The sequence below is a fragment of the Corapipo altera genome, unplaced genomic scaffold (assembly GCF_003945725.1).
Source record: "Corapipo altera isolate COAL_440 unplaced genomic scaffold, ASM394572v1 61305, whole genome shotgun sequence".
In the NCBI taxonomy this organism is placed as follows: domain Eukaryota; kingdom Metazoa; phylum Chordata; class Aves; order Passeriformes; family Pipridae; genus Corapipo; species Corapipo altera.
Genome location: NW_020884909.1, coordinates 1,519,226 through 1,655,040, shown reverse-complemented (window position 1 = coordinate 1,655,040; position 135,815 = coordinate 1,519,226). Strand labels below are relative to the sequence as shown.

The 135,815-nt window shown below is 40.7% G+C and overlaps 4 protein-coding genes across 14 annotated transcripts in view; 3 read left to right on the top strand and 1 right to left on the bottom strand.

Moving 5' to 3' along the window:
* The window catches only part of TMEM175 (transmembrane protein 175), a 13,414-nt gene extending 3,415 nt beyond the window's left edge, over positions 1-9,999 (bottom strand). The window contains exons 1-8 of the mRNA XM_027653049.1: positions 9,830-9,999; positions 9,444-9,482; positions 7,425-7,522; positions 6,291-6,342; positions 5,375-5,410; positions 3,365-3,448; positions 2,561-2,725; positions 1,278-1,356 (exon numbers count right to left, since the gene is read on the bottom strand). Of these exons, the coding sequence (XP_027508850.1) occupies positions 1,278-1,356; positions 2,561-2,725; positions 3,365-3,448; positions 5,375-5,410; positions 6,291-6,342; positions 7,425-7,522; positions 9,444-9,482; positions 9,830-9,958 (682 nt within the window). The 5' untranslated portion in view covers positions 9,959-9,999. The remainder of the gene's footprint in view (positions 1-1,277; positions 1,357-2,560; positions 2,726-3,364; positions 3,449-5,374; positions 5,411-6,290; positions 6,343-7,424; positions 7,523-9,443; positions 9,483-9,829) is intronic.
* Positions 10,000-15,372: 5,373 nt separating this feature from the next.
* LOC113951719 (S-adenosylmethionine synthase-like) lies at positions 15,373-33,601 on the top strand. Of its 4 annotated transcripts, XM_027653051.1 has the most exons (10): positions 15,375-15,600; positions 18,627-18,704; positions 20,295-20,417; positions 21,309-21,421; positions 22,050-22,193; positions 24,648-24,866; positions 26,269-26,451; positions 27,990-28,123; positions 31,190-31,338; positions 32,628-33,601. In XM_027653051.1, exons 1-9 carry the CDS (start codon positions 15,528-15,530, stop codon positions 31,290-31,292), a joined length of 1,170 nt encoding a protein of 389 aa, XP_027508852.1. In that variant the 5' UTR covers positions 15,375-15,527; the 3' UTR covers positions 31,293-31,338; positions 32,628-33,601. The 4 variants fall into 4 exon arrangements, with proteins under 4 accessions (XP_027508855.1, XP_027508852.1, XP_027508851.1 ...); XM_027653050.1 differs by lacking the exon at positions 32,628-33,601 and having other exon boundaries at positions 31,190-32,314; XM_027653052.1 differs by lacking the exons at positions 15,375-15,600; positions 32,628-33,601 and adding an exon at positions 17,792-17,909 and having other exon boundaries at positions 31,190-32,314.
* Positions 33,602-35,333: 1,732 nt separating this feature from the next.
* Positions 35,334-110,472, top strand: GAK (cyclin G associated kinase). Of its 3 annotated transcripts, none has more exons than XM_027652993.1 (28): positions 35,334-35,570; positions 47,068-47,129; positions 48,522-48,581; positions 50,380-50,494; positions 50,933-51,075; positions 54,167-54,292; positions 56,716-56,805; positions 60,869-61,004; positions 61,616-61,728; positions 62,335-62,446; positions 64,627-64,750; positions 73,744-73,793; positions 73,880-74,028; positions 77,818-77,940; positions 79,689-79,822; positions 81,029-81,223; positions 81,784-81,901; positions 83,947-84,026; positions 84,380-84,573; positions 85,678-85,836; positions 87,235-87,705; positions 89,696-89,860; positions 96,322-96,456; positions 96,793-96,912; positions 99,443-99,655; positions 101,054-101,202; positions 103,118-103,294; positions 104,941-110,472. In XM_027652993.1, exons 1-28 carry the CDS (start codon positions 35,429-35,431, stop codon positions 105,040-105,042), a joined length of 3,957 nt encoding a protein of 1,318 aa, XP_027508794.1. In that variant the 5' UTR covers positions 35,334-35,428; the 3' UTR covers positions 105,043-110,472. The 3 variants fall into 3 exon arrangements, with proteins under 3 accessions (XP_027508794.1, XP_027508795.1, XP_027508796.1); XM_027652994.1 differs by having other exon boundaries at positions 35,365-35,570; positions 87,238-87,705; XM_027652995.1 differs by lacking the exon at positions 35,334-35,570 and adding an exon at positions 35,895-35,914.
* Positions 110,473-135,756: 25,284 nt separating this feature from the next.
* Positions 135,757-135,815, top strand: part of PIGG (phosphatidylinositol glycan anchor biosynthesis class G) — an 86,385-nt gene continuing 86,326 nt past the window's right edge. For all 6 annotated transcript variants that reach the window (XR_003529253.1, XM_027653032.1, XM_027653031.1 and 3 more), the window contains exon 1: positions 135,757-135,815. This exon is cut by the window's right edge and continues 191 nt beyond it. The gene's annotated coding sequence lies outside the window, so the exon portion shown is untranslated.

Below are 135,815 nucleotides of genomic sequence, written 5' to 3'. Positions count from 1 at the left end.
CTGTGGTCAAAAGGTGGAGCTTTTATAGGAAAAGTCAAACCCATCTAAAGACTGGATGGGTCTTTAGACCCATCTCTAAAGACTGGACTCTGAACTGCCTAGCTAGCCAAAATGCACTGCTGCAGGACTATAGGTTGGACAAAGAAAAAGCTTAAGCTTCCAGAGGAAGCAGGAAGAGGAACTGAATACAAAGCAAGTGTAATCACAAGAAATTCAGTAAAGCAGTAATTTATGTCAGCGATCTGACAGGGTGAGACATACACAGACATTACCTGACTGCAAACTAGTGTCCCCATTGCAGCAAGCACAGACAATATTTGTATGTGTTTATTCTGGGCTCTGACAGTCTGGCTTCATCCTTTCACAGCATTTCTGCCTCCCTATTATTGGTGCCACATGGGGGAGTCAGAAGTATGCTCCCATTTGCACTGTAAACAGATGGACTTGTACTAGGCTGAAGAACAGCAGTAGAAGCACAAAGGTGTTACTGTTCTGCCCTACCATGTGAGTGTCAATTCCAAAGACATGATCTGCTCAGTGTTTCTGTGGTCAGTTTATACTGCTCTCTCACTGCACCTCTCAGCTGAGAGGCTGCATGACACCACATTCTCCTTAATGTTGGCACTGGCAACCTCCTTCTCAGCAGGGTTTAAGAGTAGCTCAGGCTATTGGCATGGCTGTGCAATTGTTAGTCCTGACACAAAGAGGGCAGAAAGAACATAAGCAAGGAGCATGAGGGAAGGAAGCATGGATTTAGGCTGACTCAAGCCATGTGGGAAGGCACCCCTCTAGACCATAGCACTTAATGAGATCTAACACCCTGAACAGTTAATTACCCTGAAAAAGTTTGATTTATAAGTGCAGCTCTTGCCAGTTTGAATATGTGTGATTATTCAGCATTGCAGGGAAGAAAGTGATAACAGCATATTCTTCCCTCTCCATGCTCCTTTTTTAGGAGGAAAAAGGGATAGATGGCCTGCAGCCATCATTCATGTACTTGTCTCTGCATGCCTGTGCATACTCAGGACAAAGCAGAGAGGTTTTTCACTAAGAGAGGATCTTTATATGTGTTGTGCCTTACACAAATCTCATCACAAATATGGAAAACCAGGGAGCAGCGGAGAAACTCTTTGGAAGCACATCAATAGGCCCCAAAATGACTACATTCTAAGACTGAAAATGGAAGCAGAACTAAAATAACTTCATTACAGGCTGTTTGGATAACATGTTGACAACCTAATCTGAACATACTCCTTTGAATTTTGTTAATTACTCACCAACAATTTTGGTTTTACACCATTTAATGAATCGAGTGAGATGTGGAAAAACGATTACGAGTCCAAGAAGCACATAAGACTATGGAAAAGAAAATGAACAGTTTAAATATAGTTACAAAAATATAAATTACCTTCCAAGTTTAATATGAAACTATTACTCTCAATCTTATATATAATCACATTGAGAAAAACAAATACTGACTTTACAACCTGAAAAAAGCTCAGCTGAAATGAATGTGCACATCCTGAATATTGCACGTAGAACCAAATACTGCTTTTTGATAGCTAATTTAGTACCAGCAATGAAGCAAACTAAAAGAAGGGAAATAATTCTGTTGACAAAAAAGGTAGGAATGATTGCTTTGGAAGCTGAAGAACTATCCCACATGATTCTTATGGGTCCCTTCTAATTTGAGATATTCTATGACTCTACGATTTATGTCACTAAAACCCATTGGTGGGTCCTACGTGGTTCAAAGGCTTTGCACAGGTCTAAGCAACTAAGCAACTTGGAGACTAATTTCACTGTTGCAAATATTAAAAAAGCCAAACGACCCATTAGTGAACAGGGTGAGGGAGAAGAGGAAAACATTTTCAGATAAAATTATGCCTTTTCACCTTTGGACTCATAACTGCCCCTTTCATCAGCTGCAACCTGATTCCTCCCAAATGTGAGTGTTATTTAAACACTGCCAATTCTGTGGAATCTTTCTCAAAATTCTGTTAAATCCATCTTTTCCTAAAGAACAAGAGGAACAGAAGCTCAGGATACATTTAAAAACTAGATTTCAGTTCCAAGTAGGGGTTCTGAAAAAATAATAACAGCTATTACTAAGTAGGAGCAATTCACTGCCATTAAATAAAGATGGAGGTGAAAAAAGGCTGTGAAAAAGCAGGCCTTAGCCAAAATTATTTGGTCTTCAGTTTGTGCAATGTGGTGTTTATATCATGTAACCTTCCACATTGTCTCACCTACTTCTGATGAGTAAGATACTAAGCTAAAGTTTAGGAGAACTGCTTAAAAGAAAAAATCAGGTGTAGCAAGTAAGGTTACTTTTGTAGCAGAATAATCTATTTAAACTATACGAACTCATGGATCAAGTTACAGATTGATAGGTCTGAATTGAACATATTCAGTGCAAAATAGCAGCCACAATACCACAGAACAGGCAACTGAGAAAGTCTGCATATTTAACATGGACATCATTATTTTCATACACAGTCCTAAAGACAACTAATATAAACTGCTGCATAAAGGTTTTTGGCTAACTAGGAGAACTTACCAAAGGAATAAAGAAAAAAGAAAAGATGGCTGCTAAAAAGCATAAAACTGGTCCTCTTAGGATAATCTTTAAGATATGACGTTTATAGAAATTCTGATTTTCAGACTCCTGTATCTGTTGATTCAGTAAGTGTGGGTGATAGAATCCATATGCTACTATCACAGCCTGCAAGGAGAAGAGAAGTGCTGAACTTATGCAGCATTTCAAATATAAAACATAAAGTTATAAATCAACAAATTCCAAAACACCATCAGACTTATTTTTCACTCCCATACGGAAGGTTGGTCTTAGAAACTCTGAGATTCAGAGTGCATACAGTGCACTGTATGTCAAGATTTTAGTCTCCTCTGCAGAGCCTGTCACAACCATGGGTCTTACACGAAGATGAATGAAGACCTCCACAATAAGGAACAGAAGTGACAAAGCAGTGCACCAGGAGAAAAACAGCGCCACAGGACTGAGGCTGAAAGCCTGTGTTCCCTCATCCACCACTGCACGGCTCAGAAAGAACCTCAGCAGGAAAAGTGAATTGCAATTTCCCCCAGACATTTTTAGAAAGAGTAGGAAAGGAACTCTGTGGAGATCAGCTGATTTAGTTGGATAGAACAGCTTCACAAGACAGTGGAAATGCAAAATTTCATCTTACATACAGATACTGTGTTATCACAACAGGCACAACTTTGAAGAAGAATGCTATACAACCAACACATTTAGCAAGTTATACTCCTAGGTAAGAAACTTCATTTTAGTTCTACCCAAGAAAGTCTATTTAAAAGCAAAAATATAAATGGATAGATCCAATACCTGTATAAGGCCAATGACAACAGCACAGACACTGAACAGGAAGATGCCAAAAGGTACCTCTGGAAAGGAGGCCATTAAGGAAAACTGGAAAAAAACCACAACTGGATCAAATATGTAATTAAGAAACAATGTAAGAATAACAGTAGAGAAATGGAAGCACTCTTCATTCAATACTGAAACTCGGAAACCTAAACAACAATTTGCATTTCACTATAATTCCACTAAATGCAATTTCTAGCCACAAATACATGCAGGCATCCCAACCAAAGGCATCTGGAGAGATGGCTTTGCTCTGACGTTGATACTGCTCAGCCTTAACCACTCTGACACTATGTGTCCACATCCTAGTTAGAACAGCTGGGACCGATTCATCACTGGATGGGTGTAGCCCAAAACTGTGTATTCTATAGCCTTCCATGCCATTTCCCAGAAACTGCTGTCAGTAGAGGCCTGCGAAATAGGAAGATGTTCCTGTCCTCATACCCTTTTATGGAATTCCCTGCTCTGAGGGAAGGACTGAGCATCCTCATACCCTTTTATGGAATTCCCTGCTCTGAGGGAAAGACTGAGCATTCCTGCCCGGACTGGAGAATATATAAACTTGGGAGTTTCGGAACGTTTTCTCCACTTGTGGGATCCAGAGGAGGACTGCAGGCCACCGCTCTTGGCCAGACTGCAACCACCACACTGGACCAGACTGTGACAGCACTCTCACCAACAGGTTTTTCCCTTTCCTTTTACTTTGGACTCACGGGGCCCCAAAGAACACCACTCTGTTCGTGCCCCAGGGTGCTGGGTTATATATTTGGGTTTTGTGGGTTAAAACCAATTGTTTGTCTGTATGATTGTACTTATTGTGTTATTTTATTTAATTGTTATTCTGACTTATAATCTCTCTTTTGAGTTGAGTTCATTTCCCCTGCTGGTTTACCTTTAAACCAGCACACTCCATAATAACCACAGACTGGCCTGGAGCTGAGCATAAAGTTTAACTGGTTTTGGTGGACATGACGTTCGTAGCTGTGAAACTTTTTGATATTAGACAAATTAAAAGATTCAAAAAAGTACTCTCTCTCTGGGGCTCTCTGTTGTATCAATTTCTGCAGTTTCATTGGTGGGGAAGGGAAAGCTTCAAGGCAAAGTAAAAATTATGTGCTCTTGCAGATAAAGATTGCTTTATTGACCACAGCCTTATTTTTCGCAGACTAATATTTAACACAGATATGTCCACAGAGAAACAGGGGCCTGCCTTACACGTATAACAGTCAAGATGCATTTTAAGCAACTATTTTATTCTGTTATATAGTGTTCAGTTGCAAATATTCTTTTTAGGTCATCTGACCAAAAATTCTGCAGATTTGAAAAATGAACATCAGCTGCCAGAATCAACCTTGCTGAGTAAGTCAAAAGCCATACCACAAACTCTGTCTAGATTACAAAAGGAAAACGTTCTATCATCTAAAGAGCAGTCTGAAATACAGTTTTATTTATCTTAACAAAGGCAAAATTCTCATCAGACAACTTTGACCTTTTTCAATACAGTTGCTCTTTTAAAAGAAATCATGGGAAATTTTTGACCATGAGGGTGGTGAAACACTGGCACAGGCTGCCCAGTCCCTGGAAATGCACAAGGTCAGGTTGGAAGGGGCTTTGAGCAACCTTATTTAGTTGAAGATGCCCTCAATCATAGCAGGGGCTTGGATTAAGTGACCTTTAATGGTCCTTTCCAACCCACACTATTCTATGATTCTGTGATACTATGGGTTTCTATGTCTATCATTTTTCTTCTAGAATACCCATTTTCTGCCAAGTCTAAAACATGCAATAATTGAAGGTTATAACTCACCCTCGAGTTTTAAAGAAGCAAGTCTTACTATTATAATGGATTCAGGGTTAATATTATAGTAACACTTTCCTGGGTTTCTGAATACTTTGGTAAAGTTTTTCCAAACTAATAAAGAAAAAACCACTGTAATTTAAACATATATCACATTTTAGAAAAGTACTTACTGTATATGGCAAGAAGGTTATGATCATCATACAGGCCTAAAACAGAAAAATGCATAGTGAAACACTAGGTAAAAATACAAAGCAAGCAATGCCCTCATTGAAGATGTGTCCAGAAAATACAAACAGATCAAATGCTTGTGCTGCATCATGAAAAACAGCCCCGTTTCTGAAGTTGCTGAGCTTTGACTACAACAAATGGATAGTTTTGTACACACCTTTCATGTTTGCTATCCCAACTGTACAGGTAGATTTTAGAAAACACTACAGTTTTGTTACCTATACCACAGGTAAAAGTTTTGCTACGGTTTTTAACAGACTTCTTTCTAAAGTAGCAATGGTAAATGTACCATACGTTCTAAATAGGTGTTTCTGATTTGTCAAGAACATTAATCTCTCATATAAATATTTCATATAAATATTTCATATATATAAAAAAAAAACCTAAAAAAACCCACCCCAAACTAAAAACAACACCTCAGGCACAAAGAAATGCTCTGCTTTGAAAGCTACATTAGGTAAGACTTACAGGCCTTAAGCTAGTCCTCTAAAAGAATTTCCTGTAGTATTATCTCATGGAGCTTAACCAGTGCTTTTATTAACAAAATTAAATTAACTGTGTGTCAGAGAACAGAGTTTTAAAAACAGAAAAATACTCAGTTCCTCGGATGAACTTCAGACCAACGTGGTGCAGAGCTTCTTTTGGCTTATACTGAAACATCTGGAACTTAAAAGCAAGTTACTTATCAATCAGTCACCTTGGCAAGGAGGAGTAAGAGACCTTTGTATCTTCCTGACTTGGAAATTTGGCAGAATGATGCTACTTAAATTAAAAGCTTTCGGATATTCACAGACACGCTTAAGAAAAAGTGATCCAGTGCTTGCCAGTTAAGCATCCAGCGTGTCTGACAAGACTTACCAGATTCAGAAGAGCCAGGACATCATCTATAAGCTCTATGACCTGAAACAATCTGTCAAGGCAAGGCAAGGTATCATGAACAAGCCAACTCCCAAAATATATTTTACAACACTATACATAAACTGTGCATTTATAGTATAGGAGAACCTGACTTTCTTTGCTCCAGAAATAATACAAGTATTTCAGGTGTGACCAAAACTCATTTACCTCAAACATGGAAGTAATTTGTTAGAAAACTCTGAAGAGTGAGATACAGTCAAGGTCAGTCATGGAGCAGTTATTAAGAACCCAGTTTCCATTTGAATGACAGAGTATTATCTTGAGATACAGCACAGTTATTACCACACAAAGTAAAACTTTGCTTGCAAACTTCCCCACACCTTGTTAAAGAAATGAACTCATCCATGAAACTGTCACTTAGAAGCAACAGAATCCATCACCTTCCACAAAACCCTAAACTATTCAAAGACTATGCCTCAGCATTTACTTATGTAAGCAAAGAAAAGCAATGTGATAACAGCACCGATGTGAGGTATCAGCTTCAAATATTGAATCACAGGTGGCACACCTTGACTGCAAAGCAGTCAATCCACTTGCACAGTAACATTTGAACATTTAAAAATTCCAACAAAAACTGCCATGGTTCCAGTATGATGCCTGCATGTCAATTCCTTTTTAACTACCAAGACAGGGCAGGTAAGGGTGCCCACAGCAGAACATTACAACAGATAAAATGAAACATTACAATTGATTTTTGTGAGAAGCACTGCTGAGGAGAGGGAGACAAGTTTTTGGGCAGCTGTACTGTATCAGCTCCTCTCTTGTGGAATATGCAAGTTAAAAAGTAACGCTTTTTCAGCATAATTAGAAGTTTAATTGCATCTAAAATATGAAGTAAAATGAAAAGTAAAAAGATACATGCTTGTTCTTCTCTGTCTCACTATGTCAGTGGTGTAGGAGTAGTTATTCAATGCTAAGGGTAGCATTTCTTTACAATGATTTATCAATATTATTTAACAACAGACAATTCAGAAGTATGTCAGCAAGACAGAAATGTATCAGACACCTGGTTATCTCCTGTACTTTTAAAAATTAGTTTTTCTTCAACTTTGGAGTTAGACATATTCTTCCTACCTGACATGAGCTGCCCATGCCACTGTGACTATTAAGAAGGTCATCAAATAGACTGCAATTTTTGCTAGAAGAAGTTGCTGAACACTTTCACCTAATTTCTGCAGCAGAGAAACAAAAGTTAAATGTTACATTTTTGAATTATTACCAATATCTGCAAATGAGAAATGACATGCCTCCCAAAAATGCAGTTCTCTTCCAACACTCTTTTCAGTACCTTGCAGAGGAACTGGTTTATCAGAAACGTATTAACTAGGCTGAAACATGGCATGTGAGGTATCAACACATCTCTTCGATCTGTTAAAGGGCTTCCCAATACTCTGTTCATCTTGTGATTCACTTACGCACCCTCTCACCACTGTGATAATGCATTTCAGAGCAAGACTGGTCACAATTTCCCTCTTTTATTTTCACAACACTGACTTCTGGAGTAAAAGCAGCACAGAAGTTTTCACGTGATGGTTGTTAGCAAGGTGGAAAGAGAGGGCTTAACCTCTGCAAATTTTGCATGTGCCACTACAGTGGCTTAAACAGACCTATGCAGCATATTTGCTGTGTTACAGATCATACCTGAGCCTCCTAAACTGAGACAAAAGGTCTGTTTTTAAGAGCAAAAAAATACATTGTGATAAAAGAAAAAAACCCATAAATTTTCTCAAATTGTTTTGTTTCCTAACTTCCCTGTTTTTTTCAGAATTAATTTATTTTCTGTAATCTTCTTTTCCCACCTTTGCTTATTCAGATTATGTTTATTATTGACCTGATTTTTTAGAAGCACAGAAGATGCTGAGTTGGAAGGAACCCATTGGGGTTATCCAGTCCAACTCCTGGCCCTGCACAGGACACCCCAAGAATTCCACCATGTGCCTGAGAGGTTGTCCAAATGCTTCTTGAACTCTCTTAGGCTTGGTCCTGTGACCACTTCCACAGGGAGCCTGTTCCAGTGCTCAACCACTCTCTCGGTGAAGACCTTTTCTTGATATCTAACCTAAAACTCCCTTGACACAACTTCAGGCCATTTCCTCAAGTCCTGTCATTGGTCACGAGAGGGAAGAGATCTGTACCTGACCCTCCACTTCCCCTTGTGAGGATTCTGAAGACCCAAGGAGGTCTCCCCTCAGTCTCCTCTTCTCAAGGCTGAACAGACCAAGTGCCCTCAGCTGCTCCCCACATGGCTTCCCCTCCAGACCTTTCACCATCTTTGTTGCCCTCCTTTGGACACTTACTAACAGCTTAATATCTTTTTTATATTGCAGTGCCCCAAACTGCCACAATATTCAAGCTGAGGCTGCCCCAGGTCAAAGCAGAGCGGGACAATCCCCCCCCACCCCGGACCAGCTGGTGATGCTTTGCCTGATACCCCCAGGACAGGGTTGGCCCTCCTGGCTGCCAGGGCTCAGATTCAACTTGCCATCGACCAGGACCCCCAGGACCCTTTCTGTGGTGCTGCTTTCCAGCATCTCATTCCCCAGTCTGTACATACATCCAGAGTTGCCCCATCCCAGGTGCAGAATCCATCACTTTCCCTTGTTAATCTCCATACGGCATCCAAGTCATTGATGAAGGTGTTGAAGAGAAGTGGGCCAAGGACAGAGCCCTGCAGAACCCCACTAGTGACTGGACACCAGCCTGATGTTACCCACCAACATTCAGACTGCACTACATAAGTAGATTCTCTAAGTGATGATTTATTACCAAGAAGAGCAGATGCTTTCTGAAAGACGTTTTGGTCCGATGGGCAATTTCTAGTTCGTAGAAAAGTAACTATAAAATCTGTGGTCTACAATATACATCTTATTCAGGCATTATGTCTCAATGTATGCAGATAACATGGGTCTTCGGTATTTGATTTTTCACCCAGAGTTCACCAGGTCATCCCCTATGCAAAATTTCTACTGGGCTTAATGTTATTTAACGGTTTCAGCTCTTTAAAGCTTGGAACTCAAAATGAAGCAGGACTGCTATATGAGGATGCTACACCTACTTGTGAGATCACGAGAAACAACAAAACACACGTGATACCTGATCAGGATGTATTTTTGTGTGAGCCACCGGCAAAATCTGAAACAACAAAACGCTCATTAGTACGTGACACTCTTTTTCTTGTTGAGAGCCTCACTAAAACGCAACAAACTTCAGGCGGCCGCCAGTACTGCCGCATGGCGAGCAGCCTGGGAGTCACATCCGCTTTTGGGCCACGGCCGGCACCGCCGACACTGCGGGGCTCGGGGACCGCTGCCCAATGTCGCGACAGCGCCGCGGGAGGGGCCGGGCCCCGCGGGAGCGCCGGGTGGGCCGGACAGGCACGGGCGCGACCCGGAAACCCGGGAGCAGCCGCGGCCGCTCCAGCACTCGCCCTCCCTCCTTCCCTCCCTCCCTGCCTCCCTCTCCCGCCGCCGAGCGCTCACCATCACGGTGGCGATGATGGAGAGCAGCGCATCGCTGTAGGCCAGCAGCCGGTGCGACGTCTGGGTGCTGCAGCTGCCCGGCTCCGGCTCCAGCCCCCGGCCGCGCTCCGCGTCCCGCGGAGCCGACATGGCCCCGCTGCGCCCCGCCCGCGGCGGCGGCGGGGGCGGCGCTTCCCCTCACGGCCCCGCGGAGGGGCGGGAGCCGCCGGATCCTCCTCGGGTCCCGGGCCGGTGGCCGGGGCAGCGCTGCTCCTGGTGGTTGCCGAACTCGCGTGAGAGAACGGCGGTGATGCTGGGCGTTCGGCGGCTGAAGAAGCGATGATGGCTAGGCTTCGCGAAGGAAGATTTAGGAAGGCTCTATCCACATTTGTTACAGGCACACTGGTGGCTAATGAGGCCAATACGAGATAGACATATCCGATCGCAAAAGGCACAGCAGAAAGACTCCTTAGATGGTATATTCTGCAAAACACGGTTCTTTCTGCGTTGTCTTTTCTCCTCGAGAGTGATCCTGTGTGCGTTCTCAAAGGAAGCACCAGTGTTATAGATGTCTCCAGACCTCCCAGTTGGAGGCCAGAGTAGACCAGTTATGGTGATCAATGTGGCCGAGGCTGAGATGTTGTTTCAGGGAGTCCTTGTAACTCCTCTTTGCGGCTCCTCTCTTGCGGCAGCCGGTGGCAAGTTCACCATAAAGCAGGATCTTAAGGAGGCAGTGGTTGGTCTTTCATCCTGGAGAAATGTCCTGCCCAACACAGCTGTGTTCTCATCAACATGGCCTCAATACTTGTGACTGCTGCTTGTTCTAGAACAGGTGTATTGGTCACATAATCTGACCAGTGGATGTTTAGGATTGTTCGGAGGCAGCGTTGGTGGAAGCATTCTGGGAGACGCAGGTGGTGGTGGTAGATGACCCATGATTCAGATCCGTATTGAAGAAGCGATACCCCACCTTTAAAAGGCCTTCCAGTTGATCTCTCTGTTTTCCACTGCAGCATCCCGAGTCCAGTGACACTGATGGTGTTTTCCACGCTCGGCCAAGGAAACATCAACGGAAGAGGCAAAGGAATGCATGACTCTCGGAGAACCAATTGATATTCTTCAAACAAGTTTCATTTTTAGAAAGGGAAGAGCATTGCCAGCGGGTCGAGGGAGGTGACCCTGCAGCTCCACTCAGCCCTGGTGAGGCACATCTGGAGTGCTGTGTCCAGTTCTGGGCTGCTCAGGACAAGAGGGACGTGGAGCTCCTGGAGTGGGTCGAGTGGAGGGCTGTGAGGATGATGAGGGGACTGGAGCATCTCTCCTACGAGGAAAGGCTGAGAGAGCTGGACCTGTTCAGCCTCGAGAAGACATGACTGAAGGGGGCCTCATCAATGTATGTAAGTGTCTAAAGGGGGGGGAACATGCCAAGAGGATGGATACAGGCTCTTCTCAGTGGTGCTGAGCAATAGCACCAGAGGCAACAGTCAGAAACTGGAACACAGGAAATTTCCACACTATTTGTGCACCTGGGATCTCAGTGAACATAACCGGACTTATAGTGCCTAGTTGGTTATAATCAGAAATGAAGCCTAGTGGCACCCATGAAGCCAGACAAGGCCCAGAAAGCAGGTAGAGATTTAAAATCAGAAGTATAGGTCAGAATATAGGAATATAAGTAGAATATAGGCGGAATATAGGAATATAAGTATAAACATGAGCACAAAGAACTTTGCCAATACTTAGCTAGGATGTACTGCCAGAACCTAGAGATAGAGATTAGGTGGTACCGTACACTAAACGGAATGCATACACACCCAGTCTAAGTAAGATAAGGGGGCAAAGTGGGGTTTGAATCCAAGAATCTTGCAAAATTCACCATTAAGTCTGCCAAAATCAAGAAAGTTGAAAAGTTCAGCCGAGGAAGAGGAATAAAAATGACCCTCAGAGGATGAAGAAACAGGAACGACCCTCCTAGATTCTCCCCAAATTGAAGACCACGCCCTCGACTCCACCTAGACTCCGCCTATTATGAATATTACAACTAGATGTTGCAATTATATGAATATGTATGTGAAAATGTTGAAATCACCTGTAAAAGTGGTATATAATCATGTCTGCTTACTAAAGAGGCAGAGCAGTTTGTCCACCACGAGCTGGCTGCTCTCCAGCGTTGCTTAATAAATATACCTCACTGCTTAAAGGCTAAAACTTGTCTCTGAGCAGTTTTCTGCGCCTTCTTGGGGGCAAAATTGGCATCACCCAGCCCCTCTGATCTCCCAGGACCAGAGGGTTTATTTTCTGCCATATTTCTGTACTTTTAATGCAGGACTCAGAAAATATTGACTGTTCATTGTAATTTTTTTTTCCTTTTACTTTCGGTCTTTTGGAGTATAGGTGTACCCTATTGGGGAATATATGTTGAGTGAGAATATTGTATAAGACACAACCACAGAATAGGTAAGGTTGGAAGGGACCACCGGAGGTCATCTGGTCCAACTCTGCTCAAACAGGGTCCCTTACAGCTCGTTACTCAGGACTGTGTCCATAGGGCTTATCTCCAGAGCAGAAGACTCCATGATCTCTCTGGACAACCTGTTCCAGTGATCAGTAACCTGCACAGTAAATGAGGTCTTCCTCATATTCAGGTGGGACTTCCTGTGCATCAGTTTCTGCCCATTGCCTCTTATCCTATTGCTCAGCACCACCGAGAAGAGTCTGAATCCAACCTCTTGGCACCCACCCCCTTTAGATACTTATATACATTATATACATTATATACATTATATACATCCATTACATAAATTCTATACATTATATATGCACTTATATACCTCTTATATACTAAGAGGTTCCCTCTTAGTTGTCTCCTCTCCAGGCTGAACAGGCCTAGTTCCCCCAGCCTTTCCTCAAAAAAGAAATGCTCCAGTCCTCTCATTATCTTTCTTGCCCTCTGCTAGACCAGTTCAAGGAGCGTCCTGTCTCTTGTACTGAGGAGCCCAGATCTGGACACAGCACTCCAGAAGTGGCCTCACCAGGGCACAGTGGAGAGGGAAAATCAGCACCCTCGACCTGCTGACCATCCTCTTCCTAATGCACCCCAGGATCGCACTGGCCTTCTTGGCCACACGGACACACTGTTGGCTCATGGACAGCTTGTTGTCTGCCAGGGCCCCCAGGTCCTTCTCCACAGAGCTGCTTTCCAGCAGGTCAGCCCCCAACCTTTACTCATGCCTGGGGTGATCCCTCCCCAGGTGCAGGACCCTCGCCTTTGTTGAACTTCAGACATTTCTGCTCTGGTGATCCCTCCAGCCTGTCGAGGTCCTTTGAAAAGGCTGCATGATACCTCTGGGGTATTGGCAACTCCTCCCGTCTTTGTGCCATCACTGACCTTGCTGAGAAGGCATCTGCCCCTTTATCCAAGTCACTGATGAACAAATTAAACAGTACTGGGCCCAGTATTGAACCTTGGGGAACACCACTAGTGACAGGCCTCCAACTACACCCTGTGCCACTGATCATGGCCCTGTGGGATCTGCTGTTCATCCACTTCTCGATTCACTTCACTGTCCACTTGTCCATCTTGAAACTCCTGAGCTTACTTATCAGGATATTGTTAGAGAAATTGTTGAAAGCCTTGCTGAAGTCAAGGTAGAGAATATCCACTGCTGTCTCTTCATCCCTTCAGGTGGTTGTCCTATTGTAGAGGGCTATCAGGTTCATTAAGCATGATTTCCTTTTAGTCAATCCATGCTGACTACTTCTAGTCATCCATGTGGATAGAAATGGCCTTCAGAATGAGCTGTTCCATCACCTTTCCAGGTGTAACAGTGTTTTAGTATTTCAGAATGTAGTGTAATAAAGATCAGTGATTGGGTAGACTGAAATTATTCGTATGAATGTTTTTCACGGCTTTGTTTGAAGTGTTTTATGGAACGTGTAACTTGAGTTTGAAGTGCATTTATTACACAGAATTTAAATACTTCCAGGCACACAAATCTGTTTGACTAGTTTAGTTTTTTATTGTATTGTCATAAATTCTGATATGAAAGAAAGGGAACAAAATAGATGAGTTAATGGATTTCATAGGGCATTTCTGATAATCCTTAACTGTGGTTCAAAGTCTTCTCTTTATTGCTTTCCTCCACAAACACTTAAGCAACCATTGTCCTCTGGAGAACCAGTGGTTTTTTGCTGTTATGTACAGAAAACTTTTGTTCCTAGGATTTAAAACAAAACAAAACAAAAAAAAAGACAAAACCAAAAGCATTGCAGATGGTCTCTTTCCTTCAACTAAGTTACCTCTTCATGTATCACTTTCCAAAGGGCTGGTTTTCTCTGAGAGTGACAAACCTGTTGCAGCATACTAGCTACCACCTGAGTTACCGTAGTTAGGATGTGCCTTCTCCAGGCATTGCAGCTGAGATACAATTTTGCTTTATTTTTTTGAGGATTGGCTTTGTCTCATTTGTTTAAGTGCCTTGCCTTCATTACTGCTTTTATTACTTCATATACCTCACTACTGGGAAGAGTCTTGAAATGCAGGCATGCTACTTCCTAGCACTGAAGACTTCTTTGCAGAATGAACACACATCTCTTGCGAGATGTTTGCTAGTGGTCCAGTAAGGAATGTGGTTTGCTTGTGATGGGCAGTTGTAAAGCCTTCTGTTGTCACCAAAGTTTGACCTGCATCTCAGTATCACTCTTGCTGATGTTTAACATGCCTAGGTTATGGAGCAACATTTTCAGAAATGACATGTGATTTAGAGAAGCTGAGCTCAACAAAATGTATCTCAGCAGCGTAGAGCTGCTCAGCAGCACAAGGGTTTTTAAGACTAGACACACCTGTTGAGTCTAGGCAGCCTTTTGATACTGTGCTGCACTCGGGTGCTCAGGTGTGTTGTTGCACTATATTGCATATGTATATGTATGAAATTAGCCAAAGGGAAATAGTGCTTCCAAATGGGCAGCACTTCCTTGCTTAGTTTGGATACTTGAGTCTAGCTGTTCGCTACTAGTGTCTCTCCATCAAGGCAAATGGTAGGAGAAAAGGGGTTTGTAAAATGAATTGTGAGAGCCTGAGCACTAACAAGTTTAAGATTCATTGAGCTAGGGCATAGCTTTTAGTCTCAGAATTCAAGGTAGCTTATAATGAACCCCCTGTCTTCATCCCTGTTTCTACAGAGCATGCTGTTTTGTTGCTCTACAGCTCCTGACTTAGCCTCTGACACAAACAGTGTTGTGGAAGAAGAGCACAGTTCTTACCATCTGGAACCGTCATGAACATTTGTTCTCAGGTAAAGAGAGATACATTTCTGCACAGTTCGCTACAGATGAGTACGAACTATGGATACTGTACCTAGTTGAAAACATCATTTGTCCCTACAAATTCAGATAACATCTCAGTGCTGAGATAACATCTCATCTTGAAGCGCTTTTTAGTTGGCAATTAAGAATGGAGGCTTGAGGAAGTGTGCAAAAGTAGGAGGTTAACCACACATGAGAGTCTTATGAAAGAAGTTTCTGTGGCAGTGCACAAAAAGCAGTAAAAGCCACACAGATCAGTCTTAACCTGTTGAACTTCCAAGGAGCAAACAGGCAGGAGCACTTACGTCAGCTGTTTGCGCAGGCACATTAACCTTTCCACTTCACCTTCTACTTGTTCTGTCGTCCAGTTGCTTCGGGTCTTTCTCATTTGCAAGCTTGTGAAAGATACGAAGACATGTCAATTCACACTGCAAAAAAAGAAAAACGGTTTCTTTTTACCTCAGAATCTGTTGCTGAAGGACATTCTGGTAAGTAAAAATTCTGATTATATCTTTGTTTTTATTAATACTTCTCAGTGAGGAATGCTATCTGATGAAAGTTCAGTCATATCTCTTGCAATGGAGAAATGAATGGAAAAACCCAATTGATTATTTTTAATAGATTTCAGATTAGTGTCTTTGTTTACTTGACTAGAATGTGTCCTATTTGTTTAGTATGCAATATAGTCTGGTATAGATAACTTAAAAAATTTGCTTTAGAAAGCATGGATTGGTCTTGTACAGGTAGACTTGTGGCTACCATGTAAACTGGAATTACAATTTTACTTTTTGTTCTGTAATGAAAAAAATAATACTTTATGCACATGTATATTATAGGTGGTCACTGAACTCCGAATCTTTGAAATGTTTGGAGTAATAAGCATTAATTTTCATCAGAGCTCTATTCCAGTGACTGCTATAATACTGCACGTGTCTATGTGTCACATTGCTCTCTCTAACACAAGTTTACATATGGTGTAGGATGTACAAAACCATTGAATTTTCCAGGTCTGGAAGTGCAGACAATGCTTCAGCTCTAATTACTGTTCACTAAAATCAGCTAATTTTCATACAGCTTTGTTTAAACCAACACCAATCTAGAAGCTATGTTAACTGAGGGACTGGAGGAAGTTTGGACCTCCAAGAGGCACAGTAGTGACTCAAATTTACAGTAAGGATAGTAACAGTTCCTTCTGTGTCAGTACCTTCATATGGAGCATTTTAATGTTTAGACTAAAAAAAGCATTACTTCTTACTTTTTCCATAGTAGAAGGAAAGACAAAAAAAAAAAAAATAGTGAGAAAAACAGTGTGGTGTCAAACATGGAACATTTGCAGACAAGTTTTTATTGTGTATCCATATTCTCAGGACTCTTACTCATTAGGTGGGAATGGTACAGCATGAAACCAGTTATACCAGCCTGTCTGCCCGACTCCTACTGAACAGTCCAACTGCAAGACCACTGCAGCATGTGGCACCTATATCTTGAACCACCATAACCACTTGTTTGCTTTAGAACAGTGCACTGGTTGTTGTAATTGTGTACGCAGCTGAAGGCAGTAAAACTTAACAGTTGTTGCAGGTTATGCCATTGCTGCTTGAGCATTGGACCCTTCGGTGTGGATCAATTTCACAGTCTTCAGAACTCAGTTTGTCTCAGGGTACCAAACTAACCAGGTGATAAACTTTGGAACCAAGATTTGTAATCTTTGAGTGAATGTGCTTGCAAGAAATTTCAGGAAGATAATGTTTAAGCTGTGAAATAATGCAGCCTTGCAGCTATCAAGTTGGTGTGGGTTTTGTTCCTTTGTTCTGTTTTGCTTTTTCTTCAAGCCTCTAAATTGTTGGACTTACTTTGCAAATAATCAAAAAGTGCACAGTGAAATGTGTACTTTCAGCTTGTTTGGGGAAATGCTAGAAAGAGAACATAAAAGATACAGAAGTTGCTCGTTCAGGTTGTGAAAATTATGCCAGTGAAGAAGCAACCTCTGCCCTTCCATAAAAAATCTCATGCTGACATTGAAGTCACTGTAGCCTGTATGAATAGAAGGGGCACATGTATTTTTAGCATTCATGCTTTGCTTTTGGGTTTAGTTTGTATTTGAGTGTGGTGATATTGATAGCACAATGGTTTATCTATTCAAAGCTACAGGCTAGCACATCTCACTTTTCCTTGCTTTTAGATTGTACTGTAAGATATTTCTCTACAGTTCACAAAAAATTCAGTTTACACTTAAACTTTACATTGAATTACAGTCCTTTTGTGATACAGAGTAACTCTAGTCTTGCCTTATAATTTCATTCTGATGTTTGTTTGCTTCCAAACTAGATTGTCTGTAAAAGTAAATAAGTACTTTAAGGTGGTGTGGACATTCAGTTATGATTCTACATTAATTTTCTCTGTGGACCCTTGAGAGAAGTTATTTTTGATTGGCAATTACATGTATAATTAGACAGACTATTACAAACTATACAGGCACCTGACTTATTGATACAGACAGTGTTGTAGATCCAGCTGTGCATCTGTGTGGCTGAACATATTTTGGATAAATTTTTTCTGTAATGGTGATGGGTGAAAATTAATTCATATTCCTCATGTTGGTTCTGCAGATATGCAACCTTTCAAATACGTACTTTGGAAGTAATAACATGGGTTGCTTTTGCCTAGTTCCATTTACATTAATGAGATATAATCAATTTGTCCACAAAATTGTTCATTAACTTTTAACAAGCCAAATGTGTTTGGCATACTGAGGTCTTATTTGGACAATGGGTCACAGGTGCTAAAGACAGAATAGGTAAAACTTTTTTCTGCAGTGCTTTTTTCCTAAGACCAGCTCTCAGAAATAACTGTGAAAATTTGTGAGGGGCCAATGTTTGTCACTGAGAGAAAATTTGCAGAAGCTTTTCTAAACTTGAATGAGCCAAATAGCAGTGCATATTTGCAGGAGTGGACTTCAGTACACTGTACCCTTTGTAGGGAGGGCAATGTCTCTTGTCATCTGAAAATGTTCACATGTGAGATTTCAGAGGTCCACACTGCAGGTACAGAAGGCACAAACAATACTGGAAATGCAAAACTCAGACAGTTATAAGATCTAGATTAAAACAAGTAATTCATACAGAAAATGCAGTACAAAGTTTAAAATAAAAGAGGAGAAGAGTGCAAAACTGCTACAGAAAGGTCTTAGCTTAAATACTTCCAAAACTATTACATCTTATATTCTCCTGGAATGATTATATCAGGATGCCTTTACAAGCCTTTTTCATTGTCCCTTCACTGGGAGGCTGCTGGCCTGTGCAGGTGACAGTAAAATGTCAGATAGAAGTGACTTGAGGAGAGAAGTGAAAACAGGGCAAGACATACATTTCAGAATATAAGTTGGTAAAATTGCTTCTTGGCAGATGCCCTGTAAACAGAAGTTTCTTGTCCACTGGGAATTAAATTTTATTAAGAAATCAATTTTTTTAATTACAAAAAGAAATGTGATGTCTCTCTTATTTTTATCTTCTAGATAAGATATGTGATCAGATAAGTGATGCTGTTGTAGATGCTCATCTCAGTATTGATCCAGATGCCAAGGTTGCCTGTGGTAAGTACAATCCAGACAGAAAAACAGATTAATGAAGTACAACAAGTAGTCAATGCTGATATAGTATCCTTTGATCCAAAATTCTTACAATATCTGGTTGTCAGTCAAGATTTCCACAGTCAGTCAAGAAGTCAGCTTTGGTTCACTTATTCAGAGGAGAAAAGAAGGCAGAAAAAAACCTGCAAAAAATAAACAGAAATACACGTAGCTCAGTGCAAATTAAAAGTGATGACATATGAGAAGTAGAGCAGGAGAAGCCATTGGTGTCAGGGAAAACTGTGGCTGTCAAAGATGATAATAAAGAGGAAACTAAGAAAATCAGGGAAAAAAAGAACTGAGGAAAGATATATGTCAAGGTGCATGTCTTTATAGAGCAAATAGGGGGGTGCCTGTTGTTCACAGAAGGATAAGTTCCTTTGGATGTGATTCTCATCAAAGTGGCTTGCTTTTTCTGTGGGACTTTCCATTAGGACTATGCTGTATTCTGCATGTATTAGCCATATCACCCACAGAGGCTATGAACATATTATCCAGTTGGAATAAGCTGAGTTGCCACAGAGGAATACGCACAGAAAGGGAACGGGTCTAAAGAGCTTTCCAAATACTGTAATTTTATTTTTAGAACGAGCCATCAAGGCCATAGTTACAGCACAGAGGACTAGCTGAATCCCATAAACACAGTGATTTAATATGACACTTCATCTGAAAAATTTAATGTGAACCTTGATGCATAGATGTGAGCAGTGAGGAGGTGTGGAGGGAGGGGTTAGCATAAGTGTTAGACTTGATGAAGGGTGTATTTCAATATTGCAGGCAGTTATGGTTCCAAAACTGCTGAAAAGTGGAAGATGGTAACATAGGAATGCTGCAAAAATAACAACAAAAAACGTGATAAGAGATGTGAGAAACAGCATCAGTTTGTCTTAGCAAGACAGAAGACTGAGATGTGACATAATTACATAGATAGTAGGTCATATTGTTGTAGTAAATTTTTTTGTGATTGTTTGCTCTGTGTTTTTACATAAAATGGAAAAGTTTGGAAACGAAGTGGACTCTTGAAAGAAACAAAGAAATAAAATATGAAGTGATTCTGCACAAAATTTGCAATGAAATTGCATTTGCTTCTTGCTGCAGGATCTTGTAGAAGCTAAAAGTTTTTGTGGTTGCCAAGGGCAACTGGAGGAATTACAGTAACAAAAATATATCAAAGACTGGTAAAACCATCTGTTAATAAATGATGTCCCTTTAGCTTCAGGAAAATTCTGACCTGAAACTGTTGAAGACCAGGCAATTACTTGGAGAAACAGCCCTATATACTTGATTTATTGTTATAAATATTTTCTGCTGGCCAGTGTGGAGATAGGATAATTGGGTACAGGGGATCCTCAATACATGCAGGCATTTAAATGTTCATATCAGATGAAGAGAAGAGTGATTGCACACAGACCTTTAGGTATAAGGTAGAAAGCTAAGGCTTTACACTGAGTTTCCCCTATGATTAGTCCTTTGCTTGTAGAACCATCTTCAAGATCACTCTGTGTAACTGTAGAATAGTAGCAGTAAAATTCTGATGTTTCGTATTTTCTCCAGAGTGTGTAGCAAAAACTGGAATGATTTTGCTCTGTGGAGAGATCACATCCCGAGCTATAGTAGATTACCAACAAATTGTGAGAGAGACCCTTAAGAAGATAGGATATGATGACTCTTCCAAAGGTGAGTGAAATCCTACATGTGTTCATTCTTAAGTCTGTTCTGCATGTGGCCAAAGTCATGTTTTTAATGGTCTTCTGGAGAAAGAAGTGAAATGTGCATCCAGGCCTAGGAGAAAATTCACAGATATTGTTGATAGGTAATTTTCAGTGTGTAGTATTGAAGGAGCTATTTTAAGGTGGCATACTTATAAAAGACTTATTCTTGAAAGAGTCAGATGTCTCCTGCTTCTCTGATGCAGAAAAGCTAGGTTTTGCACATACATCAGAAGGTGGGTGCATCTGTAGGTTTGTGCTATTAAAGCTTTAACAGTGATGTTACTTGTCCTTGGGGTGCACAAGCCTGTGACACTTGAAGTTCACACAAATGGGAATTCTTTATGTGTTCTTAACATATATTCCAAAGTAGTTTCCTTTCAGCAGTTGAAACACGTGACTATTTCCCTTCAGTCTTCCCTTTTCATGCATGATATGTACATTTTTTCTCTAATTCTATTGAACCCTAGAACATACTACAAGAAAAACAGAATATCGGTTTCTGGCAACATTTTCCACACTCCTCTCCCAGATTTAATAGCAAATGGTTTGAACCCAAATAATAACAAACAATGTAACAAGCTTTGGTGGGGCAACTTGTAGGATTACACTTATGCTGTCAATTTCAAGAATTTAAGTTTGACCTAATAGAACTAATTTTCCCATATCATGGAACTGTTATATAAATGTGCTCATTGTCTGCTTCCGTTGGCAATAAAAAAATACTGTATAGGAAGTTTATGTGCTTAGAGTTTTGAAAGTTTTAGCCAAGATAACTAGATAACCCTTAAAAACTTCTCCAGCAATTTGTGATCTCTCGGGAATATATGACCTAACTTCACAAAACTCCCTTCACTAGGACTGGACTATAAGACATGCACAGTTTTAGTGGCCTTGGAACAGCAGTGTAAAGAGATCAAGGATGCTATCTCCCATGGCAAGTGTGATGATGACATTGGAGCAGGGGATCAGGTAATTCCAGGCACTTACTCAGATCTAGTTCATGTGCAAGCAATTGCAATTACATCGGACCAGAGACTTTCCTTAAAAACTATTGTGCAAACTGTAAGAATTAGAACTCTTTTAAATCACCAGAAGTGCAAAAAAAGTATTGCAACCTTCACTAATTTCGAGGAAAGTGGCTTTCCCTGTATCCAGTGGCCTTAACGGGATAGAGCTACAATTTCATTTTGATCAGTTGGTTAGTTTCAAGGTCTTTCAAGTCCTTGGTTAGCCTAGTTTTACTTCTTAGGCAACAACTGCTGTGAGATTTCAGTTGTCATGTGTGGAGAGAAAACTAAACAGTCTTAATGAGCTTTATGTTTATGAAGGCTTTGAAGAGGGATCTTATGCATTTTTAAGGCAAAACCATTCTTGGGAACCAGCCCCTGCTGTGGCTCTGATTTTTGCACATAAATGTTATTTCGGGCTGGTTATATGTCAAAGGGTGTTAACTCTGCATGTTGCTGCTGTCTCTTGCTAAGCTTGGGTGATTTTAAAGTACTATGTGGCAAAGACAAGTGTAGAAATGGAAAGAGAACAGGGAAATGAGCAGCTTATTTTCCCATTTTTCAATGCAGTTCCGTGTTTTTCGATGTAGGGTTTGATGTTTGGCTATGCTACTGATGAAACTGAGGAATGTATGCCCTTAACAATCCTCCTAGCACACAAACTAACTGCGTCTATAAGGGCTCTGGAACGGAATGGAACGTGGCCTTGGGTTAGACCAGATGGCAAAACACAGGTTTGTAACATAGATGCATGAACTGTAAAGGTGAGAAACAATAGCAATCATTTACCCCATGTGCTACTATATCAGATTTCATGTTTGTCAAAAATAGTGCTGCTATTATTATCATCCAAGGAGGTGTGAGTTTGATAAGGTACATTTGTATGTAGCACATATGGTTTGTTTAAACTCTTCTATCAGTGTCTTAGCAGGTCTCCTCAAAACAATACTTGTATTTTCCTACTTTTCCCCCCGGAAATTAAGAATATCGGCAAATTACCAGTGATCAGCTGGATCTTTTTTTTTCCTGAGCAAATATAACCACTGACAGCTGTGTTGCAGAGCTGAGTGGATGAGTCACTGAGACTATTGTGTGATGCACTTTGGATGTCTCAAAGACAGTAAGTTCTGTCTTCTAGGCTGCAAAAACTGCAGGAAAGGAAAGGAAAGACATGCATGTGGCATTTCTAAGACAGCAAGATGTTTTAGTTTTAAGTTCTGGTATTTAGTGTGGAATTGCATTGGGTTATACTGCTGCTGTTGTTGCAGTACAACATGGATTTAATCCCTACATCTTGACAGGACTATGTGAACATGTGAATAAGCTGATTTCTCTAAGATGTTGTCATGGTTTGAGATTCTCCAAAATCCTAATTCCCTAGTCCTAGCCCCCTTCCCCATCTCAACCTAATGTGGGATGGGCTTTCCAGACAAAACATGCCAGACTCAGAATGGGGGAAAGGGAATATATTACAATGACTGTACAAATAAATATCATAATACATTATACACATGATCACAACTCTCTCTACCATGACATATAGTATTTACAATGGATCAGATCTCTTCTTCCCTCCAAATAAAAGTCCCGGAGGGAAGAAGGAAAGATCCCTTCCAGTCTCAAAGCAGGAGTCTCTTCTAAGGCAGCAGGTTTTCCTCATCTCATGCATGCAGCAGCAACTGGATTGTTGTAGCTGGATCTCTGTTCAATACACACAAGGGGGTCTCCAAGCCCCTTGGCCCGTCATCTCCAAAACGAGGGTCTTCTCTTCCGTGGACTGCGTAGCAGGGACAAGCTCGCGTCACCACGTCAAACCACGAAGTTCAGGGGTCTTCGTGGCAGTCTCTTTCCTCAGGGTATTCACCCCTGAGTCAGAACATCTTGGGCAGCATTCAGTTGCAAGCCTTTGCCTCAAGAGCTCTACCAGAGCTCCTGTACTCCGTCTCAGGCTGCCAGGCTTGCCAGCAGCAGCGGGGGGAGCAAGGTCAACTCCCCCCCACGTTCCTTCTCCGTCCCGGTCCAGCTCCGGGACGCCTTTGAGCTTCTTAGCTCCTCTCTCTCTCTGGTGCTGCATGTCCAAAACTCTTCTCCTTAATAGGAGTCCATGTCCCTCCTTTCCAAGAGGGGTCTCAACGGAGTTTAGGGGTCTGGTACAGTTCTTACCCACAAAAACTCTGTGTCTCTGCTGCCAGCTCTCTATCACGGCTCAAGCAAATCTGAGTCTTCCTTGGTTGCATGCTGCTTACTGTTCCTTCAGTTATCTCTTGGCTCTTAGCCATAACCTCTGGATGCTGCCGCCGCTTCTGCTCTGTCTCTGCTCACTCACAGTGGAAAAAACATCGCACAGCTCACAGCTACAAACACATAGTCCAGCTTAACACTGTTCTAAGTCTCTGTAGTCCCCAACTGGGGCTGGGGGTGGGGGGCAGAGGCCCCCCAGAGGGCTCCTGCCCTCTCCTCGTGGCTCCTACAACATAGCCACCACTTCTACTACTAAAACTACAGCTCTTCTCTTCCGTTTGGTTCTGATATGTTTACATTTTGCAGAAGTACTCATCGGACAAAACTTCAAAACTTCAAGAGTTACCACCCCCTGGGGGTTACCACTTTCAACTGCAGGGGGAAAACTTGGTTTAAACTGTTCAAGCATGTCTGAAGGGTGGGAAAGTAGAGAGACCACTCTAGTCTGTAAGAAAACAGATACTAAGGATGAAGCAATGCCAGTTAATATTTGCATGTACATAAAAGCCATGTACAATGGTTGGAAGCAAAGGATACAGCCTGTCATCTGATCTAGAGTTGTTCGTTTTAGCAGGGTTCTCTGAAATTTATTTAGGCTTTACTTTGGTAATCTACTATCTGAAATTAGGTTAGCATACCAAACCATGAATGATTTTAGCATCAGCTGCTAAAATCGTAGGATTTTGTAACTTCCTTGTTGTTTTGCTTTTCTGTGGTGATATGTAATGTCCTTTAGTTAGCTCTTCTGGTAGTAGTACTTCAGTATTTTTTATATTTCTTTTTCCTTACAATGACTTTAAGCATTGACAGCAATCCATCATTTTTCATCCCATTTCTCTTCATCTGTTTATTTTTGGCTGCTGAAAATAGCTGAGGTTCATTTGCAGCTTTCAGACTGGTTCTTTTGGCTCTGAGTGTTCACTGTCCTTTTTTTTTTCTCTCATCAGGTCACAATGGAATACAAGGAGTGTAATGGCACATTGGAGCCCATCCGAGTGCACACACTGGTGATTTCAGTAAATCATGACCCAGACATAACACTGCAACAAATACGGAAGGAGCTAATGGAGAAAGTTGTTAAAAAAGTAATTCCAGAGAAGTATCTTGATGAGGACACCATCTATCATCTCCTTCCAAGTGAAAAGTTTGTAGAAGGTGGTCCTAAGGTACTTTGAAAAATGATAGCCTATACAGACTTGGATTCTACTTTGCCACATGCTTGTGAATGTTCTCTTAAACAATAGTACAGTGAACTAGTATACCTTTAACCAAGAAAGTCTATACATTTTTAAGGAAGCTTCAGTCATCCCTGCTGGACTTTTCTTACTGGACAGCTGGTATCTAAACTGAAGCTCTACCTGCTTCGACAGCCAAATGTACAGATTCTTGGATCTCCATCTTGCTTCCAGAAAGTATTTTAAATGAGCAAAATCCAGTCCTTAAGTTACATGCTAAAATGTCAGGCTGGAACTATCTCTTCACTTTCACGATAAAAATCGAAACCAGAAATAACAATAGATCTAATATATACATAGAAATTATTTGTAAAGTGGAACGAATTTCAAGGGAGGCCTAATGTATTAAGTCTCAATAGTCATTGGAATTTGATGCATGTTCTGCTTACCATGTGCTGGTACTAGATAAGAAGGTCATTGCTGTGAAATTGTAAAAAAATTATGTTACAGAAAACTTTACAGTTTTGTATGAAGAGTTCATAAGAATTAAAACTACAAGGTGTGCTTATGATGGCACTGGGATGATGTAGGGATACCCCTTTCAATGAGAAAAAAAATGTCAGCTTTGCTCCCACACTACTTATTTGGAGATATAAAAATAGTGGATTAGTGCAGTTTATCTTCTTTTAGGATGGAATTTCTCGGCACTCTGGAGTTCATTTATCAGCACACCATTGCCAGCTTTGCTAATCTGGCAGAGAGGCAGGAATTCTCTGCTGGTTGAGCAAGTTGGATCAGTTCATCAAGTTGTAGGAGGCAGAAGAAAGTCTATGCAAGAGCATGGGACTCCATTATCAGGAGCACAGGAGTGAAGGAAGAAGATTAGTATCGCTTGTGTCACTACTGAACCACTAATATGAACTGAGCTAGAGTTTCTCAGTACTCATGTTCTGACAGCACTGAGCTGCAGTTACGTGAAGCCCCTGCTTCCCATTTAGTATGGGTATCTAAGTGAAGCTTGTTAACCTTTTCGGTCATATGTGATCTACTTTTGTTGCTTTAAATTCTTGGCCTTCATCAAAGTGTTGCTGAGTGAAGACTTTGTCCAGTAATCCAGAAACACTATTTCATGATTGCTGATTTGAAGTGAGCTTTCTTTTTGTTGTGTTTACAGTTGTGCCACATTCTTAAAGGTTTTCAAAAGTGACTGTAGCCCAGACAGCTTAGTACATCTCTGAAAAGTATTCCAGTCATGTAGAGAACTCTTCCATTAAACAGTTGCATGTGAATGTGAACACTGTGAACAATACCAAACAAAGCTATACCCCCTAACCTAGTATGGGATTGGATGAGCTATTGTGTCTCTGAATATACTCAGTTGTTTGTCCTTCAGACCGATGCTGGACTGACTGGTCGGAAGATCATTGTTGATACATACGGAGGCTGGGGAGCCCATGGTGGAGGTGCATTCTCTGGGAAAGATCCCTCCAAAGTTGATCGTTCTGCAGCCTATGCAGCTCGCTGGATTGCAAAATCTCTGGTGAAAGCTGGTCTCTGTAAAAGAGTACTGATCCAGGTAAGACAAACCATGAAAGTAATACAGCAGATTCTGAGACATTCTGGCCTGGGCTGCACAGCACATTGCAGTTATGGTAGCACTGTCTAGGTGTAGTTGTGCAACTTGCTGTTATTACATGATCGTATTGGTTGTAACTTAATCTGTTTTAAGCGGCATTTGAAATTACATTCACAATCCTAGTACACTGCTATGGTGTGAGATGTGATTAAGAGCAAAATTCACTTGTTTTAGAGAGTTTAAAGCAAGAACAACCTTCTTTAGTCTTGTATGCTCAGAACAAAATGCACTTCTTTCCTTGTGCAGGAATTTTTGTTATTACTATGTTCAAGAAGCAGAAGGAGGTGTTTTACTGACACCTAGACAGTTTCACCATTAAACATGAACCCAGTGTGGCTGTTACTTAAACAAGTGAAGTTTGCCTAGGCAGTTTGCAATACTAGTTTATGAACATAATCTTTCTGAGTAGCTGCTACATAATAACTCATTACACAACTCATTTACTAAATAAGTAAAATGTAGCAGCAATCTGGCTGATGTTTTGCTGCAGAGGTGTGTTTAAAACATTTTAAGTTCTTCATGGACCAAAAGAAAAGCCTACTGGATGTAGTTATGATGCATGACATAAGTATCCAGACATCCCAATTAGGAACAAGGCTCCTTGCTTTAGATGTTGTGTATGTGTTTGATACCTGATAGTTTGGAGTTAGTCAGGAAAAGATGAGACTGAGAATAAGCCAGGCACAAAGAAGTGTTGGTTAGCCAGTTGTTGATAATTTATTTTTTTTTCTGAATGGACAGAAGATAAACTTCTGATTTCTTGGTATGCACGTTTTGAATGTCATTTTTGAACACCTACATCACTATCTTTATTTTTGAGTTAGGTGGGAATGTTGTTATTCCAGTAATTTTCAGAGACCTTCTCTCAGACATGAACCTTTCTCTAGACAAGGCAAGTTTGACTTTTTTAACAGCAAATTATGGAGATCTCAGATATTAGCAAACAAGATAAGATGGAGGATGGGAGAGCAGAGAAGCCAATGTCTTGCAAAGTCATGGAGGGTTGGATTAAAGATTAACAAAAGGAAAAATGTATGAAGTGGAAACGCAAAAGTGTTTTCAGCCCATTAATAGCTGTGTGCTATGCTGAGACTTTGCCAGCCTCCACTGAGGTTGACAACTGTTTTTCCTATGGATATTGTTTACATGCTAACCAACTCTCATACTGAAAGGGCAAGACGGATAATAGAGAGAACTGCATGAAGAATGGCAGTACCTGAGAAGGACAGAAAGTACCTCTTTTGCTTTAAAGGAGTGTCACCCAGGTCTAGTATTTGACCAGGCTGAACGTTCTCTGAGGAAAACATAATTTTCCAACATAAAAGACAAATAGCAAGAGCATATCCCCTGGTTTCCTTTATGGAGACAGGATGTTCGCAAACTACCCTGACACATGTGATGAGCCTTTCCTTTCTCTTAAGCAAAAAGTAGGAAGGACTGTGCTAACAGTATTTGGGTTGTTTGCATGTGTCCTACAGCTATCATATGCCATCGGTCTGAGTTGTCCTCTTGCGATCTCAGTGTTTCATTATGGAACATCAGACAGATCTGAAGAAGAACTGCTTGAAATTGTCCAGAAAAACTTTGATCTGCGCCTTGCAGCTATCATAAGGTTTGCGTGATGTTAGTATTTACTGTATGGAATCATGTCTTTAGTGCTCTCTTTAACAGTTTAATGTTTAATTTTCTGGCTTATAACCTCAAGAAAGTCACCTTTGTCATAAGTCACTAATTGGTACAATTTCTGCTCTTCCTTCATCCGTGCTCCCAGCACAACATAAAAGGGCCAATTGATAAATCTAGCAACAAAATACACTGAATAACTAAGACCTACCTAAATTACACCATGTATGTCTACATGCAACCCTAATAGTGAATTATGTTGCAGTTCATTAGCCAGGTGGTAGTTTGCTTGGTAAAGTAGAATTAAAGTTTAACATAAGATGTAGTTAGGCTTTCCAGTTTGTTTACAGGGTGTGTAAGGCTCCAAATTGCTGCCTTATCTGAAAGGCAACAGAAATATTGGCTCTTCCTGAAAGAAATACTGAGGTAAGTATGGTTTCCGTGCCTTTGATGTTCAGGTGGCAACAACTTATGAGACAGCTGCGAGGAGATGGAAAGGCTCTGGTGCTCTCACATCACGAGCAACCCTGTTGAAATTAGTGGGACATTATGTGCAGTAATTTGCCCTGGTACACGCAGAGGGAAACTGAACACTGAGGGCCTGTCTCTGGTTGCCATGCAGTTTTGTGCAGCCTGTTTGAAGTCAACTAAAGCTAACTAAAAAGGAATCCGGGTTTCTTACATGCTCTCTAAGGATCTGGTAGCTGAACTATTGTGTGAATTTAAAACCAGAACAAGAATAGCCATGAGATGAACTGTCTTGAAGACAAAATTCAGTTGTAATCAAATGTGTCATTGAGGCTACCATGCAGCCAGAGAGGACGTGCAAAACCAAACCTAATAACTATTGCCTTTTGCAGCTCACCTTTTCTGGAATATTAATAGGCCTGAAAAAGTAGGTCTTTTAGTGTAATATAATCCTTACACATAAAGAAGCATGGGAATTACTCTTTTCTTTGAGAGAAGAAAGGGCTGAAGGAGAGAAACAGACCAGCACCTCTCCTTATCATCAGTTACCCACCTGCATTCCAGTGAGCTGTAATTTGACCCGAGCATTTTTCATTGATTTTTCTCCCGTTTATGACTAACTTATATGATTCTTTATGTGAACTTTTAAGAGGCACAGTTTTCTTGCCTATTTGTAGTACAGCTTCCTAAGACCTAATGGTACAGGTTCATCTTCTCTGTCCTGATGAATTTCCTAATCTCTTGGCTGATTTTCACCAAACCTGTCCTCTTAAAAGTTTTGTGAAATACACAGCTAGTGGAGAGAAACTAATGGAAACACTATAGCTTTTCTCTTTTAAGGGAGCATCCACGTTGTGAGTTCAACCCTTATTTTAAGTCTGTGAAATTGACGTGGGAGTTCAACTTGAGATAGACACCAGCAAGAACTTGAGTCCATGCAGACTTTGTCATTTTGAGCAATGCAGGTTTTAAAAGTTCTGTTCTAAAATGCTGAAACATGTATGTTAGCTATCTCGTTATTTGAGAAAAATGCTTTTAATGATTCACTTAAGATCATTCAAGTCTCTATATTCCAGAGCAATCTTGAGCATATTTGACTCTGAGGGAAAAAAAATATCAACATGTTAGTGAATAAGAGGTCTTTTTTTTCCCTTAAAAAGGAAAGACATTTCTGACAAGCTATATCAACTGATATGGTCAGCCTTTTGCATTCCTTTTCAGAGTATGGAATATATATGCTGAGGCATATATAATAGTCTGAGATAATGTGAGGCATTATGGCAACTTCTATTGAGAGATAATGTTTTCCAAGTGTTATCAGTTCACAAATACAATCAAAACTGTTCTTTAACTTTGTCATTATGGTAGTTGATCACTAACAATAATTTGTGTGGTTATTTCCAGATAATTACCTTGCTTTGTTGGGTTAAAATATGCTGCATTTTAAAAACACACAGCCCTGGAAGTGGTGAAGGCAGTAGAAAAGGAAGAAAGCTGGCAAAACCATGAGCATCACTGAGTGAATATTTCCTTGTTAAATATAACCTCACAATATTTAAAGTCCTGGAAGTGGTGCTGGCTGTCCATTCTAGCCAACTACTCATTGACATACTTTTCATTTAGTCAGCACTCATATTTTGACGCCTTCTGGCTCAGGGTCAAGCACAAATGACTACTACAGTAGCCATTGCAGAATGTGACCATGTTGCACAAAATACTACTTGAAGCAAGACATAGCTGCTCTATGTCATAAATGTCCACATAAGTGTGAGAACGTGTGATCTCTTCACCATCTGAAATGTATTGACTATTCTGTTGGTATTTGTACTTCTTACTTTGTCATTTCTCCACTACTTTTCTCTCCAGCAGTTTACAACGTGAATCGTCTATTCTAAATGTGCTTTCAAAGATAATTAAAGCAAGATAATACAATAGAAGAAAGCTCAAGGAGATGAAAATGTTTCAGGCCTTTCATGAAACAAAGAGAAACTTCTATGTAGATACCGGTAGCCAACCATTTAGCACAGCTGCTATCCACTATATTATGCAGGCTAAAGAGCACTTCCACCTTCGTTATTTATCAAGTTATAATTATGTCATCTTAAGCAGCCTACTCTAAATAGTGACTTAGTGTATCTACATAAGCAGTTAAACCTCCACAGTTACCTAGTCTACTAGATCATCATCTTTGGCAGCTTCTTTTGAGATCGTTTTCTTTCTGGCCCAGTAGAATTAGAAAATGTCCCATATCACACTTGAAATAACAGAAAACACATTGATGCTTGCCCAGGTATAGCTGGACTTGGTTCCAATTAAAATGCTTCTGCATTGTAATGTTTATAAAGCCTAACTGCATACTTACTGCACCTCTGAGACACCTGGCTATTTCTACTCACTTTAAAATTGAAACCATCAGCTCACTGTCTTTCTTTCTGTAAATCTGTGTGGGGAAGGAAATGACACCGAGGTTTTACTGTCGTTCTCCTGGGGATGATACTGATTATGCTTCTGATATTTCCAGATTGTAATGTACGTTGGAGTAGAGGTAAGTGTAAGAATCACTTTTGGTTTTTTTCTTTTCATTTAGGGAGCTGGATTTGAAAAGGCCAATCTATCAAAAAACAGCATGCTATGGGCACTTTGGAAGAGAAGAATTTACATGGGAAATACCCAAAAAGCTTGTGTTTTAAGCTTTTCAAAACATTTCATATTATTGACAGGGGGCTCAATAACCAGGTAACATTTTAAGCAGTTCAAGAAAAGACTGTATGTACACTTAAATGACATTCGGTAGTTCATAGACATACTAAAAATTATTTATATTTGATTTCTAACTTTCATAGTGGCCTTACACTTCAAATACATGTAGTTCTATCTAATATATTCTTCAGCTTTGTCTTTGGTAATATGTGAAAAATTTAGGCATTTGACTTTGATCAGATATAAAGTGCACAGATGGTTATGGAAGTTGATGCCATTCCTATTCTGCCAGGGCAGCCCACTATTGCTTACCCAGTTAAATTTGTACTGAAGAGGATGAAGTTGGAGAGGTAACTTCAAGAGCTCCCCACGAGAGGAAAGCAGAAATAGCACAAACTGCCATAATTGTTTGGGCCAGGTCTTCCAAGACTATAGATTTAGTTTAAGTGCTTTAGTGAATTTTAAGCAAATTAGTAAAAATACCCATTTCTTATCATTGGTCACTGTAACCCTAAAAATACATGTTATTTGTTTGCTTTTAACATTACATATCTTTCAAAACTGATGAACTCCTATGTTGTGATTCTTTTGTTCATTTATAGTTACTCCTTCTCAAACTTGAATTTTCCATGTCTGCATGAATTGGAATTGGCTGTATAAATTTTAGATTAAGTTTAATTTGGCAATTTCTGAAATGTAAAAAAAAAAATGTTGTAAAAAGCACTTAGAGGACATGACTTTCCTTTTAATTCTCTGGATGAAAACATAAATGGAGAGAGAGAATGCAAAATCATTTAGCTTTTCTTCAAGGACTAGAGAGAATGAAAAGACTTGTATATGGAAATTAGCAATTCTGACAAGCAAATTTATCATTAAATTGGTAACTAAGACAGAATGTTGGAATGATGTAGCTACTGTTAATGCCAGGGAGTTTTGATAGACAACTAAGAAATAAGGTTCCCTCACCCCTGTTAAGGGAAAAATAAAGGCTTCAATGATAAGTCTAATCAAATGCAAGTAGTTGAATATAACATTAGTCTCAAGCAAATTTTAAAAAGCTGCTTCCTTTCCTGCAAAGACTGATCAATCCATTGATCCTTGGATAGACTGGAGCTGAAGTGAGGTCACTGTACAACTGTACCTGTGTCTCACCTGGCCTGGTGCAGTTAACCCAATGTAGCACAGTAACTGCTACAGTCCTTGTGACCTACAGATGAGGCAGTTATTTTTTTCCATTAGAAAACCATATGCAATTATTTTGTGGGTATTTTTTGCATTTTTTAAAAATTTTTTTTATTTAATGACAATTTTCCTTTTTGTCACAGGACCCTGGACCTTATCTTTGCCTGAAACTAATCCCATTTAATATACATATGGCCTCATAGGCATAAAGCATAGCATTAAACTTCATTAGAATTTGCTCAAATTGGTATTTTTTAGGAAATAGTAATGCAGCTTGATAATTCTGAAATGTCAAAATAATAAAATATTAAAAAATGTTTTAATAAATGGTGGCACAAAGTTTAAATGGCAAGGGAGTGCAGAGATCACTATACATTAAACTGATAGCAATTTCAGTAAATGGGCATATAGTGTCAATTTTACAGCTGTCTCAATTTCACTGTCATAAGACTTCACCCTTCCAAAGTTAAATAGAGCTTTGTTAAGAAGCTGTGATGCTTTGCTTCTCATGGAAGAAGAGCATTTTGATGAAATGTCTTTTGTTAAACTGAATGAGGAAATTATTTATTCAATGGAGGTGTCTGTTAATCGCTGCTCACTGTCAAACAAACAAAACACAAACAAACAAGCCCCCACAAAACCCCCACGGTGTACTTCAGACAGTAAGAACACATTCCTGCAAGACTTCTTTCACCTTGGTTTCTAACTTCAGAGTTGAAGACATTTTCTTCAAGGAATTTGATAGACTACTAAGCTTTCCTTCCCCTTGTCATTGATTGGTGTTCCAAAGTAGCCAGGAGTACCACCTGCTGAAGAAATCCCTAAATAAGGATTGGAACAGGTACAGTGTACATTAAGACTCTAGAGATCCTGTCTAAAAATTTTAGTGACTTTTCTAATGACTAGTGAATTAATTTTATTTATAGAGGGTAGCTAATTTGCCCTATGTAAAAAACCTCTTAAAAAACAGAAAAAAGACGTATGCCTTGTTTGAAACCAGCAAATAGAGAAAAGATACCTCTGCTAAGTTTGTAGTGTCCAGTCCAAAGCCAGACACAAAACTATTGCTCCACAAAACCAGTGAAATAATCTTTTTTCGAATGATTGGCGCGTTCTCTCATTACCATTCTGGAAAAGAATGACTTAAACTAGGGTCTTATTTGAAATATGTGGTTACAATATATTATAAAAATCTCCCAATATATAGCAGGTCATAATCTGCATAAGAAAAAAAATTGTAAGAGCACATCAGAAGAAGAACACAACATTTTATGCATTGTGTTTTGCAACTTCATCCACAGTAGCAGGCTGTACAGATATTCAGCCCATACAAAGAGCTGCATGAATAAAAATTTGTACTGCACAATATTATTTGAGTGTAACATGTGGAGGTATTAGTGGCTGCTCTGAAAAAGAGCTTTTTCAAACAGTGAGTTTGCGTAGGCACTTCCCAAAGATGGTTATTCTTGCTGGATTGTGTGAGGCAGAATTAAGCTTGAATCTTTCAAAGGGGCATGGTTTCACTCAAACCTAGAACAGGCAATTAGGAAAGAAAATGAATGGACAGAAGTGCCAGCTTGGCTGTAAAAGTGCTTTTTGTGCAATTCCGACCTCAGAAGGAAGGGAGGGTCTCTGCATGCAAAATGAAGATGTTAAATTAAGAAAGATCAAACTTCTGTTTGCTTTGTGTGAGGATTAGTTTTATGACTCATGCTTCCAGAGTACATCACAAGAGCAGTTGCACTAAAAAATACAAACACCGAAGAAGTATTTAATCTTCTCTCTGAGATGTACTTCTAAAATAGATTTTCATCTGTGCTGAACCTAATGAACCCTATCCAGAGCTATGGAGATATTATTATATGTGCCATTTTTATAGTTATATTTTGGATAAATGCAAAATAGAATGCGAATTCAGTGCTATTTAATTAATTTAATCCCTTAGAAGCTGAAAGCAATTACTGGAATGGAAATTAAAGGGCATATCTTTACTATGTGCCAATCGACAGAAGGAACTTTTCGTTTATGGCACCCCAGTTTATGGCTCTGCCCTGTCTTGACCTTGCGAAACAAAAGGAAATTCCTTCTTTACCACCTTCCCCAGCTAAGATTTTTGGCCAGAACGACTTGTGGTTCATTCCGAGTGACGCTGTAGAAGGAAGAACGGTAGACGAGAGTTAAAATGGGAAGCCTGGAGCGCATAGAGTTAAAATGGGAAGGCTGGAGCACAGCTCTGCCATCGCGCTGCAGTCCGGTGTGGTGGTCAGAGCTGGAACTAGTAACAGTGGAACAGGAATGCAAACTAGGCACCACCTTGTTTTCCTCTGCTTTTCAACAGGAAGTATGCAGGCATGTAAAACCTTTCCGCCCTTAACAACTTTAAAAAAATGAAAAAAAAAAAAATAAAAAATCCATAGGCCTCTCCCGAGAAGCGCTCGGACAACGCTCAGGGGTGTGACTCTTGAGCAGGCTCCTGTGCAGGGCTCGATGATCGCTGTGGGTCCCTTCCAGGTCGGCATGTTCCGTGATTCCTAGGGCGAAACGCCGCGGGCAGCAGGGCGAGAGGGCGAGGTGCTCCTCCCGCGGCCACCGGGAGCGGGAACGGGGCGGGAGCGGGAACGGGAGCGGGAACGCCCTCGGGCTCGGGAGCGCGCTCGGGGCTCGGGAGCGGGCCCGGGCCCGGGCGCGCGCTCGGGCGCGTTCCCGGCGCGGGGCGGGGCCGGCGCTGGGCGGGCGGCGCCCGGAGCGCGTAAATGACGCAGCGGCCCCGGAAGCGGCCGGAGCGGAGCGAAGGGCGGCCGCGCAGACGGCCCGGCCGGCGCTGGGGTCCCGCTGCCCGTAGCTCTCGGCGGAGCCGCTCCGCCGCTCACCGCCGCCCCCACCCACCCGGTACCATCCCGCTCCTGCGCGCCCGGCCGCCGCCGGGCAGTGCCTGCCGGGGGCCATGTCGCTCCTCCAGTCCGCCCTGGACTTCCTGGCGGGCCCTGGCTCCTTGGGGGCCGCCAGCCGCGACCAGAACGATTTCGTGGGGCAGACGGTGGAGATGGGCGAGATGAAGCTGCGCATCAAGCGGGTCATCGCGGAGGGTGAGAGCGGGCGGCGGCCGCGCCGGGCCGTGCGGGGCGGACTCGGGCGCTGCGGGGCCGGGACGGGCTTCCCGGCGGGCCTCCCGCTCCCCTTTCCCCCCTCTCCCCTTCCTGGACAGGGAGGGTTCCTCCTGGGCAGGCCGCGCCCTGGTGGGGGGGGGAGGGCGGGCGGGCGGCGGCCGGGACGGAGCGTTCCGGGCCCTGGGAAGGGCCGGTTCCCTCCGGGGGTCCCGGGTGCGCCCGGCGCCTGCCACTGCCAACGGGGGTGCTTCCCGGGGCCCGGCTGTGGGAGCCGTGCTTGGTGTTATTGTCCCGCTCCAGGACACGGAAGCCACGGAGAACTGGTGTGTTGTGTGGCCTCTTCTCCGCTTGCTTTGTGGTTTTAAGTGCTTTCACCGCGTAACAGAACTCAGAGGAGTTTATAATCTACCAAGGACCTCGTGGGAATGCTGGGTTGCATGTGTTTATTTTATTTTTTTTTTATTGTTTTTTAAAATGACAACATATAAACAGTATACCAAAGGTGCAAGTTTGCCTGTGTTGCTTCGGGTTGTTCGGGAGACTGTGAAATGCAGGAAAACATGTTTGCTTTAAACACTCGTGTCAGGAGGCTGGTCGCACTGTGCACATAGACTTTGCTAGAGTAAGGGAATTGAATGCCTGGGCAGTTTTCAGTTTTGTTGAATTTTCGGGTAGGTATCCTGGCACAGCACTTGCCAGTCTGTTTTAGAATGGGTACTGTGTTTGGTGTGTGCAAATTACTTAGATGATAGCAGAAATTTGGATCTTCTTGTGCTTATGATCTGAGAAATTACTTTATTTCCTCAAGCAGAAGAACCACCAAAAGCTAGTCTCAAAAGACTAAAATGTGAACTTGTCTATCCTAATGCAGTTAAATATTTTGTTAATTTTGTACAGGTAGTTGGTGTTATTTAGGTTAAATACTGCAAAGCTCTATTCAGAGCTCCTTTTCGTTATTGGGGTTACTTTCTTTAGTTTCTTCTTGGAATTGTCTGGTATTTGAGTAGTTTTTTGTTGAGACCTTGGTGATCTGCGTGGAAGAAAAATTTGATTCTTTAAGATTAGCTACTTCAAACTACTTACAAGCTACTTACAGAAACTTAGTGGTGTAAAACAACAGGAAACTGGTCTTCACCATTGCTTTAATTTGTCATTTTAATGCTTAAGCACTTTTGGCACCTGAGCTTAGACAGAACCTGGCAATTTCTTACGCAGTAAGTTGTGTTTAGAATGGTACTAAATGCCAAGTCCTATTTGGCCATCAGCCTTTACCTACGGCTTCTTTATGGTCAGAGTTGTGAGTGAAATGCAGGCACTCGGTATGGTGTGAACGCTAAAAGAACTGTCTGTGCTGCTGATTTGTAACATTATTGCAGGCGGTGACCGCAGCAGTTTCCAAAGGACAAAGGAAAGTTAGGACAGGAAGCTACTTTTGAGGCGTATCTGCTGTTTAGTTCTTGGTTCTGAAGCAAGTATTTGAATATTTACTTTGACAGCAGCCTGCTGTTTCCCAGGATCTGGCACACAGGCATTGTAAAATGTCAGGGGAAAGATGCCAGGGTAGATGACTTAAAGCAAATGGGGACTTGCTTTAACTTTGGTGTTCTTTACAATTTGTCTGTAACCGCTGCTTCATGTTCCATGTTTGTCACAGTATTATGGTTTTATTTTTTTATTGTTTTCTTTCTGTGTTGTGCCAACTGAAGTGGGGCTTACCGCTTACTTTTGCTAGAAAGTAAGATTTGCTAGCCAACAAAGCTGGTGTAAAAGAACCCATAGGGTCTATTGAGTAATAACATAAAATAGATATAAAATATAGAAGTCCCAACCTCTCCTGCTGTCTTCAGACTTGAATTTGTCTGTAGCATATAGGTTATTTTGTTGCTGAAATTGCATTTATCTTTCAGCTCTGAACCTGTGTCTGACACTTTCTGATACCTGTGTCCATAACTGTGGCTTATAAGTATTCCCTTCCATGCTTACAAATACAGAATCTGTTTTTCTTCTAGATGAGTCCTTTCATGCCGAATTCCCTACTGAAAAGTCAAATGCTGCTTTCTGAATTTAGATTTCTCATCCACGGTGAACTGTGTGACATCTGCCAGTGCAGAGAGGCAGCCCCTTCTGTAGGATCATAGGTTCTGCTTTGTTTGTAGCTGGTGTGAGCAGGGCCTGTGGCTCAGTGTGGCACAGTATTCCATGGCAGCACAGGTTCAGTTGCTCCTGTGCCCCACAGCTCCCTCCAGCCCTGTGGTGTGCTGGCCATTGGTGTTGATGCAGGTTCATGTTTGGCTGTGCCATAAGCTGAGACTCGCTGCACAGCTCGTTTGGATGTGTTTCTTTGTTCATTTTGTAGAGGTGCCATGCTAGGAATAGGACTGGGCTAGCTGTAAACGTGATGTGCTGCTGCAGGAGGCTGAGAGCAACCCAGGGGGGCGAGCTGGTGATGATCTCTAGCCCTGATACTACCTCTGAATGCAAGGGCAGACTAAGTGTGTCACAGGCTGGACTGAGCACTCCTAAAATATGGTGTCCTGTTTTTTTTTTTCTGCTTGAGCATTTCAGTAGCTCACTGCAGGTAAGAGATTTTAGAGGAAATGGATTGAGGTCTTTATGTATAATCCATACTTGCCCTTTGTATGATGGTGGCTTCAGAGTATCGTGGCTCTTTTGGGTCCTCCAGTTAAACACACAGACCCCCCCCCCCAATTTTCCTTCAGTAAAATAGTCACAGGTTGCATATCTAATTAGTAGATATTAGTAAATGTAGCTATCTCACATTTTATGAGAGAGGGCACTCTCTTGTATGGCCATAAGTCACTGGTCAAGTCTAAGTAGTCTGTACCTGTCTCAATCCCAACACGGGTGTCTACTCTCACCAGGATGTTTGTGTACATGTAGTCCAACTACATGTGAGCTCTCCAAATGCTTACTAACATGTTTAGGTTTTTTAGAGTTAAGTGAGAGGGGCTTAAACTGTCACCTGTCAGATCCCTTACTATTCCCTTGCCATTCATGTGAACAGTGTGTGCATTTTATGCTGACTTTTTGTGTCTTCAGTGAACATTCTTGCCCTTTCGAGAATGTTGGGATTCACATGTCAATCTGTACCAAATGGCTGAAGGACTGAGGTTGTCCATACTGATTCAATGATCAATGTAGCCTGCACGTTTGGCTTTGGGGGAGAGTGGGGAAAGCAATTGACCACAGCATTCTGAAAAGTAGTTTTCAGAAATTTCCTGTTTCTTGCTCCTAAAAGCTGCTGTGTTTGCACAACCAACCTTGCAAAGTTGTTTTTTAATACTAGACAGTACAGGTGTTTTTTGTTTTGCCTATGTTGGACAAAACATCTCATCTGATAGACCATATGCCTATTTACATGCTAATGGAGGCACTAAAGATGATGGTTAACTAAATATGGGAAATTTCTTGATCTCTGCCTATACTGTAGAAGGAATAGAACTGTCATTGGGCTGTCAGAGTATTCATTGAGAGACTGCCAATGCCAAAGATGGTGGGGAAATTACAGAAACTCATTCTCTAATTCTGTCTAGTAATGATACTCCAATGAGAGTGTAAACTGATATGAGAGTGGTATGTCCTGTGATATGCACTGTCAAGTTTCAAAACTACAAGGAAAACTGAATTTTTTTGATAATTGTAAATTGCGTAGTTGTGGTAGCTTTGGTAGTTAGCTAATTGCTGTGTGCTGAACAAATGCTCAATAAAAATTTTGCTGTCTTTAGAGCACAAATGAAATGATTTGATAACTAAGATATTAGTAAAACTGTTCACATGTTTAAAAATTATGCAGACTTTGACTACAATCATATTGTTCCTTGAATGTTTCCGTTGGGCCCTTTTGTTTCTGCTACCCCAATAATACAACAGTTACTTGCTTTTACAAAACACTTATAGCGGGTCATAAATTATTTAATATCTCCTGTTGACAAAGTCTTTGATTTTATATGTGTTGGGCAGTGGTGTCTTGGTTCAACTTAAAAATAATTACATAAAACAACTTGGGTCTTGTCAGTGATGACATGGAGTGAGCAACACTGTCTTTCAGAGCTTAAAGAGAGCTGCCTGCTCTCATGTATGCTAGTTGCAACTTGTTTGAAATTTATTTGCATTACTACTTTGGCCAGGTACTCTTTGGCCTGAAAAATATGCAGCAAAAACTAAGTGGTGAAACTAGCATTTTAGTGTGTGTGAGGTTCTCCTGCAGAGGAATCGAGGAGTTAATGTCCCCAAGTGAACAGTAAAAGAAAGAGGGAGTTTTCATTGATGTTTGTGAAGTGCTTGCCAACTCTTCAAATACCAGTTTTATCTCATGAAACACATTGACCTTTTCATGCTGATGTATGTATGGGAAGGCTGGGAGAAGTTCTGGAAAATGGCTTTGCAGACAGTACAGAGGTACCAGACAAAGCAGTGGAACTTCTGTTTTGTTTCAGCATTGTCTTACTTTAGACTCTGAATAAATTACAAGTTCATAATATGCTCAGAACACATTTAGTCTCGTTTTTATTTAGACATAATGGTGTTTCCTTCTCACTACATTGTTCCTTAGTTTAGAAAAAACTTTAAGAATAGACATGTATTTTTCTTACTCCTGTCTGTTGAGCCTAGGACTGTGACCTTCAGTATGTGCACTATCAACTTGTCAAGGCTTTTTAATGTGGGTTAATAATAATACTAGTCATTTATTCTTTTTTAATAGAACATTTTCCTCTCAATACAGCAGTGTTTTGCAAATAAACCAAAGTGAATCTTCCTTGTGACGTGTCACTTTGTCCAGTTGTGCTGCCATTACAAGGAAGTTCCATATGGTTAGAGTAGATTCTCTGTATGCTGGAAAAAACCAATGAAAGTCTAGATCAAGTTACATGGAAGGAAATTGCATGAAATCTCACTTTTTCAATATTTCTAGGTTAAAATAATACTTCTGGTTCCTCCTTGTCTAACTGTCCATGTACACTTCACAACTTTCCAGTGCTTTTTGTTGCTTGTTTTGCATGTGAGGCTGAACAACTGAGAAAAAAAAAAGTTGGGTGTTTGACTGTGTGAAAAACAGGGAACAAGCAAGTTCTGTAGCACACTGTTTTTCATGTGTAATGATTTCTTGTACTTCCTTTGAGCAACAAATGTTGACAAAAGAGCACACAAGAAGAGAAACATGATGACAAAAAAATGCATTATTCAAATTCTTTGATCTGAGTCTAAAACTTTTTCATCATAGTGAATCATTCCTTGGTCAGAAAGGTAGCAATAGGCTGCAGACTTTATTTGATTTTGAAGTGTTGGTTTTTTTTTTTTTTTTTTGAGTTTAAAAAAGATGTCATGAATTGAAGCCAGGTGACTTATTATTTCACCTTTCTGAAAAGGTGAAACTTGTGTCTGTCATTAAAGTAACAACAACAACAAAAAAGCTGCTTTAGACTTCAAGGCTTCCTCAGTATTTTGAGGGTGAACAGCCAGTATTGCAGTTTACGAAGCTTATAGGAACAATTTTATGGTCTCTGCAAGTACTGGATTCCCAGGATAGTGGTAAGGTAATTAAGTACTGATTTTTGGGGGGATTTAATTTGTAAATTCTGGCAGCAGAGGCACAATGAATGCTTAATGGTCAAGTTTCTGTGAACATTGTTTTATTTGCTGACAGATGGAGAAAAAAAAGATGATGATTTCTAAAGAACAGCTAAAGAACCTGACCTAGCAGCTTTCCAGTTACTGTAGATGTAGAGGATTCCATTCCTTTTCCTGTAGATGTAGAGGATGTTTTCAACGTGAAGCAGAACAGTGGTATTTTTTAAAGCCAGTGTTTCTTGGCTACAGCACTTCCTGCCTGCAGAGGAGCTCTGAAAGTTTCAGGATATTCTTGAAACCTTTCTACCTCTCAAAGGTTGTGGGAAAATGTCCTGATTGTTAAATTAGGGCCATCCTTCATTTTTGGGGCAGTTTCATCTTGTTATTAGGACTTTGCAATTGACTCAAACGCATTACTGGACTTCAAAAAACACGCTTCCGAATCAGTGCTTTGCAACAATAGCAGAATCTTTTCTGTTTTGATTAAGGATGCTTCTTGTATTCTGATAGAAAAGCGTTCAGGTAAGATGCACTGTAACTTTATAGTCCAGGTTAGAGTTACGGTGTTTCAATCATGTTATAGTTGAAACATAAGCTACTCAAAAGTGATATGGAAACAAATTTGGTCAGTATTTGGGAGAGGCGTGGACAAGTCATATGACATCCTTACAAACAGGAAACTGTTCACACCCTCTCTTTCTCATGGCTACTTAAGTCTGTAATGAAACAGTGTATTACAGTAGCAGGCAGTTTCGTGCTGTGGTTCGTGTTCCTGTTTCGATGCTTCTCCAGCTGCCAAGTAAGAAATTGTCATTTCACTGAAATGTCTGGTCTGGAAAAAAAAATACAAGTCCGTGGTGATGTGAAAAACAGGACTGGGATAAAAGAGAACAGTTTAAGATCCAGTTGGATTAATAGTGCAGTGAAGTTATTCAGTATTATGTGATACCTGGTTTTAACTTGGGGGAGAAACCAAATCTCTTGGTTAGAACAGAAAGGATGTTCTAATCTTTGTAAGAGAATTATGAAGTACTGTCAGGAACAATGCCTGTGGGCTGTGGTGGTGTAAGGATGAGTGCAGAGTGCTCACTATGAAAGCAAATGAGGTAGAGCTGGTTCCTGGTGCAAAGGACTGTCAGTGTGGGGCAGGAAGGTTGGCCTGGTAAGTTTTATGTTCTTGTGGTACCTTGTTACTCCAGGTTTGCTGCGGGGCAAGACTGCTTCCAGGACTGACTATAGTACTCTGGCTACACTGTCTCCATGAGTTGGTGTGGTGCTCTGTAGTGAACCTTTATGTGTGAGCTTGTGTTTACAGAAAAAGAAAGAAAACCAGTTTTATTCTGACACAATTTGTGTGGCAGAAAATATTGATCGGGGACCATTTTTGAGTGCTTGGACTGTGTTCCGAGAATGGGGCTCTGAAATGCTTCAGCAGTGCAAAACCTGTCTCCCAGGGCAAGAGGTGGAATGGGTGTGTACGTATATACACACTGGCTACCTGTATGGGGAAATAATAACATGATTTTGCTGATATAGAAAGCTTCAGAAAACTGTCTTAAAACCACCTACAGATGTTTACATGAGTGAAAAAAACAAAAGGTTGAAAACACCCCAAATGTAATTACATTCCTTATAGACCCCTAGAAGTTATACTGTTAATTTTCACTTTAGCATTTGCCTCACCTGTCTACTATACAGGTGTTTGTTTGTACAGCTGTATTGAAAGTGCTTTCTCCCCCCCCCTTTTTATTTTTTTTTTCAATTTTTGCAAAATATGTTGGTCAGAAGGCCTGGAGTAAACTGTTATGGCAGAGGAGAAGTTCTGCCAGTAAACTTGTCTCTATTGAGGGTGTATTAAAACTGCTTTAAGAGAGCCGGCATCAAACCTGAAGTAAAACTGGATCTAAGAGTGAAGCAGTAGGACTAATTTTGCCTTTTGTGTAAGAATTGTTTTCACCAATAACAGATGGTTTAAAAAGCAAATCTAAATTAGAAGTACCTTTGCAACTTATTCTACCTCCCTTGGTATCCCAGAAAATCCGTGAATTTAAACTTAGTATCAACTGCAGTGCTGCAGTAGTAGTGAGCCAAACGTTACATGGAATGAGCAGTGTTGTATGGAACTGAACTGTGTTCAGGGGAAACAGTAAAATGACAGAATGGGAAACTGCCTCTCAAAACCTTACTTTCAAGTGGCATAGCTAATAAGGATGAGATTGTAGGCACTAGCAGTGGGATTCTCTGTACAACAGCCACAGTGAAGTAGCAATTAACAATGCATGATACCACTGATTTTTCTCTGGAATTCTACAAAGCTTAGCATTTCAATACTTGAATTTAAGGTATAATCAGTAAAATAAAAATGTGTCTTTTAAGCTACTTATCTACTCTCAAGCTAGTGCTATTTCAATGAAGTTTTTCCCTTCAGCTTACTGTTCTAATATGTCTGTATAAACTGTGGGATCCTACTGTGTAACTCTTGCTAGGAGCTCAAGTAGCATGTACTGCCATTGAAATGGCCTTAAAGAAGACTCTCTTCATTACTTTGCCTTTTCTTACCTATTAATTTAGTAATTGCTAAAACACAAGTTGGGTCTTGCCAGGTTTAAATTTGATCTCAGCAAAATCTTATTTTGGACATTTTGTGTGCCAGTTTCAGTCCAGGGAAAATTAGTTGTGCTTCACTGAAAGTTAATTATCTGCGCTTTAGCCTAGACAGAGCATGTATTAACTTCTGTTGATAACAAGAGTTTGTAACTTTCACAAGTTACTTGCTTCACTGCTAGCGTTGCACAAAGTGGTGCAATGTTCACTTGCAATGCTATGCCAGAATTAACATTTATGTTTTGCAGTGAGTATTGAAATTTAACTACCAGTATGTTTTGAAGTAGTCATGGAGCTGAATGTAAAATTTTAGATTCCTAGCTAGCAATGAAGAGGACTAAAATTAGGTTTTTGGCTGGAAATGAGATTAATTTAAATGCAAAAGGATAACTTAATCTTCAGAAGCCCTTCTGAGTTGGTTGTAACATGATGATTCTGTTAAAAACCCAGACTTCTCCATCAAGAAGTGAACTTAAGTTGTTTTCTTAGATGTGATTGAGTTTTAGACATGAATTTCAAGGTATTTTCTGATAGAGGGAGGAAATTTTGGGGCATCTAGGAATGTGTCCAGAGTTTTGGGAGGATTGTATGATGATCAGGACTTTTCACAAAAACTTGAAATACAACTTGTTTTGAAGACTACTGTAACATTTTTAGTCAGGTAAATGAATTCCTCCTTCTGCTCCTTCATACTTAGTGTCAACAGGATTAAACTTAGTGATATTGTGCAACTTGGTCTATACTGTAAGCATTTCTTACACTGGAGGAAGAGCTTCTAGGAAAGCTTATCACACCAGGTAAAGTAGTTGGAAAGGCAGCAATGTTTCTAGGGGTCTTCTTAAAAGTTTGGATCACTTTGGTTGTTAATTGGATATGCTTGCAAACGGTGGACTGAATTGATTGTGAGTTAATTCTGATTCATAGATGCTTTCACCTGTATTATTTCCAAGAGGACGTTTGATGCATTTGTATGGAGCATGGTTGTGTTTCAGAGTGCGTGTATGTAGGTCTGTGGATGCTTGTATTTACAGAGGTACTAGAAAAGCGTGTGTTTGAGATGCAGAGTAGACTTGCCCTGTTCCAGCCCTTGTGGAATCCTTGACAGTGTATGCAGCTGAACTGAGCTTGCAGAACAACCGTTCCGGGGTTCCTCTGTCACCGCTTTGCCCTTGAATGCCTTCCAGAAAACTAACTGTGAAGTAATTTTGTGTTAGAAATTTGTGCTGACCTGAAGGCCCTAATTTCTTCAATTGAAGCATGTATTTTCAAGATGCAGCTTGCAGGGTTATTAGAATAAAATAACTGAAATATTTATTAAGATGAATGTAAAGACTTCTGTAGGGCCAGCAGTACTTTGACTGTGTAGAAGGTCTGTGGGATCTGTGTAGGATAAAGACACAGAGACAGTAGCTCTGTGGTGCAGTGACTGGTGTACAGTGCTGTAGGGGCTTGCAACTCACTGGGGCAGCAAACTCTGAAACCTAAGGAATGCCTCTGGGTGGCTATAAGGAGCTGGTTGGGGAGACCAGTCAAAACCCAAGGTTTCCCAGCACCTACCTTCAGTGGAAGGATGACTCACAGATTCTCTTCCTTGTTTCACCAGCTCTATTAAATCTATAAAGAGTAGCCAAACTGATCAGAGCTCTCCAGAGCCATGTTTTTCTTGCATATGTTCTCATTCAGAGAGGAGCAAAGTGTCTTCAGGTAATGCTCTGAGATGCTGGTAACTGTGAACTCCATTCTGTTTCCAGCCCCTGTCCCATCCATGCCCAAAATGCTGGTTGGAATTGCTGATCAGAACATTGGGTCTAGAGGCTTTCAAAAAGTTAGGGGAAATTCCTTATGTGGGAAGTGCCAAACCTGATGCTGCAGAATGAATCATGGTAAATGGGTAAATGTGGGTAATGTATGGCACTGCTGAACTGCAGCCACAAAAGCAAAGACAGTGTCCAGGAACCTGTCATTTATTTGTTTCACGTTGTGGATGCTAGTAGCAAATTAAGAAGATATATGGGCAGAACCATTCAGGAGTCCTGGAGAACACTGTGATGCTCCATGGCCACGTAAAATTTTTGTGATTACTTCTTGAAAAGACTCGTATTTGATTAAATTGCACAAAACAAATACTGTGTTCACTTCAGCCTCGTGTTAATATTTCTCATTTACAGAGAAGGTATTGGGTACTGATGTGACTGTACTGATTTGGATTCTGCATCTTTTTGAAAAAGTACCTTGTCAGCTTATTTCTTCTCTGCGATGGTTCATTATTTAGTTGTCCTGTTCTCTCCCTTTTTGACTGGTAAAATTCTGTAGTTCTGGTATCTTCTGTGTTTATTCTCCAAATTGTTCCTAGAGAGAGAACATTGCTTTGTAGTTCAGTGAAAATAGATTTTGTACTAGAGCAGTAGGAAGGCAAATAATTGAAGTTTTTCTCTTTGGCTTTTACTCTATTAAAGATACTCTGCCATAGACAGCATACACCACACTGTTGGTGCAGCCACAAGGATGATGTTCCCAGAAGAAATGGAAATGATACAGTGGGGTCTTAAAAATAGATTAGAATGTTATAAATATGTTCTTTAGATAGTTAGATTAACATGGGTGGCCAATGAGGAAACTTAGCAGACCTGTAACTCCTTCTGAGTCTTTTACTCTGCAGAAGTTTGCACAGAGTTCTTGAGCAAAGTGGAGGCGTTTGAGAAAATAGATGCTTTGACAAAAGGAGTTGTAAGGAAAATAATGTTGTATAGAATAACAAATTGCAATTTAGTAACAATATCACCCTCACTGGAAATGTATGCTTCAGTGTTTCAAAACACTTTCTGTTTTTAACATGAAGCCTGAAGCATGGCAATTATCTTAAAAGTAGGAGTTGTATGTTTAAATTTTATCTCCCTTGATTATTGCTGTTTTTTTTTATAGGAAGCCTAACAGTATAGTACCAAGAAGTTTAATTGAAGTCATTGGGTAATACTGGCTGTACTTGGTTTTACAAGGACCTTTGAAAAAAAAAAATTCCTTCCTAGGAAATCTGCATATGCAGACTTTAAAAAATGCAGGAAGCTAGCAAAGACAGTGTGCTATTGGCATATGTAAAAGAAAGGAATGAAATATTTTGAATCTTGGATGTAGGTAACCAGCACTCCTGGCAAGCCACTGAAAATATGTGTGCTTGTTACATTTGGAAAAGTATATAAATTCATGTATTAATTCTGTTAGACTAAAAGGAATGATGTACCTGAATACTGAAATAAAACTGACTTAATGTGCCTTCTTCTTGTAGGGGGTTTTGCTTTTGTCTATGAAGCTCAAGATCTTGGAAGTGGCAAAGATTATGCTTTAAAGGTAATATTAATTTCCTTCACTGCAGATTTATAAGGTCTATGTTTCAGCTTGATGCTCTAGCATGGCAGCTATTCCTTATGTATGCCACTGAACACGTAACTTTGAAAAATCCAGAATAATTGTGACATTTGTAGCACACTGTTTAGAAGGGTCATTTCTCTTAGGAGGCTGCATTTTATACTTAGATGGCAAAACATGGGAATTCATCTGTTAGGTGCCACTTCATTTGGTCCAGAAATTCATGACCTCGTCCCAGACATTTTATTGCATGGGTAAAAAGAATATTTCCCAGTTACCTGGAGTGGAGTACAGGAATATTTTTCTCTCCTCGGAAGCAGATTTAGCCTACCTTTGTACATTCAGAGTAAGTCTTCTGAGTGTTAAAAATAGTGCTCCACACTTTGAGTCATTGATTAAACATTCAGCCTAGTACTTTTAAGAGACACTTCTCTGGATTCTTGTTTTCTAAATGCTTATAATAAACAGCTGTAAACAACTGAAATACTGAAGTATTTTGGGAAGGAGAATAAAGTGAAGTCATTTACTTAATCATGTTTTGCTGAAAAGTAAATCATGCCAGTTACGTTCACCACAAAAAAAGCTTAATTTTTGAAGAAGGGTTATTTTGTGGCTGTAGAGAGTGAGTGAAAAGGGTGGTAATATGAGGTGTTGGAGAGGTAAGATGGCATTATTCCATCAGTAATTACTTGTCTGTTTTTTTCTTTTCATACTACATCCTACAGTAGCAAAACATGCGACCAAACCCGTATATTATATGTATTCAAAATGTCTTCCAAAAGTAACCCCCTTAAAAAATAACATATAAAAGGTGAACTATTACTGTACTTCCTCTGTTCTGTGGAACTTGCACTTTTGTAGCATATGCTCAGGCTGATTATAGCCAAATGTTGACTCCAAATCCAAGTGATTTTGGTAGAAGTAATGCTTGACTCTGCTGCTGATTAGTCAAGAACCATTGAAAAAGCTGGGCCACGTAATTGGAAGGAGTTTTGTATAGAGTGGGTTGAAGGTTATTACTGAACGTTTCAGGCAGAAGATGAATCTTCCCTTGTTAGTCCACAATGCTGTAGCCAGGAGACTTTAGTGTTTTTTCACAATAGAGAACTGTCAAAGTGGTTACTTTTGAGAGTGTCAAAAGTTACAACTGCTCAATTATCACTAAACCTGAATAGTCCAGGAAAATTGAGTGTTATTTATGGCAGAATGTCAAAATGTACAATAAGCCAGCTTTGTTTACTGCCCAGTCATAGTTCCTTAGGTTTTTGATTACAGCTTATCCTTTGTACTCTGTGGAAAAAAAAGAAAATCCATGCACTGTTATTCTGTAAGTTTTAGTAACACTCTCTTCTCAATTATTCTGTTTTTTGACAGCGACTGTTGTCTAATGAAGAAGAAAAGAACAAAGCCATCATTCAGGAAGTTTGTTTTATGGTATCCTTTTCTCTAATATTGCCTGATATCAGACATTTCTGACAAAAAAAAAAAAAAGATTGTACAGATTCTGTTCTTTCCATGCCATACACTGCCCAAGTGGAGTGACATTCTGAGGGAGATTTGATTCATAGTTTGTTATGAATATGGTACCAACATCCAGCAAGGTAAGTTCTTACAAAATTGCTGCAACATAATGTGTGCAGAAAACTTTTGTAGCTATTGTAGACTTTGCACTTTTACTTCTAGCGACTGAAATTCCTACTTGGGCTTTCTTGCAGTCCTGTGAATGTGGTCAAGAGACCCTTTGACTATTCAGGTGGCACTTAAATAGAATTCCCTCTCATGCACTGGATTTATTGCTCTTTGCTTTTAGTCTAAATGTCTGTTAATTTCTGCTTTGGATGCATCTGACTTTAATGCTGAATATTAAGGAAGGAATTACAGTAGACTACATGCATCAGAAACAAGAAGCAGACAATTCTCTGTGTCGTTGCTGTCCATTTTGTGTTCGATGATGTTAGACAGTAGAGGGTATAATGTCAGAGTGTTTTCAGTCCTCAACTTTAGTAAATTCAATGTTTGCTCCCCAGCATCTCCTGTTAGACCCCTCAGTTTGTTTAGGAGTCAGTGAGTAGCTGTGGTATGCTGATGTGTTCCCCTCTGAGTATCCAGCTTCATTTTGAATTACCAGGCAAACCCACTGATCTTAATTTAAACTACTCAAACATTTCTTTTTATGATTTCTGGTATGTTTGGCAGAATCTTACCCTAAACACCATTTACTAGAAATATGCTTGCAAGAGCGGACTACCACAGCATATATTTTCTAGCTACTCCGACTTTGTCTTGCCAAGAGTAAAGAATGAAAGTTTTTTTGGATGTTTTTCATAGCTCAGAGTCATTAAACTGCATGTACAACACGAGCAGGGATTAATTGCTGCTAACTTTCTGAGATAAAACTGTGAAATGGAAATAATTCCTGCAGCTCTGAATAGAAGGTTGTGAAGAGATGCATAAGGTTGGAATTATTCTAACTTGGTGGAACCAACTTACCCCTTTTTAATAGCTTCGTTGTACTTACATCATCTTTGCTTTTTTCTCTTTGGACTTGGTGAATGCATCTTGTGTGCTTGTCTCATGGGCATGAGCCTCAGTGTATGACCAGGGTGATACACAGACAGGCATAATGTGACTTCCACTGTCAGGAACTGAGACCGCTTATATGGTACTTGCATTTACATAGTTCAAAAATGATGCCTTGAATTTTTGAACTGGAAGTGAAACATGACAACGGTTTTACCATGAAGAACTGGTACTGATGATGGGAGGATAAGTTCCTTGCTCTTTTAGACCTCTGTTTCTTTTGAACTTAAAATTGAAACACAGCATACTTAATACTTGCTTTGGATAGGTGAGGAGACAATAGCCCTTCCTTCTTGATCAGCCATCTAGAGAAGCAGCTGATAAATAGAAGGTTTCTTTGCTACTTCTGTTATGCTTTGCAGTCATCGTCAAAGTCAAAAAGAAGTAGCTAGACCTCCTATGGAGTCCAGTTTCCTCAGAGCCTTAATCACAAGGATTTTTTGATATTTTATTTTGACTTTTTGTTACATTAGCTTGGGCGACTTTCTCAGGTTTTTTTACAGCTGAGGCATGGATTTCCAATGTTTTGCTTAGTGTGTTAATTGCAGCTGTTATGCTTTCTGTGGCTTTAAGCTAGCATTTCAAGTGAACTGCTGGATGCAATGGTATCAATAAACTTGGCAGTCATCTTCCTTGAACATGCTACTTCCAGAAAAAACTTTCAGGTCATCCCAACATTGTCCAGTTCTGCTCTGCAGCATCTATAGGAAAAGAAGAATCAGACACGGGGCAGGGAGAGTTTCTTCTGCTTACAGAGCTGTGTAAAGGTAAATTTTATTTCTTTTCCCAGCAATGCACATTGCTTCTGACAGCTGTTTTGCACAGGTTGCTTCATAACTTAGAAGCTATGAAAGCCTCTTGAAGATAGCATGGTTCAGTGGAGCTAGAGTTAAACCTTATCTCTTATAGGATAAAGATCATGTTTTTTTAGACTGCAGTTCAACCTTGTCTTAAATATGAGGTAATTATTAAGTGTTTTGTGTTTGAGACTAGTCAGAGAAAGAAAGAGTAGGAGTAGTTCCTTAAAGCACTATTTCTTTTGTCCCTGCAGTCAGTGTGCATTTGCCATTTTCAGAATATCTATTTAATGCGACTCAAGACAGTAAATCTTTCTTGACAAGTGGAGCACTTGTCTATTTGAGCCAAGCTTTCAGAATTTGCAGTGTTCTCTGTGTGCTTATGTGAATTTCTCTGATCTTCTGCAGGACAGCTGGTGGAATTCCTAAAGAAAGTAGAATCCAAAGGACCTATCTCCTGTGACACAGTTTTGAAGATCTTTTACCAGACCTGCAGAGCAGTGCAGCATATGCATAAACAGAAGCCTCCTATTATCCACAGAGATTTAAAGGTGTGTTACAATGCTGAATTTTTAAACAGCAAAGAAACCTGTTGGGCTGGGTCAGTATAGAGACTCCTGACCCAATATAGTGGATGCTCTTGAACATAGTGCTTACATGTATTGCCTTCCTTCCTCTGCTGAGTGTCAGTGAAGGTCATCACTGAAATACCTGCATCTCTTTGAACACCATTTCCTGGTGCTCATGGTTAGGACTTCTCATAATCCATCTGAACAAGCTGACAGAAAAGTATTCTACCCTGGTTTGCTGATAAAATAGCTGGTTACAGCTTGTGAATTCCAGTTCTGGGATGAGCAGGTGTCTAAGTAGAAGAGGTAAAGCTTTCAAGGAGAAAAATGTTGAATTATCCTGTAAAAGACTGTGTTGCCTTTGAGAATGTGTATTAAGCTGTTTCTTTTAGAACTAATAACTTGCATTGCAATTTAGGGCTCGTTTTTAATTCAAATTTTAAAATTTGGTAAGCATAATTCATGTTAGATTTTTTTTCTTAGTATTTTTGTTCTGTTAGCCTTTTCCAAGATTCTATGGCACTATGCTCTAGAAAGTGTTGTCCCCTTAGAAACTTTGGAGATTTGAAAGGATTTCTTCTGAGTTTGAATTTTGTATTTTTGAAGATGGGGGTTCACCTTTTCGTGTTCCCTGTACCTTAGATGAAGAAGCCCTTAATAATCAGTGAGGTTCTGTTGTATTACAAATATTTTGTATCAAACTTTTGTAAAAACAAACAAAATAAGAGAAAGAAGATTCTTGCTCCTGAAGCAGTGTCTGAATTTCACACGTATGTCTGTTTCCTGCTTGATGTGATTTCAGCTAAATATTAAAAAAAAGAAAAAATTGTTCCGTCATAAGTAAGCATGTACTCAACCATTTTAGAGAAAGGAAAATGAAACCACTTTTTAGAAGGAAATGTGTGTTAAGTGCTTTTAACATTGTTGAAAGGTTTGTTAGACACTTAACACAGACACTTAAATGTTATAGCCCATTAACAGAAGCATAGGGGGTTTTTTTTATGATAGAGCATTTCTTTTTTTTTTTCTTTTTTTTTCATTGGTGCCACTGAATAGAGTTCTATGTCATGTCAAAGACATGTTAACCAAGTCTGGATTGAACTTTCGTGGTGTTACTTTCTAGAATAAAATCTTGCATTCTTCACTGAAATATCCATACACAAGCCCCTAGCTTGTAGAAAAGGTACATCTCTTTTCTGAAAAAAAAAAAAGTAAAAAAACTACTTACAAATAAATATGCAATTTCTTACATAGCCAACTCCATAGAAGTAATTGTAATTCAAGGACTTTTTTTCTTAAGCAATGTAAGATCCTGGCAGAGATAAAACATGGAAAAAGGCAGGGATTTGGAATTGTTGGTTTCATGTTTCTGGGAGCTGTAAAGCAAAGTAATACTTGTGTGGCAGTAGTAGGAGACCTTACTGCAGTCAGGAGCCAAACAGAGATCATTTAACTGTGCCACTGTTTCTAGAAGGCTGAACTAAGACCAGCAGTGTAGAAACCATAGGTCAAAGTTTTGAGCCAACCTCAAATGTGTACTTTTGGGGAGGGGTGTGGTAGGGTGGAGTTCTAACAGATTTTTCTCAATTCGTTTGACTGAAAATATGAGGTTTCATGAACTTCTATAGTGCAGCTTAAAAACAAGTTTACCTTTCTAGGGGTGACTTTTTCTGTCCTCCTGTGGTTTCCTTCTCATGCTTGTCAGTGTGGTCCATTCTTTGTTCCTGAGATCTTTGGATAAAACTTGCACTTAAAATGCATGTGTTCACCACTGAAAGAGCCTAGCCAGTTGCTGAGCTATAAAAATTCAAAGCTAGTTAGAGGGTGATTTGTAAAATATTACTGCTTTTCTGATATTTTAATTGTCTGAATTTCATCTTTTCAGGATTTGTCATGCAGTGCACAACTAGTCTGCAAAACACAGGTCATAGAGCCTGTTAAAATCTCAATCAGCTGGAATGCTTTGTATTATTAGCAACCTTTATCAAAGCACAAAATCCAGAACACACCTGCACAGGAGCTTGCTCTCTGGTCATACTGTGACCATTTTTATCGTATAAATTTAATTTGATGTTGAATGCCCACCCTTCTTATTGTACATAGAGGTAAGCAAAGGTTATCCAAGAGAGAAGGGAATTCAGATTGCTCATTGAGATTCATAGTCTAACCACATCATTAACAGTGCTTGTGTCTTCCTGCAGGGCAGTCAAAATTCATTTTATGATGGAAGAAGTTAGAAGGGGTGTGTGTTAAGAGAGCTAATAGGATGTTCTGTAAACTGAGGTTTTACAGAAGTTAGTCTGGAGATGAAGTGGCTTCAAAGGGAAAGGGAAGACAAACCTAGTTATCTGAAGTGTGGTGTTCTAATATTACAATATGCCTCTTAACTTTTACACCTTTTCCTAACTAGTTGCAGGGATACAAATTTTATTTTTCAACCCTTTTGTGATTGACTCCACAGTACTTACTTTTAACCTTTCCTTAAGTTTCTTCCGCATTTCACTTAAAAATATGAGAAGATAGGGAATTTGTGAAATAGAAGAAGGCAGGGAAGATGATGATGATTATTTAGGCAGCACGTGGTCCTCAAGTAGCTGGTTTCTGTCTCTGCACAGGGTCATGGCTGCCTCTTTCTGGGTATTTCCTAGCAGACTGCTTCTGTACTAATACCTTCCTGTTTTGTGTCTGCCGTAGTCCTAACCTCCACTCCACTGCAGTCAAGCTAACGGTGTTCAGTTTTAGGCATGAAAACATTTGGATTCCAAGACACTGCTTCTACGAGTGCTCCTCTGAGAGCTCCTTTTCTTAGGCTCTAAGGAAATTATTTTCCTTCCACTGGGGTTTATTTCTTGCTCTCTTTAGTATTTCCTGCTCATGGTATGTTTGCTTCCTTTTGAAAGTTGACTACATTGCTATAAAACTACATTACTGTCTGAAATCTCTGCTCCTGTAAACAACTTTTGATCTAAAGTGAGTAGTTTTTATTTATACAAGTAAGCTGATGTGTAAAAGCATGTGTGTCAGTGTACAGAAAGAAAACATCTTTAATCTATTATCCTATCTCTTTTTGAAGGTGGAAAACTTGCTTATTAGTAACCAAGGGACAATTAAACTTTGTGACTTTGGTAGTGCTACAACTATAGCTTACTATCCTGACTACAACTGGTCTGCACAGAAGAGATCACTGGTTGAAGAAGAGGTGAGATATTTTAATGTGATTAATCTTAATATCAGCAGTGTATTAAATGTTACTATTAATCTGATATTGCTTAATGGGAGTCCTGAAGATTGCTTCAGATACAGTATTATTTATGAAGTTTTGGTTTTGTATTTGTGTTGCTGGAGTTGAAACACTGTCTACAGTTACAATCATAGCTTGTGTTTTGTAACTACATACATAAGCACTGCTTCAGCATGGTTTGTGTTCATTCTGCAATCTGGTGTGAAGATAAGTCATTAGTAAGGATTTTTGTAATTACATTCCTGACCAGAAGTCAGAAATTGGTTATGCCAGAGTGACTCCTACCTTCCTATCTGTTTTTCCTCGGTTGAGTGATATATAAAGTGATGCCTGTGCAGCTTATGCTAAGAGAAAAACCTCAGGAGCAGTTAATTGAGGGTGAGATAAGGAAAGGGTTTAATTTGTGCCAAGGCATAGATGTTACATGACACACACCAGGTGTACCTGAGATGTTACATTTTATGATACTGCTTGACCAATCCAAGTTTTGTCCATCCCGTAGCCTTTGCCCTGGCCCACCCCCTGGGAATTGGGTCTGTGGGCTTTTGGAACCACCTCTTCATCATTCTCATCATCCTCAGAACACAAAGGGTACACGGTCACCTAGTTCTTGACTGTGTTCTGTTGTTCAGGCCAAGATATGAGCGTTCTCTAAACAGCATAGGCCTTGCCTTGACAAGAGACTAAACATTTCTACTGAATTCAGGGGTAGATTTGATATGGGGGGCATGGAATGGGGTAAGAGGGTTGAGGAATGTGTAAACTACTTGTGCTACAGGGTGAAGGAACAAGGACTGCTGCTTCTACTTCTTATAAAACTTATAAAGCTTACAAAATTAGAAAAATAAGAAACTAAAAGGGTCTTAAGGCATCAGAAGTGGCAAGTCTGCTCAGAATGATATGAATAGGGAGTATTGTGGTGCCTCAAGGGCTGCGTTTGTTTTTGGTTGAGAGTAATGCTGGTAAATCTAATTTAATACATCAACAGGAGAAATACAGTGACACTTAAAATTCATGTATGCAACTTCTGATATTGTGAGTCTCTGTAAACTCCGTTTTGGAATGTGGCATCCCTAAAGAGCAATCCACTGATTTCTGGAGAAATTATGAGGTTGTACCACTGTCTAGTATAATCAATGCAAAAAGAAGGTAGAAAAGTTCTCTTCAGGGGTCCAGAGCTTAACTCATTGGATGTGTCTGCACTGCCTGTGAGATGATACAATGAGATGTACACATAGTAGCTTGAATTCACTTCTTTGTTTAATTGTTGATTTTCGGTGTTTGCGTCATTATACCTTTGCCTCATGTAGAATAGTTGTTTTATGTGTTTTGCAGTTTGAAAGGACTCTTGTGACAATATTTGAGTACTACTGTCTTCATCTGAGCTTATATCCAAGCTGTTGTGACTGTTTCAGGATTCAGTTGATGTCTGTTGCCTTGACAAGTATTTCACAGAATATGCCAAGTTGAAAGGGATCCACAAGGGTTGAGTCCAACTCCTGGCCCTGCACAGGGCCATCCCTGAGAGTCACACCATGTGCCTGAGAGTATCATCCAAATGCTTCTTGAACTCTGTCAGGCTTGGTGCTGTGACCACTGCCCTGGGGAGCCTGTTCAGTGCCCAACCACCTTCTGGGGGAAGAACCTTTTCCTAATATCCAACCTGAATCTCCCCTGACACACTTTCTTCCCATTCTCTTGGGTCCTGTTCCTGGTCACCACAGAGAAGAGATCAGTGCCTGCCCCTCCCTCCTTTTTCTCTCACAAGGAAGTTGTAACTGCAATGAGCTCTCCCCTCAGTCTCCTCCAGCTGAACACACCAAGTGCCCTCAGCCGCTCCTCACACGGCTTCCCCTCAAGGCCCTTCACCATCTTCACTGCCCTCCTTTAGACACTCTCTAATGGCTTAATATCTTTTCTATATTGCAGTGCCCCAAACTGCCACAATATTCAAGGTGAGGCCGCCCCAGGTCAGAGCAGAGTGGAACAATTCCCTCCCTGGACCTGCTGGCGATGCCTTGCCTGATGCCCCCAGGACAGGGTTGGCCCTCCTGGCTGCCAGGGCACTGCTGACTCAAATTCAACTTACCATCGACCAGGACCCGCAGTTCCCTTTCCATGGCACTGCTTTCCAGCCTCTCATTCCCCAGTCTGTACAAACATCCAGAGTTGGTCCATCCCAGGTGCAGAATCCAGCACTTCCCCTCATTGAACTTCCTATGGTTGGTGATTACCCAGTCCTCTAATTTGCCAAGGTCTTTCTGAAATTAATTTTCCAAGTGGGAATCCAATCTGTTCTACATGGAGAGCTGTTTCCTTGCTTGAATGGTGTTGAAGCTTATTATTCAAGATTCTGTTTCAATAAATTCTGTCTTCTGCAGATCACAAGGAATACAACGCCAATGTACAGAACACCAGAGATGATAGACTTGTATTCAAATTTTCCAATTGGTGAAAAACAGGACATTTGGGTAAGAATTTTTTCTCTTGCTGTGTTGTAGCTGCTTATGTCACAGTGGAACTGATTTTGCAGACTTGCTATTAGTTTTTTGATAAACTAAATGAAAGCACCAAAATAAATGTTGAAGTAGTATGTTCTATCAAAACAAAGTTACATAGTATGAATTCTGTATCTAAATATTAAAAGAACAAGATGTAGTATTCAAGGTTTTCTCCCAGATCTAACTTGACTTCCACTGTGAGAGGCAATGCTGAACTTCTTTAGCATTTATTAGAACTGTTGCCTAATTGGAGCTTGCCACTAGAAACCCATAATAGTTAAGAGTCCTTAGGTTCAAATTCTTGCCTTTTGTGCTGTGCCATGCATGTAATCCTGGGACAGCCTATTGGCAAGTTCAGAATGGTTATGTCTAGGATGTGCATCTAGGTAAAATACTGACAGATAGCAAGGATGAGAACTATGCAGAAATCATTCATGCTTTGTACGGAAAGCGTGATAAACTGTTAACATTCACTAAAAAAATCTGTAGCAGAATTAAAGATAACTGTTAAATCCTCAGTTGTACCTTTTCCAGTTGCATAACTCTGCAGCACTAAGGTGGTCCCCAATGAGATTATGCTTAGGGATTTAGTTTATTGTATGTTTTTTATGAAGGCAGGTGTCAAGCTGTTCTTGTTACCTGTATTTGCAGTGTGTCAAAAGACAGAGTGAGAAAATGTAATACTGGTGCTTTAGAAGTTTTATTTGGGATTTCATAACTGCATTCAGTTTCTTAATTAGTTACAAGATATTGAGGAAACTCTTATTCAACTTCTACAGCTGTTGGTGATTTTCTTGTGGCATGTGAAAAAACACCAAGCAAAATACATTTTTCTGACCATTTGGTCACTTCACATGCATGAAATACTGGCAGTCTGAGCCAGGATTACATCCAGTTAAACAAAAAGCTAGAAACCTATCTAAAAAAAAGCCTCACTGAAAAGGACATTTACAGTTTGTTTTTTTGACTAGAATAATTCTGTATCTGTTACTATTAACATGGCGATTGTTTCTTTTGTTTTTTTTGGAAGATCTATTTCATTTACCATGCCTTTGTTGGAACATGTTCTGTGTTTCTTCTTTATGCTTTGGTTTCAATGAAAATATGCAAAGTATTTGGCAATAGAATATGGCCCTGCCTCAGGAAGCATAAATGATTTGTAGTTTGTGGTTAGGATAAACAAAGCAGTTTTCCAAAGAGAGCAGGTAGAGTGAGTAATACTCATGATTGCAGTCTATGTGCTTGTCACTGTGTGAGCTTAAAAACATGAAGGAAGTAACGCCTTCTTTGGAACAGCAGCACAGATGAAAGATAGTTACCAGCCACATTGACTCACAATGGGAATGTGATTAGATACTGATTATAAGACAGAGGTTCTTTAGATGTGGCCAACTGCTTTCTCTGTATTTCCTACCTAAGTTTAGAGGTCTTCAGAAAATAAACACTGAATCCAGACGTTTTCAAAACTAATGTGATTTTCTGAACTGAAATTCAACTGAAGTGACAGGTTTTACCTTATAAAGATGTTTCTCCATTGAAATTATCTTTTTGGCTTGGAAGGCCCTTCATACCCATCCACTCTTGAAGATTTCTGAAAAAGCAAAAGAGCTTAAGGAGCAAAATTTCAAAATTGGGTTCTCATTACTGATATCTAGTAAAAAAGTCTTCTAGTCAGTGTAAGATATCTTGCAGGTTTTTATTCTATATGAGCTGAACAATCCCTTTAGAATTTATGTAGATTAATTTGACTCAGAAAGTATTTTGGTGTAATACCTGTGTCATCCTGCATCTGTACTGTTGAACTCTTTGAGTGTACTGCTTGTTGCCTGAAGCTGGTCAGGGGAGAAATAACAGTATTTTTATTTGTTCCAAACAATCCCACTGCCCACTCTCATCCCCCAATCCCTGAACACTTCCTCAACCCTCCAAAAATACCACTGTTTTTAAGGACGGCTTAAATAAGCCAAAATTGGTCCTTAATAAAGGCCCAATTTCAGGTCAAAAATTATTTTTGGTCACTTTGTGGTCCTGCTTTTTTTGCCTTTTAGCATGTGAGTGCTCAGACTGACCCAGGCAACTTCTCTACAGGTACTGTGCAGCTTTGGGACAGCATCTTGGGGAAATGGGCCCTTCTGTCAAGTGCATCAGTGCTGAGGCTGTGTGAATGGTGGCTGCAACTGAAGTTGCCTTTTAGCCAAATTGAATGGCAGTTGGTGTTTAAAATATCCAAAATCTATCACAGTTACAATCCTAAGTTACAGATAACAGGGAGGAAATGAAAAACATTCTACAGCAGTTGAAGCCAAGATCCAATCTAAGTGGCCTCTACATTTCCGCTGTGTAGAGGAAATCAGCACCAGCTGATGGCCTTGGTGCTTTTCTGCCCTGCTGCCTTCTGATGTGCAGGGTGTCTTGGACTACACAGGGAGTAGTTTCATTCCTAAAGTATGATCTGCCTTCTTTGTGAACAGGTGTTTCTTTGGGATAGTAGATGGTACCTTCTCTATTCCCCTGCTGGTTTAATTAGTGTGTACTGTGTGATGCCTCAGTGTGTATATGTTAGAGAGCTTTTTTTTTTTTCAACAAACTGACAAAAATGTGCAAGAATGTATGGAATTAACATATGTACTCTATTTCTGGCCCTGGACTGAGAGACTCAGTAAGTGTGTTGGAGTAACTAAGTCTCAAACCTATGGTACTCCAATAACTTCAGATGTTTGAAGCTGTTCTTGGGATAAATTGACAGCCAAGGACAGTTGGGGATGGTGCACACAGAGGACGGGAGAGAGTGAGCAGTTTTCTTAGGTAATGTCTTCACTGGCTTGTTTTATTTGTGGGGGCTACTATAAAAGCCCATGTGCTTAAACAGCCTAACTAGGATTCAGAAGAAACTTTGAAGAGGAATTTTCCGAACTATTGTGCAAACAGTTGCTTGGAAGTGTTGGATGATTTATTATCAAACTTCTATAGGTGAGAATGGAATGTGTTTCTATTACAGTTGTGTAACTCTGCGAGTATATTTAATACCCTAACTTATTTGAAAAAAATTATATCAGCTTTCATTTACTTCAGATGCAGTTATCCCAGCTAATCCATAACACCTGTGTTACTTAGAGATGAGAATTCAAAAGTGAATTCTGCCTGTGTAGGTTGTTCCCTTTCCAGGTTGCCCAAGTCTCAATTGGATACATGGAGGAACTTCAAAGTTCCCAGAATGTGATAGTCTTGGTTTTGTGATTTTTTTTTTTTTTTTTTTTTTTTGAGGCTTGAATGAACTTGTCTGAAAATGATCTTTAAATTTTATTTGTTACAAGACTTGAATACTCATCTCACTGTAGGGAATAAAGGAACTGTCATTTTGGGCTTCTTTTTTTCAAACCTTTACCAAAAGATGCATTTTAGACACGCTGTTGTGTCCCCCTAGTGTCATTTAAACAAATTGCTTGACACTTAATTGCTCACCTAGCTATTGTATTGCATAACAGCATGTACCTGAGTTAAAAATAAAAAAGATCAAATTCTGTCCCCACAAATTAGATGTGTCTCCTTTCAGCACAGGATGAAGATATGAAATAAAACTTCCGAACCTTTTTGTAAGAACAGTCTTGTTCTTGAACATGTTCAGTGTTGCAAGACTACTTATTTTTGTATACTGTGAAATTCATAAAATGGATTTCTTGTAATGGCCGCTAACTGATTTTTTTAAAAAAAGGCAGGAATACTTTTCCCCGGTAGCAGGTGATAGGACAAGAGGAAATGGCCTCAAGTTGTGTGAGGGGACCTTTAGATTGAATATTAGCAAAAATTTCTTCACTGGAAGGGTTCTCAGGCATTGGAACAGGCTGTTCAGGGAAGTGGCTGAGTCACTATCCCTGAAGGTATTTAAAAGATGTGTGGATGTGGCACTGAGGGACATGGTTTAGTTGTGGACTGGCAGTGCTGAGTTAATGTTTGAACTCGAGGACCATAAAGGTCTTTTCCAACTTAAATGACTCCATCATTCTATGCAGTATTTCTGTGTTTATCTCGGTAGGCTCTGGGCTGTGTCCTGTACTTGCTGTGCTTTAGGCAACATCCATTCGAAGATGGAGCTAAACTTCGCATAGTCAATGGGAAATATGTCATCCCACAAAATGACACCCGCTATTCTGTGTTTCATGATCTCATTCGTAAGTTTACAATGTTATTTAATTTGGCATCTTTATGGATACATGTTACTGTTGACAGCGTTGTATTACTGATAGTTGAATGTTATTGACATGTGATGGTGAAAAAGGTGAACTGCAACAAATTCTTGTTTTCTTAATAATTTTAATCCATTATCAAAAAAATTAGGATGTGAAACTTGCTTTTTTAGTTCTGTTACCTGTCTTGCTTAGGATCTGAATTAGTGCACAGGAACAACTAGGGTTTTGATTTGGTTTCTTTGAACTTGCTTGAAAAATTCTCTTTTCTTTATATTTTAAAATAGACTACTGGAAACTTTAATTACAGTTCCAAAAAGATATCAAAATTCAACAGTATTAGACACAAAGTTACTTCTGTGGTTTTCATTAACTGATGCTGAAGTGTATTCTTTGAAATATTATTAATCCTGAGGAGTGTGTTGTGTTTTTCTCATGGATACCTGCTATGAGAATGATATTTAGATATGGATTTAGCAGTTGCTCCATTCTGTTCACTTGTTTGCTTCTTGCGCTGTTATGCACTGAAGAAATTAATATCAACTGGGAGAAAGGCCTTGAAGAATTTGTTACATTGTCTGAATCTCCTTTCGTAGGCTCCACTTTGAAGGTGAACCCAGATGAGAGACTGTCAATCACTGAACTTGTGAACCAGCTGCAGGAGATTGCAGCAGCTAGGAATGTCAATCCTAAATCCCCCATCACAGAGGTAAAGATGTCTCATAGGAGTATTATTGATTGGGTTTCCTTTCTGTCCTCTCTTCTCCAGTGAATGTGCATTTATTAACAGATTGCAGAGCAGGTCCCCTGTTCCTTAGTTTTTTGAAAATTTCACACTAATTTATTTTGAAATGCAGTTGAATTAATCTGTACCACTTGTTAGGATCCTTGAAAATGCTGCTTTCAAAGCACAGAGATGTTTAAGAAAACCAGTTGTCATTCTTATTATTAGAACAAAACAGCTTAGTGCATGGCTTGTGTAACTTACTAAGTTAAGTCAAAGAAAAACTCACTACTTTTACTCCTTGCTTTTTCTCTTGGTTTATTCTTTAGTTATGCTAGTGCTCTGTTTGACATGCTGTGTTTAATCATAAATAACTTGCACAGATAAATCTAGTATATGCAGGCTCTGCCTACACTAAGTGGATGTCTCCTGCCCAGTGTGTAATTTGCACAGCACTGCAAGTATCTTAACTTCCTGTCTTTCTCCTGGGGTTCAATTTGCTTGTTCTCACCCAGTAAAAGTAATTTGCAAAGCATAGCAAGTTGGCCAAATTAGCAGGAAAATACTCACAGCGAGCATTAATCTCCTCAGCTCCTGGAGCAAAATGGAGGCTATGGAAACAATGCTCAGCCTCGGACATCTGTGACCTCTGTTTCACAGAGCTCCAAGCCCACGGGACAGCTCAACAACATGTACAATGCAGGTATGTGCAGAGAGAGATGTCATCTTAGTGTAAAGTCAGGTGCATATCTTCCATATGGAAAAGAAGAAATCATTTGGGGGGTTGAGATATTTTGCTCTGGCACTAGCTATTCGACATTCATATAATTGCTTCTAACCTTGTTTTAGTTTTTGCGAAGTTTTGATTGTGTGTTGAAACATGCAAATGTGAATTTCTCAAGTTTGTTGCTGGGCAAGATAAAAATGAGGTTTCCTGTGGAAAATAATTTAAAATGCATAATTGACCTGTAGAGGCAGGAGTGTTGACATAAGTGAACTAAGACTTGATGAAAGTATGGATACAAGAAGCAATAATGTTCTAAAGAACAAGAGCTGTAGAGATAGCAGTCTTCAGCTTATGACAAACAAGTAAAAGTGGCTTCTTTTAAATCCCAAACTTTTGTGATTCAATGAGGCAATAATAATGGAAAGTGCATTGTGTAAAGAACAGCATATAAGAGGAGTTTGAATTTAAAGTGTTATCTTCCGAGTGCTGTATTTTAATTGAAAAGTTTTTACCTTTTGGTAAAAGTTACTGAAATCAGTACATATCCTGAGTTTGTGCACAACTTTGGATCTTTGGTTTACGAAGGCAAGAGGTGTCTTTGCTTTCCAAAAGGAACTATTTAACATCAAATAGGTTACAACTTAAAAAGACAGCAGCTGTTCTGTGGCATTTGCTATAACTGCTGAAATGGGCTTTGTGTCTAATGGCTGAGGTAGCCCAATAAATAAATGCAGAAGCAATTGCAGGGATTTTGCCTATGGACCATAGCAGTTCATTAATGCTAGGGAGTCACTGACCTCACATGTGTGTTTAGTTTAGCCTGCAGAAAGCCTGTATGAGGAAGAAATACTTCCATAAGCATCTGAGATCCATCCATCTCCTTTTCGCTCCTGCCCAAAAAGACTTTTGACCCCCTGTGATATTTTGAAGTGTATCTGGCAGTGACCGTTGTCTAAAGTTATTTGGTTTTGTCACTTCCAAAAGATTCATGTCTGACTACCTCAAAGGGAAAAAGCAGCAGCCTAAATTCAATTTATTGGCTGTCCCGTCAGTACTTTCAGAAATAGCTATAGCTGGTACTGCCATGAGCTCAGCTAGTTATGGGAGCATTGTGCAGAAAGGACTGCAGGACACCTGAAGTTGCACCATAAGACATCAGTGGTGGGGAGGAGGAGTTGTAGTTCCGACTGAGATAAAACATGGGTTGGACTAGCAGAACTAAATTAAATCAACCAAAACACATCTCCAAAATGATACAGTTAAAAGCTTACATACCCATTCTGTAAAAATGGGTATTCCAGAGCACATGCAATTGAAAATACTTAAATAGTAAAGAAACAAGCAGTTTGACAGGCTTATTTACATCTAAGTTCTTATTGTTCTTTCTGCATCCATATTAACTAACATATGTAAATATGGAACATTACAATTAATGTAGATGATATCAAGGGAATATTTCATACTGTATTCAAATTTTCTTCTACTTTGGTATATCTTGATTGATATTAATAATGCTGAACTGTCAATGAAACAAAATTTATTAATTTTACAGGGGAAATTTTAAAATTGGGTAATATTTATTGTAGTAATGTCATGTGTATGTTAATTTCTGTGGACGAATCCAGTTTCCAAATGTAATTGTAATCAAAAGTCAGTCTGGTCATCTGTTTTATGCAAGAATGGCTGCTGTTTGTTGCATACAGTCATATTAAAAGGGTTGTTGCGCTGCAGTGCTGTGCTATCTGGGATGCTGTGCTTAAAAAGTAACTTAACTATGCTAGCTGCTTTTGAAGCCCTGCATTAAAATGTGTCTTTCGGAGATGATTAAGTAGATCTGCTAATAATAAGCTGCATTTTAAGAAACTGATACTCAAAAAAGACAGTATTTTACTGCGTTGATAATATGAAACATATGCCTTACTTTCAGAAATTTTTTATCTTGTCTTCTCATAAATACAAACAGCAGATTAAACAATGTGTTATGTACTTCCTGGCTGTGTAGGTCATAGTTAAGGAGAACTTTAGAACTGTGAGCCTTACAGCAAGGTGTAGCCTACATGTGCATTCACTTCCAGCTTTGTAGGCAACGTACTTTAAGTCATATCCTGGAATGGGCCCCATAATAAAGTACAATTATTTTTATTCGACTACTCTAGGCCTGACCGTTGCGGAATGTGACCAGACTTATGGAGGGTTCTTTGATATTCTGAGGGGTGGAACAGAGCGATTTTTCACTAATATTAAGGATACATCTTCTAAAGTTATCCAGTCTGTGGCCAAGTGAGTAAAAAAAAAAAAAAAAAAATAAAAATTTAACAACTGTTCTGCTAAGAGTTCTAAATGAAGGCTCAGGAGCTTACTTCAGAAATTATAAACTCAGCATACCTTTCCAAGTTTGAGCTCTAATAGGTGGTAGCCAGCCCCTGAGATTTTATGAATGGTATTAATACAAAAGTTACTTTAGCAGTCATATACTAGAATTGAGAATGTTTCAGCAAAAGCCTGTCTGTAAGTACTTCTTACCTTACTGTATTTTAAATCCTGAAAGCTTGTGAGAGGTGAGCAAGTGGGTGCTGGAGCATGGGAGAGAGGTATGGAATAGGACTGTCATGAAGCAAAATGAATGAATTGAATTAGTAGAAAGTGCCTTTGTTAATAAGAGAGGAAGAAAAAAGGATGGAATGGTGAAAGGTACAAATCAAGGGAGTGGATCTGAGGGGGGAAAAAACCTGCAGGGAAATAATGAATAAGCTCTTCAGTTTAGCTTTCAGGTAGAATCCTGTGCCTTCAAGACAGTATGAGGGGATCTGTTTGTCTCCTTTGCCCTGCATTGCCTGGATGGATGCTCTCCTGTTTAGATGTGTATGTTTTCAGATTCCTAATGTGTGATTATTTTTTTTAAGCAGGTTTTCAGCCCCATTTCAAATGTTTCTCTATTATCAATATTAATTGATTTGTATGATTTATATATTTTTCTCATAATAAATTTTTATGCAGTGTTAAAGGGTTTTCTTAGTTCTAAAAGGAACAGATAAGTCACTACTGAATACCATGTCTGAAGTAGAGCCCTATAAGGAATACTGAACCTTGTTCCTCACTGTAGGCTTTGTGCCCCTTTAATTGGGATACTAATTGAGCTACTGCTTGTGAAGTCTGTTGCTTGCTATGTGGATTTTTTCAGTTTCTGTGTGTAACTTGTGTATAGTACTTCTCTAAAGTGTTTATAATATTCAGGTAAGTTAGATTTGTAGATACTGCACCTTCATGGTCACTTCAAGTGCTTTTTTAGCTGTTTGCTCTTACATTTAACCTGTTTAAACTTCCTATGCATGGTTTAAAAAGGCCAGGTCCTCTTTGTTTTGTTTTGTTTTTTTAAAGTTGCAAAAGTGGTGGAGCTTTGGTTTGTCCTTAAGCTTTCTACAGAAGCACTTGGGACAGCAGCATCGAACTCTTCACCCTGGGGAAACCACGTGGACTCAAGATAGGGAGGTGTACAAGGGCAACAAACTGTTGCATGATGAAACCTAGTTTTGACAAAGTTATAAGCCCTACTTTCCCATGGTTGTATATTAGGTCTTACTCAGATACTGTATTTTTATTGTACACTATGTGCTTCTGAAGTATTCCTGCACTTCAGTGTCTTGTACTCTTATCTCCACGTGACTTTCTGGGTTGTTGGACCTCCATCACTTATGTTTGAAGAGGTTTCCTCTTCCTGCTCTTGCAAGTGATTTCTTCCTTAAAGGCTACTGGAAGTTTTAATAATTTTTTGAATTTGGTGTTGTGCCGTTTTCCCCTTTTCTAGTGGTGGATTAGAACTGTCTAAAATTGTCTTCTTAATATGGAATTCTGGATTCCTTTCCCCATCCACGGCGTGGGGCTGGCCCAGTTCTAGTTCCTTCTCCATCTGAAGAACCATTGCGACGCCTTGAGGGATGGGGAAAGGAAACTCCAGGGGTATCTCAGGGTTTTTTCAGGCCCTGAGCCTGGAGGGGAGAGGTGCTCCCCCCTCCCTCCCCCCACACGTGGCCCCATGGCCGGCAGGGAGACAGGACACAGGACACCGGGCGTGGAGAGGAGGCAAGAGAGAGTTTATTGTGGGGGATGTTACATTTATAGGGTTTAGGAGGATTCACAGAGTAACCAATTAGAAGTCTCAAGGGGTTTACAGGAACACCCAATCACAGGAAGAGGTTAACAAAGGCCAATGGGAGACACCTCAGGACACCTTCCCAGGACATTCCTGCATGGATAACAAAGGGGGTTGTGGGAAGAAGAAGCATGTGTTTGCCAAGACACCACCAAAAGCCATTTTAAAACCTGTTCAAACCACAGTTTTCCCATATAATGCAGGTTTAATGCTACATGGAATGGCTTATGCTGTACCTACACCTTATTTTTATTTATCTTACCTAACAGATGTGTGTAGCTTTTTGCTTTGTTTCTATAGTAAGTGTAGCGTGCAAGGAAGAAAACAGTGGTTGTGTATCCAACCACATCTGCAGAGCTCATCTAGCAACTTCTGAAGTATTGGACAGTGAGTGCTTGCTGTCTGGAAAGATTCTGTTTGGTTCTTGTGCTCTTCTCTACAATTGTTTAGATTACAGTGACTGCCCAAAATAAGTCTTACATCTATCTTATTTTTAAAGTTAGTGTGCTACTTGTCAGTTGCTGGTTAGTGTTCTGTGCATGAACAGAACAGTTTAGTGCATGGCTTGTGGAACTTACTAAGTATTAGTCAAAGAAAAACTCACTACTTTTACCCCTTGCTTTTTCTAATTACAGAAAGTCACATGTAGATATTTATTAGAATTGAATATATTGTAAGTGTAATTGTTTGACCTTGTTTTGCTTGGTAGCTCCTAGTGGATAGGAGTACTGTCATATCCAAATGAAATCAATGACCACAGCCCTTTTCCACCTAATGGGGGATACACTTGCATGGGCTGTGGTGGATTGACAGAGGGTCGTCAGACAGTATTTTATGTTCCAAGATTCATCATAAGGAGATCAGTCCCTCACAGATGTTTTTGACTATGTTGGTTGCATAGGAAGAGTAGGAGGGTTTATGTTGAAGTGATTCTTGAACATCACCTCTGAGAGAACATGTGAGACTGTCAGGTTTTTTTTTTTAAGTTCTACACTATCATAAAAAGATTTCATGTAAGGCCCTCTATCTTCATACTACATTTCTGGTTTTTTGTGTTATGTAAGCAAATTTAGTCATTGGGTGGAGGAATGGAGAAAAAAAGGTTGAGGGAATTTGCCAAGTATGTCATTATGTTTGTGAGAACCAATTACTTCAATACTAATTTTCCAGGTAATGTTTAACCAATACTGAAAAAAAAGAAACTCTCTCCACTTGTAATCTGCCAATATTCTTTAGCAGGCCTTAGTTCTGTAATTTTCATTCCTTGATAAGCCTGTAGTGTATTTTTAATCCTAGCTGTATTTATCAGTTCACTGAAATGGCAAAAAGTGAATTAACAGGACCAGTACTTAATGTTCTGTAGGACCTAAGGTAGGGTCAGGTCCTTCAACATTTATTCTGCTGCTGGGAGTCCCACGACTGGGCTTGTGCATTCATAGACTGTGTTTCAATCAAGCTGAATTGTTAATGCTTTGTTTGCATCTACTATAGGACATGTCTCTTTCTGTCGTGATCATTCTCTGCTTTACAAGCTTGTCTTGTGGCTACAGCTGATAGAATCAGTGGTGTGAGAATATCTCTTCTACTATTGCATGCTTGACTGCCATTCCAAAGCTCTTCAACCAACACAAGAAGCAGACATTTTGCACCAATTAAAATGTCTCTTCCTTGTCACGCATCTTTGCCACCATGCTTAAGCACTCCTTGTGTTGGAGTCTGCCATCTCATTAGGTAGGGGTTCTCCTTCCTGCTTATGATTGCTTTTCTGAATTGTGGACTTACTTCCTTTATCTGCAGACAGACTTCTGTTACTCTTGTGTGTTTCTCTCTCTTGTGAAGCTTCTGTGCCCTTGACCAGCTTTTACACTCATTGAGGTCTGCATCCACACAGGTTACAAATGCCCTGCCAAAAAACATAGCTAAATGTTTAAAGTATCTGATCTTCACTAGCATTGAAAGCAGCACTCAAAACTTATGATCAGTCTTCCTTTGCTTTGTTAGAACAGTCTCTTTCACTGAAAAGATTCTGATGTAGTAATCTATGGAACAATTAGCTGCTTTTTATTGCCAGCTTTCTTTGCTTCTAAGGTAATTTTATTTCTGCTTTAATGCCATGTTAATATCATAGATCTTTGTATTACACTAAGTAGTTGAATAATTAATTCAGTTTTATGAAGCAAAACTAAGTGGGAACAGATTGATGTGGATTTCAGTGCTGCTTTTCTTCATTGCTTTTAAAAAAATAAACTGAAAAAAAAAGGTACTTAGCTAATTAATAGACATTTTTTCCTAATCTTGTAAGCGTAGAGATGTCTGGAGGAAGATTGCTTAGTATGAGGGTGTTATTTAAGTGAAGATAATGGTATGTATTGATGCCTGTGCAGCTTATGCTAAGGAAAAAACCTCAGGAGCAGTTAATTGAGGGTGAGATAAGGAAAGGGTTTAATTTGTGCCAAGGCATAGATGTTACATGACGCGCACCAGGTGTACCTGAGATGTTACATTTTATGATACTGCTTGACCAATCCAAGTTTTGTCCATCCCGTAGCCTTTGCCCTGGCCCACCCCCTGGGAATTGGGTCTGTGGGCTTTTGGAACCACCTCTTCATCATTCTCATCATCCTCAGAACACAAAGGGTACACGGTCACCTAGTTCTTGACTGTGTTCTGTTGTTCAGGCCAAGATATGAGCGTTCTCTAAACAGCATAGGCCTTGCCTTGACAAGAGACTAAACATTTCTACTGAATTCAGGGGTAGATTTGATATGGGGGGCATGGAATGGGGTAAGAGGGTTGAGGAATGTGTAAACTACTTGTGCTACAGGGTGAGGGATAAGGACTGAAAACTTACAAAGCTTACAAAATTAGAAAAATAAGAAACTAAAAGGGTCTTAAGACATCAATATACTCAAATTGCAGCTATGCTGGTTAGTCTGTCATTCTTTGTTCTTTCTCATCTTTAGCTAATAACACAGGGTAACTATGCACAGCTGTAGAATTTTGTTCTGTATGCTAATTAGTTGTGGTCTTTAGGTGCAGCTCTTTTCTGGCAAGGTTGATAATGCCAACCATTTACATAGTGAAAAGTTTTTTAACATCTAATTAAAACTTCTGATTTTTGCTTAGGTATTTATTGTGCAAAATGAGAATTCATGTCTTACTTGCTACATTTCATAGAATCATACAACGGTTTGGATTGGAAGCATCATCTAGTTCTAACCCCTGTGCAATGGCCAGGAACACCTTCCACTTAGACTAGGTTGCTCAAAGCCCCATCCAGCCTGGCCCTGAACACTTCCAGGGCTCGGGCATTTGCAGCTTCCCTGTTCCAGTGCCTCACCACCCTCACAGTGAAGAATTTCTATCTCATCTATCCATGCCCTCTCCATTTAAAACCATTCCCTCTTGTCCTATCACTATATGCCCTTGTAAAAAGTCCCTCTCCAACCTTCTTGTAGGCCCCCATTAGGTACTGTAAGAAAAATCCCCATGCCTCTGTTTGGAGACTACACTAGTCTAGTCCAGTCCCTCTAGACTTGCTAAAAAGCCTTGAATTAGCCTGGTACCATCAGAAAAGTGATTAAATATTAGTGTCATATTACACATTCTTATTAAGCTTAATTAGAGCCTTAAAAGCACATTGAATTTTCTATATTGAATCACAGGCCAGAAACCCTCTTTGCAAGTCTGTTTATGTGTTTGTGTGCTTTCCTACTCTTATCACCTGCCAGCAACATTTCTATGTAAATGAAATTTCTGCTGTTAACAACATGAAAAGAAAGACCTTAATTGTGATTTGTAGTTACAGGGTTATATCTTGAAATATGTAGGAATGCTTACCAATGTGACAAAGCATTTTTTCCTCCTTCTTGCTGTTTAAAGAAATGCTAGTTAGCATAAAACACTCCACTGTAAACAGAGAACCTTGTGTTCAAGTATTACTACTGAAATAGCTCTGAAATCTTCAGAATAAAGTTCAAGGCACTTTAAGGACATGGTATGTTAGATGTATTCTGGACACGCCTAAATTGATTCAACTAAATTCCTGGTACTGCAGTTTAGAAGCTAAGTTTTAACTGCTCAAACATTCTGAGACTTCTTCAGTGTAACAAGCACACAGCTTTTTTTTTTCCCCCCTTCAAAACAGCATGCTTGAGTTGGCTGTACTCTGTTGTTGACATGCTAAACTGCATTCTTGCAGTAGTATGTGTATGGTGAGGTCCATGCTCCTAATAATGTTGCATTTTAATTTAGACAATCGTAAAAACCAGAGCTGAATCGAGTGGTGTTGCCAGTACGAAGTCAGAATCTGAAAGTCTTCCCGCAGGAAGAGATGTGAGGACTATTGGTTTTTGCCTCTTAATAGTTCTGCAATTCTGTTTCATGTTTCTGCTTAAGCTTGGTGTTAAAGCACTGAAGAGATAAAGGTTCTTTGTTCTTCAGCTCTTGCATTAGGTAGTCCTTTATCTTGAAAAGTTGGTATTATTACAGAGATCTACATATTTTCTTGCTTGAAGCTCTTAGGTGTAAGCAACAAATAACATTTGATAGTTCTTAATTATATGAAGGACTATAATCATCATTAATTTTTGTAAGTAATCATGATTAGCTCTGAATTTAAATTTCTGCCCTAATTACTTTGGCTGCAACAGTGTTGCCGCTTGAGCTTACCTATGTCCTTCCAATAGTGCAACACGTTGTGAAATAGTGGCCATTTGTCTACCTCCCTGTGCAAGATTTTTCAAGGCTGAGGAATTTTTCTTAGTGCTTTGTCTAGGGGGACTCACCCTTCTTTGTGGTGATTTCAGTTTGAGATAGCCTTCCATTCAGAATAGTTGTCATTGCCTTATCTAAAATCCTTCTCACAGTCCTTTATTCAATAATTTTTTAATCAGTCCCGCTAACCTCTTTTATGTTTACTAGCAAGCAATAAAGAATCAAATGTTTCTCTCTTGGTGTGTAAAATTTGAGTTCAGTATCCTGGTTCTACTCTTTTATGTAGTGTCTTGAAACTTTGTTGGAAACTCTGCATTCCTGAAACATGCATTGTAGTGTTGTGATGACATTTTGATGTTCTGGAGTTAATGTCCTACTAACATGTTTAAGTTAGGAATATCTAAGTTAAGTTCTGTAGGTGAGGTTTGTTCTTATTTTGCCAATCCAGGAGTGCAGACTTATATAATTATACTCAAGGATGTTGGCCTGGCACTGAGTCTCTTCAGGTTTTCTTTTTTTTTTTTTGTTTTGTTTGTTTGTTTGTTTGCGTTTTTGTTTGGTTTGGTTTGATGTTTGTTTTTGTTTTTTGTTTGTTTTTGTTTTTGTTTTGTTTTGGTTTTTTAAATTTTTTTTCATTCTGCTACATAGCAGATACCTTAGAAAGAAAAAATAATACTGATCTTAAATTAGTAAATTATTGACATAATGTGGGTGATAGGGTAGAGATGCAGGGAATAGACCTAAATAAGTACATTAAAAAAAAAAAGTCACTGGGAGATTATTTTTCAAAAAGGCTACTTTTTAAAGCTATACACAACTGTATAATGAGATGACACTCAAAAGAAAGATCTGTCTGAAGGGTCTCCCAGTTGTACCCTGTCTATTAAACAGATCACAGCCTCAGTTATTAAGAAAAAAGAAGTGTAGTTGTAGTTGATGACTCCCTTCTGAGAGGAACTGAAGGCCCTGTATGCCAACCAGACCCATCCCACAGGGAGGTCTGCTGCCTTCCTGGAGCCCAGGTGAGGGATATTAGCAGGAGACTCCCTGAGCTAATTCAGCCCTCTGATTATTATCCACTGTTTGTAGTCGAGATTGGCAGCAATGAGATTGATAAAAGAGGTACCAGGGTAATTAAAAAGGAATTCAAGGCTCTGGGCTGTTTGGTTGATAGGAAAGGAGTGTAGGGTTGTGTTCGCCTTAGTTCCTGCAGTAGCAGGGATGAATGAGAAGTAGGAAAACCCGTTTTTTCAATAGGTGGCTAAAGGATTGGTGCCACCAGCGGAATTCTGGTTTTTTTGATCATGGGGCAACTTTTATGGTACCAAACCTGTCAGAGTCAGATGGGCTTCATCTGTCTAGCAAGGGCAAAAGGACTCTAGCCTGTAAGTTGGAAGGGCTGATTAAGAGGGCATTAAACCAGGTTTGAAGGAGGAAGGGGTTGGAACCAGGCTCTCCAGCTGAAGTGCATGTACACCAATGCACGCAGCATGGGTAACAAACAAGAGGAGCTGGAAGCCATTGTGCAGCCAGAAAGCTGTGATGCAGTCACCATCAGAGAAATGTGGTGGGATGACTCACATGACTGGAGTGCTGCCATGGGTGGCTACAGGCTCTTCAGAAGGGACAGGCAAGGTAGGAGAGGTGGAGGGGTGGCTCTATATGTTAGAGTCTCTCGACTTTGTAGAACTTGAGGTCAGTGGTGATAAGGTTGAGTGCCTGTGGATCAGAATCAAGGGGAGTCTGTTGCTGCACCATGATTAAATTACTTAGGTCTGAGACTCTTCTGTGGGAGGCCTGGGGTCGATCCAGTGAGGAAGCCTGACTCTGTGAGTGTGGGGCGTGTGGGGAGTCAAGCAGGGCACGTGTGGGCTAACTGGAGCCACCCACTGTGAAGGGGCTCTGGTCCTGGCAGTGACAGTTTGGTGGTGGGAGTGTGACTGCCAGAGTGCTCCTCAATGATCAAATAGGGAAATTTCCTTAACACTATTCATATGGAATCCAGATACTGGATGGCATGGCCATCTGTGCCATGAGTTACACAATTTTAAACTTTGAAGCTTCAACGAGGATGTTAATGCTTCCTCGTTAGGCTTTCAAACTGATTCCCTACAGTGAATTTTTATCAGTAAGAGTAGGAGCTAGAGGAGTGAGTTAAACATTAAAGGCATCTCTACAAAATCCCAGAGATGGTTTTGAAGGAACTGATTTAAATGAGGAACTGTTCAAACACAGTATCTGTTCTGGCCCTGTTCTGAAAACCTTGAAGTGTTGAGGTTGCAATCCTCAAATGGAAAAAATGAAACATTATTCATGGTCATGAATGTGACCTGAGAGACCTGGCTTTTAAACTTATGGCTTGAATGTTTATATTTCCCAGTACTAACTCTAGTGTGTTCTGTTTCAGTTATGCAAAAGGAGACTTGGATATATCGTACATCACTTCCAGAATTGCTGGTATGATAGCTATGTTTTTCTTAAGCATAACTTCTCATTGTTCTTATAGTATGAAAAATGTCACCTGCTGTTTGTTCTGTCTTTAGTGATGTCCTTTCCAGCTGAAGGAGTAGAATCTGCCATCAAAAATAACATAGAAGATGTGCGGTTATGTCTGGACTCTAAACATCCTGGCCACTATGCTGTGTACAATCTCTCTCCAAGAACATACAGGGCTTCAAGATTCCATAATAGGGTGTGTATAGTTCTTTGTGTATTTCTGTAAAAGATCTTGCAAGAAAATGTCCTGATTATACCTTCATCTTTTTATTGTGAAGTATGTTCAAGGAGGCTAATCAAAAAGCTGACAAAAGAATAATAATAAGAAAAATAAACATGACAAAAGAATAAGTGTAAACACAAGGTCAAAGAGTTAACTTGTATTCTGCTTATCTTTACTTTAAATCCAAACTTAACTGATTACAGACTAATCTTTTTCTGACTAAAGTTCACTTTTCCTGGGCTAGTGATATCTTTGAAAACATGTCCAGGTACCTTACATGTTTCAAATTTAAATGAGGAGTACTTCATGTAGTTCAAGTCTTACTAAATTTCAGCCTCTCCTATATTCTGCCACTTTGCTTTATCAAGGACATGGTGACTGATTTGCATAACCTGTTCACTGGACTTTCTCCCACTACACGCCATTTGACTCCTGTATGGCTCAGCTGACTGACTGTTGGTACTGTCTTCAGTGTTGTTGTAGCTTAGCTGACGCTCCATTGGCCTTTCTGGCAATTTCTCTGATACTGAAATGAAGATGTTTGCCTAAATCAGTAACAAGGTAGCGAGCACAGCTTCTTAGCTGTTGAGATACTGGACTTCTGTGTCTGTTCCCAAGTAAACCTCAACTGTCCTGCAAGAGGCTCAACAGTGGAGACTTTTACTGTGTTGTGAGTTGTGTCACTGGCCACATTAGACTTCGCCTAAACAGTCTGTACTGATCATGCCCCTTTCTCCCAATACTGTCTGTCCAGAAGAGAATCTAGAACAGTTATATGTTACAGGAATCCCCTTGTTCTGCAGGGCCATCCTTGGCATTGCCTCAGCTATCACAGTTGGTTTAACATGTCAGGCTGAGGTCTATTTAATGAATTTGTCCTAGTGCTATCACTTCCTTCCTTTTGTTTTGTTGTAAACTTGTCTACAATATCGAGTATTGTCACACCCGAAAGAAGTCATTACTGCCTCTTTGGATAGATGCAATCAGCTGCTTTATCTGCAGCTGGTTCACTATGAGGCTCAGGCAGAGGCTATTTAAGATGGAAGGCAAATCTTAATCATGCAGGAAACCTCCTACATGATTATTTGTAGCAAAGCAAAATTGTTCAGCAATGATTTTTAGTGCTAAATTGCTGGAAAGTCTACCGAGGCTGATGTAGTGAACTGATTTATTCCTCATACTACAAAGCTGTTGATCTCTGTTTATGGAATGATAAATTTTGAGGCTGGGAATTAGTTTATGCTGAAAATGGTTTTTTGGTATGCAAGTTTGAGGTGTCTGTACACTGATATTTCTGATGTATCTGTGCTATGAGTGGTGATATAAGCACAACTAAATCTACCATTGATCTGAAACAGTTCTCACCCAAGTTTCTTTTTGACGTTAATGTTGTCTTACTATCTTTGTTTTGCTGGGTAGTAGTAGTAGGTCATAACTAGTCAAAACATTGTAGGTTCCTGCTAACTTTATTGTCTAGGAGTATTTAGGAAGTTTCTACAAAGCATTGTCTTCTGTTTTTTTGGTTTTTTTTGGTTTTTTTTTTAAGGGTGACTATTTTACTCAGAAAACAAACTCTTTAATTATATTTGGGAATTTTACCTGCCCGTTCTTGAAATCAAGATGTCCAGCAATTCTGACTAACTTCATTATTCAGTGCTGGGTGAGAGCAGCCATGCAGGGACCTAAGGAGGCTTAGTTTTTTTTTTAGTGCCTCCTAAAGATAATTAAGGCAAGCCTTAAACTTGATCATAGAAGAACAGTTTCTAAAATTTTTAATTCTGACACTTTGCTTAGAATGTATTTATGAAATTATATATTCTTGGCTTCTTGCTATATGCTGTCTGTATGGAACTTCTACAAATTTCTTTTATCTTGGTTAAAGTAGTGGTAGCTTTGAAGTCTCCTCAGCTAGCTTTGAGTCCTGCTAAGATTAGGTTGCTCAGAGATTGTGCACTGTCTGTCGTTCTGCTTATTGTCAGGACACTCTGAGCTTAAAATACAGCCAAAGAAACAGAAGGTAATGTAGTTTTGTTACATCTGTTTACATCTTGTAATAAAACTAGTCTTTGAGTAGAAAGTAAATGGTAAATCCCTCAGAAAAGCCATAACTTTTTACTTTTTTGAATGCACATACTTTTCTGGTTCGAAGCTGCAATGCTGCAATGTGATTCTTTCACTGTGTCATGGTTTAACCCACGGCAACCAAACCCCACACGGCTGCTTACTCAGTCCTCGCTGGTAGGATGGGGAGAGAACCAGAAGGGTGAGAGTGAGAACAGCTGGGCCGAGATAAAGATAGTTTAACATGTAAAGCAAAACCTGCAGGTGCAAGCAAAGCAAAACAAGGAATTCATTCACCACTTCCCATGGGCAGGCAGGTGCTCAGCCATCTCTAGGAAAGCCAGGCTCCATCACATGTAATGGTCACTTGGGAAGACAAACACTATCACTTTGGATGTTCCCCCTTTCCTTCTTTCTGCCCCATCTGAGCGTGATGTCCTGTGGTATGGAATATTCCTTGAGTCAATTGCGGTCAGCTGTCCTGGCTGTGTTGCTTCCCAACTGCTTGTGCACCCCCAGCTGCTCGCTGGTGACGTGATGGGAGGGGCAGAAAAGGCCTTGACTTTGTGTAAGCATGGCCCAGCAATAACAAAAACATCCTTGTGTTATCGGCGCTGTTTCTAGTACAAAGCTGAAACACAGCCTCGTTTAGTTACTACGAAGAAAATTACTCCAGCCAAAACCAGCACACTACTATTGTAATATTTGGGATGTGGTGAAGCCTGCATTTGAGGTTTATTGAGTCCTGTGGTGAGTGGGGATATAAAGGACTTCTTGTCTTAGCTTTTATTTATTCACTGGCGACTTTGTGTAAGCTTTCACTAACAAAGGAACATTCAATTTAAATCTCTTGTAAAGTGATGCTTTCTGAAACTGCCTTCTTTTTTTTAATTAAAATACTAGAGTACAGTTAAATGTTGTAGAAGACTTGTATGTCAGCCTGTTTTCCTGTGCTTGGTGCAAAATCAGTATTTTGTGATAATCAGTTCAGGTAATTCATCGCAGAGTAACCCTTGAACTCTTTATCTGGGTAGGAAAGCATCTTGCTGATAGGAAAACTTGGTCTTTGACATCTGGCAATTGCAGTTGAGATTAAAAACAAATAGGAAAAGCTCACTTTGTAAGTTGCTTCCTTGATCTTGAATATATCTGCTCTTTAGGTGTTGCAAGTGTATCAAGGACCAAGTTTCGTATACTGGAGGACAATTGATTTTAAGGATATAGGCTCTTAGTAGTGAGGCTGATTATTTGGCAATGTTTTGTAGCACTAATTGCAGAAGGAATATTACTTAACCACTGAAGATCATTGAATAAAAGACAAATATAAAAAGAAGCCTAGTCTTTTTATTGTTGGGGGTTTTTTTGGCTGTTTTTTTGCTTAAGTGTATGTGTACAACAGTTGAAAGCTGTTTTACTTGATTCCTTGCTCTAAGAATATTTCAGATAGTAATTTGAGTTGTTGATACTTCTAGTGCAGCAGACTTGTAGACAGGACTGGAGTTTTATTGCACTTCATCCTATAAAGTGGCGTTTACACTGTGTGAGACTACTTTTCTTGAGCACCTTGCTTAATTTCATCATGAACGTGGCATTAAAGTGTAAAATTGCCTCTTATGTGCACAGCTTATGCTATGCAAATGCATATGACTGTCATCTCGTTTCTCACATCTACTGCTGTCTCTCTCATCTCTGTCATTGCAGGTTTCTGAATGTGGCTGGCCAGCAAGACGAGCACCAAATCTTCAGAATCTTTATAGCATATGCAAGAACATGCATTTGTGGCTGAAACAAGACCAGAAAAATGTTTGCATTGTGCACTGCCTTGTAAGAAATTGGTTTAAGTCTGAAATAGAGCTTTAAATTGTGATTAAGAGTGCTAGTATCCATTTAGTCTGTGACTCTTATTGGCTTTCTCTGCTGGGGGCAATTCCTTCCTGCTATGTCTCTAGGGAAGTTACTTGCATCAATTTTCTCCTTAGGGAAATCAGTAGGGTAGTGTAGCCCTTGCTTACTTGCATGTAGAATGGAAGGCAGTGTACAGGAGGCATTAAAACAAAGCTTTTGGGACAAAAAAATCTGCTCTATTATTTTGATATTTGCTCTGTTTTTTGTCTTCCAAGTGCCAGATGGGTGTACACTGCACTTCCCACTACTGTCCACTTAGAATGTAATCTGTAGCCACGGAATTTCAGAAACTGACTTTGAGATACTTGGTTAACTTGCTTCTGCTGGCAGGAGATTGCTCTGTAACTTTCACTGGTCTCTAAAGTGTTATTAAATTGGTATAACCAAAAAAAAGCAGTAAACCCCTCTATAGAGCCACGTTGTGTCAAATACGGGGGTGGGAAGAATGAATTTAAAAAAGAGTTACTCTGTTCAAAATTTGAAAAGACAAGGTTACTGTTATGTTTGTGTGAAGGAATCACATGTGAAATTTTTACATTCTTAATTTTGTTGCACAGTAAAAACTAGAAACATCATCATTGTGACAATGCTTGCAATGCTGCTGGAAAGCACTCAGAACCTGTCCTTTGATATGGTATAGCAGTCTATAGGGAATATCACTACTGGAGTCAAAAAGAGAATTTGTTCATCTGACAAACCATACTTGTGTGTTTTGCAAGGAAAAAAAGTCAGTTAACGTCAGATCCTGAAAACCAGTGTAACTTTCAGTGCTGCTGTGAGGTTAGACACAGCATTTATTACAATTACCTATCTAATTCTATACTAATGTGATACTCTAGTATCTCAGTGTCACGTGATTGGTGGTCAAGTAGGTAAGAAGCAGATGTGGTGAATTAGCACTAGTTTCTGTAACATCTTTCCCTTCAAGTGTTTTGTTTAAGATACGTAACCCACTCATTTTCCTCAGTTGTGAGGGGAACTTTTATATATATGTGCCTGCATGACAGACGTGATGTGAAAAGCGTACACCAGAAATGAATGATAAAAGTTCTGTTCCATGCTGCTAGCAAAAAAACCTTGAAGTCCTGTTCTGTCAGCCCTTACCTCTTTTAAATCTTCTGCCTTTCTTAATACAGGGATGAATCTGGGATATGTACGCAGCCGTGATTCCAGCAGAAAGAGGTTCAGTGTTTTAGTCTCCTTCCATTAATTTCATGGCAAGCTATTAATATCAGTCAGTTTTAGACAGAAGACTAGAGTTTTTAGTGAGTTTAGTTCTTCTGAGTTTTTGTACTTCTCTTATGGTAAAAGTCCATGGTTGTCAGCCAAAACCAGCACTGAACTGGGGTTTCAAACAGCAACCAGGAAAGAAACCTTAAAAATGGGTATTATTGACAGTAAGGTAAAAAAGTTCAATTGAAAATTTCAGATAGTGTTATGCTAAAGTAATTTTTCATATTTGAACAAGCAGATAATACATAGTATCTTTTGCATTGTGAGGAAATTAAATGAAAACCTTTAATGTTCAGATACAAACTTCAAATCTAGTGATGGCCCTAGACCTTGGACTTCATAACATTTAATAAGGAGACATCATGTTCTTCAGTAACTTGGGTAATGGCTTTTCCACTAGGTTTGATAACAAAGTAACTTCTTTTTTTTTTAAGGATGGAAGAGCAGCATCTGCTGTTGTAGTTTGTTCCTTTCTGTGCTTCTGCCGTCTCTTCACTACTGCTGAAGCTGCAGTTTATATGTTCAGTATGAAACGCTGTCCACCTGGCATTTGGCCTTCTCATAAAAGGTACTGTAAGGTACTGTTGAAGCCAGTAGTTATTCAGTTCTTAATATGGTACAGGATGCTTTTTAGGAAGATAAATAATTTCAATAATGTCTGTGTTGGAACATGTGTTTTTCCAAGTATTTTGCTGTATCATAAATAGAGAAATTCTGAATCTGGACTTTGTGACCCTGTAAGTTACTCATGAGGTTCTTATTAGAAGTGGTTCAAGTGTGACCAGTAGTGAAGAAGTGTTAGGAGTGAAAACAAGGGTATGCAGAGTTTTGGATGCTTTCTTAACTATAAATCCCCTGCCACATTTGACTTGTTTCATGTTTCCTAGTTTATTACAATAGGTTTTATTGTATCAGAACACTGAAGTTCTGTGGCAATACCAGTGATTATTTCTGTCAATTGGGTAAGAATGCCTAGTGCTTTTTAAAGGAGTGCCTGCAGAGGTGACTTACATATACTTTGACAAACATTTTGAACTGTTTGACTTAATTTGTTAGATCTTATAACAGTAAAATCTCAATAGCAAGTGATACTGGTAGTAAGGGTATTTCCTACCAGAAGCATTAGATTTTGAAGGGTGAGAAGTAAAGTATTAGTTCAGTATAAATGACAGATTATGCTGTTGTACAGATTTACTTTAAGTGTATTTAAAGGTTCTCTACAAGATAATTGTGCTAATGAGGACAAATTTAAAGCCTTTAGGAAGATTTGAGTTATCCATAATGTCCAATATATGAAATAAGTAGTTCTTGTAGTTTAGTGTTTAAGGCTTTTGGAAAAAGTGGCTAATTTGTTTTACAAGTGAATATATGTAAAGCTACAGACCTAAAGCAGTGACTGGAGCAGTCTGGAATGTGGGACAGAGGTGCAGATGAGTTCATATGGAAGACTGTATTCAATTTTCTGGGCAGTATATCTTTCTGTTGCGATGCAGCCATCAGGCTTCCAGACAGAAACTGTGTTGTTGTCCCTAAAATAAGAGGCTGGCTACAGTTGATAAATATTTCTGTGTTTCTATTTAATTTTCCTTTTGTGACACTCTGTATCAGATTTGAAAATGTTTCCTGAAAGTGCTGTTAAGTCTTTCCAGTGTTTTACTGTTAACACTCATCATTACTTAGTGGCTGTATAAGAACAGGAGTAACTCACTTACATATTCACCCATTTTTTAGAGTTTTATTCTCTGACTAAACGAGTGCCTTCTGGTTTTGGCAGATACATTGAATATATGTGTGACATGATGGCTGAAGAACCCATTATTCCTCACAGCAAACCCATCCTCATCAGATCTATTGTCATGACTCCTGTTCCACTTTTCAGTAAGCAGCGGAATGGCTGCAGGCCTTTTTGTGAAGTTTATGTGGGAGATGAGAGAGTAACCACTACATCCCAGGAATATGACAAAATGAAGTAAGTACAGCTTATAACTTGCACTGAAACAGCACATTATTTTTTTTCTAGACTCCTCTGTCCCATTTTAGCTCATCTTGAAAGGTAAATCGTGGGGAAGAGAATGTTGTTGTTGTAGCAGCTTGGATCCGGTCTGGCAGAACAGTGGGGGTGATTGTGGGGTGGCATCGCAGTGGACACTGCAAGGGAGAGGAGAGCAAGGCTCTCTTCTCACTCCATGTGATGTTAAACTAGGAATATTGATCCCTGAGGTATGTGTACCTGCACTGAACAGGGAATCATGTCTTAGTCATGGATATTTTAAGGATTCTCCAGGCATGGTAGCTGTAAGGTGACTGCTTCATAGCCCCTATACAGCTCTGGTGTCTGCGTGGGAATTGCAAATGGTACTGACAATACCAGGTGTAGGTAACCAAAGACGGGAAAAGTGACAGAATACCCAAGTCCTTTTAACTTTCTAGCTACTGAAGTCTTGGAGAAAGTAGACTAAGCAAAAGATAATACATTATTTTTTAGGTTTTTTTTAAACTAAATCAACTGTTATGTGTTTTTCTCTTTAGGGAGTTTAAAATTGAAGATGGGAAAGCAGTAATTCCACTGGGTATAACAGTCCAAGGAGATGTTCTCATTGTGATCTATCATGCCAGGTCAACTCTAGGAGGGCGACTACAAGCCAAGGTAATGACAAATTTAAGAGCCTACATGAGGACTTCCTTTTTCTTGTTGCAGTTTTGTATCCTACTCATAATCTACTAAGTACTTCACTTTATTTGCTGTTCTTTATTCAAAGAAATGCATGAGGTTTTCATACACTTGTGAATTCAGCTTTTTCAAGTCTTCTGAGTATGTCCATTCTTAATGTATTGCAAGATCACGAAAAACTTGGTAATGAAGCCTGTCTTCAGATTTCTTATAAAAGAGTCATGTTCTTTTTTCTCCAGATAAGTAACCCAAATTAAACTTGGAAATCCATGTAAAAGATAAGGGATAGTGCAAAGTTTGGATAACTTGGAGCATTGTGGAAATTGAGCCAGACAGTTCTTCAGACAGTTTCTATACATGTGGGACAAACATGCATATTCATACATAATCCACTATTAATGAAATAGATTGTTTTCCCTATGTTTTTTCTACTTTGGGAATAGGAAGGTGAGTATCAAATCTTGTCATGTTGCAGAGGTTAACCCAGGTCTTCCAGAGCACCTTAGAACTGAAAGCCCAGTGAAATGATTCCTTAGTGCATACCATAACTGTAGTGTGGTTCAAGGTCATCAGGAAAAAGGCGTACAACTGATATTGTTGAAATTTAATTGGAATTAGGTTAGGTTATACTCTTTGGGTAGTCTTGTTTTCATTGATGATAGGGTTTCTTTCATGGTCTTTCTCTGGCGTTTATTCACTGACAGGAAAAGACTAGAATTTTCTCATCCACCAGCTGTAATGTGTGGCACATCAACAGTGTTAGACACAATCTGGGTTGGGAGGTTTGATGGAACAGTATTCAGTGTGTCCTTAGTCTTATGTACTGTAAATTGCTGCCTGAACCTCTCTGCAGAACTCTTACAGAGGTCAACCACCGCATTTCAAGATCGCCTCTAAGTGTGTAGATGTTGTGCATGTCTTCTGCTTCCTCACGGATAATTTTAGAGAGGGTTTATTTTGTCTTGTAGGAAATGTGTTGCATAGGAAGGGATTGAGAAAATGGATTTAATAGGATGTTCAGGTTATCATATGGGGTTCAGGGTAGGGATGGATGGATCAAAGAAGCTCTTTCCAGTATGTCCATGTCTCTCTTTTACTGAGGAGCCCAGCACTATATACAGGACTACAGATCACTGGTGCTGAATAGAGGGGAAGATCACTTCCCTCAGCCTTCTGTCAGTGCTTTGCCTATTACTTGCTTTCTGGTTATGAGGTTCAATAAATGCTCATTTACAAGAAAAGCTTTCATAATTCGATTTTCTGGACTATTACTGTATGCCTTTGTAAGGACTGGCAAGACTATTTCACATTTGTTGTAACTAAAGCTAGGGAACAGATATGTTCTGGATTTATCAGTGAGCTGTAATTTGGATTCGTGCAAGATCAGGAGCTGCATGAATCTTCTGTAGTGGCAGTTTCTGGATGCTCACATTCTGATAAGGCATGCAAAAGTAGCTTTTCTGCCAAGAGAAGAAAGAGCTGAGAAAGTTGAGTGATTAAAATGAGTCAGCTCAGAAAAGGCTTAAATTCTGTCTGGAATAAATGGCTGACTTGAGAACTTTCAGAGAAAAAAACCTTTTTGCATGCCTTATGAAGTGTTCTTTTAAATGTGCTACATTAAAACTGTTTTAAATCAATTACTTTTTATGTGACATATATTTCCTGGTTAGTGTGTTGCACAGTGGGGTTTTCTGAGTGTATGTTGTTCAGAAAGGTAGCAAAGGTCATGCTGTTTCAGCCTCCAGTAAAGGATCTGTAAATACACAAAACTTTGTTAGTCTGTTTTGAGGTTAGTGATGAGATGTATCTGACTCAAGGTATTTTGATTTATTAGTGTTAGTAATAGATCTATTTATGTTCGTCTCAAAGGATGAGTATACATGGAATTAAATGGAAATTGTAGCAAAGCAAACACTTTAAAATATTTTAATGCTGAAAATACTTTGCATTATATTCAAGGCAGAACACTGTGTATACTGTTCTTGTGGGTTTATGCCATTTTCCTGTATTGTTTTCAACAGATGGCTTCAATGAAGATGTTTCAGATTCAGTTCCACACAGGTTTTGTGCCTCGAAATGCCACTACAGTGAAATTTGCCAAGTATGTTGACACCTTTTTGTAGAAGACTGAAGGAAGTTTTCTTTGAAACTGTCTAAGCTGCCAAAAATCAGCATATAGGAGGGGGAAGAAATAAAGTCAATGTAGGAAGTAGATGACTCTGATTGCAATAAGATTCTTTTGTTTTCTCACCTCAAGAAAACTGAAGGTTTTGTTCATATTACAACAAAAATCATGTACAAAAATTCCACATGTTTAAAATATATGGAAAAAGTAAACAGATACAGCATGTTTTAAGTCTAATATTAGTTGCTTTGAACTTTTGTTTTGTACTGCTGTAGACCTAATCCAATTAACCATCAGTATCAAGCATCTATTTGTATGTGTCTTTACAGGTATGATCTGGATGCCTGTGACATACAAGAAAAGTATCCTGATTTATTTCAAGTCAATCTGGAAGTAGAGGTGGAGCCCAGAGATAGGCCTAGCTGTGAACAGCCACCATGGGAGAATATGAATATAAAGGGACTGAATCCCAAGATCCTCTTCTCCACCCGAGAGGAACAACAAGAGATTTTATCAAAATTTGGTAATGAATCCCTTGAAAAACTAGAGAACATGATGAAGTTTCCAATGTACTTAGTGTTTGAGGCTTTTGTTTAGTTTAATCCTACTGTAAATGCAACTCTCGGGTCAGTAAAGTTGAGGTGTTTCATTGATGATGAAGATCTGTAAAAATTACTCTTATTTTCTTAAGTCACTTCCAATTTATGATGGATAAATGAAATGTAAGCGTTTCAAGTTACACTGAAAGAATTTCTTAAAGTTAATGGGAAGAAAATAGTACAAAAGCAAGTGCTGTGAACTGGTTTTATAAACTTGCCTTATTAAAATTTAATTTACTCTATTTCATTAATCATGATTTTTCATGTATGTTTTCTGAGACAGACTATTTTTTTCAGCATCTCTAAACCACAACTGAGAATGAGGAAGGAGGGTGGAAAAAGTGCTGTACCAGTTTTGTGTTCAGATTTAGACCAGAAGCTTTCCCCGAAGCATTCATCCATTCTCTTCAAAGAGTGGATGAATACCAACTTATTTAGGGAGTCTTCTCAATTTGCCATGAGAACCTCATTTTTGAGAGATAATTTAGCAGTAGGTAACTCTGCCTGACTCAGTCCTACAGAAGATTCACTTAATATCTGATCTCAGTAAAATAAGAAATATAAGAAGCAGCACACAAATGTGTTACTTAACCCCTTGGTGATGCTTTTTAACAAGTCCATGTTCTTGTCTGGCTTTATACTCTGAGTTTTTTCTACAGCTGCATTTGCTTCTTTTCTGTTGTTTTGTCTCTTATTGCAGATAGTGTTCATAGCTTTCACATGTTTTAGGGAACAGTTGGTACAAGTGAGATGTTAGTTACATTTTCCTCCAAATGTAAATAGAATGCTTGAGTGTTTTGCTATGAGTCTGATTTAATGTCCTAGCTGAAAACAAGGTCTTATCAGTTTTTTCAGTCAAAACAAATTCAATAATGCTAATTTCAAGGGCAGAGTGTGGGCAGGAATTTGCCTTTGCAGAGCGTTAGATACTTGCAGATGGCAGTTAGTCTGCAAGCCAAGTATCAACTTCTATGATGAAGATTGAGAAGTTTCTATTTAAGGGTTCTGGCTTAAACTCTGTTTTATAGGGAAACCAGAGCTGCCTAGACAACCAGGTTCAACGGCACAATATGAAGCAGAAGCATCCCAGCTGGAGCAGTCATCAGAAAGTGCACCTACTGATACAGAATCCCCACACAGCAGTAGTACTGATGCAAATAACTTCTTTCACTCTCTGGACTGGAAAGGTACAGGTTTTCCTCTGAAGTAACTCCGAGGTTTATGTCTGTCTTGTATACCTTCCAGTGAGTGCTTAAGCCTTCTTATGCAGCAAAAGTCTCTAATTCATCAGACTATGAGGAAAAGCTATTTAAAGAGTGAGCTCTGCAGACTAATAAGCAGTCATTCTGCTTCATTTGGATAAACACCAAGTAACGGGTTTTGGTGTTGAGCATAACTTAAATGCTGAGCTAAAGCTTTTTTTTTTCTTGTAAAAGTCTTAACCATGAAGGTCTATAGGGAAGCTTTGCATTCCCACAGCACTACTTAGGCTGGAACAGAGGAAAGAAGGTAGGCTAGACAGTGGGGTCCAGATTAGTATTTAAGGACAGTGAAAAAGTAACTTTGTAGTTCACGTGTAACCCCTCTTTCTGGGTGCTGCTGTTATCGAACAAGTTATATTCCTTTAAGAGGAGTCTATGCAGCAGTGGGGGAAGATGTTAGAAAATTCTTTTAGCTTTAGCATAATAGCATATAGTCCCTATATTCTTGGTTAATGCTTAGTTTTGTACTATATACTGCTTAGTACAAATACCAGAAATTAGTGTGGCCTTTTGTTAGCTTCCTGCATCTGTGACTAATGAGTCTTGTGCCAGTTAATGCTTCCTCATTTACTTATGTTAGTGATTAATATGTACTAATAGATGTCTTAGTTTTGAGAACATAGATAGTGTTGGAGTAAAGAGTGGTAAGAGAAGTGCATCATGACCTGACCACATATTTGAGATATTCTTAAGGAAAGAAGATTCATCGTAAGATCTGGGACCATAAAAGGGAATTTTGAGAAATAGGATGTTCCCAAACAACCAGCAAAGACCCTGAGAAGACCTCTATGCAGACCCAAATAAGTTCACAAAAATAATTAGCATATATGCATGTATTGATGAAATGTCATGGGTGTGTATTAATTTCATGAGTATAACCTGCCTGTACTGCTAATAAAGTAATGTGAGCTTTCTAATCTAGCAAACTGGTTGGAGAGTTTATTTCCCAGTTTTCAGTGGCACTGATATGTTGGCAAAAATGTCAGCAGCTGCTTAGGCTTTCATTGAGTGGTGCAGCAGTTACTGAGAGATCTTCTGAACTGTAACTGGCACAGTGATCTGAGGTGAATGTCCAAGTCAGCCTAATTTTGAAAAAATCCCTAATACCTGCATTGCAGAGTGGCAGATGTGGTAGTGAGCTGCTGCTTTGCCTGCCCTGTACAAAGAGGTGGTAGGCAACATTTAGTTGTTTTTTCATCAATTCTTTTGTGAGCTCTGATTAGTTAGGGATTGGCTTCATATGATATTGCTATGAAAGTCTGTCTCATCCTAGTCAGCGGAATAATCCTGGTAATCTAAAACTATTTTTTTTTTCTCTTCAAGAAGGGAAAACTCCAGAAAGTGGAATAGAGGACAGTTCATCTAAAAATGATCATGTTCAACTGTCCGATGACAGGGAGGAGAGTGATCCTTCAGATGAGGAGTTCCCTACGTTTCCAGGTGAAGAAAGCACAGTAATTGTTGATGAAAAAGACTCTACTCCAGAAGGAGAGTTGCTTTTTGAAGCCAGTTTTGAAGCTCCATCTGCATCATTACAAAAATCTCTTCCTGAAGAGAGTGTGGACTTGCTGGGACTAGACTCTGATATCTCACCAGAACAGAAACAACCTGTCTCGGAAAGAAACTCTTCATCAAGTAATGCAGACTTGTTGAACAATCTCTTTGTGAGTAGCACATCACAGGTTTCGGTAGAGCCCACTGGAGATCTCCTTGGACAAGGAACAGATTTCTTTTTCAGCAGTCAGCGTCCAACTGCTACTCAGGGTACATCTTCAGCAGCAGCCATGTCTTCAGGTATGTGAATTTAACATCAGTACTCTTCACCCAGGCAACACATGAAAACTGCTGCTTGCATTTGTGCTTAGAAAATGGGTATCATGTACTCATACTATCACAGACAGTGAAGGCATGTTGGTCTATAGCAAGATTCTGCACAGAATACCTGTTATTTCTGCATGAAGGAAAGAAATTCTGGTACATTATCCAGGTATTTAGTTATGATGCTAGTATCCTATTACTTTTAAACCATGTAAAGATAAAAGTGTAAAATTTTGAATTTAAAGGAAATTCTTAAAGAATCTGTAGCTTTCCTACACAAACATTACATGCCAGATCCTTTTCTAAATCCACATGTAAATAGTTTCATTTGCTAAGGCACAGAATTGTCATAACTTACTGCTTTCTTGAACTTTACGTAAAGCAGTGTCATTAGTTGTACAGAGCTGTGCTGCTTAGGTCAGGTGTCTGCGTGGGACTTTCAAGTGTTAATCACATAAGACTGCTAGGCAGCTGGAAATCCTGTAGATTATTGTTTAAACCAGTAGGATAATGGTACTGCTAAAAGATGTTTTCTTGCTGGTTTTACTGATGTTGACAGGTTGATGTCCAGAAAGAAAATGCTACATACTGCTGTCTGTTGGGTATTTAAACAAGGTGTTCTGTTCTTCTTACTAGTGGATAATCAGCTCTTTGCCGCATTACTAAACTTTTGGGAATAGCAATTCTCTGTGTGAAGCTAACAGTAAGATTTCAGGGAACATAATCTGGGGAACTGTTACAAGGCTTAGCTTGTGTGTGGAAAGATAATTCATGGGGACTAAAATCTTTAATATACAGACAAATGCAAAGTGTTTTTCTTGTAGAGCACTTAGATGACTTGAAATATTTCTTTATTTTGAGACAGTTCACTGTTGAACTTCATTACTGTGGTCAGTGAGGAATCATTTTAGTTTTCACATATGTAGAGATCTATAAAAGAGAAGCTTTATTACTTTATCTTTCTCTAACCATGCCTTATATCTACTGTGTGAAACACCTGAGCAATGATCGTGTCTGTATCTCATTCTTGTATTCATTCTCTTTCAAGGTATTTCATTGAATTGTATAAGATAGTTGCAGAAGTGAGAATATTTGGTCACTGTTATATTTCAGTTTGCACATCAAAGTTATACTTGAGGTTTTATGTATGTGTGGTGCTACAGTAGGTTTGCTTAGTGACAATCCAGGATTTGTTTTGGAAGTGTTAGTGAGTCCTGTACAATGTGGTCATTACCTCAGGGTGTGCTAGGGCACTATGGCAGGATTATTCCTTCTCTTCAGCTTCTGATGAGTCCCTGGGCTCTTGAGGATTTTGACCCTAGAGGGCAGCACAAATAGGAAGATCTCAAGCCATGATTCCAGCTGACTGTCACATGTTACTCCATGTTGACTATAAATACTCTTCCAATTAGTTTTTCTTCACTGTGAGCACTAGAGACCTGTTGAACTCTTACTTCTGTTGGTTTTCATTGACGTGCTTTCTGCCCCAGAATCACCAATGCCTTCAAGTCTAAATGGTAGTATGAATGTTTTACTTGATACTCTTTTTAGTAGAATAATAGTCCATTTTCTTTAAATTTGTTGAAGGTTTGGCATTATAGAGCATTTAACAAATGTAATTATTCTGTTTGCATGCCGATGGTCACATAAATTTAAGGTGTGTTTTAAATGGGTGAAATTAACAATGTTATTGAATTTTATGCAGTCTTTCTAAGGATTTGTGTTTGAAGACATAGCTCTTCATATTATGTATGGCTGAGATACTTTTTGTGGCAACGCAAAAGTACATTTGGCTAGAGGAAGGGACAAGTGGTGACTCTTGGCCATGAAGAATTTGCAGAAGGCTGCTGTGGTTACTAAAGTGAACTTTGCTTTTGTTTGCACCCCCAGAGGAGTAAGGCTTTTTCAACTTTGTTTATTCTAAAATTTGTCATGAGATAACTTTTGTTTTCTGCTTCCCTTTTAGCTGATCCTTTTGATCCATTCACAATGTCATCAAGTTCAGAGAATCAAGCCCTGTCTGGTCCAGACCTCTTTGGGGACTTCCTTAATCCAACATCAACAGCAAATACAATTCCTTCCACACAAAGTTCACTTCCACCTTCTTCCAGCTCAAATTTCTTAAATTTAGGTAAGTGTCCTTCTGGTTTTCTGTTTCTCAACAGTTTCTGCTGCTCTGTGTGTTTGTCTTTCAGCTTAGTCAAGGTGGATTAGTGTCTTAATAGATCCACTTGTTGTGATTGCTGTTTTTAATTAGCTCTGTGTTCTGGGAATGCAGATACCAATGCACCAAGAAGCAAGGGGGTCCTGTATAATGTCATGCTACTGGTGAGAGGATTTCTAACATTCCTAAGCTTCTATTAGGAGCTCAAGTTTCCTCTCAATGATCTTAGAACTGAGGGTACACAAATGCCTCAAAACTTACTTTATAGCTGACAAAATGCTATGTTGATTGTATTCAGATTTTAAAGATTTTCTGGAAACCTTGGAAAAGAAATGAGCGAGTCAAGTTATAGTATAACTAGTTCTTAAAATGCAAGCTGAGACTAGCTTGCACCTTCTTGACCTGAATGCATTCTGTTAATATACTTACAAAGTACATTATGTAATGCTCTAATCTTATTTGTTTCATTTCTTTGATGTATTCTTGGCGAAGCCTTTTCCTCCTGCATGTATTTTAAAATCTATAAAACAAAAAATTTTAATATCTTTAAACAAAAAACTTTGGGATATGCTTAGTCTTCCTGTCATTCTTTGAAGAAAAGCACACACTTGCAAAAATGATGGAGTGGTAGAGCCACTTGCGTTAGAGACTTTTAAAATGTGACTTTGGAAGACAAGAGTGGGTCCTCTCCACAGGGATAGGAGTTGTGGTCAGCCTAGAGCTCTTCTCTGCTGCTCTCTCATCCCCACACTGTTCCCCTACTCCTGTATAGATCTTTCCTACAGGATGCAGTCTTTCAAGAGCAAGGGGTTCTGTAGGCTACAGTCCTTTAGAAAGAGACTGCCACAGGGTCATGGGTCTCCCAGGAGCTGCAGCTCCTGCCAGGAATCCACTGCTCTGTGGGCTGCGGCTCCATCCAGGACATGTCCACCTGTGTAAGCTCCTGTCCAGGCTGCAGTGTGGATGTTTGTTCTACTGTGGTCTTCCCTCTGTGTTGCAGGGGAATCTGCTCCAGCACCTGGAGTACCTCCTACCCTTCCTTCACCACTGACCTGGGTGTTTGCAGGGTTGTTTCTCTCATGCTTCTCTTGCTTCTCTCACAGCTGCTGTGCAGCATTTTTTATCCTTTCTAAAAAGTCTTTTCCCAAAGATGCCATCATCTAGGGGCTCATTTTTGTCCTTTGGTGGCTCTGTTGGAACTGGCTGTGTCCAACACAGAGAAGCCCAGACCTCTCCTCACACAGACTACCACCTATAACCTGCAGGTAGTTAGGAATGGTGGTATCACATTGCTTATCCTGAATCCAGAGTGTTTTCTTCCCAGAGCTTATTGCCTGTGGCTCTGACTTGCCCCTCCTTGTTTAGCAGTTGGTCCAGTTGACCCTTCCTCTGAGGGATGCAGTCTGAGTGTTAGCTACAGACAAACTGAACAGAAAAAAAAGGCGGTATTTGTCTGACTGAGATGAGGGCTTCCTCCTTGAAATAAAAGGTACCCAGGTGATTGCCCTCTCCTGCCATGTGGTCAGGCATTATATTCCAGCTGTAATTGATTCTGCTGAGAAGATCCTGTTTGCTGCTTCCTTTGCAGTGCTTTTGTCTGTTCTGTGGACAGTTAAAAGCTGTATGCTTCAGTTGTATACTTGTATAGTTGCCAGTTTTATGCCACTGTTATTGTCACTGCATGAGGTTACCAAACAGATGATAATAAATTTTTTCTGCTCAGTAGAAGATTTGATCAATACTGACCTATGGAGCATCATCTCTGCCAGATTCTGCACCTGGGATGGGGCAACCCTTGGATATTTGTACAGACTGGGGAATGAGGGGCTGGAAAGCAGTGCCACTGGAAGGGCCCTGGGGGTTCTGGTGGATGGGAAGTTGAATCTGAGCCAGCAGTGCTCTGGCAGCCAGGAGGGCCAACCCTATCTGGGGGACATCAGGCAGAGCATCACCAGCCAGTCCAGGGAGGGGATTGTCCTGCTCTGCTCTGATCTGGGATGGCCTCACCTTGAATATTGTGGCAGTTTGGGGCACCACAAAATAAAAAGGATATAAAGCTGTTAGAGAGTGTCCAAAGGAGGGCAGTGAAGATGGTGAAGGGCCTTGAGGTGAAGCCGTGTGAGGAGTGGCTGAGGGCACTTGGTGTGTTCAGCTGGAGAAGAGGAGATTGAGAGCTCACTGCAGTTACAGCTTTCTTGGGAGGGGAAGCAGAGGGGCAAGTACCGATCTCCTCTCAGAGACCAGTGACAGGACCCAAGGGAACTGCATGAAGTTGTGTCAGGGGAGGTTTAAGCTGGATATTACAGAAAAGTTCATCACCCAGAAGGGGGTTAGGCATTGGAATAGCTCTCCAGGGCGTGGAGAAACAGTATGTATGAAACAGGTGGTCACAGCACCAAGCCTGACAGAGTTCGGGAAGCGCTTGGACACATGGTGTGACTCTTGAAGTGTCCTGTGCAGGGCCAGGAGTTGGACTCCATGATCCTTGTGTGGTTCCCTTCCAAGACAGGATATTCTATGATTCTGTGATCTCAGCCAAAATTTGACTCACACTAGACCTCTGGAAATTATCTACCTGACCTGCTCAAAGCAGGGTCAGGTAGAGCAGGCTGTTCAGCACCATGTCCTTGCTGATCCTTAGTATTTCCAAGGATGTAGACTCTGGAGCTGGGCAACCTGTACCAGTGTTGGACTGATCTTACAGGAAAAAAATGTACCCATTGGGTCTTGCCCTTCCATTGGGCAGCACTGAGGAGAGTCTGGCTCAGTCTTTTTTGTTTCTTCACATTAAGTATTTTTACCCATTGATAAGGTTGCCCCCTGTTCTTCTTTTCTCCAAGCTAAACAGTACCAGCACCCTCAGCTTGTCTTCATATCAGAGAGGAGACAGAGAACCCTTACATGTATTAAATTTAAGTTGGAAAAGTAAAAAAAAGTGAATTTCTGCTCTCTAAATATTTACATGCAACCTTAAAGAGACCACCATCATTGTTCAGCTGTTAGTAAATTTGAGGAAGTACAGAAGAAAAAGGAAGAATGTTTTTACATCTGACTTGAATGCTTATTTTTTTTATACTTACTCTTTCTGATTTTGGTTGATAGCTTGCACCCTGGTAAATGCATTAGGATACCTGCTATTTTAATGTAACTTCTGGAGTTTTCTGTCAACAAAGGGAAAAGGTGCTTAAAATGTACCCATTTTCTCTTCAGTCTGTTATACAGTGATTTCCCAGTATTTCTCTGTGGCTATACAATCTTTATGGAAGTGGAGGAATTGGGTTAACACTTCATGTTGCTTTATATTTATCTTTCAAATGGCAGCTTTTCTATGTGTTTAGCTGAAATGAAGTATGTATTTGAGCCTTTAACATTCTGTCCAGTTACAGGTATCAATTTTTATCAAGAAAGCTAGGAATATTAATACTTATATTGCTTTTAATATGGACGTGGGAGTAAAAAGACATGATCACTAATAACTGGAAAAGAAGGGACAAATGAGAGAAAAATGGTGTTAAGTGAGCAAGAGAAATGCAAACATGAGGTCATAAAATGAGAAACAATTTTAAACTCACTAAAAATAAATTAGTAGTAATGCCAGTGACCATTAAAAGTAAGCTGTAGTAGTTAGATTTGTTGAATCTACTGTTGGAGCAGTAATAAGTGTCTGGAATCAAATTTTAGTGATGTACTTCATTGGCAGTAAATGATTACTAAACCTCTCTAGACACCTGTAGTGTTTCAGTGAACACAAGTTCAAGGATTAGAATTTTAGCCTTGTATTTCTCAAACGTGGCTTGAAATTTAAACTCATAGTGGTTTTAAAATGAAAGACAGTTTTTAGAGAATATCTGGTCTGTTAAGGCGTTCTAACCTGTAATAGGAAACTGTTGTACAGTTGCTGCTAAACAGCTATGTATTAACAAGGTAATTTAATTTTGTTTTGGATTTGCAAGTAGCAGGTCATCTTTAATGCAGGTCAAGTCAGGAATGTATTTCCCTCTGTGAGAATGTGCTAATTTGATCAAAAGATAGGAGATGTGGAAGGTGATCAAAAGAAACCTGAGTGACCAATGTTGTCTTCTCCCAAGTAGAAGTTAGTTTCTGTGACAACTTGTGTACTCAGACAGGCTTTAGACAAGGTTAAAAAAAACCTTGCATCATAATAAACCAGCCTCTTGGTTCACAGAAAATCCCGTTGTCTTCTGTGATTAAAGGATTTCCTGTAGAGATGACAAGTTAAATAAAGAAAACCTTGTGTGAAGTTGTGTGCAGGATATAGTAAAATGCAGGTCTCTTATTTTGGAAAGCTGGAAAGTGTGATCTGATTACCACCAACTTATTCTTACATCTTACCTTGGCTTGAGCTGTGTTAGTAAAGAAATAGTTCTTTGCCCTGACCTTGATGCTAAAAATCTGGTGTAATGCCCAAGTTGTACAACTAAAAAGAATATAACGTGAGAATGAACGATTTAATGAGTAATATGTCAACTGTTCAGTATGTTGCACATTCTGTTGTTTCAGGCTTTTGTGATAAAAGTGTAGTGGATGTATGTGAGCTCCTACTATTAATAGTGAATTTACTGCTGTACACAGCAGTAGGCTACTTCCTGCTTAGTTCAGAGTGGGGGAGGAGATCAACTTGACTCCTCTTAAGCCAGCAGTTATAAAACAGCTGATTCCACTACTGTGTTCTCAATCTTTCAAATGCATTCAACCATAGTTTACCTTATTCTTATTTCTCTCAACTTGGTTTTATAACAGTTAATTTCATATGTGGTTGTTAATTCTCTTATGCCCCTGGAAAAAAAAACCAACTAGTAATAGCGGAGGTTGTAAGCCAAAACAATTTCTAGCCTAAAAATTGATACTTAAAATAATTCAAGGCTGCTTGTATGCCCCCTGGGAGGGGCATATAATTGAACAAATTTCTAAGCTGATGAGTAGATGGTGCTGGATACTTTGAGGTTTGTAGCCAGTGACACTGCTGTTTAGCAGATAGCTGGGGTCCTGAGTACTGAGGCAAATACATATTGTTTCTCCCATGGTTTCAGAGGCAGGGAGATGAAGCTGAAGCCCTGGAGAAGGGGCTGGAAATGGCAGGTATTTCTTGCATTTTATTCTGATGTTTTCCTTCACATGCAGCAGAGAGTAGTGCTGAAATACAGGCTCTTGGCAGATAGTTGTTGCAGAGTATTTGATGTATTTACAGCTGTAAGATCTAAGTATAAATAGTATTTAGTCATATATAGTATATAGTTATATATATATATAGTAATATAATGGATTGAGATACTAGAGGGGATATTTAATTTGCTTCTAATTATTTCCTCAATTACAAGGATTTATTATCAATATTCAGAATATAAAGTTGAGAAGCTAAGAAAAGTGAAAGGCTGTGATGTAGTACTCAGAACATTCAAAGCCTCAAAATGTCACTGTTTTTGTAGGGATGGCTGGGTTAACTTTCTAAATGCTACATCTTTGAAGTGTCCTAGAACACTACTGAATGGTTTGGTTTTACTGAAATACAGCCTGTCCTTGTAACACAGACTGTTGTCATAGCCTTGAAATAGAGATTAGATTCAAGAGCTGTCGTGCTTCACTGTGAGTCTACACAAGCTGAATGCTCAGAGCTGCTGAGGCATGCAGCTTTGAGTATTCCATACCTAGGAATGGAACCTCGTTCTGAGAATTGCTCACCTCATGCTGTGTGTGAGTGAGCAAGTGGGGAATCATCTGCAAATGTCAGAGATGGCAGTTGTAACCTTCTGTTGGATGCAACACTTTCTAGGAGTTAGTGGAAGCACCCTTGCATCTTTTTGAATGTGACTTTTTCGTTGCTTGTTTTTGGATGGCATGGTGGTTTTGTTTCACATATAGAAAACTGGCTTTTAACCATGGAGCTGGAGATTCTCAGTCTTTTCCCAGAAGACATCAGTCTTCCTCTTACCAATTGCCTGGGTTCATTCATGTATTGCACCTGAGAGGGCTATTAGTTGGTCAAGAGCTCCCTTTGTCACAACAGGCTGGGGTTAGGCAAACCTGCAGTTTGAAGTGACCTGGCTCTACCTGTGTAGGACCCAGGCTGCTGAGTGATGAAGAACACCATTCATGAAGCACTACTGGCTTTCTAACCCTAGCCTTTTGCCCAGGAGACCTAAGCTGTTAAATTCGTAGCATTGCCTCTGCATGAAAATATCTTACCTATGAAGTGTGGGGAGTGTTTTAAATATACATGAAGGAATTCCAGTGATAAAACCCTTCTGAGTCCTGTTTGACTGCATAACTGTGTTACTGAGAAATTTAAACAAGCTATGTAATTGATCATTATAGTAGATGGTGTGGTACCCTTTCTGTTGGTATTAGCAAAATATCCATTAACATGATGGTTTTCTTAAAAAAAATAAGATTTCATTTTTCTTCTCTAGGGAATTTGGCACCAGAGCCACCTAAAATATCATCGTCTACAAGCCACCCAGATCTCTTAAGCGGATGGGATTCTTGGGCAGATTCTTCAACAAGCAGTAATGTAGCGTCACCACAGCTGAAGCCTGTTAGTGAAGGTATTATAGAATTAAATTTTTCCATTAGAGGGAATAAGGAATACTTCAGTCTTGATAATTTTAATCACTTGACACTGCTGAACAAGTCTTCATGCATTTTTGCTTTGTTGCTTGAATGATGCTTTAATAAGGCACTCACATAGTTTTTCAGATTTAAGTTCAAGACAGAGGGATCAAATAGTTTCAATTCTATATAGTAATTGTGATTCTTGGTAAAAGGTGTCATGAAGCAGAATGTAGGGGAGGTTTGCACAAGGTGTTCTGGAAATAGTGCTTTTATTCATTCTCTCAATTTCCAAATAGACCATGTACATCATACATCTTCTTATTATACAGGTCAAGCTTTTACCACAGGGAGCCAGTCCAGTGTGTCTTCAGGTCTGTCTTTCAGCCAGGCAAAATCTCAGAACTTAGATCCTTTTGCTGATCTTGCCAATCTTGGATCTGGTCTTCCAGGTAAGATCTTACTTTTGAGAGACTATACTTAAATGCCCCTACTTTTTTATTTGCTTCTTGTACTAACAGATGTTACTGATAGCCTATAAGGAAAGTGTTTCCCTTTCGTTGTTAACAACCAGCTTGAGGCAATTGCAGAGAGCTGATGAATAACAAGAAAAGATTGAATTTTACAGATATTGTGTGAAACATCCAAAATAATATTTCAGAAGAAACCACAACTGTGGTATAGAAACAGTGAAAACACTTAATGCTTCAGAATTTCGTTGAGATGGTAAGAGAAAACAGAGGGTGCTAATTCAGTAACTGAACCTGAGGTTTCTTAACTAGCATTGTGCTTGAAGGATATAAAATGAAAGCTGGATTAAATTATTTAAATTTGTTAGTTCCAAAGTGACAGTTGTTTTCCTGTTAATTCCGTACTTTTCTTTGAATTCAGTAGACCTTCATGGCTCTGCTGCTCACACCAGGTTTGTAAGATGAGCACAAATCACACCCATACATGTGCATGAGTGCCAAAAGCATTAGGAACGTTTGTCAGTTTGCAGTGGTGGGCACAAGGAGTTATGGAAGGTAAGACACAACACAGAGTTACACTTGTTCCAGGATGTTATATTCACCTGAAATTCAGGAATTAGCTCTGCAGCATTCTCAAACAGTGGGAAAATGAAGGGCAGCAAAAGGAGCTGAGGTACTTTCATTTCAGTACCCACACTACCATAAATGTGACCAGCTGCCAAGAGTACAAGGAAGGATTCAGAACAGCCTAGTGTTGCTGAATTGCAGAAACATGTTTTTCCCTTGGCTTGTTGCTGATGGAGGTTTTTACTCTGCTGCCCTGGCAGTTAACATTGTGTGTTGAATTTCAGTGGAGTTATCTTCTAGAAACACAAGGTAACGTGCAGTATTTGACTTCTTTATGTTGCTTGTGCATAATCACTTGCAAAAGTCTGATGTTGAAGCAGAGGCTGGTTGGGAGTAAACAAATTACAAAAATTTTTCTACTTTAATAATTAACAGACTTGTTAAATCTACAGATCGTGTGACAGTAAAAAAAAAAATTAGTTTTTCTTTGACTTGAAGATGCAGGTATAGCACACACTGAATCCAGTGGAAGAAATGGAACTGATTTTAGCAGGACTTAGATCAATTCATTAGTCTTTCAGTTACCTTTCAACAACAAAAATGACTGCATTAAAAAGTAGTCAAATGTCACTCTCCTAGTTAACCTTCTCAGACTGGAAATGAATTTTCAAGGCATTATAAGAACTGGAATTCAGACTGAGTGTTGTTTCTTTCATGGGAGTTTTTTGGAGTCCACATAGAAGTCGTTATTCTGGAAGAGAATTTATGAGAGTGCAAGCTGCTTAAATGTGAATGCTGTATAAAAACAAAAGAGGCAATAGCTAAAGGTAGTTAAAAGTAGTGTATTAGGGTAGTGGTAGGATACCAGTTCTGTTCTGTGCTAGTTGGTGTCATCACACTCTTCTTTTCTAAGAATGGTCTTGTATAAGGAAGTGGGAGTGTGGTGTTTGAAAAGTTTCTGTGGGTAGTGAGGCACTGAATTTGGTAGCCTTGAAGACTAGAATAATGAATGTAGAATGGTTTGAAAGAATAGTAGAAAGAGATAATTTTTCAGAGTGCAGGGTCATGTACTCTGACTAGTAACAGATTTTTTTTGTGAATTTCACGAGTTATAAGTAGCTGAAAACTGAGTTTACTGAAATTGAGTGCTTTCCTGAAAAAAACAGTATATTCCTAGATTATATCAGGTGTTGTATTGAATACTAGGTTGTATCAGGTGTGGTATTTAAAGCTGTAGTAAGGTATCTTGTACGTGGCCCAGGGGAAGACATCCTGTTGTGCAAGTTATAACTATAAGCAGCAGCTACAAAAGAGAGCAATCAAGAGAGCTGAAGTGTGAGGAAACAGCTTTGAAAGAGCAAACTGAGTTTACATTGCTGTGTATACCCAGAGAAGCTTGGGCTGTACCACACTGGGATGATTACAGCAGTATCTCCTGCAGTGGTTTTTTAGCTTATGTGATGTCCCTTGTGAATGCTGCTGTAGAACAACATTCTCATCTTTCTTAAAGAGTAGTGCAAGAAATCACTAGAGACTTTGAAAGCATTCATTTGAAAATATTCTCAATATGCTTGCTTTCTTTGATCATGTGATTAGTTATTCATTGTCCTCTGCATATTAACAAACATTGGGAGGCATAACTACTGTCACAGCCACATTGTCTTCTGGTCTGACACATGCCTGACCCATCAGACAAGAGTGGGTGCTTCTGCTGAAACTGACAGTTGAGTACTTGAGTTGTAAGAGTCTTGAAGACTTTCAGTCTCTAGTTCCTGCTATCCAAGTTAGTTGTTAATGAGACTCTTTTAACTTCATTTTACTCACACTTTTTTCTGTTGTGTTTGCTCATGTACCATGGTATCACTGTGAGCTGTGTGGTTATATGTCAAGACTAAACTGTTTTACTTGTTTTAAACTGAACAACTAACTTAGTATTTATTTTTAGGTTCCTCCAGTGGTGGACTCTTGGGCAGTGGATTTAGTCAGAAGACTGCTCCATCTCAGAAGCTGGGAAACCAGTGGCAGAAATCCCCAAAACCACCAAGTACTTCATGGCAGTCTCAGACTAAATCCAGCACAGCACCGAAGCCCAACTACACAGTAAACTTCAGTGTTATTGGAGGACGAGAAGAAAGAGGAGTCAGAACCCCAAGCTTCGGTAAGTTTTATGAATGTAGCACTTACAGTGGCCCATATGAAGTTAGTTGGGTGCACTGTTAGCTGCAGAAGCTCTTGTACCTCCATATTTTTATTTACATTTAGGTTGTATCTAATAGAAAACAGAAAAACAGAAGCTCTTGGCAAATCTGGTACCCTCCTTTTGCAAAGCTATCCTGGTGTATAACAGAGACAAGCCCAAATACATGCAAGTTTGAGCATAAAGTCTCAACTCTACAGTTACTCACCCACATGAGTAGTGGTTTTGTATCACTGGGTTTAGAAAGGTAAATTTTATCTATCTGGGGAGAGATGGTTGATAATGTTTCATGTTAGTGTGTTTGTGATACACAGGGAAAGGGATGCAAGATTATTCCAAATTAAAAACTAGTACCTACTCTTGAGAAAGTTTGAGGCTAAATTTACTGGAAATTCTTGTGTTTCAAACAAATACGGAGGCAGGACCAGACGGAATCATACTGGGAGTAACTTAAGATGCTCCAACTGAATAGGCAAACGTAGAGTTATAGGGATGGGCATGGCCTCTTCTACATCAACTTTCTTGGAAAATATTATTTTCCTGGCTTGTTGGTATTAGGATTATGCCTCCCTTTAGCTGGCATATAAATGAACAACAGATACTTTATGTTGAAATGATTCTGTTGATCTGCATCTGGAAAGAAGTGACAGGATTGAGAAGCAGTGGGCATGAGTTGCAGCATGTGGAAGTGTGTAGAACAAGGCAAAAAAAAAGAATTAGCATGATGAAGTGCTGAAATGGAATGTTGTAATTCCTCTCCCTTGAAAACAGATGGGCGTCAACTGGTCAGAGACCTGAGAAATAAACTGAGTTGTCCCTGTTTTGAGTGAAAATTGGACTAGGTAACATCCAGAGGCCTCTTCAGAGTTCAGTTATTCTACAGTTCTCTGAAATGTGTTGGTTCTATAATGAATGTTCCTGTTAGTATTTTATCTCTTCATTATTCTGTATAAGTTTCAACACTTAGATGTTGACTACATACTTCTAACTAGAGCAGCTGAAAAACTGCTGCATAGCCATTAGAATTAACTTACAGTGGAAAAATGGAACCATTTCCAAAACCATGAACAGATAGATGTGTGCTCCCTCAAGTCTACTGCCATTTTTAAAAAAAGAGGACATGCAAGTGTTCAGTCAGATGGATGCACGTGAGCCTGTCTGTTCTGTTAGACTGAAAGCTTGTCAGTGATCTCTTTTATTCTTGTCCTTCTGTTAGTCTTGTGGAATTCATCAAGTCACTGAAGAATGTTTATCATGGTAGTGATACGTGCCAGGCATGTGTATCTGAGTGCCATATATTTCCCCCATTAATGTATTCTCCTGTGTAACTTTTTATTTAATGTTCTTCTCCTTCCATAGGTCAAAAGCCAAAAGTTTCAGAAAATGACTTTGAGGATCTCTTATCTAATCAAGGATTTTCAGCAAAATCTGATAAAAAGGGACCAAAGACTATTGCTGAGATGAGAAAACAAGAAATGTCTAAAGATATGGACCCCTTGAAGCTCAAGGTTTGTTTAACAGTGATTTTGATTTAAGTGAAAATCTGATCTTAGCAGAAGGATACAGTGACTAACAGAGAAACTAATGGCCATGGGTTTAACCCCAGATGGTTAAATGCAGCCACTTGCCCTCCACCCACTGAGATGGGATAGGGAGGAGGATGGACTAAAAAGGTAAAACCCGCATGTTGAGATAAAAATGGTTTAATAACTGAGATAAAGTAAAATAATAGACTGGACTGGGTTGGAATAATAACAATAATAATTTAAAAGAGAGAGAGAGAAGAATAAAGCCCAAGAGACACTATTGATGCACAGTACAATTCCTCACCACATGCTGATCAGTGCCGAGCCTGTCCCCAGGCAGCAGTGGACAGCTCACAGCTGACTCCCCCCAGTCTGTGTACTGGGTGTGATGTTCTGTGATATGGAATATCTCTCTGGCCTGTTTAGGTCAACTGTCCTGACTGAGCTCCCTCCCAGCTTCTTGTGCTCACTGGCAGAACATGGAAAACTGAAAAGCCTCTGACTCAGGGGAAGCATCACATAACGCACCAATGTTTTAGTTGCTGCTGTCAGCACTATTATCATACTAAAGCCAAAACACAGCACCAGCTACTAGGGAAAAAATTAGCTCTATCCCATTCCGATAAAATAGAATGAAATTTTATCTTTATTTAAATCATGTGACTCTAAAACAATTAACAGGAACAAGAGTCAGTTGACAATGAAGTGGCAGTGATAATAGCACAAAAATGTATGGATGGCATGCAAATTTCTGTTTCCTTCAAATAAACTTGGAGAATTAAAGAACGAGTTTTCTTGTCAAACTCCCATTTCTCCAAGCTAGGACTACTCTTTATCTCTAGTGTTCCCATAGGTCTCCTGGGAAAAGATAGATTTAACAGATAATACAAAACTGTGCTTTAAAAACCAGGCAGTTGAGAATAGCTGTCTTCAGGGTGACCACATACTTGCATTTACTGGTTAACAAGTGCTGCTGCTGTCCTAAGAAATTACTAGGAGATGCAATTCTGGAAATAAGCTATATAACTAATTTGGGAGGTGTTACCTGATGAGCTGTTCAGATTTTTTTTTTAATGTGTTTACATTGATAACGCTGCATAATAATATACTTTCAGTTTCATAGCCTTTATGGTGTTTTAGAGAAGTTTTAGAAGAACCTTGGAGGGGTGCTCTGAAGAGGGAGTGCGCAGTTTGCGTGGTTACCTTTTTAACACAAATTACTGCAAGTGGAAATAAATATGGATTTTTATTTACCATACTCATTGTTGATAAATGGCAGAGATTGTCATATTACATAAGCGTTCAATGAAAACACTACCACTATATCAGTGGTTTGAATATTGCTGTTAAAGTTGGAAATGGCCAGTTACCAGAATAACTTTGTCGGGGATATCTCAAAGAACACTTTAGTTTGTGCTCCTCTGCCGGTTGCTTAAGTAAACATTGACTATTAATATACATGATCTTTTGTACAATGCTTGTGCACTTATGCTTTTTTACAAATCAGGTAAGAATTTTAGTAAATTAACCTCGTACCCTGACGGGGACAAGATTAATGTAATTTGAATGTAATATCTAATTGTAACAGATGCTTTTAATTACTCCTGACAATTCCCTTGTCATTGTTTTTACAGAGGTTTGTAATATGTAACTATCTCAGTAATTTCTCTTGCAATGACTGAATTTCTACTGTAAACTAATAACAGTGAACTACTCCTGAGTGGTAAATGCAAAGTTTCGCTTTCAGGTGGCTAAAACAGTTGAACTTGGGGAGTGAGTGCAGTAAGACAAGTGTGCTTGAGTCTTGTAATTGTGCACAGAATGAGGATTATGTCTGTAGGTGGACTGAGAATCCTTATAGTGCTGCATTCAGTTCTATATATTCTGATTTTCCCAGATTCTTGAATGGATTGAAGGAAAGGAGAGAAATATCAGAGCATTAATATCCACTCTTCATACAGTGCTTTGGGAAGGGGAAACTAAGTGGAAACCAGTCAGCATGGCAGATTTAGTAACTCCTGAACAAGTAAAGAAGTACTACAGGAAAGCAGTCCTTGTAGTTCATCCAGACAAGGTGAGTGTGGTCCTCTGGTCTTCTTTACTTTAGAAGGAATACAAATTGCTTTTACCACACCATACTAGTCACTGGAAAATGCCTTGCTTCTTGATCAGCACTCTGGGTGCTCTTCACTTTGCTTCTCTTGTCTTCTGAATGTGGTGTCCTGCTGCATTCAGGTAGTATGGAATTTTTCTTTTCGTCCTGACACAGAACAGAATTCAACAGGTAAGCATTAATAAATGAAACATCCTGTGAAAGATGTACTGAGCACCAAAGTCAGTTATGCTGGATTCTGACTGCAGGCAGGTTTAGTGCTGGTTAGTGGAATCTGCCTTATTTCTGTGAGCTGATATTTCAGGTCTTTTAGGACTATGCACCTATAAATGGACACTCAGAGGCTGCCATAGCAAAACCATTAGGAAAAACCTGCTGAACCTTGTTTATTAAATAATATTTACTAGAAAAAGTAAACTTTAGTAAATGAATGATCAGATTAAAAGTATGTGATAAGTGTGATATTCCAGTAGTCTTTTTAAAATATTTAATGCATCCCATGGTTTATTAGTCTTCCAATGTGCGAAAGTTGTTTCTTGTTCTGAGCTGTTGCTCTGAGTTGTATTTTAGATACAAAGATAAGCATTGAATATACCTGGTTTGAATTTTCAGGCTTGCTGTCACTGGTGGTTCAGTGAGCAGTAGTCTGAATACTGTGTCGTCTTGTGTCCATAACAGAAAAAAACAACACACTCTTTGGGTTTTTTCTCCCCGCTGTCCTTCAGTATTTTTGGCTATGTGGCTTCTTTCACCTTTGTGTTGTTTTTTTTGCGTTTTCTGGAGGCTCCTCAGTGTCAGAACACTGCTCTCTTTGAGGGACAGTCTTCTTTCTCATTTATTTTTTCTGCCATTTATCCATTAAAGCACCCTCTAAAAGAGTCAATACAGTACTGCAGCTGGCAAGAGCTAAGAGCAGGAGAAGGGGAAGGATACTGGAAAGGGCTCTGAAGCTTCCCTTTTGTGTTGGAAAGAACCTGGTAAAATAATTCCTGTTTTGGGACTGGATCTCTGTCAACCACGAGGGTTGGGTTGTGTTGGCCCAGAGTCAGGGCTGCTGTGAAATAGGCAGGGAATTGCGATCATACTGTCTTTGAGTGTGGAAGGAAATGCGCAGGAAGTGCAATGTAATTCATGTTACATGAATTGCATGAATCTTAACATCAGTGACAATCAGCAACAGATTTTACTCCAGAAAATCCCATCCAGAAGGAGTTGTCTTAAAAAGTACTCAAATTTTATTCTTGTGCAGTACTGCAAGCTGTCTCAGGAAGCAAATGCAACAGTTACTTATTTGATCATCTAAGTGATAATAACTAAAACTTTTTATGGAAACAGCTTTGAAAAGTGTTTTTAGCTAAGTTTCAGTTATTTGTGAATTGCACTGTAAGCTTGAAAATGATTTAAGGAATCCAAGGGCTTGGCTTTGTTTAGAATACTTGTGGCAAGCTTTGGATAAGGTTGGAGAGAGTTCCGTGTCTGCAAAATTATGTTCACGAATCAGTCTAAAGTTGTTGAATAAGAGGACAAATATAAAAAGAGTGAGATCTTTTCTAAGTCACCTAATTCCTAATATTTTTATGCTTATGATATGTTCTGTTTGTCTTCAGGCCACGGGACAGCCTTATGAGCAGTATGCCAAAATGATCTTCATGGAATTGAACGACGCGTGGTCAGAGTTTGAAAACCAGGGATCGAAGTCCCTTTTCTAAAACTTCACCTCTCACAGAACTGCTTCCAGAAACTGGAGCTGAGCGTTGTTGTGACTTTATTGCGCCTATGATTTATGAAGCGCTTTTTCCATGGTTTCAGCGCAGTTTCTAGTCATGCACTTAAACGTGGGGATGTATTTTGTAAGATGTAGAGTACAAAGCATTACATAGATCCACTAAGAAAAAAGCTGCTCAGTACCTGTAGAAATCACAGTCTGGGAGTAAAGATTTCTCTTCAGTTTTATATATGAGAAATAGAGTTTTAATGAAGCTAAATAATTTCTGGTATATTAGTATGAATTATAAACCATTCCAACTTCATTGATCTTTGCTGTACCTCTACCTTCCCAAATTTGTCTGTTCCTTCAAGTAGTTTTGTGATTCAACTTTGATATTTGGTGCCTGTCGCCTTCTTCAAAGTGCTGTAGTTAGCAGCAGTGAATTTGCTTGGCTTATCTCAAACCTGAGGGTGTATATTTTCATCTCTATTTTATGTAATCAATCTGATAATCATTCTGTAAATAATGTTTTCTGGCAATACCTGTGTTCCTTACAGTAAAGTAACAGTTGTTTAGCCAAAAAGACCTCAGATGTGGGGAAATCAGACAGGGTTGTTCTTGATTTTTACTTTTTTTTTTTTTTTACATATCATGAATCTAGAAACAAATTTTGACTTTAAGGTCTGCATGTTCCTGCTGTTTTATTATTTATTATAAGGTGGTAATCTGACCTGTGCGTATTTTCCTGGTTCTTTAAATGGTGTCTCTTGCTTCTGATTTCAGTGGAACGTTCCTTTCGTTGCACTTCAGATACTCTGATAGAAATAATTTTATTCTGAAACTTGAAGTGTAAGCACAAATGTTTTACTGTGGTTTGAGTTGTCTGAGTGAGTATTACATTACTCATTGTCATCTGGAGAGCATTTAAAGTGCTTTAACACGTTTTGCTGCATGTCTGAACTTCTGTGTTTTTGAGATAGGCGTGGCATCCGTGTATGTGAAAACATGGGGTATATTTGTTGCATTTCTGCTCACCTACCTTCCATGCACTGCCTAGTGCAAGATGAGTAGAAACACAACTTGGTAACAAAACTTGCCCTGTTTTGTCATCCCTATTCAGAAGGCACTTCTACACTAGTGCTGGGGTGGATGAATGCAAATGACCAATGACTGTTATACTCTGTGTAATAAAAAATGCAGTTTTCATATCAAGTTTGAAAATATTGAAAATTAGTGTTAGAGCATTAAATCCTTGGCAGCAGTCTCTTGATTCAGTACAGTTGGGCATTCAAGGGGATATTTTGACCATCTTGCCTTTTTATACGAGAGGGAGGCTGTTTCATTATCAGAGGTAACTGTTCTGCTGAGTAATATCTGAACAGAAAACACGAGATTCTGTCACCTAAACAGTGTGTGGGATGAGATTTTCCACTTCCACACCAGCCCAAGAGCTGATGGGTTAGAGATGTGTGAACACAGGTTGCAATTTATGTTCTCTAAGCTCTGATCCAACACAGTTACTTATTAACCTCTGGTCAAGGGGTTTGTGTATATTTGCATATATATTCAGCTGCTGTGATTTTTTTTTCAATTTTTTTTAAAGATGAAGCTAGGATTAGTTATGGATCAAGAAGTTTGTATATTATTCATAGCTGCAGTTTTATTTCAGTTCCTGCTTTGAAGCAGTCTTAAGTCTCAGTAGATTTCTTCATAAAAGTATATAACTTACTGTCTGATTTAAAGTAAGAGTTAATCTTTTTTCCTTGGGACAATTCATTAACTCTTTGTGTATGTGTTTTGCATCCATGGAAATTAAAGGCTTCTGCTGGTAGGATAGGTTTGTGGGAGACCTGCATGGCTCTTTACAGTTCTAGGACAAATGCTATCTAATAATAGGTTTAAAAAGACATATACAAATATATAATGAGTTTGACTGCAGTCCTAAATACAGTTGAGAGAGAAAGCATCTCTGAGGGAGCTGCTTTGAGTAAGGAAGGACTTAAAAAGACCCCATGTTTGCACATACAGGAGGCTTAATTTTAAGGCACACATTTTTAATTGCTCTTTTCTTGAAATAGGTGTTTAAAAAGTTAAAACCTGAGAACTGGGAGGAAAATACCTTTTCTGGATGATGTCTACATTAATCTGCTTTTATTTCTCTATTCTTGCTTGCAAAATTTTCATCAGAGAAGAACCTTAGATGTGATTTTAAGTGAGCAGGGAAACATGAATGCAATGGTCTTATCTAGAACTGAAGATCTCTTGAAATTGATCCTCTCTTTTTAAGATTATGGAAAATCATGAACTTTGGTTCTTGCAAGAGCTGTTTGATAATTACCAAAATTTCGGTTGGGTTGACAGAGCAGCTTAACTTACTGAGCTCAGCTCAACAGAGATGGCTTAGTCATCTCTGGTTCTCAGTGGGGGAATGGGCTGATTTGCTCTGTCCTGCTCCTCTCTATGTAGTTGAATTTTGCTGCTAAGATTCTGGGAGATGCTCAGTTTGATGATAAGCCTTTGAATCCTGATATTGAAACTATTTCAGATAGGTGGTTTTTTTTTTTCTCCTCTTTCAGGTGACTGTCATTTAGCTGTGTTGCATACAAGAATGCAAAAAATGGGGATTTCAGTAAGGCTCTGTAAGCAAACTCTAAGTTGAAAATTAAAAAAAAATAAATAAAAATTCAAATGATGACTATGAACATAATAAACTGAAGTTTTGTTTTCTGTGGAACACAAAGCAGTGTGAGGACCACTAAAGGTGTTTCTTAGCGTTAGGCTATTCAATATATTGAATTTTTTAGTTACAGGAACCTGGAAAAGGGAAATCAGAGTACATTTTGTATAAACATATATTAAGTCTTAATGTTGCTTTTAAAGGAGAGGGTCATTTGGAAGAAAAGTCTAGCAGTTCTGTTTGAATTAATCTTAAAACAGTAATAAAAAATGGTAGAAAATCTGGGAATAAGAGCTTTTCAATCTTTTGCATACTCTGTACTTTGTTGTTAATTGTCTGTCTGCTATTTGGAATAGGACTGCACTGAAATGATTACACACACATTTCACTGTGGCCATATTCTTAGTGTCCACAAGCTGAAAGGCTTTTAGGGCAGGCTGCAGAAAAAATGGTTCATCAGAGACTTGGCTGGATTCTCTCTTTGCTTAAAATGTGTATTTTTCAATTCATGCTTATTATTCACTGCACAATTGAGTTCTGAAGTGTTGAGGCCATGCCCTGAAAGCTGGACTTTTTATATCTGCATCTGCCAACAGCAAGGTTTGAGACTAAGGTGACTGAGTTGTGCCAGTGGGTTAACACCTGAGCCTGCCAGGCTTTGCACGTGGTGCTTGAAATTCTGCGGTGAAGAAACCTCCCTGTCTCTTGCAGCAAATCGTGGTGCCTTCTCACCCACGCTGGTCATTTCTTTCTCTGGTAGCAACCACTGACTAATGCCGAGCATCTGTTGCAGCCTACCAGGGTCCAGTTTTTAAAAATAAGTAGGTTGACATGGTTATTTGCAACAACAAAGAAACACAAAGCAACAGAGATTAAAGGAAGAGTAGAGAAGAACACCCAGGCTCTAAACTACATCTGAAATACTGTTTTCTAATTCTCTCTTCATTGACCTACTCCTACCTACCTCTGCTAAAGACAGGTCTAGACTAGTAGAAAAAACCTGATTTGTAGCTTGCTTTTCCAGCCATTTTAGAGTGCTGCTGACTGACTGTAGCACGTGGCAGTACCAAGTCTGGCTTTCCTTTTTTTTTTTCCTCAGAAGTTTCTATAAAGCAGCGTTTCTAAAATGATAGGGCAGGTTTCCACTAGTTCTTTTTTTTTATTAAATTGCTTGTTACATTGCTGTTAGATCTGGAGAGTCAGGCATAACTTTTTAAAATAGAGATCTGTGAAGAAAAATTGGTGTTAAGAGTGTGTGTGACTGGAACCTGCCTAATGGAGGTGAGTGATGTGTTTTGACCATGTTGGAGGAAGTCATTTGGTGTCTTCAACCTTGGCATGCCTGTTTGGTGTTTCCTAGTGCTGTCAGAGTTCCTTAAGAGCAGTGAAGAGTGTTAGTGGTTAGTTAGACATAAAGCCTGGAAGGAAAAGTTCCTCTGCACTTAGTTGGGTCAAGTTCAGGTATTTTGGTGATCAGTGGTAGTTTCCTTCAGCAAAAACAGAATGGAAAACCTACAACAGTGCCGATGGAGTACATTTCCTTGGAACAATGGGCAAAGTCCATTGTTGCACTTGTGAGGGTAACTAGTGCTCATGAAAAATGCCTTGTTTACCTCCATTTTCTTGATAATTTGAGAGAGTTCCTTCAATGTCTTGCCAAGCACAGAGCAGTAGTTCCTTTCTGAATGCAGGCTACATCTCAAAGCTTGTGTTGCACAAGAAGAGTATTCTGCACAAACCAAAGCAGAGTTTGAGTGCAGCTGAAATCTCATCTGCCCTCTGGGACTGCTGGGTTACCATCCCACCTCACAAGGCCAGACCAGTTTCCCCAGCAGTGCCAGTGCGTTTGCATAGTAGTTGGCCACTGCATTCTCTGCTGTTCACAGGATCATTTCAGGGATGGGATAAATGTGGGAACTTTGTTGACCCTTAGCTGTGTCCTTAATTGTCTTAACAATTGCAATGTAACGTCTGCTCTGTAAAGAAGTTCAAATTAACCTTGTATGAGTCAGTTGACGTTTTCTGTCAGGAACTTCCAGGCGATTGACCTGCGAAGCTGTAAAAGGAATGTATCATTTCCCACCCTTCAAGTCTGTCCCTGGTGCAGAGCAGTTCAAGCTACCAGTTGCCCAGTGACAGGGAGCTGAGCTGTGCTTCTGCCCCTGATCAATCTTGCAATGCTTGCTCGCTCTCTGTTTGGGTGAGCTTGCTGTGGGCTGCGGTTTAGACTGCATTAAGCTTCTAACATTTGCTCCAAAAACACAAATTCAGTATTTTTTATGAAGGATACATGTTGTCATAGAAGCTTTTATTACCAAAAGGGGATTAAGAGGCATCGTGAGAACTCCCAAAACTCTTTAGTGGAATGTACTGTATATTTGCAACGTAGATTTCTAGAAGTGATTGTCTTCTCTTATAAGGTCTTAGCTTGCTCTGAGATCTTTATTGTATTTATCTGTAGTTGTGATTGTACTTTCTATACTTGTGTTTTTTTCTGGTTTGGGGTGTGTGGAAGGACAGAACAGACACTCCAGTCCTTTTTCTTTTGCTATCTTTCATGAAATGCAATTGTATTGTGTAATTTTCCTACTAGTGAAATGAAAATTATACCTGTATGTATATAAAGGTAATATAGTCAAATTAAGCCTTGTTTAAAAGTAGATTTAATGTTTGGTTACAATGTCCTTGAACAGAATATTTTGCTTTGAAATGTATTACAACCTAACCAGTGATCAATTAAAACAAGCAAAATGACTTTGTACGTTTCTTTCTTTAGCAAGAGAGAACACCCAAAGCATTCCCACTGCCCCTTTCAGAACAATATGCATATATTAGAGAAATGGTTCTCATTAGTGTGTTCAAGGTGGCTGAACCTGTTGGGAACCAAGTGGCTCTTCAGAAGTGTCTCTGTTGGAGGGGTGTGCCTGCAGTGTGCTCTGGGATTTGACAGCTCAGTTTTCCAGACTGCCTGTGCTGGGTTTTGGGGTTCTTGCACAGGACCTGATGTGGTGCTGTTCTGCTGCCCAGGGGAAGCTCTTGCCTATGTGTTTGGCAGTGATCAAAGGGAAGGGGGAGCAAGAGCAAGGGGACAAGCCTGAGGCAGGAGGGAGGAATGAGCAGCCTGTAGAGATGATGGGGGAGTGAGACATGGTGATGAAGGACTGCAGATCTCAGAAATCTGAGGGAATGCTGGATGGCAAAGGGTGAGTTGCTGCTGGGAGAATACTAGCAAGGTGCTCAGAAGCATCTTTTGGCTCCCTGCTCTCAAACTGGGATGAACAAGCAGAATCTCTTATAGTTGGGAACAAGCCACTTAGTGACACTGAAAAAGTTTCTTTAGAAGTTAAAAGCACAAAAGTCTAGGATTACCACAGGGGTTTCCCTAGGAGAAGTGTGGAAAACAGAGAGGATTATAGGAGAGTGGACAGATGTGACCAAAGAAGGATGGGTGGAATGTGCATGGGTCAGGAAAGAAGTATTAGCAAGCAAAGCAAAGCACTGTTAGGGAAAAGCCATTGCCATTGATTAATTCTTTTCATATTTTGCCTACTACTTTGAATAGTCTGTTGAGTTTACATGAACTTAAAGATAGGTCTTTCAGCACCTCAATGAATAATCCTTCTCCTTGTATCCTGTACAGAACATGCTGCCACTTTTGCTGTTAGTCAGTTTACTCCTAACATGCAAAGATGCTGAAACATGCATTGATACCTACTTCCAGTCCTTCACCACCGCAGCAGAGAAGGATAACATTAGTCAAGCGCATCTTTCTTTGCCATATACAAGGCCTCCAGCTACTCTGACGTGTATTTGGAAAGACCTGAGTTGGGACAACACTCCACTGCAGATAGAAACCCTGAAGAGTCAAGCTGGCAGACATCAGTATGTAATTACACCAGGCAGAAAGTGTTACAAAGAAGTAGCATGGCTGTAAATTCAGTATCAAGCAGAACAAACAAAACAGCAAGAGCCAATGGCAGATTAAAAAATGGCAGCAGAAACACTGAGTACTGTGGGGCACAGAGCAGCCTGTAGCAGTCAAAGCTTTCCAAGTCCATACTTGTAGACACCTGATCTGGATGCTGGAGAGCTGAAGAGAATATGATTTGCCTTGGCTTAGCACTGCCTCTGTTATGAGGGTGAGAGGAGGACTTCTGGCAGATTTCTGAGCAAAAACCACTGAAGAAGGGCGAACGGAGCATGTAGGTAGGTAAAGACTTGAACTGGAAGGATCTCTTTTAGTATGAACTTGTAAGAGACTTCATCTCTTACAATCTTTGAAACTGCTGGCTGTTCTCCTGGAATGGCTTCAGCTCCTAATCAAAGGTCTGGGTACACAGAAAATAATGGCTGTGATGTTCTCTGGTGTATAATGCTGCTGGGAGACCCAAAAATTAAGCAATTATCTTTGTAGGAGTGTTTAGGGGCTCATGTTTGGTAAGGCCTCACTAATGACCATCATCTGTCAGTAAACTGCACTGCTTGCTTCCTTGTGCACAGTTCTGGTGAACAGGAAGACAGCAGAAGCACTCTACAGGAGATGGGATGGTCAGTGCACTGCCTCCTTGCCAAACAGTGTGCAGTGTGTTCAGCACACTTCTAATGTGCAAGACGAAACCTGAAGAGACAGCTCATCCAGCTTGCTCAGGAAGCTCATTCAAATTAGAAGCCTCTTCAAAGGTTTAACATTGCAGGGATGTCATGAGCTATGAAGCACAGAGTGCTTCACTACCTAGCTTAGTGTTTTGAATTTGGTGCTCCCACTGGGTCTGCTCCTGTCCTGATCCCTGCTAGCGAGGTCCTGTCAGTTTCCCTAAGAAGCTCAAAAATGCTGATGTTGACAGCCTTCCTAGCAGTTATTAATGATGTGTTTGACCCAAAGACTTCCCTCTTGTTGCTAGTTCCAAGATATCATCTTTCTCCGGGTTTCTGGAGTTTCTAAAGCAATGAATTCACCAGACTTCGTGTGGGAACTGACCTTTATCAAAGCAGGACCTGCAAAACTTAGTCACTGTTATTTCTCATAGGTCCTCCTTTCCTGCTGCCCATCTACTCTGTCCACATCCTAGCTTAGGATGCCTTAAAGGCAAACAAGGATGCCAGGTCTATTCTAGGGATGTGTGAACCACAAGAACTGGACTCCCAGGTATGTTTCAATTGATTGAAACTGTTCAACTGTTCAACTAGGTTCAACTGTTGAACCTAGTGCATGTTCTATGTACTTTCACCAAGATGTTTTTGTATACTGTGGCTAAATTTGCCTCTTGTGCCCTTATTGAGTCAGCCTGAAACCAGGGATGAATGCAGGGTTTGATTACCAATATCTTTTTCACACAACTATCTTCACTATCAAAGCTGCCCACCCTTTTCCTTCTTCTACCAGGCTTTTCTGCTTCATCTACAAGCATCAGCCTAACACATATTAGACCTGGAAACTCGTCTGCTTCTGTGACCACCTGCTGCAGTGTCTTCCCTACCTGTGTAAGGCATGAGCCTCTGTCAGACCTCTGCAGTTCTTCTCCTGTGTGTGGGAAACCATGAGGAACATGTCCCTCATAGAGAGCTGAACTGCAGTGGTTTACCATCTCCAGATGTGAAAAAGGGTGGCTGAGGGTTTCCTATAAAATCTTCCTAGGTACTCATCCAAGGGGAAGAGGCAGAAGGGACTCCATTCTGTGCTCTGCTTTTCCTAATGCAAGCAACTCTTCTTGGCCTGTTCTTGGACCACCACCCTTCTGCCATGTACACCCTCATAGTGGGTGGCAGCTGCATTGCTCCCTTGAATAAAATGCACCTGGCCGCACATGGAATTATTTGTCATCGATAATCCTATTTCCTTGTTTTGATTGCCATCTGCTGGCAGAATGACGTATTCATCGCCATTTCACACCGGCACCACACAGGTTTATTTAACCAAGCCTGAGCCACACTAAACATTTTGAATGCCTTTGTGTGGTTTGCGTGTGAATGCTGCAGAAAAGGGCTGCCTTTGAATGTATGAATTCACAGGCTGACAATGCCTGAGGCAGAGCTAGCAGCTCTCTGGAGCTGGAAGACCAGCAGAGATACCCAGCTCCTCTCCCAAAGCTCTGCTGGGGACTGTGTTGTGCAGCTGCTGCTGTTTCCAGCCAGGGCACTGCTTTCGCCCTTCGCGTTCTGTCTCTGCTGTCTTCTTAGAGCTGGAGAATGAGGAAGAGGAGACGCAGCACAGGACTCTCTGAACTCGGGGTGAGGGGTGGATACAGACAGATGGGGACACAAGATTGAAAACAGCAGAGGAGACTAAAGGGCTAAGTGGGTACATCCCAGGGCTGTGCATTGCATGTGCCCAGTCTGTGGTGAGTAGGTGTGACTTCAGTACAGACATGCAAGTATTTAGAGTGCAAGTATTCAGGCACAGACATCTGCAGTGGAAGGAGAGAGAACAGACTAGGCATGCAAAGCTTTCTGGCAGTGCAAGCTGCTGTACTGTCCTAATACTTGCTCCCAGGAACTGAGGCTGTACTGACTGTTAAGCCCAGGTTGCTTCACCCCTGCTGAGGCTGTTGAGGTGACTGGGTGTGAGGTTCCTGGGTGGCTCCAAAGGGTGCCTGCCTGCCCTGTCCAGCACTAGTCTCATCCTTAACAAGTGCTCTCATAGAAAAGACTGATCTCTCACCAGTGTTCCTGTGCCCCAGCATGAGTGCCACAAAATGCATCTGACCAGTGTGTTAAATACTTAAACTCAGGTGATCAATCAAGTTCTGCCCTGAGAAGTTCCCGGTCTGAAAAAAAAAATGCCACCAGCTTCAAAGAAAAATTGTTGGGCATTTATTTACCCTCATGCAGGAAGATATAAAGTTCGGTCTAAATGACAGCAATTCACAAGGCGATGATACCAGCAAGACCTTAAAAGCAAAGTTAGAATTCTACCTGGATGAATGGTTGGAAACTGCATCTTTAATAAGATCAAGCATTTTGTGTAAGGTAAATAAAATCAAACGAGCTTCAACTTTTAATTCTGTTGCTGTCAAGTGTGATGTGTGTGCTTCAACCGAGAAATCATAAATGCAGTTCTTTAATTTCAGTGCTATGTAAATAGTATTAGAAGATGACTCCAAATGCTGGAAGATCAGAATTTGCTGAATCTTTCAGCAGATCTTTAGCATAGACTGGAAGATCTATTGCATGATGACATTTAATACTTTGTATCCTTTCCCACAGATAGTCTGAAATGTAAGTGCATTTCCCAAAGACACTTCTCCTGGCACAAGTATTTGCAGTTCTGTGGAAGCAAACAAGGAAGGAGATGTCAGAAGACCATGCATTTATCCAGAACTCTGAAATTAAGCTCCAGTTCTACAGAAGCTGGAGCAGCTTTCTATCCCTTAACAGAACAAAGGCTGCATCAGTTTCAATGATCCCCACCTGCACAATGCACAGGAGAGGGCAAACATCCACCTGTGTCCTCCTGCCAGACTCTCCCCTGCATTTTATCCCAGGAAGTCACTGGAGTTCAAGGTGAAGAAAACCAAGTGGTTTTTTCCTTCTCTCCTTTCAGAAATGGCTTGAATTTTACTAATTTTCCCTCTCTACTTCCATCTCTGAAGCCCCCAGCATAAGGCTGTAGACCTACTGGAGTTCCAAGGAGGCCACAAAGATGAGCAGAGGGCTGGAGCACCTCTCTGGCCAAGGGAGCTGGGGTTGTTCAGCCTGGAGAAGAGAAGGCTCCAAGGTGACCTCACTGCAGCCTTGTAGTACGTAAAGGTAGCTTACAGAAAGGAGGAAAAGGGACCTTTTTCAAGGGCATGTAACAACAGGGCAAGCAGCAGGGGTTTTCTTGGAGCCCAAGGACCTGGACATGTCCTGGCTTCATCTGTGGGCACAGGTTTGCATCTGAGTTGGCTCCTCCAACATAACAAAAGAGTAAAAAGTTTATCCTAAAAAGCTCAAGGCTTTGCTTCTAGCACTAGTTACTTCACTAATATCTTGCCTTAGCCCCTCCTGTGCATTGTTCATTGTCATGCAAACCCTATTTCCAGGAAAATGCTCTGTTGATATAGGTTAATATTTTTCCTCTCATTCTTGAGTATATTTAGGATGATTGTATGTTTCAACCTCACACGTACTAGTAGATTATATTATCTTGCCTCCTGCGGGTCCCCAGGGTTAATTAAACCACAATTATTCAGGTTTGCTGTTTCTTTGTATTAGACATGACTTCTTAGGAAGGAAGAACAGGCTGAACAAAACTTACTCTAAAAGACTTAGGCAACAGCTCAAAAACAAAGCTCAAAACCACAGGACAAGGGCAGGCACTGGCCATTAGACAATTTTGCTGTTGTCTTTTGCTGAGGCAAGCTAGGCAGCATGTGTCTAATCCTAAGGCAAATTGCAGGTGATGCATCTTAACAGATTTTGCAGAGATGGCTAAATCAAGCCAAGATAGATTCAAGGCCTGACACAACCTGAGGTCTAATAAAACAATGTTACGAAGCTCAAGGTCTGTTATGAGAGTGTGGCTGAGCTACAAGGTTACAATTTCTAGGTAAGAAAAGGCAAGTCCAAGGCCTCTTAAGACTGGAAATTTCAGAAATTCTATTGTGCCAGTGTTTGTGGCAAACAAACACCCGCTTTCTTCTGTAAGGAATTGCCTAGAGTTACAAGGAATGAAGTCCTTCAAACAGCCTACAATACCAAGGACTCTGCAATGAGAGGTCAATACTTGGAATAACTTGGATAGCTTCTAAAAAATCTAATATTTTGTACCTTTAGTACAGGCCCTGCAGGCCCCATGTATTTACTATTTTCTGATCTGTCTGTGTCTGAGATAATGTTTGCCCTTGTTGTATACATCCAGTTATAGATGCTGGAGCAATTTATTTTTGGAGCAATGAGCATGAACAAGAAAGTAGTCTGGCACTCCAGGCAAATATGTGCTGAGGCAGAGCCTTGTTTTCAGATATGTGGCTTTCTCAGAATTATCTGCTTATTGATCTCTGCAACTTCAGTGCTGGAGTGATCTGAAACAGTGGTGATTTATCTATTTTTCTCTCAATGGCATTTTTGGAAATCTGAAGTGCCTCTCTTGGTATTAAATATAACTGCAGTCACGTCTCCACTTAGCTTTTTAGCTACAGCTCGGGTTTCCGCAGCAGAGACCAGCCTGTGCAGTGGGGAGCCTGGCTTGGGCAGATGTGCCTCCTTGGTGACACATGGACACCGTGGTGCCTGTGTTTCCTGGGCTGTGCTCCTGAGCTGGGCCCAGGAGTGGGTCTGCAGGAGGCCATAAGCCTTCATGGAGGAGAGAGAGGGTTTCTATGGCATTAGCAAGGTGCTGCCTTCCCAGAAGGAGAGTTTAATAAGAAAATCATGCTTTGTAGTTCCATTTCTTGCTAAAGGGCAGAATAAATATTGATGTGCTAGTAAGATCCAGCTGAGCTGTCTGAATAATCCTCTAATAACTTGTATAATAAAGAAGTGAATTCAGTGGGAGATCAGCTGTTTACACTGATCTGTAACTGATCTCTAGCAAATAACAAACCTACTTAGCATCTTTCCTGCTTTCAATGAGACCTTTCAGCCCTGAGGCCGTGGGGGATGAGACGGCACAAGCTGTTTCCCACCTCCCTACTTGCAATGGCATGGTTTGCACAGTCACCAGGATCAGGAGCACACTGTGCTGTGGGAGCCACTGCCGGCCAACTGAACCATGAGGCTTTGCACGAGCAGTGTGCAGCTGCACGGACTGGTGACTGGGTTGTGCTGGCTTGCAGAAATACCTCTGCAGGCAGAATTGATTCTTCTGTTGCTGCAGACTCAATACCAAAAGCTGACAAGGTAGCTGGCTCTGCATTGCTGCAGAGGGGACTGTTTGTAGAAGCTTGCTGTAGTGCTTGGAGACTGCTGCAGGAAGCAGGGCAGCTCTGTGATTCTGGGTACCCGCTGTGGTCTGGACCTCTGATTTCAGAGGAAACCTTTTGGAAACACGGCACATGATAGGTGGGAATCTGCACAGTGCTTCTCCAGGGACCCTGTCCTAGATCCACCTGTCTTGTGTGATTTGGGCTCCTGGAAGAGGGTCTTGGTGTGTTTGCTTTTGTGACTCCAAGGCTGATCAGACCTTGGGGTTTCTAGAAAGCTCGATACACTGTCTGTGATGTGAGCCTGAAGCACTGGAACAGCTGACCATGCAAATGCAGGTCTAATAGTTCAGCATCAGAGAAGGGATTTGCCCTTCTCCAGTGTCTCATGTGACAGCAACATACCCTTTTGTGCCATGGGTCAATGAACTGAATAAAAGGAATTACCTTCAACCAGCTCTCTAGGGACACTCTCCCGCTCCTGCTGTTTCCCCTCGACATACCTCATGCTTGGACAGACCAGAGGAACCAGCCTATTGCTGTGTGTCCTGTAAATCCTGTCTGAAGTGTCTAGAAGAGGCCTGCCCCTGCTCCTCTTCCTGTCATGGGACTCCAAGTTCTCCTTATGGTCCAAAGTTGCACTTACTCTATGTGCCCTTCTGCAACAGACACATCTCTGCATAATACAACAGTGCAAGAGGCCCTGCTGTTCAGCCTGGTTCTTCCTTGGTACCACAAAGGGACAGGCACTTCCCACAGGCTTCCCTCCTGCTCCCCTGTATCTGACAATTCCACTGAGCTGCGGGGCACAACACCTTGCAGAGCTTCACATCCTCTGCCCGGGGAGCTGCCTAGAAGCTGGGCCTGAGATCGTAGCATTTGAGCCAGGCACTGAATGTGCTTTGTCTTATGTATGTACTTTGGAGCCCTGCTGCATGTCTGGGTGAAAGGCTTGCTGGGTTGCAAATGATGCAGAGCCCTGGGTTGCTGCACCCTGTCAGTTGGAATGGGCTGACAGCATCACCTTTCTGCTGCCTGCACATCACGATCTGGATCTATCTCCTTCTTGCTCACTCTCTGTGTGCCAGAGGGCACAGACACTTAATTTGCCAGCAAACAGAGGCGTTGGGCATTCAGAGCACGTTGCCGTACGCATGGCCAGTTCTACTGCTAGAAAGCCTTTTTTTTTTCAGTGCCTGTGAAATAAGATAAGCCAGACAGCATTACACTGGTATCAGTGGACAAAAGAATCGAAAGTAAGGATTTTACATAACAACAACAACAAAAAAAGATGTATCGAGTCTGATGTTAGATGATTCATAAAATAATTAGCGTTTCCGACCGTGTCCTAATTTCAGACAAAAGTGAAAATACAACAAGATGAACAGAAAATGATGGGTTATGTTTTTGGAACAAGGCACTGTAATTGAGCCAGATGGGCCCAGATGTTTCCTCACACTCTGACTGAAATGATCACCTATTCAGGGAGATATGTTGTGGGAGAAACTGTAACAAGAGGAAATTTTCCACAAGCAGTGATTACATTAAGGAGACTTGAGGCAGCTCTTACTGCTCTAGTGAGGCTAATTGTATATGAAAACAGGGACATTTCATGGCCTGACTTAAAGATGTGCTTACTGCTGCTCACACTTCAGTTTGCATTTTGATTCAAGAAAGACTTCATAATCAGTCTCCTCATCACCTGGCTTTGACTCCAGGTTTCCTTTTGGTCATCTGCTCTTTCTGTTCCTGGCTAGTGCAAACAAATCTCTTCTCCCTGTGTTTTGGCTTTCTGGAAGAGTTTGATAACAGCAAAGTGTTTTTCTTCTGATCTGTTCTTAGAGTTTCAGTTTGAAGTTGCACCTGAGTGAAACGGTTTTATATCATTGCAACATTTGACATGATCAACCTAACCATATATCTCAGAAGAGTGTGTCACACTGTAAAGGTTTCCCTTCCCTCTACATGCATTTGAAGCTGTCAGAGGATTTTGTGTGTGTGAGGAGGTGGTAAGCACATATGCAATCCTATGCAGATGTGTCCACATGAGAATATGGAGGTTTAAAACCACAGCATTTGGTGCCTAGTTGGTGTTAGGAAGATGCTGAGGCCATCAGGTCTGGAATGGGTGTGGCCATGGGGATGTTTGATCTGTCTGTCCTGGATGCTCCTTGCACTCCTCCTCACCTTCTTGGCTGCAGTCAGTCACATGAGGTATGATGAGAAAGAAGGTTTGGTTTATTTTTCTGTCCCAGGCTGTGGTGCTCCAGTGCACGGCTGCATGGAAGTTGTCCTTGGACAGCCCTGACTGCATACCTCAGTACCCTGTTACTGTTACTTGATCCTCTGCTTTGCTGTCCTTCTTCCCTCTCGCAGCTCAGCCCCTTCCCAGATAAACTGAACATACCTACATATCTGACTCAAGAGGGGTGTGGCTGGGAAAGTGAAGTAACCAACTTCAGCACTAAGAAAGTCTTCTGAAGAAAACCTCACAGGTCTGGGAGTCAATTCTCCTCTTCCAAATGCTCTCAGAGTGAGGAAAAGGGGCCTCTCCCACCTGGCCTAACCTTCAAAGTGCTCCACTGTCAGCCTCTGCACTGGAGCTGCGGCACTTTGAGTCCCACCACACCCCCGGAAGGGAGCTGATGGGCCTTAGATGGCATGGGATGGGGCCTCTGCTTCTTCAGAGATGCTCATTGGGAGCTCTACCCTTCCTCTATGAGCTGTATCTCAGTCCAGCCCAGCTGGGATGGAAGGCAGGGTATCATTTGTCCATATTAACATGGCAGAGAGGTGTTTCTCGGGTGCACATGACCCAATTCCTCCACTGTTGGAAACTAGTTCCTCCTAGAGAGTTTGTCTCCAAGCTGGTGGAGCAAAAACCTCCGGTGAAACCCATCGCTTACTTCCCCACTTGAAAGTGTGTTGCCCAGGGATTTGGATTTGTTTTACAGCCAAAAAGGAGACTGCTTCCCGTGGCTAACCCAGGGCACCATGTTTCTCAACACGTGCTCAAAATGCTGTTGCAGATGGGCAGAGGATCAGCACAAACACACTGTTTGACATGGTCTTTGAGGTATGAGAAGCTGCTGTATCCATCAAACACAACCAGGTTCTTTCTGGGAAGGGACTCCCAACAGGACAGCAGTGGAGATCTGGACAGCAAGCATCAACACACATTTCTGCAAAGGCTTGCCCCCCTTCAGCCTGGCAGCTTTTGTCTGAGCTCCCGTTCAGCACTGTGGCCAGATGGTGTTCTGACTCTTTCTGTGGAGACCTGTTTGCAGGTCTCAAATGGTCTAGAGCTCCATGATAGCATAACAGTCCCTGAGGTGAACTGCCTTATATATTCACCGCATAAGAAAAGCTTAAAGTTGTTAGTCAAAGCTTCAGGTGTGCTCTGGGTCCCTGTGTGTGGATTAATCACTGAGAGCCCCAGGGGTCAGAGCTTATACACATTCAATTGTTTCAAGCAACACTACAAGCCACACAGCTGTTAAATTAAAAAAAATTCTTATTAATGTAGTAACTCCTCACCACCCCCTTACACCTGTTACCTAGTAGCTTACAAAATCTCCTTTCTGCTGATGCGAATAAAGAGGCTTTGCTTTCCCCCCCCCCCTTTTCAGTAGGTTTCTGGGTAGGAGGTAGCTGTGCAGAAACAGAAATTACGTGAGTTCCTGGACTGATCTTGATGTAGGAAGCAGCACCCTACACAGCACTCTCCCGTGCTGCACACAGCTGCAAGGGAGAGCACATCAGCAACCCGCAGCTGTGAGGGAGGGAGATGCAAGGGCTCCTTGTGCATCCTCAGGCATTATAGCTGTGCAGAAACATAAACCTGCCTTGAAATACACCTTGGTAGCTGGCTACCTGCAGCTATCACTACCACTGGACTCAGAAGGGATGGATACTCATTTAGGAAACTGACCTCCTAGGTAACCACTAATCCTTCCTTAAGTAAGTCTGTCACAATGCACAGAATTGCGTGAACCACAACTCCCAGATGGAGAGTGCTTTTTGCATGCACTCTGGGAACTTCCCTCAGCTTTGGCAACCCAAGTGCAACAGTACTGATGATCTGGGCAGCTTCTCCCTTGGGACTTTATCGCAAGCTCTCTTTGTGAGTTTTTTGTTTGTTTTTTTTTTTCCCCTCAGAAATACAGGGCAGTGAGAAGATGAGATAAAGACAAACGGCAGTGCTGTGAGACACAGTGGCTCCTCAGCAGATTCACAGAAACTGTCGTAGGAGTGCAAAAGCTGTTCTCCTGTCTCTGGTTCGTGTTGGTATTTGAGCAGTATGAGATACTGCGAGAGTCACTGAACCTGAATCAAAGTAACTTTCAAAAAAAGAGGAGATGATTGACAATGAATATGAACACAAAGTATTCCAGCATTTTGAACACTGGCATTCAGTAGCTTTCACCTGGAGAGATCCTTCTGAGGGATCTTGTATTTCAGAGAATTCCTTTCAAAGTGTGACACAGCAGCTCCCTATTGTGAACACCCATCTGCTGTCATATTAGCTTGGACTGGGAGTTGTGTTCACAGAAACCCTGGGAAGTAGCTTTTCCTATGCAAGAAACATTGCACTCTGCTTCCTGGAAGCACAGAAATAGGCAGGGATGTATCTGCCACCACTTGTACACTCTAGTTCCTTCCAAATAGATATATATCTCACCACTGTTGGTAAAGGAATCTGGTTGCCTCACTGGTTATAAACACAGGTGGGTTTTTTGTTGTTGTTGTTGTTGGTGGTGGTGGTGGTTTTTTTTTGGTGGATGCAGAAACAAAAAGTCTTTAGCAGTCCTTAATTTCCAAAATCATTTTAGTTTATCATGAATGTACAATGGTCAAATCTTCCTATGAAAACTGATGTTCTTTGTTGCCATCACAGTCAGTCCAGGACATGCCTCCTCACATGGGCCAGGTGTCAGTAAAGGCAGAAAGAAACTTTGAAAAAACCCAAACCAAACAAAACACAGGGGTCAGGTCACTTTTATAAATGTTGTCTGGTTACCATCAATACAATCTTGAGCAAACAGAAGCCACCAATAAATAAATATGACTAGCTCTTGGCCTGTGAAAGGAAATGCCTGCCTCATCACTGCAATTGAGATGGTTCCCAGTAATGGCTCTGATTCAGTCCTGGGAGGACACTTGTGGGATACTATCACAATGAAAATGGCACAGGTCCTCATTTCCACAAGTGGCTGCACCCTGCTCTGCCACTGCATTCTGCAGAATGCTACAGCTGGAGAGTTTCTTGCTCCTGGCACCTGTCTTGCCCTTGCTGCTCCCAGTGCACTGGTGAGTCAGGCAGGCAGATTCAGCTGCTAGCTGGAGAAACTTGTTCCTTCTGATACAGCCTGGACTCCACACGTGGCTCAGAGGTGTCTGCTTGTATTTCAATTGTAATCCTCCCATGTAGGGCCTAGAACATGGAGCTACTGGCATGAACGTGCAGTTACCTAAGCAATGGGCGCCCAACAGTGCTGCCTTCTCCACATTTCCCACATTTCCCTTCACTGTAGAAGCTGGCTTGTGGTAATCCACTGGCTGCCCAGGGGAACCAAGTTTCTGAAGAGTTTGAGCCCCTTGTATATTTGAGCATCAAACCTGCTTCTTCCTCTAGGTGCAAGCACTCCACGCTGTGCAGAAACCAGGCACCTCCAGCAGCCGATCCCCGGCCTGGTACCACTGAACTGGGCACCAGTGAACTTGGCTCTCAAGCTAAGGCAGCTACTGGCCACTCTGTGTCATCTTCAGTCAGGGCTGTCCACACCTACACCACTAAAAGGCATATTCTTGTACCACCCAGGCATGGACAGAGCCCTCTTTCCTCCAAAGGCCCAAGAGAGGAAACTGGCTTTAAATGAATCATCAAAGGCTGCCAAGCAGTCAGCACAGTGGGCTGGGAGAGGGACCTGTGTTGTCATGGGTGCCTGTACACCTGCTATGAACTATGAGGGGGTCTGCACGTGCCTTTAGAGGGCCCCTTTCCCTGGTAGGGCCAGGGGAAGTCCCCTGCAAGTGAGAGGTTCTGCATCGTCTGCCCTAGAGCTGAGGTATATCCCTGAGACCAAGTCCTCTGGCAGCAGTATATGTGCCCCACTCCTGGCATCTCACCATCACGGGGACTTCCAGTGTCCAGGAGAAAATATACCTGAGCACCTCCCCCAAAAACACATTTCTACAGGGAAGCCCCCTTGATTTGGGTCAATGTTGCTTCCTGCATTTTGCAAACAACCATAGTAAGGATGTGACTTGTTGCAGGTGTCATGCAGAAGTAAGTCAAATGCTTCCCAAAACATCAGAGAAACCTGTGTCAGCCTGGATTCTCTGTGCAACTACCCCCCAACAGATCCTGCTCTAACAACATCATCCTGTCTTCCTCCTTTTCCCCAGTTAGTGTCAGGTCTCACATTAAGTAGATTTGGGAGTTCTTCTGTTTTAATGATATGATAATCATTCTCCTTCTGTCCTACTTCTCGGCTCTCTGGCATTCAGAAAGGTCAATGGTTTAATTCCTAAAGGAGCTGAATATGTATTTCTTTTGTGACTGAAGAACTGAATAAAAGAGATGGTGATTTTTTTTTGGCACTTCATATTGCGGCTAACTCAAAACTTTCTTGTTAGTCTAGTTCCTCTGGTATACCTGCGCTGCATGGACTTTGCAACTCCAGCAAGCAAAAGAAGCTCTACTAGCAAAAGCTATCTTTTGCCAAGCATCTGTCTTGTCTATGGTAGCACACCTTTTAAAGAACACTGTTTTGTGAGAAGAGAGGATGCAGCATTGATGTGGCAACAGCCAAACAGGCTGGTGGGGAGGGATGTCAAACTGTCCAGGGAGTTGGGCGCAAGAAGGAAGAGCAATGCAGAGTGCAAAAGAGCTCAAGAATGGGCTAAAGAGCACCTGTGAACAGACCTACAGCTGAGAGAAATCTCCCCAAGGACCTCTGGGGCTTCTGGCTGCAGCTGCAGTGAGTTACTGAGTGCTGGGAGGACACGTGTGCCCGCCAGAAACTGCCTACCCAGCCTCAAAACTGCTGTGACCTGGAGGGAATCCATCTCCTATGCCTTTATTTCTCTTTGTCCCATGATGAGTTTCCTCAATAGCAGGTTGTCTAGTGCCTGTTCTGACAAAAATCTGTCCTCAGTAAGGTTCATAGTCTCTTCAGGGCTGCACCATGATGAGTGTAGCCACAACAGAGAGAGAATCTGCCTGCCTGAAGGAAGTACCAGGTGCTTTGCTCCTGCAGCCTCCTTTGCCCCATGCCAGTTCTGAAATAACACAGCTGTCCTTCCATCCCTATCAGCTGCACCAGTTGGGAAAACAGGCATATTCTCACTGCCTGTATAAACAGCTACATAGTGGTGCTCACTGTGTCACACCTCTATAGAGGTGAGACACCAGTGTAAACATCTGTGCCTTGCCTCAGAAGTGAACCACCTTCACTGCAGTGACTCCCAGGACAGAAAAAATAGTGCAGGATTTCAAGCTGAGTCTTACTTCATCAGTAAAGGTACCTGTCAGCTGCTGCCACTTGGAGCAGAGAAGGCTCCAGGGAGACCTTATAGCAGCCTTCCAGTGCTTAAAGGAGCTCACAAGAAGATTGGGAAGGGATTTTTAGAAAGAGTATATAGTGACAGGAGCAGGGAGAATGGTTTCAAACTGAAAGAAGATAGGTTAGATTATATATTAGGAAAAAATGCTTTACTGTGAGGGTGGTGAGGGCACAGGTTGCCCAGAGAAGTTGTGGATGCCCCATCCCCAGACATGTTCAAGGTCAGGTTGGACAGGGCTTTGAGCAACCTGGTCCCAGCTGACTGCAGTAGGGTTGGAGCTAGAGGATCTTTTAGCTCCCTTTCAGCCCAAACCATTCCATGATTTCACTGCAGTCCTTAAACAATGCCTCAGGCACTCACTTGAAAATACTTGATTTAAATGGGGGAACACTGTGCTCTGGAGGCTTTGTAGTCTCCTGTTTTCTACAAGCTTCAAATGAAGAAATTCTTTGTATCATGAAAATATAACAAAGCTGCTGCTTTACTCCAGCTCTTGAATTTAGAGGTGTGTTGGTGTTCATTTCCTGGAGGACTCCTGACTATCAATGCAGTGCTGTGTGCCAATCAGTGCCTGACCCCGAGACTGGCCCTATGCAAACAATCTAAACTTCCCCACAGAATAAAGTTCTGTTCATTCTCAGTGGGAAAAGCAGGTACTTGATTAACTTTACTGGCTTTTGCTCATCCTATTCTTAAAACAACTGTCCCCAGGTGGCACTGTTTGGCCATTTTACGTTTTTTTTTTCTTTTTTTTTTTTCTACTTTTTTAATTTTAAGTTCAGAGGCAGTGTACAGTCTTTGAAGAAATGCTATACATTCCTTCCATATAGGAGGAAGGGGCTACTTCCTAGGAACCACGGCTTGATGATAGGATTGATTATTTCTTTATATTTTTAGAGTCTCCCCCATAGAAGTAGCTTCATTCTTTCTGAATGTCGGTGTTTCTCAATTCTCTGCTCTCCCCAAGCCTGTCCTCCTGTCTCCCCTGTCCTCCTATGACAGATCTTCTTTGTCACCTTTAATATTCTTCAAGTATTGCAGGCAACAAGAAACTGATAGCAAGGCACTGCTGCACCTGTTTAGGTGGTATATCCTGAAGCATCATACTCACAACCTGCTATCCTTCTTTGCAGCTCTAGATTTCCATACTTCTTCTGTCACGGGTGTTTATGTTTCTTTCCTTTTTTTAAATGTCTTTTTTTTGTTACTGATTCTATTGTTAAGTCACACTTCAACTATTTAAAAGAAAAGATGACTTTGATACATTTTTGTCCAGATAGAGTTGCAAGCTAATAAGGGACATCTAAGCTGGTAATAACTACTAGGATTGCTACTGTTATAGTTTAAGGAAAAGACAAAAGATAATTTTTTTTGTTGCATTCAGTACTCAGGGAGGGGACCAAAAACCAGGTAAAAATAGGGTAACATGATAGACAGAAATGTTCAGGGAGAGGGGCATAGTGGCAGTGAAAGCTGTTCTTAGGTGGAAAGTTTCTCATCTACTAAGGTACATGATTAGGTTTGAAAGAAAGAAAATGTCTGTCCCTGTCTGTTAAAATGTCTGTTAAACAACAATATGAGGAAGGCAAACTTGTTGTTGCTCAGTTTGAGATGCTGAGGAACAGCTGATTAAGAGAAACAAAGTCAAAGGTGGTAGGTGCTGACTGCAATAGCCCATTTAGAGACAGGACTGATCTGTGACGGCCTACAGAGGGGAACTTGTTCACATTTTTACTAATAATTTCTGACACAAGAAGTAGAACTGGATTATTTAAGGAGATGAGAGTGATGATACAGCGTGAGTTTCAGTAACCAAATACAATAAGATTACGGTCTTGCAAATCACCAGCCAGAATCTTTGTTCTCAGCTGGAAATACATGAAAGGCAGTGTAGGAGAAACAAAACACGTGACAGCACACCATTTACAAAATGATCTGAGTACTGGTGGGACACTGTGGAGGAGCTCTTCCCATATGTCATGGCCAGTGCCAGCAGAGAGGAAAGAGACTCTCGGGGTCACTCAGGACCTACTGAGAAACACTGTGTGTGCAATGCTGGTCACTTGCAATATTGAAATGAGGCCCAGTGTGACAAACTATAATCTTGGCAGGTGCAGCACAGCCTAAAGGGGCCAAAGTGCAATGACAGTGTCCTCTACAAAGTCCTCAGTGCAGTGGGAAGAAAAACCTGCTGGGAGTGAGAGGAGCTAAGCTGGGTGACATGCAGATCTGGCACATAAACAACAGATCACCAAAATGCTGAGGGTGGAAATTTGCAGCTTTGCAGCTCGTCTTCTTGGAACAGCAACCCAAGAAGCCCAAATAACAGCAAGATGGAGTGTGACAGGTTTCAGGAAGAGAGCATATAAGACAATGGAAAGGGATGGTTTCAGTGTGTGAGAGGTGCCCTCTTCATCTGCTTCTCTGTGCCATTTTTGCTTGAAAAAAAGAGATGTGATTTGTCACACTTTGTTCTTCCTTGTAGAGTTTTTGGGACTGAGTAAAAACCAAAAAAAAACCACCCCAAAACCAAAACAGAGGGAAAATCAAATAAAAAAAAAATCTTGACCTCCCATTACAGCTGTTATACTGTGTTGTTTTGGTGTTCTGCATATGTTGATAATTTAACTCACAGTTGAGTCTGCTGCAGTTTAAAATCGAGGGGGTAGTGGAATACTTCTGCCTCAATAAAAGAGGACACTCAGATGCCTGTCCTCATAGTACAGGCATTCAAGGAACGGAAAACCATTCTCACTAAGGGTCATACAGAAATCTCATCTTCTTGACAGTTTTTGATTCTTAGCTACAGCAATTGTTGTGCTCATTGAAAGCTTTCAAAAGTCATTAAAATGAACACAAAATAGTTGTATTTTCTTCTTTTCCTGCTGTCAGGAACACTGGTGATCTTTGAAAACCTTCCAAAAGCTCAGCCAATTTCAGTTTTGCTGTGATCTGAGTCTCACTCTCCATCTATATTTTGAGAAAATAGGCACTGAGCACAGCCTAAGTAAGAGAGAAATATTGGTTAAGGATTGCTTCAGTTGATGGATATGTCAGAAGCTGTTTTGGAAATGAAAACAAAGCTCAGACAAGGAAACTTTTTAAGTTTACTAGTGCAGATAAGGTTAACAGACTGCAATCAGATGGAAGGACTTACAAGCTTGTAGTTTATCTATATGTCAATGTCAGTCCATCTTAGCTAAACAATTATACTTAAACAATTCCATTGTCAGTGTTGTATGCTTGGGTGATCTTTTGTTTTAAGGAAAGGGGTAGACAATCTCAAGATGAACGGGCTGTCTGGATGAGACCTACGAGGAGTGAAGTCAGCAGGACTGAGCAGTAACTGAGGGAAAGGCAAATCTGGCAGTGGGAGATTGTGACCACCAGCTCAATGACCACCTACTCAAAACAGACCCCAGGCTCAAATGGAGAGAAGAACGGTGCAAGCAGACTAATTGACATGAGAAGTGAGAGATATAATGAGCAAATAGGGGTTTGAGTAATAATTAACGAAAAAGTCTGTAAGCAATGATTGCTGATGCCTTTATTTATTTAAAATGTATAAATAGTGTAAGGGTTTGATGACCAAGGAGCCAATTTGTTGTGGGTTATCACCCAGTTCCCTGCTTTGTGCAAAAAAACTGAGATACCTTGCCTTGGTGTGTGAGCTGGTGCTGCACAATCGGTAACGAGACCGTGTTTGGGACAACAGAAGCAGGAAAGAAAACTTCTCTTCATTAGACCTTAGTAATTCAGGGGATTTCATAATTGCCTCAATGGCAAGGAAAGCAAGAGCTCCAGCCACTGTAAGAAATGAAACTGTAGGAAACCTAAAAGGTTTCGGTTTTCTGCCTGGCAAATCACCGCTTTTTTGGCACGGCTGCAGTGAGCAGGTGGGTAACTAAAACATGGTAATGCAGACTGTCTGTTTTCAGGGACCAGCTTCCGTCGGGTGACACTGCACCAGGCTTGGCTCCCTGCCAAGACTATCCAGGCAGGTTAAGTTCCCTCTGATACCCTCTGCTCCTTCACAGGGCATTCAACAACTGACAAATTCCCCTCAAGGAAAACACAGCACTCTGCCATTGCAGAAGCAAGCTGAGAGGAACCCCCAAGGCAATGGTCTCGCAGAACTAGTTGACTCAGGGCATGGAGGAGAAGGGGCCCAGGAATGCTGCAGGATGACTCTGGCCCACACAGGAGCAGCTAGCCTTTCCCCACAGGGGAGTAAGTGGGTACATTTGCCTGGCAGGCTGTTAATTAACTGGTGACAAAGCTGTCAGAGAAAGAAGTTCTAGCTACAGGGCACTGGAAGAGATTTATCCCGAAAATATAAGCACTTGAAAACCTCTTGTGGAATATTCTGATACCACAGTTTAACGGTGCTGATTAGTTACCTTAGGTGAGTAAATGGAGCTTCCCTCACAAACATTTTCGCTTTGGATAATTTGCCAACGGACAGGTTCTTGTTTCCCTGACCTCCCTGCAGCCACTGACACATCTTATTAAGGCTCCTTGTATAGACTGGGCTTCTCCCTTGTCGATGGTTTTGCTATTCAGCATGAAAATTTGACAAAGTGCATACTTGAGTTAACAAAGGCACCAATAGCCTGCACTATTAATGCCTGCTAGCCCTTCTAACTCTCTTCTTTCTTAACTCAGGCAGTTGAACAGTGCCTGAGCACTAGGACGCGTGGGCTTAGGATGCTAGCTTGGTACAGCGGCAATTCCCAGCAGTGAAAAGCAACACATAAAGACCTCTTTCATGTAAACACGTGCAGTAAGAAATGTCAGAGAAGAAGCTGGTTTACAAAACTAGAAGTGCTTCTGTTACGCATTGGTATTTTCTTAACGCAACGTGGTGTTTAGCTATTGAAAAATATCTAGGTTTAAAGTAAATAAAAAAAAAAAGTTTAAAGCAGTGCTACCGAACCGCTGGCACCTGCAGGTGAATTTTGAAGTTAGCTCACTTCAGAAAGAAGACTTAGGCTCAGAGAAGGGAGAGATGTGAAGCAAGGTGGCTATAAAGATAGAAAAAAAAAATCTTTACTAGGATTTCTTAGGAAGGTTATTTCAGCAAATTCATATGCAATGGAAGAATGTAACTACCTTTCCTACTTCAGCATTGTAATTGTTTATCACCATTGCTCATAGGGACCCAGGAAAAGAGGATTTCTGTACCATAAGAAATTCTCAGTAGGACAAAGACCACATGACTAAAGAAAGCCCTATAGCACTAGGTAGGTCTGGCAAACAATGAGGGCTAGAGGGAGTTGAAGACATCACCTGCATGCAGGGGACAATGTACTAATCTGACGGAGAAGCAGTAGCTAAGCAGGAAAAGGGGCAGTTCTGTTTCTTGCTGTTGTGGGATGCAGTTGCTGGATTCCCTGGTAACCGAGATGCAAATGTGGTTGTTCCATGTGTTCTGGATGGGATGTTCATATCATGATCTGTTTCTCCCACTGTCCTGTGGATTCTTTGGCACCTGATAAGGGGTCAGCTGACACCACAGACAGTTTTCTTGGGGCACTGACAGAATCTCTTTGTTCTTTCCAGGTTCTTATTAAACCTGGAAGAACCCAGTATCAGAGTGACCCCTGCTCACTGCCTCTCTAAAAATGAGCTAAGTCTATCAGGAAGAGCAGGAGAGAGACTGTCAAACACGGAGCATGACTGCAAAAGCTTTTGCCTTGGGGAAAAGAAGCAGACTAGGAAAGAAAATGGGATTAAAGGAAGAGACAGCATGATAAGGAGTTAAAATTTTAGGGAGGAGTGATTATGGTTAATTTTCATGCATAATGAAAAGCTGTTGCTTTAGCTGGGCCCCGATTTGGCTCCTACTTGCAGTGCCTGCCCTGAGGGTTAGATCACTGGTGGAGCCTACTGGCATTTCACAGGGGCTTCAGACGTTTTTACTACCAGAATCAGTACATCTACTTAAGTGGCTTTGGAATTTTTCCTTGAGGTTTTACTCTCCTTTTTGTTCACGTTTTATCCAGCCCATTTAGACCAAATAAAAAACGACCATTGGGTCACAGCATCCTGTGATCTGTTCTAACCAGCAGCTCCATGTGGGGTTCATGCTCAGTGATCCCAGTGCATGGTTGCAGCTCTGAGAGAAGCTGCCTGGATGAGCACTCTAAATGCGGCTCTAAAGCCAGGGCTTTCTTAAGACAGAATGACTGTTTACATCCCTCTGCAACCCTGTGTAGAGAGAGGGGGATAGAGATATTGCTACTAAGCTGTGTAAGCTCTGAGTGCAGGGCTCTGGGGGAAACTAACAAGCAGCCTCTTGCTTCAATTAGTTCTTGCTCTGTAGCTTTGCCTCCCCTTCAAAAGCAAGTAATTTCGTACTGCAGGCAAGTAGCAGGTCTGCAGTCTACAGAAACAAACCAGACTTTGGCTTCCCGCAGCTCACCACCTCAGAGGTTATCAGGGGCTATCTTCTTCAGTGATCCCTTGGTTGCCTCAATCTCAAATCCCATAAGCTCTGCAATCATAGTTTCCAAAGTAGCTAAACCTGAAGGCAGGTTTAGCCCGTGCGTGTGTGTGCACGTGTGTGTCTGTAAAGACAGACAATCAATTATTTGATGTGGATAAAACTATTGATTTATTTATTTTTTTTTTTCTGTTCAGTTCTCCTCTATGTGCAGAGGTTCCTATTCAGTCTAAGATTTGAGAAGCAGGTTTACAATGACAGTGCTTCTGCATTGTTTTTTGTTCAGCAACTGCAAACCTCTGGAGACTTTGCAGTGCACCAGGATGGAGGAGAGAGAATCACACTTCAGCAGGCAGTCTTTGCTAACCTTTTTTGATATTTTACTGTGGCTTAATACAGCAGAGACATGACATACATTCAAATTGCCATATACTGAAGAATGGAGAAATGATAGCAGAAAAAAAAATTCTGTGTGTCCTTCTGGATTTCAAACTACATAGTAGTGCTTTCGGAGAGTCAGATCACCTTGTGAAGCAGGTTTTGGTTTGGTTTTTTTTTCCTGCCTGTTTCACTTAAATGATATGCTTCACACCCCTTTTGTGTAAAAACGGTGGCTTTTGCTTATACACATCAATTTTGCCACTGTTGCCACTCCCCTGTGTGTTCCCCAATACAGTATTGAATGTATTAGGAACAAGTTTAAGAGGTATCACTCTGATCACAGAAAAGGATGCTTGTTTAAACCACTGGCATGAGATGTTCACATATCTGACCTTGTCAAGGTCAGAAGAAGTGTGCAGGTTTCACATAAACACACGCACTCAGATATGAAATCCTGTTAAATTAGGCCCCCAGAGGGAGAATACCTGAGGCAGTTCAAAGACCAAGGTGGTAAGCTGCAGATCCCTAGAAGTTATTAACACCAGGCAAAGAGACCTGAGAGTAAAACTACAAGGGAATCAGTCAAAATAAGGTTAAGTAAGAGAAGGGGAAAGAAATAGATACCGAGGAAATTGGCTGCATATTGGCTGCGTTTGAAACTAGAGGAGAACGGAAGATTTGGCCTTTTTTCCCAGTCAAATTGTGAAACATAAGAAGTCAAAGAATCAGAGGAAAACGAGTGGGGGAAGTAGACACGCTGAGCACTGACTAACGGGCAGCATTTCATTAAGTGCTGGCAGAAGCCACAGAGACTGTTGGAAGGTGGTGTGCTCCTCTCTCATGGGACACACCAAATTTTTGCCTTATCTGCTTTTTACTTGTTGCCTTAGTAAAGAAAAGCTCTGAGGTATGCCAGAGACATTAACAATATCACTTGGCTGCTTTAAAAGTTGGTTGCAAAGAGGCTCACCAAAACATGTTCCTACTGCTCGAGGAACCAGTGCTAGGTACACCTGGTGAAGACAAGGCTTGGTTGGCTTTCTGTCAGCCGATTTCTCAGCAGATTTGGAACAATGCCTCTAGTGAGGGCTTTGCACAGAACCTTAAATTCCTTCTTCTTCCTCAAGACACAGAGAGGTAAGTTTGCTTGAGTGGCAACACGCTGCTCCTGCAAGGAGTGATGCAAATTCATCTCCCACATGGACGAGTTGCACCGTGTTCTAAAATGCTTGCTGGCCCTGATGAAACTACAGTCTCCTGAATCACATGAATTGCACTTTATTGCACTTTTCTGACACCCTGACATGAACCTTTAACCTTCTATAGGCTATTTAAGTCAGTCAGTGCCCCTTGACACAAATTGATGCACACAACACTGGTTGTGTGCTTAAAACCTGGGGAGCACACAAACATTTCCTTTGAATTCTCATGAAGTCACCAGCTCTCACAGGGCATAAATGTGCTATGCACAACAGAGTAGGTTATACTCAAACACTTGTAAAAGGGCCCCAGAACTGCAGAGCAGTGATTGTGAGTATATTATGCTGTAATTATGCTCATAGACTCATAGACTCAGTCAGATTTAAAGTCTTGTGCAGCACTCAGGATTTTCCCTATATTTGATCCCTGCAGCTAAGTGCAATAGCAATGGACTTGAAAGAGTGTTGCTGCAGTAAATTGCCAAATGATGATAGTACTCAGTAAATGCCCAGAGATAAGTCCTGGGGAATGTGAATCACGTGGCAGCAAGTGTATCTATGTCTGTAAATGATGGAGAAAGACGCAGTGTTTGGGGAGTTTCCACCTTATTCCTACAAAGGAAACCAATATTTGTCCATGAAAGCATTAGACAGATGTTTCTTAGATGCTGTTTCGTGATTTATAAACACTGACCACACTAGGGTGCTTTATATTTGTTAGTGAATCTTTCTTATTTTCTGCCTGAAGAGTCTCACTCACTAGTTCAAAGTTTAAAGGAGAGCAGAAAATCCCCATGAAAAGCAACAAATACAGCTTTTCTGAACATACAAATAATGTAACTCTAAAGCACATTACCTGAAGCCAATTTTAAGCTTTTACACAATGGCCAAAAGTTTCCTTTTTCCCTTTCCTACTGATCTCTCTGCATGTTCTCTCTGAATTTCGTTGCACTGCCCATAGTGAGCTGCAGTTAACTACTGAATAGTAATTTTCATAGGCCTTGAGAGTCATGCTTCTGGAAAGAAACAAGTGAACAGCATCTGCAAAAATGCAATTTCTTCTTAACATAATGGCTTTGGATCTTCTTAGGAAATGAAAACATTAGAATTAGTCTGAGTAGGAGCATAATGCATAAAGAGTGACCAGAAAAAGCACTTAGGAAGCCTAAAGGTATCACAGCGCTCAGAGATCTATTACCCAATCTTCCATGTAAACAGCACAAACCCACAGGACAAAAGGCTCCTTGATTTTTTCTCTACCCTTGGAGGCCCTAGGAAAGGCCAAAAGGAATTTGAAGTTACACAAAGCTTTTTTCCCAAACCCACTCACACATGCCTCTCACATCAGGACAACTTTGCCTCGTGACAGCTGCTGCAAAGTATGGAGAGTTGGCCAGAAAAAGCTGGCAGTAAAACCACAGACTGACAAACTCCAGCCAGAAAACATTTTTAAAATCATGGTACAATGTATTTGGCCTGCCTTTACACAAAACAGGTAACACTTTGTGCTGAGGCAAAAGGCCCAGCAGGAAAAACACTCTGGAGTCACTTGTAGTGTCACATCAACACACAAAACTGTGGGTGAGGGCTGCAAACTGTGGCAGTGCAGCTTTGTCCCGGGACCGACCCCAGCCAGCCAAGTCCAGGTGTAAATGTGAGCGCAGCCTTGGGGCACTGCACTTGCGGGATTGGGGAAAACGTGCCACTCACAGGTAATGCTAAGGACTTGTCACTTACGCTGCAGAAACACCTACCACACCTTGCTGGTGGAATGGTGGGCCGTACAAGAACTGCCCCAGCAGAGATGAGAAGCAGTTTTGTTTGGAAGAATGAAATTCCGAGGCTATCATCCTAAATCCATGAGCAATAGCGAGACCAGTATAAACTGCTTCACTTTGCAGAGTGTCTTCAGTTTCTTAAACCTTTAAAACTTATTTCTCCCCATTTGTCTGCCATGACCCACCTGCTCCAGTCTGTTTCCATTCCAGTGGAAAGACTGAAAGGTTGTCACTATTCAATTGTATTGAGGAATGTGTGCGTGCGTGGAGAGGAAAGGTTCTGCTTTGCCAAACACCTGCAGCAGTCCCCGGCTTGGACTCCTTCCTCACCCGCCCTGCTCTCCTTGTTGCAACATTACATAAAGTCTCCTTTCACCTCCCGCTCCAGCGGCTCCTTCTCCGCTGGGGAACGCGGGGCCGGGTCGCGGGGTGGGATGGCGGGGAGTGACGCGGGGGTGGGTCGCAGGGGTAGGACACGGGGTGGGCTGCAGAGAACAGGGGTGGGACGGGAGAGTGGGACGCGGGCGGGGAGGGGCGAGACACAGGACGCGGGTCTGAGATGCGGGACGCGGGTCTGAGATGCGGGACGCGGGTCTGAGATGCGGGATGCGGGATGCGGATCCAGAACGCCGGATCCCGGCTCGGGATCCGCGCTCGCCGCTGAGGGGGCGGCACGCGGAGCCCTACTTCCGGCCCGGCGTTGCCGCCTCTCTCTCGAGAAGGGGCGGGGTCGTCTCTGGCCAATAGCGGAGCTCGGCGGGAGCGAGCGGTGGTCGCTGGTTGGTCGGCGCGGGCCGGGGGCGGGGCTCGGCGGCAGGGCCGGACCGCCGGCGGGGCCGCCCCGCAGAGCCGGCGCAGCGCCGCCCGGGACGGGTCGGGGCTG

Bases quoted from the DNA above. Each gene is read 5' to 3' on its own strand.
- LOC113951719 (XM_027653051.1), top strand. From the start codon at position 15,528: ATGTCAATTCACACTGCAAAAAAAGAAAAACGGTTTCTTTTTACCTCA. The intron at 22,194-24,647 runs GTTTGTAACATA...TTCTCTCATCAG, and splicing joins GACCAGATGGCAAAACACAG to GTCACAATGGAATACAAGGA. The intron at 26,452-27,989 runs GTAAGACAAACC...TGTGTCCTACAG, and splicing joins GTAAAAGAGTACTGATCCAG to CTATCATATGCCATCGGTCT.
- GAK (XM_027652993.1), top strand. From the start codon at position 35,429: ATGTCGCTCCTCCAGTCCGCCCTGGACTTCCTGGCGGGCCCTGGCTCC. The intron at 84,027-84,379 runs GTATGTTGACAC...GTGTCTTTACAG, and splicing joins ACTACAGTGAAATTTGCCAA to GTATGATCTGGATGCCTGTG. The intron at 85,837-87,234 runs GTACAGGTTTTC...TTTCTCTTCAAG, and splicing joins TCACTCTCTGGACTGGAAAG to AAGGGAAAACTCCAGAAAGT.